The sequence below is a fragment of the Aphelocoma coerulescens genome, chromosome 7 (genome assembly GCF_041296385.1).
Source record: "Aphelocoma coerulescens isolate FSJ_1873_10779 chromosome 7, UR_Acoe_1.0, whole genome shotgun sequence".
NCBI lineage: Eukaryota > Metazoa > Chordata > Aves > Passeriformes > Corvidae > Aphelocoma > Aphelocoma coerulescens.
This window is the reverse complement of record NC_091021.1, coordinates 23,856,419-23,994,355: the sequence shown is the minus strand read 5'-3', so window position 1 is coordinate 23,994,355 and position 137,937 is coordinate 23,856,419. Positions and strand designations below refer to the sequence as shown.

General features: G+C 55.4%; 7 protein-coding genes and 1 non-coding gene across 10 annotated transcripts in view; 3 read left to right on the top strand and 5 right to left on the bottom strand.

Annotated features, from left to right (window-relative positions):
* Window positions 1-2,836, top strand: part of WNT10A (Wnt family member 10A) — a 16,321-nt gene extending 13,485 nt beyond the window's left edge. Inside the window, exon 4 of the mRNA XM_069021747.1 lies at window positions 2,369-2,836. Within this exon, the coding sequence (XP_068877848.1) occupies window positions 2,369-2,836 (468 nt within the window). The remainder of the gene's footprint in view (window positions 1-2,368) is intronic.
* Window positions 128-200, top strand: TRNAV-GAC (transfer RNA valine (anticodon GAC)). Its single transcript has one exon. It is a non-coding gene; the product is annotated as a tRNA-Val (tRNA).
* Window positions 2,837-32,403: 29,567 nt separating the features above from the next.
* Window positions 32,404-33,871, top strand: CDK5R2 (cyclin dependent kinase 5 regulatory subunit 2). The gene has a single exon (XM_069021568.1). The coding sequence runs from the start codon at window positions 32,536-32,538 to the stop codon at window positions 33,496-33,498; it is 963 nt and encodes a 320-aa protein (XP_068877669.1). The 5' UTR covers window positions 32,404-32,535; the 3' UTR covers window positions 33,499-33,871.
* Window positions 33,872-40,631: 6,760 nt separating this feature from the next.
* On the bottom strand, window positions 40,632-46,245 carry FEV (FEV transcription factor, ETS family member). The gene is made up of 3 exons (XM_069021746.1): window positions 46,139-46,245; window positions 44,666-44,868; window positions 40,632-42,246 (listed from the first exon to the last, which is right to left on the bottom strand). The coding sequence occupies exons 1-3, from the start codon at window positions 46,243-46,245 to the stop codon at window positions 41,735-41,737; spliced, it is 822 nt and encodes a 273-aa protein (XP_068877847.1). The 3' UTR covers window positions 40,632-41,734.
* Window positions 46,246-49,983: 3,738 nt separating this feature from the next.
* Window positions 49,984-52,354, bottom strand: CRYBA2 (crystallin beta A2). Its single transcript, XM_069021567.1, has 4 exons — window positions 52,194-52,354; window positions 51,629-51,770; window positions 50,432-50,574; window positions 49,984-50,131 (listed from the first exon to the last, which is right to left on the bottom strand). Exons 1-4 carry the CDS (start codon window positions 52,352-52,354, stop codon window positions 49,984-49,986), a joined length of 594 nt encoding a protein of 197 aa, XP_068877668.1.
* Window positions 52,355-68,075: 15,721 nt separating this feature from the next.
* CFAP65 (cilia and flagella associated protein 65) lies at window positions 68,076-99,794 on the bottom strand. Of its 3 annotated transcripts, none has more exons than XM_069020901.1 (33): window positions 99,732-99,794; window positions 99,110-99,178; window positions 98,651-98,805; window positions 97,865-97,967; window positions 96,275-96,441; window positions 94,977-95,176; window positions 94,152-94,297; window positions 92,877-93,099; window positions 92,291-92,556; window positions 90,874-91,074; window positions 90,096-90,458; window positions 89,223-89,360; window positions 88,097-88,342; window positions 87,452-87,676; window positions 87,059-87,211; window positions 85,634-85,799; window positions 84,959-85,087; window positions 84,243-84,459; window positions 83,198-83,326; window positions 82,739-82,915; window positions 81,999-82,065; window positions 78,085-78,195; window positions 77,106-77,297; window positions 76,213-76,371; window positions 74,771-74,911; window positions 74,205-74,327; window positions 73,479-73,616; window positions 72,926-72,991; window positions 71,081-71,295; window positions 70,565-70,714; window positions 69,764-70,042; window positions 68,958-69,095; window positions 68,076-68,388 (listed from the first exon to the last, which is right to left on the bottom strand). In XM_069020901.1, exons 1-33 carry the CDS (start codon window positions 99,792-99,794, stop codon window positions 68,352-68,354), a joined length of 5,352 nt encoding a protein of 1,783 aa, XP_068877002.1. In that variant the 3' UTR covers window positions 68,076-68,351. The 3 variants fall into 3 exon arrangements, with proteins under 3 accessions (XP_068877002.1, XP_068877003.1, XP_068877004.1); XM_069020902.1 differs by having other exon boundaries at window positions 69,764-70,039; window positions 99,732-99,788; XM_069020903.1 differs by lacking the exons at window positions 68,076-68,388; window positions 68,958-69,095 and having other exon boundaries at window positions 69,769-69,966; window positions 99,732-99,788.
* A 2,849-nt stretch (window positions 99,795-102,643) lies between these two features.
* On the bottom strand, window positions 102,644-111,746 carry LOC138113380 (motor neuron and pancreas homeobox protein 1-like). The gene is given in 4 exon segments (XM_069021566.1): window positions 102,644-103,360; window positions 103,875-104,035; window positions 111,146-111,649; window positions 111,652-111,746. Coding segments are annotated over 4 exon segments (1,011 nt in total). The 5' UTR covers window positions 111,689-111,746; the 3' UTR covers window positions 102,644-103,051.
* Window positions 111,747-124,630: 12,884 nt separating this feature from the next.
* Window positions 124,631-135,717, bottom strand: IHH (Indian hedgehog signaling molecule). Its single transcript, XM_069020899.1, has 3 exons — window positions 135,384-135,717; window positions 129,466-129,727; window positions 124,631-126,395 (listed from the first exon to the last, which is right to left on the bottom strand). The coding sequence occupies exons 1-3, from the start codon at window positions 135,684-135,686 to the stop codon at window positions 125,734-125,736; spliced, it is 1,227 nt and encodes a 408-aa protein (XP_068877000.1). The 5' UTR covers window positions 135,687-135,717; the 3' UTR covers window positions 124,631-125,733.
* Window positions 135,718-137,937: the final 2,220 nt, after the last annotated feature.

The following is a 137,937-nucleotide window of genomic DNA, read 5'->3' as shown; positions in this document are numbered from 1 at the left end:
GCATCCTCTCTGTGTATCCCGAGGGTACTGTGTGTGTGGGTAAGCCTGTCTCCCAGCTCAGACCCCACAATGCTGGAGGGAGGTGACAATTCCAGGAATGGTGGCATCCAGGAGCCATCAGATGTGGGTTTCTGTAGTGTAGTGGTTATCACGTTCGCCTGACACGCGGAAGGTCCCTGGTTCGAAACCAGGCAGAAACATGCTGATTTTTCCTTTTTACATCCAGCTATGAAGCTGGGCAGGGGATTGCAGCTGCAAGGGATGTGCAGTATCCTCTGATGGTGGCAGTGGTGATCTTGGTCCTGAGTCGGAGTAGGAAGTCAGCTATGGGATAACCATTGGTTAGTCCAGCTCAAGACTGAGGGTGGGTGTTCTGCATCCCTGGGAAGCAGCAAGCTCCCCAGCAAAGAGCAGCAGGAGTGTGAAAGAGACTGTGCAGGTCCTCCTAACTCACCAGATCAGAGAGCAAGAGGGGATGAAAGGAAGCCAGGAACTACCCATTACCCTCACAACAAAGACCTACGATAAAGCTCTTATGAGCGTGCCTGGGAGGAGCTGGGAATGTTCGAAAGAAAGCACCAGCGAGTCCGGGCATGTGTTGAACTTGGGTGTCTATGAGACAGGGAAAGGACAGGTAAGGGTGCATGGAGAAAATCCAATGACAAAAGCATGGGGCCAAGGCTCAGATGGGCCCTTCTTGGATCTCCCAGCTCTGTCAGGGTCCTGTCCCCTCTGTGCTGCCTGTGCACGAGGGAAAGCCACTGCTGGTCAGGGATGGATGGGTGTTGTGGTGCTGGGGCTAGGGATGCTCAGCAGGGATGGCGTGGGTGATGGAGATGACCACACTTGACACCTTCTTCAGCCCCTGCTGTGACCAGCTGTAGCCCCAAATGAACCCCTGTCCAGCTGTCATGCCACTGTCCCCTGAAGCCCAGTGGCCACAGCCCTGTATGCAGATTTTTCCTGGTCTAGCCAAGCCAGCAGGAAGGGAATGTGGTAAAGGATGGGGTCCTGGTGCCAGTGTGTTCCCAAGGATAGTGACAAGAACAGTGGCAAGCAGCTGGTGTTCCTGGCTGGCACACCCAGGACATGGTAGAGAGGCCAGGTAGCTCATTAACTGTGAGGTGGAGGCTCTTCCCAGCAGGAGCAGGACTCTCATCAGGATGAAAGCCAAACTCCAGCCCAGCCCAGACCTCTCCGCCATGTGCCCCAAGCTCCAGGCATGTTTCCCTGACCTGCCTTCATTACCATAACTGCTTAGCAACGGGGAGATTTACTCAAAAACAGGAAAACAAGGAATAAAAACTGTTCACCCTTACCTAAACAAGGCATTCCTGTCACGTGTCCCTCCCAGGGAGTGGGCAGGAATAGGCAACATGTGGCAGGCATGAAGCCAGGTGGCTGGGCAGGACTGGCATTGTGGGACAGCAGCTTCCACAGGGCCATGTGTCCCCTGGAATCTCCCAACAAGCCCTGGAGCATGGTCCTGGGTACAGTCTGCAAGCCCCAGCTGAGCTCCTGGTGGGGTTTGGGTGTCTGCATGGGAAGGGGACTTGCTGAAGGCTGTGTGAGCATGTGGATATGGGGGCACACAACCCAGCAGGGAACCCCTGTTGGGACAGAGCAGAGGACATTATAAACTGTCTCTTTCCGGGCTGTGTGGGCATATGTGGCCATGTTGTGTACCCCTGGAGATTGATGGCCATGAGCTGTTTCTCTTGGCTTGGCCACAGCAATATCGCTGTGGCCAGGGTTGCTGAAGGAGAGCAGGCAAGAGCTAAAAGAGCTGCTCCCAGGGCTCCCAGAACTGGGGCTTTATGGGATGAAGGCCCTGGGGAGGGGAAAGGAAGGGAAAATCATCCCTCCCAGCTACTCCCATCCCTTGCAGTGCTACTGGCTGGTGAGGTGTATGGGGGACCCTTGCACTGGGGGGGGGGGGGGGGGGGGGGGGGCGGGGGGTGTCCCAGTAGGGCTGCAGAGATGCAGCCAGGCTGTCTTTTAACTGGGGTCCAGGATCAGGTTGATGCTGCTGGAGCCAAGCAGCAGTGGGAGGTGACATTCAGGCTCCTTCTCCTCCCTGTGCTCAGGTAGCTCACCCTCTCCTTTAGGTGCCAATCCCTTGCTGAAACATAAAAGCCAGTTGGTATTGCCAGGATGGGAAGGGACAGGGTGTGGGACATGAGTTGCACTGGGCACAGCAACAGGGTGCAGCCTTGCTGGCTTTGCACTTCCAGAGCTTTGATGGCTACTCATGCCAGCCCTTGATGTTCTCATAGTGCCAACCCACACAGAGGTGCACTGTGGCTTCTCCAGTCCCCAAAATGGGTCTCCTTCGTGCTAACTCGTCTGTCCTGCCTTCCCCACCCAGGTGGTGATGGACAACATGAGGAGAAAGTGCAAATGCCACGGTACCTCAGGGAGCTGCCAGCTGAAGACATGCTGGCAGGTGACGCCTGAGTTTCGCCTGGTGGGGTCCCTGCTCAAGGACCGCTTCTACGGGGCCACCCTCATCCGGCCCCACAACCGCAACGCCGGGCAGCTGGAGCCGGGCCACGCTCGGCATCGCCGCCGGGCTGGCATCAGCGAGCTGGTTTACTTCGAGAAGTCGCCCGACTTCTGCGAGCGGGAGCCGGCCCTGGACTCCTTGGGCACTCAAGGGCGCCTGTGCAACAAGACCAGCCCGGGCATGGACAACTGTGAGAGCCTGTGCTGCGGCCGCGGGCACAACATCCTGCGGCAGACACGCAGCGAGCGCTGCAACTGCAAGTTCCACTGGTGCTGCTTCGTGGCCTGCGAGGAGTGTCGCATCACCGAGTGGGTCAGCGTCTGCAAGTAGCCAGGCGGGGACGGGTGCCCACCCCAGGGTGCCAGGGACAAGCACGCCTGCCTGCGGCAGGGGAGGGAGACGGGGATCGGCGCTGGGGGGGAGGTGGAGCCGCCATACCCGCTTCCCTCCGCTCCGAGGGAGCAGGAGAGGAGATGCTCAGCACCCTCCAAAATCAGCACTTTGTCGTCACCTGGGAAGGGCAGGGCTGCCCGCTGCCCCCCAGCCCCACATGAGAGCACCAAAGCTCCCGGCCCCGGGGAGCGCACGGCCATGCTGTACAGACCGCCGACACCAGCACCACTCGGGGGGGCGGAGGGTGGGCGTGGGGGTGGGGAGTGCCCGCTGGCACCCAGCGGCGTGGAGCAGGGTGGGGTAGGGGACAGCAGGGCATGGGGAGCCCAGGGTGGGAGGGAAGTGGGGGGGACACACACTAGCACTGTGCACAAGTTCCTCCAACCACACGCGAGGTTGTGCTCGGAGCACGATGGGGTTGGAGCATCCCGTGGGATGGAGAAGGGGCACAACTCCCCGGGCTGGGGCTCACCTCTCACCTCGGGGCTGGCTTGGGCCGTAGTATCGTGGCCGGAGGGGCGGGTGCCCGGGGCTGTGCTGTGTGTGTCTGTGTTATTATATGGTAAGTTATTTTCTGATTGTGAATAAAAGTGGATTGGAGACAGCACAGAGTATTTCAGGATGCAGCACTCTGCTCTTCCTGCTGCCAAGGGCTCTCCATTCCTGTAGGGTGACAGAAGGATGGAGGGGGACCCTCGGTGCTGCTGACCTACTTGTGGGAGCCTTTCTCCCTGGTGCTCTGCTGCCATCCCATAATAACCATCCTATGAGCTCTTTGCAGACTGGCAGGAGGTGGGGACCCCTCGCAGGCACCCCAGACACTTGCAAGGTGGCTGCTGGGAAGCTCCTGCCCAGCTGGATGCATGTTGGACCCCATCCATCCCATGGGAATCCTGGCTGTTGCCCCCATGCTCATGACCATGCTGGGGCTGGGAGCTGCCCCACTGTCTCCCACACTCCTGGGTGGGATGGTGGGGCTGGAGAGTAGGGAGAGGGGAAGGCAGCATGGGGTGGGCCAGGCAATGGGGGTCCACAACTGGCAGTTTGCTGTGGTGGTGGGGAGAGCACCCATCTGGCTGCAGCAGCCTGCAGGGGCCAGGCAGTGAATCATGCTGCTGCTATCTCCTGGCTGATAACTTCCCTGCTCCTCCCACGGCTGTGCACCCCTTGGGGCTACACAAAAAAAATTAGAAGTGAATTAAAAAAAAAAACTAAATCAAGGAGGAAAATACCAGGCTGGAAGGAAGCAAGCGCCCCGGGTCCAGCAGGGAGCGGCCCGTGTCCTCATTTCATAACGCTTGCACACACAGCTGGAGCTGGATCAGCTGGGATGGATGCTCTGCCCTTCACCACCCCTGAATAGGAGGGCTGGCTTTTCCCCTCCTGAAGGGACCATGTGGACGGTGTCCTTGCTTCTGGAACCAGCTGAGGAGAAGAGGAGAATGCTGTAGGTGCTGGAAGGAAGTACAGGATCTTCAGTGGCCTTGCAGCAGCTGTGTGGCTCCGTCTGCAGGTGCAGAAGGGACAGCAAGTCACACAGTCTCCACAATGGCTCCTGGCAGCAGAGACATTGGGCTGGTGTCCTTGCAGGGAACAGGATCTCAGCTTGGGGTTTGGGGCACCCAGGCTTGCCCTATGAGGCATGAAAGCAATACTGTTCCCATGGGGCAAGTTTACTCTGACAGGGCATGCTCCAGCAGTTCATTTTCCCTCCTGACATCCTACTTTTCCATCTCCAATATCCATCTCCAGCATCAGGGCCCTTTTTTCAAATCTGAAAGAGCTTTGCCTTTTGGCCATTATCCCAAGCACTAATTGAACCCCTTGAGGTTCCTCTCCCTCCCAGGCTGGCCAAAACCCTGTGTCCCTAAGGTTGTGCTACTCAGAACAGTGGAACTCGGCACATCTGTCAAGCTCCAGCACTTTGTAGGTGACGTTGGCTTCCCACCTCCCAGCAGCTGCTTTGCAGGCACCTGTGATCTCAGGGCTGCCTGGGGTGATGACTGTCTCACCATGGAGGCTCTCCCCGCACTGCACTGGCCCCTTCGCCCCCTGCTTGCTAATCCCAGGCCACCTGCTCTGCAACAGTGGGATCCTAGGATACGATTGCCCTATAAGGGGACCAGAGTAGGGACAAGGTGTGTTTGATGATGTAGAGAGGTGACGCAGGGCAGGGCCATTCCCCCCAAAAACATTTCACATCCCCCAGTGAGGCACCAGGCTCTGAGCACCCTGGATCTGCAAAGACTGCAGCTTGCTCTTGCCTTCCCAGCCAATTTTGGGAACACAGCACTGTGAAAGAGCATACCAGTAACGCCAGCACACCTAGGCTGAGACTCCTAGCACAGTGCCCAGTGCTCTTTGGTTCTGTAGAGACCATGTGTGAGCTAGTGACCCTGGGACACTCAGAGGAAAACATAAGATCGCTTGATCTTGGTCAGTCTGCAGGTGGCGTGGTTGGGGTGCAAGCTGGGTGTGCTGGAGGGCTGCTTTGGGCTTCAGGCAGCACCCTCCAGGTGCAGGCAGGCAGCCCCAGGGCACAGGCTTCCTGCTTGCAGAATCTCATTTCCTCCTGGGGCCAGCTGGCTACCAGTGCAATACCAGTCTTCAAGATCTGCTCTGTGGCTTCTCTGGCTGAGTGTCTGGGAGCCACAGGCAAGGTGCCAGTATGCCTGTGGTTACGAAAAACAGTGTCCCCATGCTTCCCTAACCGGGAACCAGCCACTGGGCAGCTGTCCTAACAACCACATTGCTGGGCAGAGCGTGTGCAGGGCACCTCCTTTCCCCACGGCTGCTGCTGAGCCTCCAGAGCCAGCTGCCAGTGAGGGCTTGGCTCCCCGCGGTCTGGGCATTCCAAACTTGTCTTCTATGAACCACCCTCCCTGATCCACCAATGGCTTATGTCCCAGTCCCATCACAGAATCATGTTTCCTCACACGGAGGGACTATTTGATCCTGCTGAGCTGCTCCAGCCTTGCACATTCTGGTGCATGGCCCCCTACTGCCCTGTGAGAGACATCCCCACCCTGCAGAGCACTGCACACGGTTCTGAGCTGATGTGGGAAAGTTCAAGGTGCTTCACCCAAGAGAGAGGAATGATCATCAGTGTAGAACAGCCCAGGCAGATGATGAAGGTGGTTTCCAGCAGAGAGGACCAGATTTTTCCAAAGCTTTTCCCATCATCTTCCTACAGAGGCAAACCACTAAGGGAGTTCCAAAACTGAAAAAGGAAATGGCCATTCCTTTCATTTGCGTGTCATAAAAGGGCACTAAAGGCTCTAAAGAAGGCAGCAAGTCCATGCTGGCAATACCAGGTAAAACATACTTCAGTTTCATTAAGTATTTTGGCCCAAGCTCCAGAAATTCCTCCATCCTTGAGGGTCCCTGTTGCAGAGGAAATCACCAGCCCAGTGGCTCTGCTAGAGCTGTGTGAAGTCCAATGGTTTTCTCAAACTTCGAACTTCCTGGTCCTAGGGGCAGGAAAGCTTCTCAGATCCTTCTAGTAAACCGAAAGTAAATCTCACTTCTTGCCCCTGTGGTTGTGGAGAGTGATGGGAAAACCTGACTTGAGTGTGACTGCTGAGAGGGCAATAGAGAGACCTGAGCTGGCCTGATCGGTTTGTACTTCTGCCAGGTCTGAAGCCAGATCTGTGGCTGTCCAGGTGTGGATACCCCAGGCTGGTGTTCTCTCAGACCCTGGCCTTGTGCCAGTCACCAGACACAGCATGGAAGAGCCAAAGGGACAGTGGATTCCCTCCAGCACAGCAGGTTGCTGGGTCCTTTCTCCTCTCACCCAAAGCCCCAGCTCATCTCTTGCTTCTGGAAAGCTCCAGCAAGGGTGGGGAAGGTCTCTGGGGGTGGCAGAGGAGGAGTGGGGGGGCTGGGACTTTCCCCAGGAGATCACAGGAGGAACTTTGGCTGGAGGGTGGGGGGAACCGATGAGGAGTTGCTACATCATGCCCCAATGAGCCGTGAGTAACTCCTCTGGTATTTCTTCCCCTCACAGAACAGTCATCAGAGCCAGATCCTGCCTGGGGGAATCACTACACGGGAACGCCCAGCCCCATCCAAATTCCATTCCTGCTCCCATCAGAGCTCACAATATGAAGGAGAGCCATGAGTGGACAGTTCTGTCTCAGTGGTACCCCCTGTCCCATGCTGCACACTGGGGTGGCATGAGCACGGGCATGGACAGGGCTGGCAGTGCTGGCTGGCAGAGCCTGGTGGGCTGCTGACCCACAAAAGCAGCCAGATGCACCTGGGCTACTGGAAGTCACGAGAGAGCAAAGCCTCATTGTCTGCTTATCCAAGTGGAGCAGAGGGCAGGCCCTCTCCTGCTTTGGTCTGGGCCGCTGGCTTCCGTGCTTCCTCTGCTTGAGAAGCAAGTAGCCATGGCTTGAGACTCATCCTGAGAGCCTGGCTGGCACCATGCTGCGAGCAGAGACGCAGAGAGGTGCTCCAAGGCTTTCCTGACGTTCAGCCCCAACATGTCATGCTTGGCACCAGCACCGTGCAAGCCCCCGAAAAGGAAAAAAAGTTTGGCCCTGACTGACCTGCTTGGCAAGGAGAAGTACCTACAGCGAGGCAGCACCTGGCTTGGGATAGGAGCCCAGGAGCCCTGTGCTCCCTCCACAGGCCCAGCTCCTGCCCATCACCCCCCTGGCACAGCATTCTGATGGCATGGCCCTCCATCATGAGGGGTGGGTCACCTACCCAGTGAGAAGGTTGTAGCTACCACTGTGTTGAGCTCACTGAGTTACCAGACATGCTGGCAGCAGCCAGACTCGGGGAGTGTCACCACTGGCTGGGCAGACTGCAGCCTCCTTGCACCAGCCCATGGTCCTCCAAGGGAGCCCCTGGCCATGAGGCTGCCACATGCCTGCAGAAGGGCCAGCAGAATTTGGACATGGGTGGGATGTGGAGATGGAGAGCAGAGAGAGGGCTTGGGCTGAAGGTTGTGATGGAGCCAGGGCAGCTCCAAAGGCTGGGGTAGGACGAGCTCTAGGGGGAGGCTGGGCAAGGGATGGGAAAGGTTGGGGCTGGGCAGAGTTTGGGGTGCACTGGGCCCCTTAGACAGAAGATCTGAGCAGAGGCAGTGGGTGCACTGGAGTGAGAGCAGGTGGCGAGATGCCTGAGAAAGGAGGCTGATATTATGTTTGGAAGGGGGTGATGTGGAGGTCTTCCACAGCCCATACCCCAATGGCTGAGATCCTCACTAAGGAGGTGGGCACCAAGTCTCCCCAGAGAGCCTCTGGACTAGAGGGAGAGCTCCAACCATGAGACCACTTAGCTTGTGTTGTGCCCTTCCTGCAATGGCTGCAGTTATGGTTGAACCCAAATGTTCTTCACTGTCTCAGTCCTAAATGTGGTCCTCTGGCCCAGAAAACACCAGGGACACCCCAGGCCTCCTGGAGAGTGTGTGAGGAACACTGGTCCCTGGCACAAGTCTGTGACACATGAGAATATTCCAGCACTTTTCTTTATCCCTTGATCTGTCACAGGGAGCGCCCAACCCTGGCCACTGTGTGAATAGGGTCCACCAGCATCCCCAGCTCGTTGCTTCCATGAGGCTGATGGAGGAGGCAAGAGGATGCCTGGCTGTGACAGCACGGGACACACCAGGGAAGGATGTGAGCCTGGAAGCAGCCTGGTGGGGACACCGGGACAGGTCGGGAAAGGGGGAAAAGCTTTTTTGGACATGGATGAAGAACACCTGGGGCAGACTTTGTGCTACTCTTCTCCTTCCCCCCATGGCAAAGGGAGGTTTTGGGCTGGGGAGGGAGGTGATGGAGGGGCACATCCGGCATGGGGGCAGGACACCGGTTCAGGAGGGTGGGAGCAGGCAGCTGGGGGTCGGGGGATGAAAGCACAGGGTCCAGGAGGAGGGGAGTGACAGGAGCAGTGCAAACGCAGCCAGCAAAGCCAGGTGCAGTGGGAAGGGCTGGGGGGAAGGCAGGGAAAAGAGGCCAAGTGCAAAGAGAGCAAAGGCAGCGGAGGAAAAGAGAGCATGGCCAGAGAGGCAGAGATGAAAGAGGGAGTGAGGCAGGGGAGAGATGAAAGGGCCACGGCGCGGGTGCTCCTGCCTCCTCCCCAGGCTCCCGGGGCTCTGTAATCCCCGAGGAGCTGGCTCCTCTCATGTGGTGGCCCGCAGCTGTGTGCGGTCGGCTCAGCCCCACCGCTCCGCACTGGGACTTTCCAGGAGGGGGAGAAACCCAACACAAAACACATGACTTAACCAGTGCCTGCCAGGCCCCTACGCACGCGGGGTCCGGGGGCACCCTGGTACGCGGCACACCCCGGGATGCCACGACCCACTGGGGCCAGGGCCAGATGGCAGACATGGTCCCTCTGCTCTGGGGAAAGGTGGCCCAGGCAGGGTGAAAGCCGTGTGAACCTGGCTGGTCAAGGGGCACAGCTGTAAGGTGCAGGCAAGAGCTGGGCTGAGCCAGGGAGAACACAGCTCAAACAGAACCTGTGTCAGCATGGGGTGGCCTCTTAGGGACACCCCTCTGAGGTCACAAAGGTGGGGGATGCAGGAGCTGTATGGGCTTGGTCCTTCTCTCCAGCTTTCTCTGTTAAGTGCCATACTGCCTGCTGGCCTTGGCTCTGGGTACCAGGGATGCAGCAGGACTTGGCATATGGAGCTGGAACCTATCCTGGTGGGTCACTGGGTCATTTGCTTCACTGCTCCAAAGCAAACTGAAAACCCAGGCCACTGCAGATACTGAAGCAGCACTTTCAAGTCACTTGTGACCTAAGATATCTCTGTTCTCCTTGCCCAGCTCAGGCCACAACAGGGGGGTTCTTTCCCATCACAGATGACTTTGCTGCTTGGCAGTCTTGTGTTCACCACTGCTGACTGCAAGGATGCTGGGCTTGGCTCAAATGCTGGGCTCAGTAGGGATGCAGGCTCTCTTTTCCTCTTTGGGGCGAGTGGGGCAGCAGAGTTGGTACCCATGGAGGGTACTCCATGTGTCCCTTCCTCCTTGTCTCAGTTTTGCCCATGCCAACCTTCTCTTTTCTGCCTATGTGAACCTGGTGAGCTCAGCTAGAAATCACTCTGACTGAGCTTGGGCAGCACCAGAAGCTGCCTTTGCCTTCCTGTCTCAGGGATTTTCCCCATCTCCAGTTTCAAGATTAAAAAGGCAACCTGGCCAGCGAGTTTCACTGAGCCCCTAGTGAGTATCACTCTGTAGGACCTGCCCCTTCCAAAGGCTCTTATGGAGCAGGGTTGTGTCAGCTCCACAGGTATTGCCCCTTGGGGAAGTTCCCATCTAACTCCATCTTTTTGGCTACATCTGGAAGCATTCCAGCTTCCTCTGGACTATCCCATCCATGCTCAGTGAGGAGCTGGAAGGGACTCTCCATGCGACAGGGAGGTCTCAGCCTTGATACGCTGTCCCTGCCCATGCCACATCTGGCTCCTGCTCTGCTCACACCACCCCAGCCACATGCACAGGAAAGAAGGGGTACAGCTATCCCAGGGTGCTCCCCACAACTTCACAGCAGTCCTGAAATTGCTCCTGGGAACATGTCTCTGTGCTGGCTGGGAGTGCTGACTGTGGCTGCAGTGGGGTCTCTCTTCAGGGACCAAGCTGAAGAGGTGATGAAGGTGCTGCGGTGCAGAAGAGCCCAGCACATTTGGAGAGCAGGAGGTGGCTGTCCGCAGTCCCCCATCCCTCCAGGTACGAGCCAGCCCTCCCCAGAGGAATGCTCCAGCACAGCCGCAGCTGCAGGGAGGGGAGGCGCTTGCCAGGCGCCGTGGCATGAAGGCATGATAGGGCACGCTGCGCCGGACCATGAATACCTGTCCCAGACACTTAGAGGCACCCAAGGTGTGTACGGGTGGCGCAGGAGCTCATACCTCGTCAAGCCTGGGCGGTGGTGCTCCACCGGGAGAGGAGGCTCTTTCCAGTTCGCCCTCCCACTCTCGCTGGTGAACGGCAAGCTCCCTCTCGGCAGCAACCCGCTTCCCCATCACACTCTGCACGTAGCGCACGGGTCTTGCGGGGGGAAAGGAGGGAGCAAGAATGCCCTTTTCTCCCCGGCATAGGGGGTGCAAGGGGTCTGGCCTGAGGCTGGGAGTGGGCTGGGTGGTCTTACTCGGTCCCTCCAGCCTTAGCATCAATGCTTGAATTAATTGCCAAGGGAGTTGCTGAGCGAGGATCAGAAATGAGATGTGCAACACAGCAAAAGAATAAAGAGAAGCACAAGTAGTGGTGCCTGGTGCCTTACTGTCATTTGCTGCTTGCATGGACATGGACTGCATGCCTGTCACATGCACGGGGACACATCTGTGTGAGCCTCACCCGTACTGCTCACACACAGCTGCGCCTCTGCTGCTGCAGCATCCTGTTGCTCGGGACAGGCTGCACCCCTCTGCCACACCACTGATCACAGTCCCCGCACAACACCAGGAGCATGTGTCATCCCAAAAGGCCCCCAGATCCTATGCTTGATTGTGCTCTCAGCCCAAGTACTGATGCACATGTCCCTAGGGGCATCCTAAAGGGCTGGCTCCAAGTAAAGAATGAGGAAAAAGATGAAGCCAAAATCTCCAGCTGTTTGCAACAGCTGCCTAAAAATAAGGATGTACTGCACCATGACATTGCCAGTGCAAATCCTCTGCCGTGAGCAGCTGGGGTAAATACCTGCTGGAGGAAGGGGTTTTGCTGAGCAAATCTGGGCTGATAGTGGTAGCCCTGTGCTGCCTAAAGGTGCTGCCTCCAAACCTCCTGGGAGCCAAGGGTTGGGAGTTCAATTTCTGTATATTTGGGCTAGCAAGATGGCACCAGAATGCTGAAATGTTTGTAGCCAGGACAGAGGAGTATGCAGTGCTGGGGGCATTTGAGCCAAGCGAGCTGACAAGCTTTGAGGATGCTTGTCCTCAGAAGCTGGAGGCTGTGACAGGAGAGATGCAAAATCAGAAGACTTCTGCCATGTTCCTCCTGATGTAGAACCCACAGCAAACCTGAAGTGGCTGTGAAGTGGAAGGCAGCAGCACTGCTGTTGCCCCCCACATCCCTCTCCCTGCACACACTGCCTGCCCAGCCTTACAAGGAGAAGCAATCTGTGCTGTCATGATATGTCATGCTCACTGTTAATGGATGCTGAAGCCTGTCATGGGATGGAGTGTCCTGGATTTTCTTTGATGTGGCTGCCTGATGCAAGGTCCCTGGGCAGCAGCCCTGGCTGCAGGGCAGATATTCCAGACCTGCAGGGGCTCCCCTTCAGGTGGTGTTGGCTGGGCTGAAAGAGGAACCTGACAGCAATGGGAAACCTGGGATGTGCTGGATGATAAGCAGTTTTCCCCTGGAAACACTTAGCAGCCAGCAGGTTAGCCCTGCAACCTGCCTGCAAGATGCATGCTGTCAGCTACGGTGCCAACACACCAGAGCTCCTATGGATAATGCAGGAAGAAACAGCCAGGTTGGGAATAGGACCCAGAAATCCTGTTCCTGGTGCCACTTTCATGCCACATGTCACCCAGACTAAAAGGGAGCCTGGTCCTTGTGTAGTCTCTGTAGCCTGATGCTGATACTGTAGGAGATGCCTTGAAGAGACATCCCTGGAGGTATTTGGGATGTGAATCCCCCATGGCAGGTGTGCCTGCAAGAAAGCATAGCTCTAAACCAAGGCTGAATTGGGCAGGGGTATGAGGCACTTTTGTTGCTTGACTTGGGAACCAGCCCATGCACATTTCAGGGGGTGCTCAGGCTGTGAGCAGAGCTGCAGACGCAATTGGTCCATGTGGTTCCTGGAGCCTCCTGACTCCCCATTCCTGTCGCAGGCTTCCTGTTGTCACAGTCCGAGCACTTTAGGATTTGGGGGTGCAACTCCATCCCTGCTCTTCTGGGGAGATGTCTTTTTCAACCAGGTACCCTTCTCCCCTATGCCACTGCAAAGCCTGGGGCTGGCCTGGGCCCGTGCTCACCACGGACCACAGCATCCCTCAGCCAGGCAGCCAGGCTCGGTGGGAGCCTGGTGCTCCAGCTGCCAGCAGAGTGGCTCTCCCTCTCCAGCTGCCCCACACTGGGGCTGCAAATAAACAAACAAACACCCCAGAACCAAGCCTCAGCAACTCATCCCCTCCTAACGACGTAATTACAGTGAAGCAGCTGGTGAGCAGCATTGAAACCTGGCATGTAAACATGGCTTTCTCCTCCACTGCTCAGGCAAAAGCAACCTCCTTCAAGGAGAGCAGTAATTTCAGGAGAGGGGTCCACGTTTTTGTGGTGAGGGTTGTGGCCAGACACTTTCATCTCAGCCTTTTGATGCAGAGCGGGAATAATGGATGGCAGACGTCAACACCCCACCTAGCTGTGCTTCCTGCTCTGGGCCATTTTCCATCTCCCGCTGGGTATCTGAGTCTCCTTGCCTTTCCCAGCCCCTGGGCCAGCTGCTGACTCCCTCTTCTTTGCCAGGATGGGTAAGTACACAGGGAATCTCAAAAAGCCAGGCCAGAGCTGGCACCAGCCATCCAGGAGATAAAAGAGCCATCCTGTGCCAAGAAGGGCTGGCAGAGAGAGGCACAAGGGGATGGCAGGGCCACATCACCACCCTGGGCCACATCACCACCCATCTCACTCTCTCACACCACCACTTCCAGAGTTGTGTCTGCTCCAGAGCCAACGGACCAAGCATGTGCACTTGGATACCTTAGTGATGGCACCCTTCGAGACCAGTCAGGGAGGTGAGGCTGCCCACAATAAGACATCACCAGAAGATCCCTGGTGATGTCATCTCTTGCAGAGTGAGCCCAGACTACGCCACGAAGGATGTCCCACTCTGTGCACAAAGGTGCTACATCATTGCAGTGTCCCCCAGTCCTGTCCCCTGCTCCAGTCTCTCAGCCCTACTTAGAGGTCCCTTGGGTACCACGGTAGAGAAGAGGAGGTGTGTGGGAAGCAGAGAGCAGGGGCTGAGGAGGCTGCATGGGTGGAAGAGGATTAGGAGAAAAGATGGAGTGAAGGAGGATTGTCCCAGCTGGGAGAGATGGGTGCAGAAGACCCTTGCTCCCTGCCTTACCTCCCAGTCCCTCCAGTACTCCCCAATACACAGCCCTGAGCACAATCCTCCTGAGCTTTGGGCCTCTCTGCCCGTGTGCTGGCTCACCATCAACGTGCTCCTCGCTGCTCCCCCAGCCTGGTGACACCAGAAGCCTCCCATGCCGAGCCTGGCACAGCTGGGTCCCTCTGGGGAAGGAGGTGGCGTGAGTCCTGCCAGCACGGGGAGGAGTGCCTCTGTCTCCCATGGTGACAGTACAACGTCCATACAGGGAGAGGCAGGGACGGGACAGCCCACACTGCCGCACCCTATGGCAAAGCCAGGCTGAGCACTGGTGAGTCCCGTGCTGTGTCATGGCAGCTGGGCATGGCTGTCCCAGAACACGCAGTGGCAATGCTTTGAGAGACACTTGGCTTTGTGGCAGTGGTTCCTGCTGTCCATAGCACCCAGATACCATCTGTGCATGCTGGCAGCAAGGGGACAGAGCTGGACATGTGGTTGGTGGCTTCCAGGTACCTCAGGCTGACTCTCTGCACAGTGTCTCTGCACTGTTAGCCAAGGGCAGGCACACTGGGTGGATGGGTCAGACTATCTCAGCACACTCTGCAAGAGTGCTGAGTTGTGTTGGGATTGATACTCGAAGTATCGGCCACAACATGCTGCCTTATGCCCTGCTGGCTTGATGCTCTCCTACATCCAAAGCCAGGGTGTTAAATCCACCCCTCTGGACCACTTCCAGCTCAGGTAAATGCACCTGCCAGAACCCCCTTCCCTGCAATTCGAGGGCAGGGTACCATCTTTCACTTGCTGGGGCATAGAAGAGATGCTGTTGCCTCCTGGGAATGCTCTGCAGATGTCCAGGATTACCCCTGGCAGGCTGAGGGCTGGTGCTGGCTGCCACATTGCCAGGTGCTGCACAGAAGATGTGCATGGTCCATCCCCACTGACGTAACTCCTGGGAGGCAGACAGGAGTTGCCAGTGGGAAATTGGCCTGCATTTCTTAGAGCACTTGGGGAGCTGTGTGGACAGGAGGTAATTGTTAAATGTGGGCTGAGATAGGCTGAGCAGGGAGGGCAGGAGGCCAGGAAGGTGGCAGACACCTCACCAGGGCTGGCTTGGTTTATACAAGTTGAGCTTCGTTCAGTATCTCCCCAGGGTTTCATGGCTGGGAGGTACCGTCCCATGCTGCTCAGATGACAGGGAGCCAGGTGGCTACTTTGTGGAGCCTTGCAAAACCTTCCCCATCAGCCATTCCTCCGCAGGACAAAGCACTGAAGGGAGTGGGCCATGTCAGGGCTGCCTCAATTCTATCCCAAATGCTGGTGACAAACACCAGTGGAACAATGGCCTCAAAACCCCTTGGGAGAGCAGCAGGGGGTGCAGGTGGTGAAACCTCCTAATCTGAACCAAGACACGGTGATCACAGCCTGACCGTGTCTTGGCAGCATTTATATGGAAGCCAGGTTGAGGGCAGAAGCAGTAGGGTGGCAGCTGTAACCTTCCCCATCTTGATCATGACTGACTACCAGAAAAAGCATCATAAGCATCATCTGGGACAGATGTTTTGGTCCCCATTGGCCAAAGACACAAGGCACAGGGTTTCCAAGAGTTAAGTGCAGCTGCTGGGCCAGTCTTCATGGACCCCTGCAGGCCCCACAGACTCCTGTGGGCAGGTGAGAGATGCCCCTAGTCTGGTAGGAGACAGGCCCTGGCTGCTGGAACAAGCTCCTTTAGCCTTGAAGCATCCAAATGCATGTCCATGCCCACTAAAGTTGTTGTCCAGATGGTACTGGAACATGGCCCCTCCTTGCCATGGGAAGATTTTGCTCCTGCAGTGCTTTCTGCTAAGAAGGGAAGACCCATCACTGCCTTGGACAAACAGATCAGGTCTCTTTTGTGCCAGATCTCCTTGACACTGGGATCTAGCAGAAACATGGATTTTGCAATAATGCCCAGCTGCCCCCATGGGCAGTCTCAGCTCCTGTGTACGTGCCCCAGCTGGGGCTGTGGGGTGCCCATGGTGCAGAGCTGGCTCCCAGGCTCCCATAGCCCTTTCCACTGTCACACGTCATGAAAGTGGAGCCTCCTGTCCTGCAGGTATAACCTGCCCTTGTCCTCATCCTGGCACTGCCTTGCACACGCTGTGCTCAGCCAAGCAGCTGGGCTCTGTGTTGCTCACTGCCAGCACCCTCCAGCCTGTGCATCACCAGAAATTCTGGTTGGTGGTAATGCCACCTCTCAGCTTGCTGGTCCCTCAATCACACTGGCAAGTGTCTCCAGGACTCTCCAGCATGTCCTTGCCCACACTGCCCTGTCTTGCTGACATTCCTCCCTAGGGTGCACGTCCCCAACATCACCCTGGCCCATCCCCAGCACATCCCCTGCCACCAACCAGACACATTTTGTGTCTCTGTACTAAAACCTCACAAAAAAAGGCAAGGGCTTAGCTGGCTCACATGCTCACCCTCACCAAGCCAGACTGGGGCCCAGGTTCACAGCAGTATGTCTCTCTAACCGGGGTTCTGTGCCCACCAGAACACATCTGCTCCTCATCTGTGCCCACACAGGGGAGGTTCTAGTGCAGGAGAGATACCCCTGTGTGCTTTGTTGAGCAGGGTCGTGTGCTCAAAGCCAGCCTGATAGAGGCTCCTTGCTTGGCTTCAGGGGCATATGTCAGCCCCTCTGAGCCTGCCTGCCCCAAGGTTTTGCTGGTTCACAGGAAGTGGAGGAAAAGCAACCATCCTGTGGGTTATATGCAGAGGCTGCACAGCACCTCATGGCATCCAGACACCTCCCCATGCAGCTGTTGTGGACCCCAACCATCCCCAATTCTGCAGGCATGGCCCCTTGGCCCCTTCACTGTCTGCTACTCATCTCTGCCTGGCCCCAAGGTCTGGTCACTGAGCAGGAAGATCTGTTCTGCAGGTCTCTTGCCTGCTGGTCCTTCCCAACACACCCAGCCTCTTGCTTTCTGGCTGGCTGCAGGGCTGAGCGGGTCTCCCCCAGCCCCACAGTCTTATGCTCCCCCACACTGGGTGCTCCCAATTCTGGGTTCCCAATTCTGGGTTCCCCATCAACACCACTGCAAAGGCCTCTGTGAAAGTCATGGGGAGGGGGCAGAAAATACATCCGAATCTGTCTCACACTTTCCACAGCCACATTCCACCTGGCAGAGTGGGAGCAAGGATCCTAGGAGAGGCAGTTCCCTACCCGCTCGCTCCCTCGGCCACAGCTCGGCGGCTGAGCTGGCTCCCCAGCACCTGCCTCCCCCCAGCCTGCAAGCCCCGGGGCAGCGTGCAAGGAGTGACAGGTGAGTTGGCAGCCACTCAGCTCTGGCACCCCTCGGCGCTCCTTCTAAACCAAGCCCTTTGCACGCCGTGTTTCTGCCATGACGAACCGGCAGACATCAAGGAGAAGTAATTTGCTGGGATTCTTCTGGACAGGTGTGTCCCAACGCCCACACGCCGCTCTCACCCGTGCGGACAGGAGACACGTGCTCTGATGTTTCCCGACACCTGGGCATGGCTGCTGGCTTGTGGTTGCTGGAAACACTGGCAGAGGGGTTGGGTCTGTTTCTCTCCAAGACCTTAGATTCAATGGATGGGTATCGGCTCAGGGTTTGCCCTTCCCAGTACACAGGTCATGAGACACCAAACATGCAGGGCTTTTGGAAAGATTGCCAAGGCAGCTTTACTCCTGACAGGACAAAACCAGCTCCAAAAGCAGCAGTATTGCTCTGGCCTTCCCTCTGTCCCATCACTCTGGAGCATCCTTTGGCTTTAGGCAAGTAGGATCCTATACCCAAGCTGTTGCTCTGAATCACCAGGTCTGCCTCCTGCTGCCACTCTGATAACTCATGACCTTCCTTGGCAGAGCCAGGCACAAGCTCTCTGGTCTACTTTCCAGGACTCCCTGGTCTCTGAAAATCCCTCTGAGTTTATAATTCCTGGCTCCGAAGTCACACTATTCTGTTACATCTCTGGCATCCCATGCCCCATCTCATGGCAGGGTTTTGTGTAAGCTTAGAGCAGGGCTCAGGGAGCAGGATCTCGAGCAGGGCTGGTGTGGCAGCTTGGTCCTTCCTTAGCATGGAAATCATTCTTGGAAGCTCAGTGTTGACAGTGTCCATTGTGAAGCTGGGCTGGTGGGACAGGCCTTGGGGACTGGGACATGCCCACTCTCTTAGCGGGAGCTCTGCTGGACCATGAACGGGAGCAGAGAGCATGTCCCATCCCCAGCATGGAGTGGCTCAGTCCCTTGACCCGACTGAGGACTCTTCTATCCAAGTAGGATCTCAGGACCTTGGGCCAGGGCAAGCATTTCTCCTGGGAAGGTTTTCCAAGGAAGGGACACTGAGCCAAACCAAGGGACACTCCTCAAGCCATGCCTCTCCTGGCATGGCAGACAACAGCCTCAGTCAGGATGGGAAGGGAATTTCTTCCAGCCAGCACTGCAGCAGGCTTCCCCATCACCAAGGAAAGCCACAAGTGAATGGCCAGCAAAGGCATACATACCCCAGCATCTGGTGAGGCTCTGGCATGCTCAGCCATAGCCTGGGCTCAGTGACAGCTGGGCTCAACCCAAAGTGCTGATTTGACTGAATCCAGGCCAGGATGGCTCCTGCCCTTCCAGCAAGCCAAGAGGCTGAGAGCGACAGAGACTCGGGGATCAGATGGCAAATGCAGCATCCCACAGGACCCCCACTCCCTGCCCAGCTCCCACCACCCTTCATGGGGCCAGCCTGGCCTGAAGAGGAGTGATGGGGTTGGGGTCTGGGAACACCCTCTCTGTGGCTTCCCTCCTAATAACGAGGGGATGACGCCATGTGCGCAAACTATTCCTAAGGGCGGAATGTCCTTTCTTCCCTTGCCATGTCGCGGCCAGCTAAGTACAGGCTTTCAGTTCAGCAGCCTCCTCATGGCTTATTGCTGTAAAGTGTACCTTCCACATCTGGCGTGAATGTTCCACAGCTGCTGGGCCTGCCCTCTCTCTCTTCCCAGCCCATCTGGGTTAGGCATCACCAAGACAGTGAGGCCAGAAATACTGAGAGAGGCCAGGATGCACTGGAAGAGGATGCTCTGTCTCCCACAGGGATGGGCTGGCACAGGGAACTCTCCCACAGGTGGAGGAGGAATCTTGAGGCTGTCTGTCACGTGCCTCAGACCACTATAGTGGTCTTGCTTATATGGTTATAGTGCTCCTCCTGGTATAACAATAAGGACCTCTGCTTATACAGCTATAGGGGGGACCCTTTGTACTCTGACAGGCATCACTGACCCCGGAGGCTGCCCACATGCATGCAGACACTTCTTCACCTTCCCCTGTGCAGCAATAGAGGAGGGGCTCCAGTTTAACAGTCCACAGCTTCATGTGGACTCTTCCCCTGCACCTCCCAGCCTCGGGACTGCCTTTATGGCCACATCCTTGCTGCCCAGGACTCTGATTTGCTGCCGTGATAAACGCCGGTGAAAATGGCATGGGCTGGGGTCTTGCAAGCAGAGACCCTCGCTGGCTGCCCCATGGATGTGTTGCAGGGCAGACAGCCCCCACCTCGCCTGCCAGTCCCCGCAGACCCATTTGTCCTCCAAGGGGTGCCAGGCCGTTCCTTCAGCCCGCCGGCGGCATCGGGAGCACCGAGAGCTGGTCCCCGCTGCCGTGTCCTTCCGCGTCCCGGGCACATGGAGGGTGTGCGGGTGCCCACGGGTGTGCAGCACAGGTGTGCAGGCAGGTGCGTGTGCAGCCACTGCCCTCTGCTGAGGAGCGCGGGCAGCTCAGCGGGGCTGAGCCGTGCGGGGCTGCTGGGACCGGACAGCCACTGGCCACGGGCACCGGCAGCTTCGTCAGGGGCTGATTTTGCTCTTTCTACCCCTCTCTGCAGGGGTAATGTGACCTCTCATCTCTCACCAGGTGTTATTTTCTGGCCCCAGTCCCCTGATCTCAGGCTCTGAGCTCTTGTCCCCATGCCACTCCCAGCCTTCCTTGCCATAGCTTTCCTAGTTTCTCCCTGAGCTTGGTCCCTCTCTACCCTTTCCCATTATTTGATTGAGGGTGTATGTGCAATTATCCATCTAGTTTTTCCTACCCCCAGCACCAGCCAAGCAGATCCATCTGAATTAATAACCAGGAGCTGGGAGGCACAAAGCAGCTGCTGGTGGCAGCTGGAACTGTGGGATAGTGGTGTACTTGCCCAAGCCAGCCCAAGTGAGTGGTGATGCACCTGCCTACAGCATCCATGCTCCAGTCTGCCCTGCCCCAGACTTGTGGGGCACTTCTTCCCAGCCTTCATGCCCAGCTCATACAGCAAGTGGGATCTGGCCGGGCAGGACCCCCTACATGATGGTAAGAAGGCAGAAGTGTGTCAACAGGGCCAGATTCAGCCTCTCTGCAGCACCTCTACTTGTCTGAGGTGCTAGAATCACATGCTTTGATGCCTGGAGGGTCTCTGGTGGGTCGAGGGTAGGTTCAGCTGCCAGATATGTTGAGGAGGAGATGCTCCCCCCTCCACATACCTCCTATTCCCTCGCTGCCTCTCTGTAAACGGGCCGCTTAATTCAAAGCCTCCAGAGGAAAGGAGCGGGAATCTCTGGTTATGTCTGCACTGGTAAAGCAAACAGTCCCAGGGCATTGCCAGGCACAGCAGTGGGATTGTCCCTATGGGAATTTTTAGCACTGTCCTTGTCTGATTTTGTCTTGGGTCAGCTTGCAATGATGCAGACAATTTTTTGCTCACAGTTTAGGAGTTAGCCTGGGTCAATCCCAGCAGGATCTGGCACACAGGCTGTCCATTTGCAGGATGCATTTCACAGCCTGGAGGTGGGCTGGTCTATGACAGAGGTCCCCAAGGGCAGAGAGAGTTCCCGGGTTTGTTTAACTTAGCATAGGGCTGTAGAGAATCCTACCCAGAGAGAGTGGGAATGGATGCTTTGGAAATGCAACCCCATTGCCCCTGACATGCCTGCTCCAGGCATTTGGAGGGGTCTCTGGGTAGAGGAGCTCCCAGGCCATGGACAGAAATGTGATTCTTTTCTGTAGGTATTGTGCAGTCAGGGTTAGGATGAAGGTTAGGGAGAGTTTCAATGGCTGGACTGTGGGACTACAGGCAGGGAAAGGGCTTGGAACAGAACCTGTGGGTGGGATGAGGTAGGAATTCATCCATCCATGACACAGGAGAGCCTCAGCCCATTTTCCCCTAAACCTGTCTCCCACAAACATCAATAGCAACAAGATTTATTTGCACGTTCAATGAAACACTAGAGTCACCCCAAAGGACTTCCATCCTGGGATCTTTTCAGGCGTCACTTGCCCTGTCCCACCATGGCCACACAATATCAGCTGCATTTGCACACCTGCCGGGCCAGAGGGTGAGGTGAGGATGCACGCACACGGGGTGTGTGTGTGTGTGTGTGTGCTCGTGTGTGTGTGTGCTCACGTGTGTGTGTGCTCACGTGTGTGTGTGCTCGCGTGTGTGTGTGCTCACGTGTGTGTGTGCTCATGTGTGTGTGCTCACGTGTGTGTGTGCTCACGTGTGTGTGTGCTCATGTGTGTGTGCTCACGTGTGTGTGTGCTCACGTGTGTGTGTGCTCATGTGTGTGTGCTCATGTGTGTGTGCACATGCGCGGGTGATGGGCAGACGCCCCTGGCGTGCCGCATGCCTGTGTTTGCACTGCGCTTGCCATGTGCATTTTAGGGCACGTGTGGGATCTGGCAGCCTGATGCGGGTGCTTGGCGTGGGCAGTGGGTGTTTTGCTCAACACCTGCCTTCACCTACGGCTGCGGTTTTGATGCAGAGAAAGACGGGCTTTTGATGTCTGCGTGCGTGTGCTCTGCGGGTATTTCACACACCCTGTGTGCAGCCTGCGTGGAGGGGTGTTTGCACATGCATGTGAGTGTGTGCACGTGTGTCAGCTGGCTGCCACCCCTGCTGGAATCCCTGCCTCCCAGGCTATGTTATAGATGAATACACTTGAAAGAATTTTTTTCCCCCTTAGCCACCAGATTTCACTGGGAGAAGAAAAGGAACTGGGCACTTTATCTTCATTAGCAGCTGGGAGCCTCTTGGGGCAACTTTAGTCTGGGTGATGCTCCCTCTGTCCCTGCTCTTATCCTCTGTCCTCACTCATTAGCCCTTTCCAGAGGGGAAAGGGGCTGGCTAGCAGGGACCGTGGCTTTGCTGTGTCCCTGTTCCTGCTGACCACCATATCCCCCAGCCCTATTGCCTTCTCCAGCTGCCCCTAGGCAACAGGGCTGGGAGGGAAGTGGAAATGTCCTTTTCCTTATCTGCTCTGGGAGACCCCAGAAAAATTTCAGACTCCAAGAAGCTCCTTCAGTTGCAAGCTGCTGCCACCTCTGGGTTTGGAGCTGACTTAGGCCAGCATTGGCTCAGGGTCTGGAGCAACTGGGGAGTTGTGGTATGGTGGTGGCTCCATGGCCAAGCCCCCTTGGGAATGGCTGCATCTGGGCGGGTTAAGGGCAGCCCTTTCCTTCTGGAGCTGCTCATCACTGGGAAGAAGTCATGCCCGCATCCATTAATATCCAGTAACCATGACAACTGCTGTGGAGCTGTCATCCTGTCCCCAGGCCAGCCTGGGTTCCTCTCAGAGGGGTCTCAGGACAGCAGCTTTCCTTGAATCCCTGCGGTGTGGAGGTGGCCTGTGGACTGCACATTGTCCCACGTCGAGGGCTGGGGCATTTGCAGGGGATACAGCACTGTTCCCTGCAGTGTGCTGGGGCATCCCTAGGCAAGGCCAGGGGTGCTGCTGACAGGAAGAGGGCAAGATGCTGGGGCTACCATGGCTGTGGGGAGGGCTTTGGGAGAGGACAGGAGCAGAGAGTCACTCTTGCTCCCCTCTTGCAAGCCCAGATGCTAGGATTTCAGTGAGAGAGAGAGGCAGGGGTGTTGGGGGCAGACTGCCTTAGGTAACATTCCTTCCCACTTAAAAGGAGCCATAAATCACTTATTCTTTATTAAAAGCTCTGCCTGACTGGGAGAGAAACGTCAGGGGCATAAATCAACTCTACTGCTCTCTTCCAAGGGTCCTGGCTTGCCAAGGACTGCTCCCTCCACCGTCCCCAGGTAGAGCACAGCACAGCCACACTCTTTATGCCCACCCGCATGGACGAGGGATGGGGATGCAGGTCAGGGGCCAATGATGTGAGCTGCTGAAAACCTAGGCTTTCTGGGCCAATCCTTCCCTGGGAAGTTGTAAGGAATTAAAGCAGGGTCTACCCAGGGAGCATGGGCCCAAGTCCTTTGCTTCCCCCTGCTTCTCAGGGCCACAGGGAGAACTGGGCACTGCCCTGGCCATCTGGGTGCAGGGATGCTACAGAGGTGCTCAGGCAGCTGTGGGCAGAGAGCAGCCCCTCCTGGGGCCACCGGGAAGGAGACCCCTTCTCCCTGCACCTGCCTGGCAGTGAGAAGGGCTGGCCTTCCCCAAACACACAGCCTTTGCTTAAGAACTGAAAGATGCCACCTGAAGCCTCTGATAGCCTGCAGCTGGCAAAGATTTTGCCCCAAAAGATGGGGACTGGCCCCATTTTGCTGTTCCTGCCCACCTCCGGAGCAGAGCTGGGGGATGGAGACTTCAGCAGGTGGGAAAACACCCCATCCAAAGCCCAAGGGCAAGCTGCATGGGGCAGGTGCCCATGCCTGCCTCTTGCTTGCACAGAGCAAGGCCAGGCAGGGGGATAGAGGTAGGCAAGAACCTGAGCAGGAGCAGGACTCACACTCTGTTAAAGCATTTGCGGGCACCAAGGTAGCTGCTCTTGCTTCTCCATCTCCTGTTTTTCCAGTTAGATGCGTGGCTTAATATAGCAGCACTTATGTTGTAAAACATCACTCATAAAACAGAGAGGATGTGCTGTGTGGGAGCGTGTGCAAGCCAATCCCCAGCTGCTTTTTGTTGTCGGCCTGGAAATTGCAGCATCTTGGCAACGGCTGCTCGCTGGGGTTTGTGTGCAGCAGGGCCAAACCTGCCCTGGGTGCAAGCCTGCAGTGATCTCTGGATGAGCTTGGAGGGTTTCCATCCATTGCAGGTTCTCTGTCCAGAGTACAAGGGATGGGAGCTGCTGGGGAGTGCTGGGGGACGTGTGCACACCCCCTGCAGATCTCAGCCCGTGCCTGGTACCACGGCGCTGGTGCCATGGGAGCCTTTCCTTAGTGAGGAGGAACAGCAGGTATGGCTAAATCCAGAGCCCAAGGATGGGCAGCAACCAGCAGTTAAGTACCCATTGGCCCTGCCAGCACTGACTATGGATGCTGAGGAGGCAACTGTGCATGCTGATTGTTTCTGCTGTGTTGGTGGGAGGAATCACTGCCTTGGCTGCTCCCAACAGCACTGGCCTTTCTCAAACGTCTTCCCCAGAGGGGGAGCAGGCTAATAAAGGAAGCTGGTGAGGCAAAATCAGACCAATCTCAAGCAGTTTGCACACAGCTAGACTTCCACATGTGGGAAGGCTGAACACTGGGGGCTTCAACCTTCTTGGAGGCAAGGGCTTGACTCTGTGGGGTAGCACCAGGCTGGACCAGGCAGCCAAGGATAGCTCATCTTATCTCAGCCCAGGCCTCAGCTGGAGAGGGAATGGGCTGTGAGGGGAAAGAAAAGACAAGGGGGAAGAAGCTGGGATCTTCTTGCTTGGGAACCCGCCAGGACTCTTCCTTCAAAGGGAAGGAAGTCCTAAGCACAGGGCCACAGGCTTTCGTCAACCACTTGCTGCAAACCCTGAACCCCATGGGGCTGTTTATCCTGGCACGGGAGAGCCTGTAAAATGCAGCCCTGATCTGGCCCACAGAACGTGGCTTTCCTCCCTGCAGCAACCCCAGCAGCAGGGCTGTGACTGCTCTGCAGGGCTGTGCTTAGTCCCCACACAGCCCTGGAGCAGCTGAGGGTCACCAGGGCACAGGGGGCTTGGGGTCCCATCTCAGCTACTCACCAACCTGAAAGCAGGTCTCAGCCCAAGGGCAAGGGGACACGAGCAGTGCTGGGAGCTTGTCACCATGGCTGGCTGGCACCCCCAAAGGGTCTGACCTGTTAAGTGTGTCTCCCAGCTGGGCTGACCCAAGGTGCCCTGTAGTTTCCCACGTTCCCTCCTGCCTGCCACCCATCATATTTTGCATTTCTCCCTCTATCTTATCTCCCTGCCAGCTCACCCCTTCGCAGCTGGTCTCTTGTTTTCCCTCTGCCCTCTCCTTTGCTCCTTGGCCTCACCTGCTCCAGCTCCAGCCCAGCTCCCATGCCGAAGGGCCTCGAGGCAGGACCCTGATAAGGGCCAGACCAAACAAGAACCTTTTGTGCCATGCTGAGTTCATCCACAGGAACTGGGAGAAGACCTGGCCTGGGCAGGGCAAGGAGCAACGTACAGAGAGACAGAGTGGTTCAGTGCCTCCATGTGATGTCGGACATGCAGCACGAGGCTGCCTCCGTTTCCCCACTTCTCCAAAAATCTTTCTTCTGCTCCTGCTCAAAGAAGCTCACATTCCTGAAGCAGGGAGGGAGGAGGGCCCATGACATGGGCTGAGCTGGGGAGGGAGGGCACATGTCCTGCTGAGAGATGCTGTCAGTGCTGAGCCCTGTGTGCACAGCGGGCCTGGCAGCCAGCAAGTGCAAGGAATAAAATTCTCCCCCCTCCCAACCCACTGCCGGGTTAATATTCCCTCTAACGACAGACGGCTCCTTTTATCCTCTCTCGCACTCCCGCCAGTGATTTAATCTTGGAACAAGCCATGATTATTTCCTGTACAGCTGCCTCCCTCGCTTCCACCACAGACCAAGCTTGACAGCATCCCACCAGGCAAGGAGCAGACTCTCCTCCAGGCCCCCAGCCTGGCCATGACCAAGGGCAGACAGACCCTCTCCAGCACCCTGCCTTCCCAGTGCTACTTTGGGGGTGCCATGGAAAGAGGAGGGACAGTCTGTGATGGGAACCCTTCATGTGACTGGCAAGCATTAGAGGAGAAAGGCTGATACAGAAGGGAGTGGATTGCTTGACCAGGGGATCTTCCAGGTCCCAGCTTCACAGGGCAGGTCTAGGGCTGTCAGAGGAGTCTGGTGGGTGTCAAACTATCTTTGGGGGTTATGATGGCATCAGCACAGAAACACTTATCCCTGGACCCCCAAAGCTAAGGCAGCTGGATCTCAGGCTGCAGGTCCTTGGCTCAGGGCTGCTGAGGACTGGCAAAGACAGGCTCTTCTCCCAGAGGTCCTCACGGTCCTTTTGGTCTCACAGGGCTACAGTGCTTGTGCAGACACACCTTGAGCACAGGGCCACAGGGCACACAGCCTGGAATTCTCCATCAATGGCCACAGCAGAGCCAGTGCCATGGCCAGCAGCAGCTCCAGAGGGCCAGGGGATCCTTGTGGACCCACACACAGCTAGAACAGGCAAGATCCACTTTACATGAAGAGCTTGGCAGGAGCTGGGACTCACCCCATCCTCTGTGCAGTGAATGCAGTGCCCCAAGCACTGTAAAAACGTGAGGCCAGAACACCACTGAGGACAATCTCCCAAGTCCCCTTGTGTTGCTGCTGGGGAGAAGGCTTCCAAAATTCTGTGTCAATATCCACTGTCTACCTGCAAGCAGGCAACTACTGCTGGGCAAGTGGGACTAATGGGGGTCAGCACTTGTCACCAGAGCATATGTACACAACGTGTATGTTTGTCCTTCACGTGTGCAATACCTGGAGGGCTGGGGAAAGCCAGGGTCCCTCCTTGCCACGATAGGGAAAAGAAGCAAGAGGCCAGGGCTGGCCCAGGGCCACCCGGGCAGCATCAAAACGTGGGGTGCAGCTCCACCTGGTGGACAGCCAGCCCCAAGCCCCCCCACCAAGTGCCATCAAGTGCCTTTGGCCGCCACACGGAAACCAGGAGCCCCCAAGGTTACGGCTCTGCCTTCCCTGTCAGTATTAGGAAACAGCCAGGGGATGCAGCCTCGTCCCAGGGCTTGGGATGCTCCAGCACTTCGGAATGCTGAGGCAGCATCGACCTGTGGATGCACACTCTGCCGAACGTGCGCAGTTGCATCTGCACACGCACACAGCCTGGGCAGAGAGCACCAGGAGAGCTGGTGTGGAGCCAGCTGCGTCCCCCGCAACCTGCCCTCGGCAGTGTCCCATGTGTCTGAAGCGGAGGTTAAATAAAGGCAGCCGCCTGCCTGCGAGATGGAAGCAATCCTGGATTGTTCAGCTCCTGCCAGCCACGGAGGTGCGGGAACAACTCGGACCTAGAAACCAGGGGTCCTGGGCTCAACACCCGGCATCTACATGATCCTGGATAAATCTTTGCTGACCGCCATGGAGGAGTACTTGCACAGATGCTTTTGTTGCCCCATGCTTCCCTCTGGCCTCTTCCCCCAGGATTGTCCTCACACACGGCACCCTGCGGCATCCCTTCCATCCCAGCACAGAGTCCTCAGCCCCTTCATCCACAGCCATTTCACTGCCAGGAGACCCCAGAGATGCTCCCTGCTTCTGGCGGGTTGGGAGGTGCTGGGTCCTCACAGGTGGGTGATGGACAGCATGAAGGAATCACAGCCACCAAGTGGGCAGCTAGATGCTTTCCCTCAGAGCCGTGGCATTGTTCACAGAGCTATGCCAGTGCCCCTGACGCGCAGTCTCCCCACAGCGGAGGGAGGCAAGGAGTTACGGTGATGGGCTGGGCACGCAGCCGCTGCGGAGACAACCTGGAGATGGGGAGGGAGATGGAGATGCGGCGGAGCGGCTGCGGGGGCGGCTGTCGCGAGAGGGCAGCACAGCCCCGGCCCGGGCCACCCCCGAGCCCCACGGAGCCGCCACCGCGCCCGGGCTCGCCCAGCTCCGCCTCACCCTTTCGGGGGCTCCAGCGGAGACACCCTCGTCACCTCCCCGTGCTGGGCTGGCAGGGGGTCTCCTGATGGAGCCTGAGTTGGTTGCCGGGGGGATAATTAGCCCTTCATCAACCGCTACTACCCTGCGGCTGTGTGGGTTTTCTCCTGCCTCAAGACATTACAGATGTGCTGGCAGGAATTTAAGCAGCCCGTGGCGATACTCGGTACTTCCCAGTTATTCCTTCCTGTTCCACTCAGCGCTCAGAGCTCCTTCCCTAAGGGCTTTGGTGGCAGGGAGGGAGGGAGGTGGGCTGGAAGCATCGCCTTGATGGCAATCAATCCACATCCTCACCCCTATGCCAGCAAGGACCACCTTGCCTCTCCCACCAGCAGCCCAGTTCTAGGACCCATCTCTCTGCCCATAGATTAGGAAGCAGAGATGTGTTTTCTTGTGCATTCAAGCCCACCTCTGCCTTGAGTGTTTTCCACCCAGAGAAGCTCCTTTTCTCCAGCTCTCTGAGCCATTCCCATCACCACCGTTCAGCAAATGGCAGGACAAAAATAGCTTCTCTCCAGGGGCTGCAACAGGGCTGCTCGACTTGGCTGTGCTCTGCTTCACTCTGCTGTGTGAATCCAGGGCCGACTTTGGATCAGGGACTGCACAAGCTCCTCCAGACACCATAAGTAGGCACTGCTCCCCACCCTGAGCCACACTAAGCAGGTATTGCAGGGTAAGCTTCGGTGGAGCCACAGCTGTAGCCCCCTGCCCTTGAGGGCTGGGATGGGGACAGGGACAGGTGGAAGATAATCAGGAATGGAAAAGGGAGAGGTGCCTGGGCTGGGGCGCTCAGAAGTACAAGCCAGTTCTCCTCCCTGGGCACTGCAGACATCCTGCCAGCCCCAGGGCTCCCAACACAGGCAGGAGTTCTGCTGGAAGCTCTCTGCTGTGCGGCCTGGGGAGGGGGAGCATCAGGGCTGTCAGACCCACTCACTGAGAGATGTACGGAGACTGAGTTCTGTCTCTGTGGGTAAAGCAGAGCAGGAACTGGCTGGCCAGCTGCTGCCACGGAGACGGTCCTTTACCCTGCCTGCCTGTGCCAGTACAGACAGACCACTGCACAGCAAGTGAGCTATTAAAGAGCAGCTCTAGCCAGCCAGCAAACACATGCTCATTCATCATTCTGGAGCAGGCAGGGGGACGTGCCAACTGCTTTCAGCCAGGACCCATCACAAAGCCTGTGTCCAATAGCTCAGTAGCCTGGAAGCTGACTAGGGGGCCCTGGACCCTCCAAAATGCCTTTTATGTCATGAGGGTCCTGCAAGAGCTGCCCTGCCCCAGGCTGAGGGCTTATGCATTTCTGAGCCAGAGCCCCAGCATGGGAACATCACGCCGGAGACAGTTTGGAGAGGATGCAACAGTTGGCATGAGCTTAGCCAAGGCCTGCGCTGCCCCCACATTCCCACCTGAACCAGGCAGGCAGAGCTGCACCGCTCTATGTAATGGGAGGCTCAGGTCAGGTGAAGCAGAGTGGGAGACTGCGAGGTACCCCCAGGGAAATTGTGATCCAGCCAGAGTGCTGGCTCTCTCAAAGACTTTTTACAGTACTGCCTACAGTACTGGTTTTACACCAGCTTCTCTCTCCTGGTGCTACTGTCTTCCCACCTGTCTCCATCCCTAGAGCCCAGTCAGCTGCGCTGGGAACCAGAGTGCTCCAATTTCCCATCTGGAACACCCCTGATTCAGGGACAGGGATACCCCTTTACATAGCCCAGATTAGGATAAGAAAGCATCCCTTTGCTGGTGATAGCATGTCACTGAAGTATGTGTTGTCCTGCTAGAGTGACCCTTAGTCACAGAGGATCTGTGTATGCCAGCAGTGCTCCTGCAAATCCACCCCACCTACAGCTGAAGATTCGGCCAAGGGCAGAAGTCTGAGAGCTTTGAGACTGACTGTGCCTGAAGACCTACTTCATTCCTCCCTTTCATCTGAGGGCATGCCATTCCTGCTGCCTGGGGGGGAACCCAAATTCCTCAGGGAAGGGAAATGCTGCCCTTCCCTCCTGCTTTGTGCCTTTCCCTGCCAGCTGACCAAGAAAGAGGCCAAGCAGAGATGGTCTCAAGGATGTAGCTTGTGCTCTATCATTGCCTGCCAGCCTCAGGGCTTGAGCCTGAAGAGTAAAACTAAAGACTGGGGAAAATATTCTCCTCTTTCACGTGGAAGTGCGTCTGCCTCCCATGTAAGCTGCAAAGCTGCTTCTTTACCCACATAAGAAACATCCTGCTGTTCTTGTAGGGCTTGGGTAATTCCGTAGTGCTTGCAGGAAGCTCTTGCCACTGTCAGCAATGCTGTCTTGAGAAAGGACTATGGGCCCGCTGACCTCCTCTGCCCCAGAGCTGCTGCCGAAGCAGGACAAAAGCTGCAAGCAAGAAGGGAATAATGCCCTGGAGCTCTTCTGCTGCTCATAGCCGAGGCCTCGAGCTGCATCACTAAACAGCCCTGAGCTGGATTTTTAAAGAGGCTTCAGCCAAATGTCCCCTCCTGGGAGTGGTAGGAGGTGCACAGGCACCGAGCAGCGTGGTGTGGTAACCACAAGCCCAGCCAGGGCTGGGGAACTCTCTGGCCTCCGCTGTGAAGTCCAGCTAATCACTGCTATATAGGAATAACCTTTATGAATGAGTTCTGGGAATCCAGTTTGGGAGAGCTCACACAGCATGGGGGAGGCTTCGCATGTTTCTGGTGAAGCGATCTGAGAGCAATTTTACTTCAACGGGAGCAAGCATTATGCAGAAAAGTCTCTGCTTCCTCACCTGAAAAATTCAACTGTGGGTTTCTGATGAAACCACGTGTGCACACCAGAAAATCCTTAAACATTCAAAGAGAGCAAAGACAACAAGCTCCTTCCCATCCCCTCCCTAGGGCTCCTCCATCTTCTCAGCTATGTTGAAACCAGCTATGTATATCTAAAGGTGCTGACTTGTCATCAGGATCCTTGTACTGATTTTCTTCCTCTGTATTTATACCCCTTTACAAAATCCTCATGGTTACTTCAGCCCAGCCTAAGCTGGCCTTGAGTAGGTAATGCTGGCCCAGATCCACTTTGGTTCTGGCCACTCCCAAAGCAAACCTCTGCATCTGAGGGTCTGTGTGTACACGTGCCTGTTCTTTGTAGATGCCACTGCAGGGATGGTGGCTGGCCACAGTGCAGGATATGTGGGAATGAGACTTTGCTCTTTTTCCCTGCCATGGCCCAGAGCACATAGCCTCTGCCCTGCCCCTAGATGAGGCAAGTCAACCCCAAGCATGGGGAGGCCAGTCTAGAAGCCTGAAACATGGCTCTGAGCCTGCGCTTTCTTTGCAAACACCTCCAGCATCAGCAGTGCAGGAGGAAGTGGGGAGGGGAGAAGGGGGCTGGCTTAGCTCCTCCCAGCTGATAATTCATTACCGCCTGTTAGCCTGTATCCATCCGGCAGCAGCTACATCCTGGCAACGACGTGTTCATTTCACACATAAAGTGCTGTATCAAAATGCATCCTTGAGACATTCTCCCCAAAACCTTTCCCAGCTGCCTGGGAATGTATGTATGCTTTACATACAGGAGCAGTCCCTGCAATTGGGGTGTTTTGTTCCTAAGGGATGCTTGGCACCCATCGTAGAAATCAGGGCTGCAGCTCATGAGAAATACAAAGGGGATTTTTCTGCACGGACCAGAGAAGCAGCATCTCTGGCATGCTCAGATCCATGGAGGGAGAAGCAGCATCTATGCACGTGCACATAGCTGGTTTATTGCACTCCATTTGCAATGATGCAGAAGTGCATCATCTCTTCCCTCCCCTCCTTCCCTGAGCGTCTGGGAGCTTTGGACGGCAGGACTGGCTGGTCTTGCCTTGGAAACATGGAGGTCGTCTCCTCCCGTTTCTCCAAGGTCCCTGACTTTGGCCCAATGCTGGTGACTGTCAGCCTGGCGGTAAATCTCCCTCCCACAGCTGAGTGGGAAGAGGCAGGGTGAGTGAAAGACCCCAGGCTTGCACAGCAGGTCATGGGAGTGCTCCCCCGCGGCACCTTCTGACTCCGTGTGGAGCCATGCCCAGGGCTGGGCTGGTTCTCAGGAGAGATGAGGCTCGCCCCCCAAGCATAAACCTTTCAGGTTGGCTGCCGAGTCACAGTTGGCCTTGCACCCACCCCAAGCCTTCTCCAGCTGCCCTATGAGAACACGTTCTTCCTGATCCTCACCCCTCCTCAGTGTCTCCTCTAGCATTTTCAAAGGCTCTTCTTCCCCACCGTGTTCTCCTAGCACCTATGGGCCAGGGGGCTCTGCTGGTCTGGGAAGGTTCATCCCTCCCCTTGTAGGTAAGAAAACAGAGCAGGCCGAAGAACCTCCCTAGCCCTCCCTAGACCCCTCCCATGTCCCCTGTCCTCTGGGCTCTCCCCCCCGCCCCGTCCCCACACAAAGGGCTGGGGGGCTGTGAGAGCATCGCAGGTCCCCGACCCCCGCCCTGGCGGGCGCACCGAACGAGGCCCCTATCGGTGAAGGTCACTCCGGGGCGGCGGCCGCCGGGCAAAGCCAAGCCGCGCTCTCCCCCCTCGCCGCCCACCGGCGAGGGGCGGGCGCACCGGGGGCCCGTGCGGCGGCGATTGGCTGTCGGCGGAGAGGCGGGGAGCGGCGGGGCCGCGGCTGGCTGCAGCGGCGGGCGCGGAGCCCAGAGCGGGCGCGGCGTAGCATCCTCGGGCACCGCGGCCCCGGTGCGGGCCGCCTCCCCCGCAGCTCCCGGCCTCCTATGGGCGGTGCCGGCGTCCCGGCCCCCGCACGCCCGTCCCGCTCGGCGTTAGCATGGGCACGGTGCTCTCCCTCTCCCCCGCCGCCTCCTCGGGCAAGGGCGGCGGCGGCGGGGGGCTGCTGGCCGACAAGGCGCCGGGAAGGGTGCCGGGCAAGGGCGAGAGCCGGCTGAAGCGCCCCGGCGTGCTAATCTCGGCGCTAACCTGGAAGCGGCTGGTGGCCGCCTCGGCCAAGAAGAAGAAGAGCACCAAGAAGGTGACGCCGAAGCCCAGCGGCGGGGCCCCGGGGGGCGGCCCGGGCCAGCCCGACCCGCTGGTGGTGCAGCGCAACCGCGAGAACTTGCGCAAGTCGGTGGTGGGGCCGGCCGACGGCGCCAAGCAGGGCCCGCTGGCCGTGCCGGTGCCCACAGTGCCCTCGGCGCCGCAGGAGCTGCACCCGGGCTCCGGCGGGGGAAAGCCGCCGCCGCCACCGCCGCCGGCCGGCAGCCGCCCCCCGGGGTCTCCGCGCCGCGTGGTGGTGCAGGCGTCCACCGGCGAGCTGCTGCGCTGCTTGGGGGACTTCGTGTGCCGCCGCTGCTATCGCCTGAAGGAGCTGAGCCCCGGCGAACTCATCTCCTGGTTTCGCAGCGTGGACCGCTCGCTGCTGCTGCAGGGCTGGCAGGACCAGGGCTTCATCACCCCGGCCAACCTGGTGTTCGTCTACCTGCTGTGCCGGGAAGCGCTGCGGGGCGAAGACATCGGGAGCCAGGCCGAGCTGCAGGCCGCCTTCCTCACCTGCCTCTATCTCGCCTACTCCTACATGGGCAACGAGATCTCCTACCCGCTCAAGCCCTTCCTGGTGGAGGGAGACAAGGGGCGCTTCTGGGAGCGCTGCCTGGGCATCATCCAGCGCCTCAGCGCCAAGATGCTGCGAATCAACGCGGACCCGCACTACTTCACGCAACTCTTCCAGGACCTCAAGAGCGAGGGCGAGGGCGGAGACGGGTCCAAGCACTGGACGATCAGCCTGGACCGCTAGGGAGGTACCAGGCCCCCGGCCCCGGGGGCGGAAGGGGCCGCGCACCGAGGGGCGGGGGAGGCGAAGGACTGTCGGATTCCCCCTCCTGCCCCCACATCCTCCTCGCCTTCCCCCTTCCTCAGCCGTCAGTTCCACGGAGACGCTGCTTGGACCCTCCCTGCTCCGGATCCGGCTGCCCCCCTCCCCCGCCTCCGACCCCAGCTGGGGGCTGCGCTCCGGAACACCGAGGCGGCGGTGAAGACCGGGGAGGGGGAGTGGTGTTCCTCCCACCTTCGCGAATGGGGGGAGGGGGAGGCTGCGGAGGAGCGGAGGCTCCTGGATGCGTTTTCTCTAGAAAAAAGGGGTGATAAAATGGATGCGGGGGTCGGGGGCAGGAGGGTTCGGGGGGGGTTTTGGGGTGTGGCGGGTGCCCCAGACAGAGGGTGCATGTGAACGAGCCCCGCAGCGCGGGCAGGGCCGCCCCGCACTTCCGCAGCGCTCCCGGTGCTGTCCGTGGTGCTGGAGCTGCCGCGCCTGAGCAGACAAAGGCGGGGATTGCGGGCAAGGCTGGGGGGGTTTCTGTGCTGTGGGCGATGCCTTCCCCCCACCCCCCCGCCCACGTGTGGTATATGGGCCCCCCCAGCATGGGCGACTCTGCCCCTCACCCCGCGGGAGCCGCCCGCACGCCCCTTTGTTCGAGCCGCTGGGGGGGTGCCCACGCCCCTCCCCGCGGGTAAATGCCCCCGGTGCGCCCCCCGAAACAGGGGGGATGCCTCCTCCCACCTTGGCTTGCTGCGGGAAGAGGGGTCTGTGCCAAGGGAGGCCTAGGGTGCCCAAACGGAGGGGGCCTGCTATGGGAGGGGGGGTCTCCTCTCCTCTTGCTTTGCTTCACTGGAGAATAAAGAGGTGGCCTGGATGGGCCTGGTGGTGGCTCCTGGACTTGCTGGGCTGTGGGGTGCAAGGGCAATTGGGGTAGCACCCCAAGCTCCTGGTCATGGCCTACTCCTCCCCAAGAGGAATGGGGGGCCCTAGTTCCTAAAGGGGGTTTTACTATCCAGTGTGAGTTACGGGTCAAAATTTCACCCCTCTTTGTGCCCAAGGCCAGTCTTGGTCCACCTGAGTGTCTCTTGGACCCTTGTGAGCTCTCCTGGCCTCCTCCATTCCAGATGGAAATTCCTGATGCCTGTCTGCCACAATGAATTTTAACAGGATGCCACAGTTCATGTCACCTCCTTTTTTTATTATTATATTTAGTTTTATTTTTCCTAAAGCTATGCCCTCCCTCACCTCATTCCTCCCTATCTCTTCTCTGCAGGGCTGGGCTCCCTTCCCTGGCAGCAGCAGGCTGTGGGAGCTGTGCTGCTATCCCTGTTACCAGCCCTGTGCTTCTGCAGACTTCCAGGGAGAGGAGCAGAGAACAGGAAGGCTTTGCCTTTTTTATAGCTGGTTGCTATGCTTCAGGGTACTGAATTTGCCAGGACTTCTTTAGCAGAAGCTGCCGCATATGCTCTCTGGTCGGGGTCTGCATCCAATGCTTCACAGCCCCTCTGAGCCAGGCATTCAGGCTCCACTCAGCTGGGAAGAGCTGTGCTGGCTCTGCAGGTCATGGAGGGTAAGGTGGATTCTCTCTACCTTTGTGTGCATCAGCAGAGCTCTAATTAGGCCCAATCTGGCTCATTCAGGCAAAGCTGTGCTGCCAGGAAGACAGCACAGATGTCCCTGTGACGGGGCCTGACCTGGCAGGGTGCTGTGCAAGGCTTTTCCATGGCTGTGTAAACCCACCAGGACCGATGCTGCTCCCGTCCTCCCTCTCATCATGGATGCTCTTGTCCCTGCCTTTAGATCGACATTCATGTGACCTTGTGGTGAGCTGTCTGGGCCACAATGCATTCACAACCCACCCCAAATTTGGCCATATCCACATCTTGTCATGAGAAAGGTAACTTTGGCTTAAACTGGTGGAATTGGAGCCTTAGAGCTCCTGTGGGGCTGCTGGAGGAAGCCTGACTCTCCCATAGCAGCGTTTTGCAGAGAGGGAAACTGAGGCGCAGTGAGAATCAAGCATGGTGGTTTGCTGCATCACAGGGTAACACCTGAGCCATTGGTGCCAGCTATTTTCCACCCTGAGCTGTGGTGTTTGTCCAGTGATCTCTATTCCCAGCTGCAGGGCTTTACAGAGTCTCCTCCACAGAACTGAACAGCCTCCCAGCACTGAAGGATTTTCCCACCCTACAGATCTCCTTAGAAACACTCACAGGGTTATTCCGGCTCCAATCCCCAGCCTTTTAAAATGCTTCCAGCTGCAGTGAGGCCATGTCCTTCCCCTCCTCCCTTGTGTTTCATTGATTAAGAGTGCTAGGCCTCATTGGGGGATTTAGGAAGAGCTAATTGCAGACTGGTAATTGAAGACAGCTTGGAGTCTCTGGAAATGTCAAGGAATGAGAGAGGAGCTTATATGCTCCCATGCATTTAAATATGCATCATCGGCTCAGCCAGAGCCTTACTGGAGGGAGGGAGACATGTCTGGTTTTCCCTCCCCCAGAGGACCTTGTACAGCTGCTGGGGGGAGTGAGGCAGGGGGAGTACTAATCTTACCTTGTCTGGGAGCCTTCTGATCCCCCAAGGCAAAGGGGACGTGAGAGGGAACACAAGCAGGGCTGGGTACTGAGGGTGGGAATCTCAGAGAGGCTTGGGAGCTTGGTTTTCGCCTCTTAAAAACTGTGTGATTTGACATGCCAGACCCCTGTGCTGCTGCATGATTGATGGTCTGGACTCAGGAGCTAGCTATTGGGCAGCAGCAAGGGGAATGGATAGAGCTTGTCCCCAAACTTGTGATCCCTGCAGCCACCAGTGCTCTTTGAGGAGCAATGAGGGACTGAGACTCTCTCAGGGGGGGCTGGGAAGCCCCCTGTGCTGCCAGCCACAGGGCCTGGCAGTGTCTGGGCTTGCAGGGATGGGAGGATTCACACTGGGTTTGGGACTCAGAGGTAGAGCAGCAGGGCCAGGTCAGTGATCAATCACTGCAGGAATCCAGGTGAGGGACCCCAGTACTTTCCTAGTTTGAAATTCCTCCAGCAGCAACACATCTCCTTTCCACACCTCACAGTGGATGCCCCATCTGCTCCACATTGCAGCAGCAGAGGTGGGCACTGCAGCCCGCAGTGGGTTTGGTCCCTCCTGCCCCAAGGAAGCCTCTTCTCAGGCCATAGCACCCTTATCTTCCTTCCCAAAGGTGCATGGGGCTGTTAGAGGTGCCCTGGGTGGCAGTGGGTCCCAAGGATGCATAGTCACACTTGAAAAAGGGAGTTTCTCCTTGGAGTCATGGAAAAACAGCTCTGTGGGACTTTCCTTGCCTGAATTCTCTGTCTGTGGAGCAAACACCATGGGCTAGATGAGCTGGCCATGGCACTGGAGCATGGAGGTGATGGGCAGCTGGAGCAGCCAGCCTGGCAAGCCATGCCTCTTCCAGTCAGATAAACAGCAGGGAACCTGTGGTTTTGCTATTAAGAGTTGTCATCATCCCCCAGAATGACTTGGAGATGCTCCATGGGAGGAAAATGTTCTGGATGATGCAGACCCAGCACCTGCATGGCTGGTGAAGGACCTGCCTGGGCCCAGCTTTCTGTGCAAGCCTTTCCTCATTTGCCTGGATGATGGATAACGTGTTCCTCGATGCAGATGGAAGTGGAAGGTCTCTCTTCTGCCTCTGTGGGAGCTGCTCAAACAGTGGCTCCAGTGCAGCTTTGGGCTCTTGCTGCTCTGTTGAAATGGGGATGGCTTGTGGGTGCAGGTTTCTGGTGGCCTCCCTGCTCCATGGCACTTCAGTCACAGCTGCCAGTGGGGTGCCTGTGGGGGAATACGTGGGCAAAATGACCCAGGGAGATGGCAGCAAATGGCAGAGACAATATGTCAGGTCCCAGACTAAACTGTCTGATGAGAAATTTGTACCCAGGGAGGGGCAGGATGCTGCCCCAGGGTCTCATCTGGTAGAAGACACACCCATCTTGGGTGGAAACCTGCAAGAGCTCTGCCTGCGCCAAGGGTGGCCCAGTGGCAGGCATGAAACTGAGGGAGGTGGGATGGCAGACAGTTTGGCTCCCACTGTAGCCAAAGCATGGCCTGTGGCCTTGCCTGGCTGATGTGTTTGGGACTGAGGAGGACAGACTGGGGACCACTCTGTGCCAGGAAGGTGGGGCAGGTGAGGAAGGGGAACTGGCTACCTTGGAGCCCTACTGTGATGGTTAATCCTTCTGCCACAGAGCCTGGCAAAGCAGAGGGCCAGGACTGTACAGTCTGGGTCATTACCTCCAGCTCACCGAGAGCTGAGCATGGAAGTTTCCCTGTGCTGTGTCCCCTGCCTGTCTCACAGTCCTTTGTCACCCCTGAGGACTGAGCTCCCTGGGGGACAGCCAGGCAGAACCAAGCTGTGACCCAGGGCAGATGTGGGGAGTCTGGCCCAGGGAGTGAGTGTCCCCTGGGCTGGAACAGGGACTGTTCCCTCATCAGAAGTCCTGCATTAGAGCATAATCTGGCATTAGCGCATTAATCCAGTCCTCCTGCTACTCAGCTCCTGCCCTCAGCAAAGTCCACACCAAGGTCTCAGTGTACAGCTGGGCAGCAGTGGTACCAGGACACTCTCCCTGGCTGCCCATGATGGGAACCAGAGAGCTGGTGGCAGCAGGGACAAGATTTGGGGTTTTGGTGGCAGTACAGCTCCAGCCCTCAGCACGTTGCCAAGGGAGAAAGCATCTTCTGGAAGCATCACTGTTGCTTGCTTGGAGGGACTTCACACAGGGTTTTGGAGCCTGGCTGCCTGCACCTGCAGGCGCTGGCTGAGCCACACTAAGTCATGAAGCACTTTGCAGGGAGCCAGGCCAAAAGGAGGTGGTGTCTGGAGAGAGGATGTGAGTCAGCAGCTTGGGGGTAGGGGGCTGAGGAGCCAGTGCAGCCAGGATGAGGAGAGAAGGAAATAGGTGGGAATTGGGAGAGCTGGAGAGGGTGCAGGAGTGGGCAGGGAGGCAGACTGTGTGCCCCAGGTCAGGCATGGTTTGGCTGTGCTGCAAAGGCTCTTCCCAGCATGAGAAATGAAGACAGTGACAACATGACTTCAATAAAATAGGAGAGGGGCTACTCCATTCCCCCTCTGATCCATTACTGGGGGACTGGAAGGTTTTGGAGAAGTTGGAGGGGTCCCCCTGTCATGCTGGCAAGAGGCTGAGGTAAGGGCAGCCCTCTTGCCAGCTGAGCAAAGCCAGATACAAAGATACATTTGTTTTTATTTTTTCAGTAGCAAAAAAACCCAATCTGTCTTCCTTTAATCACAGGGCAGCAGAAGAAGCTGCCAGGCCATGTGCTCTGCTCCCTCACTCTTCCTAGCACAGGCTGAAGCCCTTTGGGGCTGTGTTCCCCATCTCACCCTGCACCCAGCACCCAAGGACTCCCCACAGGTAGGTTGGAAGCCCATGGGTGCACTGAGAGCAGCTGTCAGCCACATAAAAGAGGCTCCCCACCAGCTGCTGCACCCCACTGCCAGAGACAGTGCTCCTCCATCTGCCCCGCGGGCTGGGCACCCCTGCTCAGGGCCAGGGATGATGTTCCACAGGGAGCTGTGCTGGGCTCGGCCCTGCTTGCCCATTGGCAGGATTTTGCTGCAGTCTGCTCCGAGCCGGTGGTTTTGGTGACTGAAGAAACCTGCAGAAAGCAGCACTGCTGGTGGACTGGGTTAGACAGGGCTCTGGGGAGGGGGGAGGCTGGGTTGGGAGAAGGTGGTGCTCTGTTCACCCCTCCGATAAGCTCAACATGTCGTGAGGGGAGGTGGCTCCCAGTGGGGCCTGGGGATGGGAGCATCCCGAGTTGCCATGGTGACACCGGCTGCATCCTCAGGCGGGCAAGAGCAGCGCTGGTGCAGTCCCGCATGGGTGTCCCTCCCGCTTCCTTCCTGGCTGCCGTCCCTAGGGAGTGCGGGGCTGGCGCCCGGCTTTTGGCGTGGCACCCTGGGGACAGAGCGGTGGGACTGTGCCAGGTGAGCTCAGAGCAGAGCCAAGCCAGCCATAGCTGCAGCCTGTTGGGTGTGTGCGGTGGTCCTCCCTCGCCCAAAAAGGTAAGTCCCCCTTTTCCCTAGCATATCCCGCCTCCAATCCATCAGGAATCCGGACTGCAGAGTCGGGCGTGAGGCGGGGGCTGGACTCACCTGGGCTTCCCTGGGACAGGCACTGGCAGAGGGACGGGAAGGGGGGGAGAAGGGAGGAGCTTCTAGTGACCCACATCCCTTAATCCGTGTCCTGCCCTGCGTCACGCAGTTACCTAAGCCCTGAAGCAGGCTTCCCCGGCGAGGGCACAGCCCTCTGCCCCTCTCTGAGGGAGCCAGCTGTGGCCATTTCCCCTGTTTTGCCCTTGTAAAGCCGAACTTGGGGGCAGGGGTTGTCTCCAGCCTATCTCGGCACTGGTTGCGTGGGGGTAACTCCTCCCTTTCCCCCTCACTTCACCTCCTGCTGTTCTTGGGAACCAGGCTATGCAACACTCAGAAAGCCTGGAGGTAGGGATAGCCCCCCACCCAGTCCCTGCAAGTCCTTTCGCACCCATGGCCTCTCTGCTAGCAGCATCAGGCCCCCGCACTTCAGCCTGAGCTCTCTCCCTGCAGGACACACTGGCATCAGATCCCACTCCCTCAAGCTGATTAGGGCAGTGAGGATGCATTGGGGCAGATGCCACCAAGGCTATGAGAGTGACCAGACCCTGGCGGGATGCAGAAGTGGCAGCATGGAGCCCCCAGATCTGGGAACTGCTGTGATCTGGGGCATGAAGGGAGAGGAGGTGGGGGCTGGCCACTCCTTCCATGGTCTGGGTAGTTGCATGACTCCCCCTACACAGCCAGTTTGATATCTGTTGCAAGCCTGGGAGCCTGAGACAGCATATGTGACTTCCCTGAAGGTATGTTTCAAGGAACCCAGAGGTTTCCATCTCTGTCCTATCTCTTGGGGGCTGTAAGAACCAGAGGGGATGCCTGGAGAAAAGGTGATGCAGACACTGGCAACATCCTTCCCACCCCAGCCCTGAAGGTGTTCTGCCTCAGATGGAAGAGGATTTGCTGAGTGGTTCCCCCTCTCACCAGCTCCCTTCAGACAGGAGAGGACACAGGTCACAGCACCTCTCTGTTTTATTGAAGACCAATCCCACCCCCCAGCCAGTGTGGAGCTCAGCATGCCCAGCTCTTCTGCATCCACTGGGCCAAAGTCCTGCTCTGGAGGATGGGGGCAGTTCCTTGAACCCAGGGGCAGAGACCCAGGGCTGCCCCTTGGCGCCTGGGGCTCCCAGTCCTGCTGTCATCCCTTCTTCTGCTTCACCGCCCACCCTGCCTTGTCCCTGGGGATGTTCCTACTTATGGGGGGTGTCCCACCAAGCCCTGCATGTGAGGGGCTAAAGCTGGAGTAAAACTGGTACATTAATCTTGGAAGTGATGAGCAGGACATGGGCTCATGTGCAGGGTGTCAGGGACTGTCTGTGGTGTGATCCTCGGGCACTGGGGAGAGGGCGGAGTTGCAGAGACCAGGCTATGCTGCCTCCAGGCTCTGGCCTTGCCCTGAGGACTGGCAGTGTGCCCCACACTTGTCCCTGGCACATCCAATCCCAGAGCCCTGCCCTGGGCATGAGTGAACCCACAGAAAGCATCTGCCCTCCAGACCAAGGCTTCTCCTGAGGGCTGAAGGAAGCTGCCTTCAGGCAGCAGGTGTAGGAGGGATGGAGGAAAGGAAGTCTTTGGAGACAAAGGTGAGGGGACCAAGTGGTCAAGGAAGGTCCCCTTTCTTTGTCCCTGCTCAGTGGGACCCTCATTCATGGACACAGCCGCCCTGGGGCCCCAGCTCCTGACTCCTCTCTGCAGGGAACAGGGAGGGCAGGACATTCACAGAGCGGGCAGCATGTGGCAAAGGAAAGGTGGGGCAATGTCCCTGCCAGGAGGGGAGCCCACGGTTTTTCCTTCCATTCACACCCTGCTTTAGGTATCCACATCTGTCCCCAGGATCATGGATACTTCCTCATCTTAAATTTAGATGGCTTCTCTCCTCCAGCCACCCATATCAAAGAACCAACCCAGCTACCCTGCAGGCACCCCCCCCCTCACCCACACCACTCCAAATCTAAAAGGGGGTAAGTGAGAGCAGGGCACAATCCCATCCCCCATCCCTCCCTGCTGAGCTTCCCAACTCCACAGCCCCATGCTTCCAGGGGCATGGAGCATCCACTTGGCACAGCCAAGCTTCTAATGGTAATGGTTGTTCATGTTGTTGAGGTGGGAGGCTGCCATGGCACTGAACGGGGCTGAGGGCTGGAGCCCATGCCCAGGGTAGAGGGATGGGCTGGAGCCAGGCCAGTAGGAGAAGCCAGCCGGTGTCACTCCCGAAGTCATGAGGTTGAGTTTGGAGATGCCTGAGAAGGGCAGCGGTGCCAGGTTGCCCTGAAATTTGTAGAGAGCGTGATCGGGGGTGGCTGGCTGGCACACCTGCGCCAGCCCGTGGAAGTCGAACTTGTAGGCGTAGCGCTTGCCGTGGACCTTGGTCATGATGTTCTTGTCATAGTAGTAGCGCAGTGCTCGGCTCAGCTTGTCGTAATTCATGTTGGGTTTGCTCTTGCGCTCGCCCCAGCGCCGCGCCACCTCGTCAGGGTCGATCAGCTTGAACTCCCCGTTGGTGCCTTCCCAGGCGATGCAGTTCAGGTTGGCCCGGTCCGAAAGCAGCTCCAGCAAGAACTGCCACAGCTGGATCTGCCCGCTACCTGCAAGGCCGGGCCCCAGAGAGGTTAAAGCTCCCTCCCAGGGCACAAAGTGAGGTACAGGATATGCCCCAATCCCTTGACCCACTGTTATGTTGCCCCCTCCTGCACCCAGGATTCGGCTGCGCCTCATTGCATCTTCCTTGCAATGGTAACAAGGTTATGTCTCCTTTGCAACGTCCCAACCCCATCCTACACCCCAGGTATGAGGACAAGAAGAAGCCCGTGCACCTTGGGATGGAGGAGGAGTGCTCAGAGGTCAACGCAGGTTGCAGTGGGTCTGGATCCAGGGTCTCCCCATCCCTCCCCCCACATTCACACACCACTGAAGATGAATACCTGCTTGTTTGTTTTCATGTGAGGATGTGGCCTTATTCTTTTATTGGCAGACTCAAGAAGGAGATATCTTGGCAGAACCCAGATGTATCCCAACACAAATACTCCCCACAGCCATGTCTGCTTGAAGCTGGGCTGGTGTCACAGCACAGCCCCTGCTCTAGGGACATTGTGCCCTGCACAGACATCTCCATGGTCAGATCAAGTCAGGGTGCAATGCTCATCTGAACTACACCACAGAGAGGCACAGATAGGTACAGGAGAGGGAGAGATGAGGACATAGCATGACCTTCTGTGGCTTTGAATCAGGCTTCAGTGATGGTCCTTATTTCCAGAGGAAAAATGTCCTCCCTGAGCCATGACCATTGCATCTGCAGCTTGCACTGAGGAGTATCCTCAGTGGGTGCCTGTGGTGCCCCTGTGCCAGGCTGTGCACACACTGGAGCCTGGCACACCTCCACATGCCCATGGTGTGGCACAAGGACATGCTCCATCGAGTCTGGCCAGAGGTCATGAGAGGAGAGGGAGTCTGGACCTTTGGGCAAGGAGGAATCCTACTGCTGGGACCCGGCCACCCTGCAGAGCAGCCCTGCACTTACCTAGACACCCCACTCTGCCTCCTCTGAGCAGCATCCTCTGCACATCCCTGCTCCTGATGCCAGCCCTTGCAGCACGGTCTCTTTCCGGAGCAGAGGATGTGCCTTTGCAGTTATCCCTGTGCTTTTCTATCATTATTGTGTCTAAAGGTGCTTGGATCCTATACAGAGATTTAGCACCCATGACCTCTGCAGCAAGCAGTCCTACAGCTCTGCTACATTTCCCACAAAGAACCACTTTGTTTTGCTTGTTTTAGACCCACCTATTTTATCTGGTGCTCCCCAGATCTTGCTGTAGAAGAAGCAGGGAAAAGCCATTCTCCATCCATCCCTGTTCCACCAAAACCCACTCAGACATCCCGATCCAGGCAGTTGAGCCCAGCTCTTTCCAAGGCATTGTATTTCCTAATTCCCCATCCTGGGACCAAGGTGGGGGATCTCTCCTCCCTAGGGTGCAGCTGCAGCCCTTGCCTCTTCTCCATCACCACAGCCCCCACCCCGGCCTCCAGCTATCTCCCGCCCGCAGGTGTTCCACCCCATGCAAGGAGGTCAGGGGAGTGTTGGGGGGTGCATCTCGGTGGGATGGTGAGGCTCAATCCTACCTGCTGCAGGGTTCAATGATAATGCACCTTAGAGCTCCCTAAGGAAATATCCAGGAATCCAAAAAGATCCTTCTCACTGCAGCACAGTGCTTGAGTATGGCTGGGCAGAGTCCGCAGTGCAGAGGCAAAAGGGTTCCTCCAGTTCCATCTTTTCTCCCCCTCCCACCACTAAACCAGGGCTCCATTTTTCCTGCTCAGAACACCCCTGGTCCCTGTCTTCCTGCAAGCAGGCAAGCCACACGGCCCAAACACCACAGTGCTGGCCCCGCGATGCCCAGTGCTGCTGCGCTCCAAAGCAGGCTCCAGCCTGCTCCCTGGCCAGCGCTGGCCGATGCTCGTGACCCCTGCGTGGTTTTTTCCAGATGGATGGCTCCGGTTCCCGAGAACCCATCACTTCCCAGCCCTGCCCCAGCACTTCACTGGCAGCTCCCTCACGGATGATGTCTCAGCTCTCCTCTCCACTCGCCGGAACGGATCTCCCGAGCCCGAATTAGCCCGCCCCACTCCCGGGATGGCTGGCAGCTCCCTCCCCGTCGGATGTCCCGGAGCTCCTGGGAGACCGGAGCTAGGACCCTGCACTCTCCCCGCTGCGGGGCTCGGGGGCATGAGTACCCCGCTCCCCTCTGATGCCACGGGACGGAGGCTTCCGACCGTCGGGGCTCGCCGCTCTTCCCGTGGGAATTGGCGGCAGGATGCTCCCAGCCCGAGGCGCTCGCAGCGGCAGGGAACGGGGACTCCGCGGTGGCCTTGTCCTGCAGTGGCAGTGCCCGGGAAAGGGTCCCCGGTGGCTGCTGGGCGGGAGAGAATGCGAACGCCCCGGGAGTCCCCGCTCTGTGCCAGCCGAGGGGAGCAGGGCCTGTCCGGGGGAAGGGGCAGCAGTGCTCTTACCTTTCTGCACGCCGGGGCTGAGAGACCCCCACGCCTGGCTCTTCCCGTCTTTGAACAAAGTTTCCCCGACTGGATCTGGGGGAAAAAGAGGCGCGGGTGGAGTGTAGGGAGGGCTGGAGCCAGGCGGGACCGCGACCCCCCAGCGCCCACCCGCGGGCAGCGTCCCCGCAGCCCCCGGCCGCTCCCCCTTGCCTGCCCCGCCGCTGCGGCGAAGCCAGGAAACGCGTCCAGGAAAAAGGAAATCCGATTTCCGACCCAGCCGGGGAAGCTTTTAAATAGGAATAGAAAATCCCGTGGGCTGGGGTAGGGAGGAGAGAGGGAGTGAGGGAGAGAGCTGTGGGGCAGGGGGAGAGGGAGATGAGGCGGGTGGGTGGCAGGATGGGTGACAGGAGCGGTGGGTGGAAGAAAGGATGTCTGTCGGCATTTGGGGAGTGGACCGCTGTGGAAAGGAGAGAAAAATGGATAGATGGATAGAAGGAATGAAGGAAGGAAGGAAATGGGTGAATGGATGGAAAGACAGAAGAGACGATGGTGAGTGGGTAGATGGAGGAAAGAAAGTGCAAGAGATGGGCGGATGGAAGGAAGGGCAGGTAATGGGTAAGGTGATGGGAAAACAGGCTGATGGAAGGGACACTGGGTAGATGGAGAGGTTGGCTGATAGCAGGGATGGAAAGGGGGATGCAGGGACAAATGGGTGGAGTGGAAGGATGGATGGATGCAAGCACAGGGGAAGGGTGGGTGCGTGGGTGGAAAGATAGGTTGGAAGAAAAGAAGGGTGGATGAAGAGATGGAAGGACAAGGTGACGGTGGGGGGATGAAGAATGGGAAGGTGAGTGTGTGGGTGTGGAAGGCTGTGAGGACAGCTGGAAGGAAGAAGGAAGGGATGGTTGTGGTGCTGGAAGGCAGGAAGAGAGAATGGACAGAGGGAGAGGAGATAACAGGGTGGACGCTGGAAGAAGATGGGGCAGAGGAGAGCCCCAGGGCCTCAGCGGGACAGGGCGGGCAGGGGCTGGGTGCTGTGCGGTGCACGGCGCTGCGGTGGGGCAGCGGCCGAGGGATCCGCCCGTACCTGGCAGGTACATGTTGAGCAGCAGTGGCACCGCTCCGGTGCCGTGTCTCATGGCAGCTGTGGGGGCGGCCCGCGGGCTGCATGTTTTAATATTCCTGCCCCTATTATTATTATTATTATTCCACTTTATCAGGGAGCAGCTGATGGCGAATAAATGGCAGCGGGACGGGCAGGGGACGGGCAGGGGCCGGGGGAGGCGGGGGAGGGGGGAGTTTCCAGGCAACTCGCAGGGGCTGGGGCCCCGGCTCCAGCAATTTCCTCCGCTGTAATTAAAGCGGGCGCTGCCCCCCCCCCGCTCCCCCCGCTATCGGGCCCGCATCAGACTTTAATCACGGCCGCGGGTTTCTATGGAGAGCGGCTCGGGCCGCTTCCTGCCTCTTCCGCCTCCTTAACTCTTCGCAAACACGGCGCTGACATCCCAGCTGGGAGCGGGCTCGGACACTGCCTGGAGACTGCCCGGCCCCGGCCTCCCACCAGCATCCTGCTTCCCGGCTCGCCGGTCGGCCGGCATCGCCTCGGACCCTGCATCTCGCTGCACGGCATCGGCAGCGGCATTGTCCCCCTGGCGTCTGTCTCTCCGAGCCACAGTGCTGCTGGCCGTCGGGGTCCGTGCCTGCCCCTTCCCCTTCCCCAACTCCAGCGTCAGCAGCACAGTCCTGGGGTCTCCTTGGAGTTCCCAGAGCCCTGGGATGGGCCAGCTGAGTCCCCACCAGGTCCCTCCACCTCCAGGACACTGTCATGGGGTTTCTCTGCAGTGCTCAGGTTCAGGGTGGGTAAGCGCATCTCCAGCAGTTGGTGGCACCAGGTCATACCACAGCTCTGCCACCTCCCTGGCTCCTCTGTGCCTTTCTGAATAGTCCCTGCCTCAGGCACAGTTAAGTCTGTGATCATCCCACAGCACCCCGCCCTGTCCCAACCTGTTGCACATCTTTATTAGGATCTGTAGAAGCTGGGTAACCCCCAACACCCATACAAAGCACGATGGCCCCATCTTCATCTGCTCATCCTGGGCAGCCCTGGGTACATTCTGAAGACAGGAGGGTATTTCGTGGAGAAACTTACAATGGAGAAAGGGGATACCAGCTCCAAAAAGACACATCTGGCCAGGATTTTCCCTGTCACCCGTGGCTCCAGCTGCTATATGCACTTGTGAGGTGCTGTCAGAGTCTCTGTCCCCGGGGTCAAGAGTGGACCCTCCACAGGATCCCACAGCTTGAGGCAGCCAGGCAGTGTGCCAACAGCTGTCACCAGTTCTACTCTATGAGTCCCACACTGTACAGCCAAGCTCACAACTTCTCCTGTGGTGTTTCATTGATGTCTGGCAGGAGGATGAGCTCTTATGCTGGATTTAGCTGCCTTTCTGGAAAGTGAGCATTGTAAGGGATGAATGTAACAGAAACCGGGATATGGCCATGCCAGACTCACTGTTATTATTTATACTGCAGCCAAAATGTGCCCTGCATAAGAAGCTGCAGCCCCAGGGGAGCGATGCTCAGTCAGGGTGGCACAGCCCAAAAGGACTGGTGTCTCCTCTTTGCAGGGGGTGTCCAAAGTGTTTACAAAACCGAGGGTCCCTTGGTTACTGAGCTCCACCTCTGCTCCACGTGCTCCACCTCTGGTGCCCCTCTCCATCACAGACTAAGAGCAGATGATGGCAAGGGGAGACATGAGCAGAGCCCATGGTATTCCTCCAGCAATTCCCCACCAATACACCAATGTAACAGCTCTTAAAAAGTTTCTTTTCCGCCAACTTGTCCCCTGAGCTCCTGTGAACCCCTCAGTGGGATGCCCAGCTCTGTACAGCCCAGCAGCCCTGGCTGCTCCCTGCATCCCTGTCCTCCCCAGCCCCTCAAGGGCAGCACTCCTAGCAGTGGCTCCGCAGCCTCCCGGACTTGCTTTCGCTGCCTGAGTCACCGAAACAAACCGCAGGCAACGGAAAACAAGCCCCGGAGACAGCGGGGTGAGGTGAGGAGCGTGCCAGACCCACCAACCCCTTCTCTCCTGGCAGCCGGAGTGACCATGACACTCCTCCTGCAAACCTGCATGGCGGAGGGCATGGAGGGGGAGTCTGGGCTGAGGGACACTGCATCAGCCCAAAGTGGGGAGAGGGCAGGGGTGCAGTAGGGATCAGGCTGAGAAATAGGGTTAGGGCTGCAGGAGCTGGAGATGGGGGTGCTTTGGAGGGCACTGGGGATGGAGATGCCCGGGTCTCTGGGAAAGCCAGTGGGTGGGGGGCTTAAAGTGGGGTGTGAGGGGACCGAAGTCTTTGAGTGACCTGGGGTCAGAGGTGTGCAGAAAGGCAGGGAGTGCCAGATCCTAAGAGCTGGAGAGCCCTGTGTCCATGGGGGCCTGAGCGATGTGACCCCTGGTTCATGGGGGAGGTGGGACATGGGGGAGCTGGGGCAGACCGAGAGGATGGGGAAGGCAGGGTAGATGAGAAATCCAGGAAACAGGGACCCATGTCCATGGGGGACCAAGGGACTGGGCTTTGGGTCTGCAGGGGATCTAGGAGATGAGGTTTCAGGTCTGTGGGGCTGCTGGGGACAGAGCCCGGACACGTGGAACACCCAGCTGGAAGCAGCTGCAGGTCTCTCTGGCTGCAAGAGGCAGTCTGCCCCCCACCCCCCCCCACCCTCCAGTGCTCTCCCCCCAGCCCAGGTGAAGCAATAAGGACCCCAGACTTTGCAATGACCCCCACAGCCCACCCCTACCTCCCCCATCGCAGCCCTATGTGCAGGTTCCCGGGGAAGCTTCACCTGGAGCCGGCGTTGTGGAGCGGAGCCGAGCTGACGTGGCCCTGGGCTGGCTGCACCTGGCCAGGTGTGCCGGAATGTGTTTGTGCAGGGGGAGAGGCCGTGGGGCCGTGGTGGGGTGGGGCCAATGGGGACACGGAGGGGACAGGGGAGGGCTGGGGGGCACCCTGCAGCCGGGATGCCGTGTGGGATGGGGATACACAGGTGCTGGGTCTTCTGCACGGCAGCACTGGGGCTGGAGGAGAGAGGAGCCATGCAGGGATCACTTGTGTGCACGGTCGTGTGCAGCTCACACACACACACACACTCACACTCATGCACATGCTGACACACACACCAGGGCTGGGGTCTCTGCACGCTGTTGGGTGAGGGGTGTGCCCAGACTGACCCCCAACCCAGTCTCACAGCACCCTTCTGGGACACTCCCTGCCTCAGGGCCAGGCATGCTTTTAGCAAGGGTGGGCATTTGGGAACTCAGGCATCTGGGACACTCAGAATTGTTCCACCATGCATCCATGTACTGGGTGTGGGGAACACCTCAGGGCCAAAGGCCTGTGCCCCAGGAGGGCTTTGGAGTGCCAGAGCAGGATAGAAGAGGAGGAGGAAGAGGAAGGGATGTCCTGGGTACAGGGAGCACCTCGGGATGGGTAGCTTGCACCCCAGGAGGGTTTAGGGTGCTGGAGCCAGATGGAGGAGGAGGCTGGGAAAGGGTGCCGGAGGAGGAGGAGGCTGGGTGGGGCTCCCGGTGTCCCGGAGCCGGATACTGGCACGGATATGCTGGCGTGGCAAGGCTGGGGGAGGGCACACACACCTGAGAGCACCAAGCCAAGCCCCCTTCCACCTGTGGAACACTGCCCTGAGACCTTTTTCCCCTGACCCCTGCACAACCCACCTCCCCACCCCCAGCCCCTCTGTGCCAGTGTCCCCAAACCTGACACAACTGTGGCTGCCCCATTTGTGTCAGTGTCCCATCCTGCCCCACATGACCCCTATGTTCTTCCTCCTTCCCAGGCCCACAGCAGGCAGGGACCCCCTTCTCTCTTCCAGAGGGGTGCAGAGGAAGAAGACCTTGAGCTCACAGACTTTGTAGCAATCAATTTCCCCAGCACTGATCCTGGGAGGAGAACCCAGGGCACAACCCTCTTGGATGCCCCCTCCCACCTCCAGCCCTTTCTTTGTCCAGTAAGTTCCCATTTTCCCAGCCAGACCATCACAGCAGTGGAACTGTTCTGCAGCTCCTCTGTTCTTTGTGCATGGACAGAGGTGGGGTGCAGGGAGCTCAGCCCAGGGTGGAGCTGGCCATGGGCCCAAAACTGCCTGGGGAAGGAGAAACCTCACCTTCCACCCCACAGAAGGTCCTCCCAGCATGGCAGCCCCCTGAGGAGCAGAGCAGAGGCAGGAGCACTCTTTTTTTGACAAATGCCTTTATTTGCTACCGGATAGAGGTCTATTGCACAGCAGCCTGGAGGCTGCAGGGCACACAGCCCTGCCCCTGTTCAGTGCTGGACGCGGCGGATGGATTGGATCTGGTTGGTGTGGGCCTGGCTGCTGTATTCATTGTACTTCTTGAACTCGCCGTTCTGTCTGTCCCGCTCCAGCACGTACTGGTAGCCCCTGTATCCCGGGTACTGGTATGCCACCCACCTGCAGGCAGACCCTTGGCTCAGAGCCCCAAGCCAAATCCTCCCATCCCATCCCATCCCATCCCATCCCATCCCATCCTATCCCATCCCATCCCATCCCATCCCATCCCATCCCACCCCTCTGCTTGCCCTGGGAGGAGAGGGACAAAAAATACCCAATGGCTTGGATTTTCAAGGAAAAGGTAGCAGGAAGGCATCCCTTTCTTGAGGGGGTCCCCCTTCCGCATCCTGGGGTTATACAGGAGGGAGGTGCTTGCTGAACCTCTGCACCCCCAGTCCCTGCCCCACTGGCTGCACTCACGCTCCGGCGTTCACTTTGATGGATGCCACCTCCTTGTTGCCCCAGCCCATGGCCTGCAGCGAGGGATAGTCGTCACTCAGCTCAAACTTGTGACCCTGGAAGTTCTCAGCCTCGTAGAGGATGGCTTTGCTGTCATTGTGGTTCTGCGGAGGGAGAGAGCTGGAGGTCAGCAGGAATGGGTTGGCTTGCCCAGGAATAGGGGATGCGGCATCAGTGTGACACAAAACAAGGCACTGAGAGGCCTGGCATCCTAACCGCCTTTGGTGCAATGCATGGGGATGTCCTACAGCCTGGCACCCCTTCACTGGGACACCTCTGGACTGCCCAGAGGATGCTGCTCCCAGGTCCCTGCATTCCCAATGCACAGCTGTCAGTGAGAGTTACAGTGGCTACAACCTCCAGACCCACACAGACTGCTGCCCTCAGCATCGTCATGCTCCCCAAGGTTGCAGGAGGGTTCAGGGCAAGGCAGGATGCTGAGAGAGATCCCCTCAGCTCTGTGGGGCCTTTCTGGGTGCTGGACATGGAGGGGTTAATGGCTGGGACACTGAGTGATGCAGCACTGTCCCCCGTGCCCAGCCCCCACATGCATCTATCTGCACCGAGGAGCAGTCCTGCCAGTAAGGAGTGATCTTATCGCATCCCCTTTATTAAAGCCTGAACATATCTGCCTGGTGATTATTAAAAGTTGGGGGGGGACCCCCCGCTCGGAGGCGCAGACGTGCCGCTGCTGCGAGCACCAGTGTCTCTGCAGATGGAGCGATAGAGCTGCGTCTGCCCGGGCACGGCTCAGGTACCCTGGAGGGGAGGGGGACAGAGCCTGTACCCTGAGCATCCCTGCGGTCCTGCCAGCTCCTCTCTGTTCACCCCATCCCCGGTTATTGGGGCTGGGAGACAAGGCCTTGGGACCCCAGTCTGGGAGGTGGCTCTCCAAAGCACAAAGCAGAAGAAGCTAGAATTGTGGTTCAGGCTAAATTTTAGACCTAAAGAGCATCCCAGCATCTTTGCAGGGAGGTGGGAGCTGGTGGGTGCAGCTACTCCTCCCCTTCACAGGTACCTCTGTGTATACCTCACCCCTCCATCCCATGCCCCATGTAAGTCATCCTCCAGTCTGTCCCTCTCCACCTCCCTGCTGGGCTGCCTGGAGGAGGCTCTTCCTGCCCTGAGCCCCCCCTCTGTGGTGTCCCAGTAACTCACTGCGCATTTGACAGGCCGGAAGGAGAGGAGGTGCTCGGTCCGGTAGCCACTGTTCCCGCTCCAGGCCTCCCACCGGGGATAGTCACCCTTCTCCAGGATAAACTGCTGTCCCTGGTACTCAGGGTACTCGAAGCCTACCCAGCTGGAGGGGAGAGGAGGAAAACCCTCAGGGATGTGTGACACAGTCCCCAGGATTAGCCAGGGGTCGGCTTCTCCTTTCTGGGCAGGGGACAGAGACATCCTGGCAGGTTATGGGTCTGTCACAGATGTTGGGGTCCTTGCTAGCAGCAAATGTCCCTTTTGAAAATGGGGCCCCTCTCCCCAGAGCCACACCATTGCCTCCAACCTGCACCTTGGCTCGGCAGGGTCTCCCTGAACAGCAGATGGGGAAACTGAGGCACCACACAAGGAGCGCAAGCAGGAAGATCGCATGATGAGGCTGTGTTGTAGCTGAGGAAGGACTTGGGTGTTCTGGCTCCCTAGCAGCTCCCAACGGTCCCCTGGGAGCAGTGGGTTTGCTGGAGTGGGGTGTGCCAAGGGGCCGCGGGGCTGGCGGGGCACTTACGGGCCAGACTCCACCTTGATGGAGCGGATCTTGCGGAAGCCGCGCTCCATGATGCTGGGGCACTCCATGAGGAATTCGCAGCGCTTGCCCTGGAAGTTCTCCTCCTCCCACACCGTGATCTTGTACTGCCCCAGGGTGTCCATGGCTTCACTGCTGGTCATACGGGTCACTCGGCTGCTGGCAGAGCCCCACGTATCACCCGAGGGCAGGTGCCCACCGTCATCCCCCAGCCACCCCGCTGCCTGCCGCTGAGCCTGGGACGCCAGTGGTGCTGCCCTCACACATCCCATGCCACTGGCCCTTTGCCCTCCCAGGCTAGCATGGGGGCATTTCCCATTCCCTTTCCTTCGGTGCTGGGGGATCTCTGTCCAGTGAACCCCAAGTTGCAGGGGGAATTTGCAATGCCCCATCTCTCCATGTGATGTACCCAGAACTGCCTCAGTTTTTCTTCTCCCAAGCTCCCTGCGATGGCTTCAGGAGTTGTCTGGGTGCAGCAGCACTGTACCCACTGCTGGGAGGCGGCGGTGACCCCAACATAGACACGGGTGCAAGTGTAGCCCTGGGGTAGAGCAGCCTGGCTCTTCCATCCCTCCTGCCAGGTCCCTCCTGCCCACGCAGGGCACCCCCGCTGTGCCACACAGCACCCACCACTTGCCCTTCCCCAGGGTGAGCGTCGGGTGGGGGCTTGGTGTGGGGTGAAGGGAGCGTGGCAGCGCCTGTGCAGTGGGGTCTTGGGGGCTCACAGCCTGGTACTTACTTGGTCGGCAGGGCAGGGCACAGAGGCGAAGGTGGCGGTGCCGGCGCCGGCTTTTCCCCTCGCCCTTTATAGGCGGGCGCTGAAGTGCCGATGGTGCAGGCGGTCAGGGCGCTGTGTCAGCAGGCAGGGGATGCGGGGGGGACGGGCTGCTCGCCCACCCCAGACTCCGGCTGTCCATTCCACTTAGGCAGTGTGGCGAGAGCGGCCCCCCCGCGCCCAGCGAGGCTGACAATGAAAGTGCTGGGCTGTGTTTGCGCAGCGGCTCAGGGCACAATGGGCAAAGGGCCTGACGCGCCGCTTTCCTTTCTGCCCACGGACAATGTCCCCGCTTGGCCCAGGGATTAGGGACCCAGCCTTTCCCAGGGCACCCGCAGCCTTTGCCAGGGTTGAGGCTGGTGGGAAGGAGGTGCCAGGGTGAAGTGGGGATTTACCATCTGGGAGCTGAGGGGTACTGATGTCCTCATGCTGGAACACAGGGCTTATCTGGGGCTGCTTCTGCCCCTCCATGTGGGACTCAGCCACCATGGGTCCCTTCTCCAGACAGGCCCTGCAGGGGTTCCTGTGTTGGCTGCAGACTGGGTGCTAATGGTCACCAGTTACATGCTTGTAATGCCCTGGGCATGTCCCATGGCTTGACAAAGAGCTCCCTGTGCTCCCACTCACTTCCCATTCGGGCAAGGGACACCATGCACAGCGGGAGGGGACCAGCTTTGGGACAGAGCAGTGTCCTTCACCTGGACAGCAGGACCAGCCCTGCCTGGAACTGCACCATGCCATGCAGATATCCCCACTGTCTCCGACCAGGAGCTGGGATGGATGAGGCCAACACAGGCTGGAAAGGAGGAAGAGTGCCCTGTCGAGCTGTGAAATCCTAGGTGTCTAGGCAGCAGTGTTTCTTGCAGCATCCCTGTGTAGTCTGTGGTGAGGCCGGGCACTCCCCACCTTCAGCTGGGCAGGTGCCACGCTGGCTGCTGGGCAAGGGCAGGGCCATAGCACCTCAAACCTTCCCAGGAAAACTCCAGCCCTTCTGGGGGTCCTGGGCATGGGGTCAACATCACAAGTGGCCCCGACATGGTTGGTTATGGAGAATGCAGTGTGGGCAGCTGGGAGTGGTGTTAGCCTGGCATCAGCAAGAATCGGGGACAGAGGGGTGACAGCAAGGACGGGCTGGGGGCAGGATTCGAGGGTCCTCTTCGTGTCCTCCCCGCTGCTCGACGGCTCCGAGGCTCGGTGCGAGTCCGCGCCGATGCCTGCGGGTCCCACCAGAGGGTGCAGCCTGGCAGCGGTTGGAGCAGGCTCCAGCTCAGGGACATTAGTGGCCCTTGTCCGGGGACAGGCGCTGGGGAGGCGACCTTCAGCTTGCGTTGCCTGGAGTGCTCCTAGCAGGGAGGGGGAAGACCCTCTTGGAGGTGTCTGGGGAAGCAGAAGGTGGAAGGAAGGATAGGGATGCTCCCTGGAGAAGGAAGAGCACCTTGGCGCAGCCTGGTGGCCTGGGGACATCTCTCAAAACGCTGGGAGACAGGCCTGGGCAGCATTTAGGGAAGCCATCACCTTGGTGAAGGTGAGACAAGATGCAGAGCCAGTGCACCGCAGGGTCCCCCCACGGGGCTGCCACCCCTTGCCTGGGCTGTGTGAACAGAGGTGTGGGGCACTGGTTAGTTTGGGGTGCTTGAGGCATGAGGGCAGCTGGGGACTCTGAGGTGCAGGGCACTGTGGGGTGTATTACAGAGTCCCAGTGCATGAGGCACTACAGAATATGTAGGAGGTTGCAAGCTGTTATGGGATGTGTATGCAGGGTGTGTGGGGCACTGTACGGTGTGCTACAGGATCTGTGGGGCACTGGTGGTGTGCCATGAGGAGCATGCAAATGTGTGGGGCACTCTATGGTGTGCTACAGGATCTGTGGGGCACTGGTGGTGTGCCATGAGGAGCATGCAAACAGTTCAGTCATCCCCATACAACACATTGGACAAAAGCACTGGAAGGCGAATGGTGCAGGGGAGAAACTCAGATACAGACTGTGCCCCTCCCTTGATTCTCAGCACATCGTACTCACTGGGATGTGCCTCACCTCTTGCTCGGTGCATTCGGGGCAGCCACATGGGAGCCACAGCCACATCAGGGCACAGTGGATCAGTGGGGTCACTCACGAGGAGTCCTACTGCATCCCAGAATGCTGATGCAGCCTGTCCTCCCTGGGCCATCTCTGGGCAGTCTCTGTCACCAGCCAGCATTCCCATGGCTAGGTCACCTGCCAGCCCCCAGCCACACCTGCCCAGCTGCGAACAGGGCAGAGCGAGGCTGGTGCGGGGGCAGGCAGTGACTCTGCTCAAGGGCAGCTGCTAATACTTGCTGTGGGAGCTGGTTAGCACTCACCCAGGGCCTCCTGCATAGGCTAATTTAATAAGGGCCCCTCATTGCTCCCAGCTCAGCTTGTTCCCTGCACTAGCAAAACAGATCATGTTTCTCAGTGCCACTGGGCACAGCGCGGCAGCCGGCAGCCCGGGGGCACGGTGGGAGCACAAGGTCACCCAAGTGCTCCATGCCAAGCCCAGACCATGCCAACCATGGGGTTGTACCCGGTGCCTTGTGCAGGCACTGGTCTCAGGACAGTGGGGCAGCTGAGCAGGGAGAGGTGAGGCAGGTGCTGCCCAGGAGCCCTGATGCTGATGCCATGTCTGTGGCAATACCCAGTTGTAGCCACTGACATTATGAATATCTGAGCTGGCTGACCAGGGCAGCACAGCTGTGTGCAGGCCATCTAGCTGACACCACGGGCTGAGCCCCGCTCACACCCTGCAAGGACCTCTAGCTGCTCTCTCCTTCTCCCCAGCCCTGCTGGGGGCTGGACTGCCACTCCAGGGGGCTGGAGGTCTGGGGGCTGGGCCGAACAGGAGCAGATGGAGCTGGTGCCGGCCCCTGTTTGTCTTTCTCCCAGTTGCCTGGTGCTCTGTTTGTTCTAGGGATGGCTTCCTGCTGCCAGGGCCAAAACAGGTGGCTTTTATTTGCAGGGTCTGGCTGATTAGATCAGGGGTGGTGTGTCATTGCCCCCACACAGCCCCACTGCTCCCTTTTTCCTCCCCTTTCTCCCCCAGCCTCATTTCCCTGGGAAATCATCCTCCTTGACAAGGATGCAAACACCCTCCTTCTCTCCCCAGTCATCTGTGCTTCGGGGCTGCTCCGAACATGGCAACACCAGGATTGGTTAATCCCATCCAAAACCCCTACTTCACCTGCTGGATCCCTGGATCCCAGAGCCAAGAGGGTTGCTGGTATCCCCAGTGCCACTTGTCCCCTCTAGAAGCTTTGCTGGCCACACACGACATATATGTACAGGCACACAGCTGCCACAGAAGCCACACCACACAGGCACTGCCTTGCCCAGGGAGCCCTGGCACACGCCAGCCGCCCCACACGCACGTGCCCTGTGCACCCAGCCATCCCATCCCTGCAGCCGGAAGCTTGTGGATCGCAAAGAGCCTGGCAGATGTTGCTGGGATTAGCTCCCACGCAGGTGCACACGCACACCGTGGGCTGCCAGCTGTTCCATGCTGGGAGAGGTTCCAGGCACTCGGGTTTCCCCCAGGCTGGGCTTGGCACACACCAGCTGCAGCTCCTGCTGCCCCCAGGGCAGGATGGGTCCAGGGGCTGAGTGGGAGAGGAACCCACTGGGGACCAAGATGTTGACTGGTCTCGGGGTACTGCCACCAACAGCTAGGGAAGGGCAGGGATGCAGTGAGGGCACAGCAAGTGGGACACAATGCAAGGGGTACCCACACGTTCTCACTCACAGCTGGTCTTGCAAGCAGCTGGCTGAGATGGTGCTCCACGCAGCAGCCCTCACCCCAGTCTCAGCTCTCCACAAGCACCCATGGCCCTCAGCCAGTACCCCCACTGGAACCTGCTCTCCAGACCTGCCCACCTGCTAGCCCCACTGGCACCCTGGCCACCCCAGGTATGCTGCTCACCCCCTCCTTGTGGGACTACGGGTGCCCACTGTGCCCTGTGGCACCCACAGCTCTGGAGCTGCACCTGCAACAACCCACCAGGACAAGGATACTCCCAGGGACACTGGCTCACCCTGTGCCACCCATTCACAATCTGACTCTGGCTGCCCCCGGCATGGCAGTGTGCTCAGTCCCCAACTCTGCCAGCCTTGCAGAGTCCCCACGAAATGTCAGGGGAGCTGTGGCCTCACCTGCCTGCTCCCCACTGTTCCCATGGGGACTAATCCCACCTGAAGGTCAGGGAGGCTCTGCCAGCTGCTTACCTCCTGCCTGTGGATTACAGCCTGGGTGTGAGCAGGTGACAACTGCTGCCTTTCCGGGTTGGCCCAGCCCTGGCAGGGAACTGACAGACGCACAAAACCAAGCCAGGCTGCTCCAAAAGGGAATCCAGGGTGGCATGTCCTATTCAGCCTAAGGTGTCCCCTCTGTCACACCCTACTCAGATGGGGATGCCAGCCACTGGGGCAAAGGAGCCAGTATCTGGTCCTACGGTCCTATGGTCCAGATCCTGACCTGAAAGGGAGCCCACTGATGCCAGCCACTGTGACCTCCTGCTTGTTACCACAGGTGGCCTTAGCCTGGAACCTCCAGGTGCCACCACCCATAGCTTCAGTGTCCTGGGGAAACCTGCTGGTCCTCACAGAGTGCCCAGTGCAGACCAGTTCCAGGGGAGCAGTGATGGGGACAGGGGAGCGCGTCCCACCCCACACCCAGTGTGGCCTGGATGCAGCTGCTGATGCATCTCCTTCAGTACATTGTATCATATTTGGAGGGGTACCACGGGGTGAGCACAATTTCCCAGATCCCAGCTTTACCTACAGCACCTAAGGTGTTGTCACGGAGGTACAGACTGCAAGATTAAGGCTGGCAGTCCCTGGCAGCCTCAGAGCCAGGAGATACCAGCTCAGCTGGCACCTGGCCACGGTCCCACTGCACCCCAGTGCTCCTCCACTCCCCTGTTGGCCACATCTGTAGTGGCAGGCACCCCAAGCCTGGGTGATGCTCATGCAGGAGGGAGATGAAAAGGCTGTCAGTGGCGGGTCCCCTCCTACAGCAGCTCTGAGGATCAGCACAGGCGGGGGCTGAGCCAGGCACTGCTGCAGGAACAGAACATCCTGCCTCAGGGCTCCCGAAGCCGGCGACAGCTGGGTCAGAAGCAGCAGCCCCGGCAACCTGCTCAGTGTCCATCCCCTGGGCAGGCTGCCCACGCACTTCCCAGAGCCACCGGCTGGGAAGAGAGGAGCCCCATTGCTCACCCCTTCCCTGGAGGCCCCATGGGAGGATGGAGCTGATATGCTCCAAAATGCAGGACTAGTATAAGTTCTGAGTTTTCCCCCCAGCCTCTTGAGTTCATCAGCAGGACTCTCCCTTATTCCTTTCACTCATGGGGGTGCAAAGCCCTTTTTTTGGGGGCAACTGTAAAACATGTCCCCTCACCCCAGTGGTCTGTAGGTGCAGGGGAGAGGATGCCAGGCTGTACCTATGCTGTCCCTGATATTCCCCATGGCCAGGAGTGGATTGGAATGTGCAGAACTGCCTGTAGTTTCACCACAGCAGAACACAGATCCATACCTGGGACCCACCTCTCCCCTCTACCCTGTCTGACAAAGGGTGATAAACTCATCCCAGAGCCCAGGAAGACTGAAGACTGCCTCTCCTTGTTGTCTTCAGCTGGGGGTGATGTGTGGGATGACCCCATTGCCTGGTGACAGCATCTGAAGCTACAGCTTGGCAAGGGGAGTGTAGGACCACAGCACAGAGCAAGGACAATCCCTTTGCTCCCTGTCCCAAGTCTGGCCATGGCCAGGAGCAGGTTGGAGCAGCGCCCTGATCTCCAACATTAGCCTATCCCCAGGGACACAAGCAGCCTGTGTCCTTGTACAAACTCTCTGGGTACCCACAGTGGTGCTGGGACAGACTGACTTTCAGGGGCAGGGATCTTCTGCTCTGCCTGGGCACCTCCTCCAGGCACAGCAGAGATGTGCCAAACAGGCTGAGTGGAGTCAGTCGAGGTCTAGGGGTGCTCACACTACCCTGGTTCTCAGCCCTTGGGATGCCCACACAGCCCTGTGGGCTGGTCCCCTCCAGGGCACTGGGGTGCTGAGGATGACCAGCTGCCTCTGCCACATCCTGAAGTGAAGCAGTGCCTGCCCCAGGATGGCACACCCCATCCGGGCTGGGTAGGACATGAGCACCCCACAGGCTGCCAGCAACAGTGCACACCTCTGCTCACACCCACACCTTCACCCGATGCACGCACACCAGGAAACAGAGCAGCGAGCGCAGCAGGGGCACGGCCAGCACCACCCATTCAGCTCAGCAGCAGAACACGCACACGTGCACACAGGACAGGGATGCACCAGCTCTGCCCTGCCTGCCAGGGAGGGCACACACATCAAAACACCTATGCAAACACACAGGCATGCATGCACATACACACCTGTGTGCAACTACGCCTGTGTGCAACTACGCCTATGTGCAAATGCAAACCTGGGCACTTGCGTCTTCCCAGTGCTCCTCCTGCACCCTGCCCTCTCCATGCAAATCCTCCTGGTGCGGAACTGTGGCCCGGAAATCCCCAGCCCAGGTCCCAAGGTCCCCAAAGCTGTGCCACTGGCTATGAAGAGCCTGTGGTTTGGGGAACAGCACCACCCAGCACAGACAGCAATACCCCTCTGTTCCTCATCCCGTGCCAGCCTGGCACAGCCCTTGGTACCAGCACTGGCTCTGACATGTAGAAGTGGGTGTTTAACACCTCTGGCTCTTCCTAGCATGAGGAGACGCTCACCCTTGGGTGCTAGCCTTTCCAGAGAGTCATTTCCTGGCTAACACAGCCCTCAGGGCACTGTGGCTTCCCGGGGCCATCCCATCTTTAAACAGTGTCACAGCGTTCCAGTGCCACTGGGCTGGCAGAGCTGGACCAGGGAGACCAGGATGGGAAGATGGCAGGGGGCAATTAAACCAGGGCATAAGACAGCCCAGAGGTGCTGGGGCAGCTAAGCGAAAGCGGAGGCGGCACGGCAGCATCTCCACAGCCTTGCTCTGCCAAGATACCATCTCCACCAGGCTCTGCCCCCACAGGGACACACGTGCAGCGACTGGAGCACATGGACAGCAGGGTCTGGCTTTGCTCAGAGTTATTAATCGTGTTCTATTTGATCCCAGCCTGAGCGGGGCAGCTGCAGAGGGTTGTGCATATCGGGGGATGTGTTGTGCTTTCTCAGCTTTTCAACTTTGCCAGGGTTGGTAGCAGGAGACACAGAGCCTGGACACACAGCCCCAAGGGGCCCATGACCACAATGATGGCCAATCACCACACTATCTGGGGGCTGTTCCCAGGCTAGGATGCACACTTAGCTCTGGAGGGATGCAGGGAGCACAGCAACCCTGGAGATGTTCTTTGACTTTGGTCCCTTCCTACACCACCTGTTGGAAACTTCCCAAAACATCGGCCCAAACAGGAAGCCTAGGAGGTGCCTCATCTCTGCCCCTTACAGGGGCACCCCAAGGAGGGAACAGGACTCTCCTGCTCCAGGATTGGGGCTGCTGAGCTTTGTCCTGTGCATAGCTGCATGGGGGTGAGGGAAAGCAGCAGGAATTTTCCTGTCTCTTAGCACACTTCTGATCTCCTTCACCTCCAACCTCTCCTCCATCCACACTGGGTGGATGGGCTGAGCCTTCTTGGTGTTTGCAGAGAGGCTGCAGATGGACTCAGGCTCTACCTGTGAACTCAGAGCATCCCTGAGCATGGTGGGACTAGGACTGGATCCTGTGCTACAGAAGTGCCTGTGCCAGAGGGCAGGGCAGAAGCAGCTCAGGGCTGACAGAGAAACCATAGGCAGAGGCAGGCATAGACAGTCCGGAGGTGAGGGATCTTTCCACTCCCAAACAATATCCTGAGGTGGGAGGAAAGCAGGTTCAGTGCTGTCCCATCTCCTGGCTCTCTGTGACTCCCTGCAGCCTCCATGGTGCTAGGAGCAGCCCCAGGCTCTGAATGTCTGCTCTGGCTGCTGGGGGAGAGGGATGGGACAGGACATGGAATGGGACAGGTGTCCAGGTCAAGCCCTTGTGCTTTGAGAGCAGGGCAGGCAGTGAGCAGGGCTGTCCTGGAAGAGACCCACCGGCTTGCCAGCACCACCCCCCACACCCTTCCACAGCAAGCATAGGCAGAGGGATTGCCACCAGCAGGAGCTGGCACCTTTCTGGCAGGCTTAGGGTGCACAACAGGAAACACCTGCCCTGGACAGTCAGACAGTCTCTGGAAAGGCTGGGAAGTGCAGGTCCTGGGAGTGAATCAAGGCAGAGGTGTGCGAGATGTGGCACCCCTCATCCTCTGCCCTGCTCCCTGCTGCCTGCTCCTGCCCTCCCTCCCTGCTGCCTGCGCTGTCAGCAGTTAAAGCTCCCTTAGTGCCAGCAGACCATTGAGACCTACCTGGGTGCTTGGCAGAGCCCTGCCAAACTCCACCCTGGGCCAGCACCGTGCCAGGGCTCTCTGTGCCTGCCACGGCTCTGCAGTGCTGCCAGGGCCAGGCTGCCCTTCCCCAGCAGGCTGCTACAAGCAGCAATCAGCCACACAGGCAGGACGCGTGTGCCTAGTGTGTTACATGTGCCTGCCATGCCATGGGCACAGGGACATGGGTCCTGCACATCATAACCTGCAAAGCTGAGTGCCAGAAATGCCATGTGTACCACTGCCACGTGGGTCCCATGTCCCACAGTGCCATGTGCAGGTCCCATGGTGCTCACGCATGCTGTGTGTGGATTGCTTCATCTGTGTGCACTGGCTGGTCCCTGCTGCGTGTGTTTGGGTGAGATTGCATGTTGTGCGTGTCCCTCGAGCGCTTTGCTCCGCACACAGACCAGAGGTTCGTCCTGGCACGCGGGAGTTGCAAGCAGGCGTGTGCTCCCTCCGTGGTGGTGCCGGGTGTGAGCGCCAGCCATGCGCTTGCAGATGGGCTGGACCTGCCTAACGCGAGCCGAACGAACAAAACGTTCAGGTCAGGTATTGCACGTGGGGCTCGACGCCAGGCAAGTGCAGAGATGCTCCGACTTTGGATAGTGTGGGCTGGAGGGGTGCTCTGCCGTGGGCTGTCAGCAGCTCCTTCTGCACCCTTCCTCCCGAGCTGGGTCCTTCCAGGCTGGGAGATGGTGTCCTTGCTGCTCCAAACCAGCTCCTCTGGGGGTAAAGTCCGGAAAGTGGAAGCTTGATACCTGCTGCCTGGGAAAGCCAAACAGAGCAGGGGCGGGTTAAACTGGCATGGCAGGGTGGAGAACGAGGATGAAAGGAAGGAAGGAAGAAAGGAAGAGAGTAAATGGAGGAGGGAGGGAAACAGAAAGGTTGGAAAATATAGGTGAGAAAGAAGAGTTAAGGAAAGGGGACAGGCTGGACGGTGTCCCCTGAGCCCATCCCCTTCCTTCCCAGGAGTTCAGAGGTGCGACCAGACTCCCAGTACTTGTCCCAGAGAAGCCCCCAGGATGTTCTCCATGCCCAGTACACTGCTCCCAGTCAGGCAGGCAGGACCCCGGCCAAGGTGTGCTGGGCTATAGCAGCTCACCTGGCTCCGGTGACACGCTGGCAGCTGTCAGGTGAGTGGCTTCGCCTTCCCCCGCTGGCTCACAAGCAGAAAATGAGGGTGACGCTGGCTGGATGGGGCTTTTATAGTCCTGATAAAAATAGCGCTGGCTGGCCGGTGATCGGGGGGCCGGAGAGATGTGACTGAGCAGAGACAGGCGAGAGGGCTGGGCTGGCAGCGGCGAGCCTTCTCCCCAGCACACCTGTCACAGCTCTGTGTTTGCTCAGAGCAAATATTGACCCAGGGAAGGCCGGCTGGGCAAGGGAGGCGATTAGCCCACCTAGATTAGAGGCAGAGCAGGTCTCTATGCAAACTCTCCAGGGCTGCCTTTGTTAATGGGAGCCTGATGGGCTGATAGGAGCCAGGAGCCTGGGTGCTGGGGTGGTGGGGAGGAGGAGGTGGGGGGGAGAGGAGGAGACATTCATTAACCTGCACTGGAACAACACCAGCTGTCACTTTTCCACCCACCTGCCTGGCTCACTTTGCAGCAGAGATGAGGGGAGAGCGGGGGGCCAGGGGAAGCAGGTGTGAGGATACCCTACCTGGGCAGCTCTAGGATGGCAGTGGCTTTCTTCAGCATTTTGAGCTGCTGAGAGGTCAGGGAGCTGTGAAGTCTCAGGGCAGAAAAGCAAATCTAGTGCCTGCCCCAAGCAGTCTGAGTGCCAGTGACAGCAAGGACTTCCTTGTTCTCACCCCAATCCCCCCACTCATGCTGAAAATCCCCATGGCACACCACAACAATGCTCACACTTCATTTAGAGGAGTCCACAGACTTCTGAGCTACGCAGCTAAGCAGAGCTCAACAAAACTTTGGGAGCGTTCTCTTTGGGAGCGTTCCCAGCATGGCCACACAGGCTGGGAGCCAGCTGTCCTAACGCAGCAGCAAGAACAGGATGTGTTTCACTCCATGTGCACACGCCTCCCCGTGGGTCACTGCATCCCAGAGTCACAGCACTCCTGTGTCCCAACTGTGTCACTGCCCAGCAGGGTAACCAGTGCAGGCACCCCCATGCTGGCTCCCGGAGCAGTGTACAGAGCCCACGGAAGCTGGGAGAAGTTTAGACACACTCCTACAGTACCCAGCCACACTGCTCAGCCCTGACAGCCCTCTGCTGATCTCAGCTACAGTCAGCAGGAGCTGGGCTCTCTCCCAGTTACTCTGGCACCCACAGCTCCTTGGATAACAGAGCATGAAGTGCAGCAGCAGTGGCAGGAGAAGCTCCTTTGTGCAAGTGCAGTGGCCTGTTTGTTTGTGTAGATGGGTGTGTTTGTGGGTGGGGAAGGGGGTAACGCTGCTTTAACCCCCATGGTGTACACCTGCAGGAATCTTGGTCCTAGGTGTGCTTTAGAAACTATCAGCAATGCTCCTTCCAGAGCTGGAGTGTACTTGCAGGTTGCAGTAAATGGATTCTCTAATGTAAGTGGATAGTGGCAGATCCTTAGCAGCCACTGCTGCCCAGCTCTTCTTCCTTGGAGACTTGATCCTCTCAGAGTCACAGTTTTGAAAGGCTACATCCCTCCTGCCTGCTGCTGCCTCTGCAGTCTGGGGTCCCCCAGGCCTGGCCCTGGGAAGAGCTAGAGTGATGCCAGCCTGCTGCCCTTGCTCATCCTGGTACTCTTTTTCAGTAATTTTGGCAGCAAAGGAAACACAGCACCACCAATACTCTGTGTCGTGGTGCAAAGGAGAAATGCGATGTCCCCCTCCTTTTGATGCTGTACAGGCTGTGATGCTTGGACTTGCATATTCTCCTTTCCTAGTATGGGAAATGCACTGGACAGAACTCCCACCCCTCCCTGCCCAGGCACACACCAGTACAGCGGAGCTGCAGCTCCTGGCATAGGCTGATTGGCTGTCCCCTCTCTTTCTGGAGAAGCAAAAAACCCCAAATACCACAGGTGCTGCTGCAGTGCCAGCAGACATCTCCAAGCCTATATGCTGTGTCAGAAATGCTCTTTCACCCAGTCTCTCTCCCGCATGGGCAGGGCCCCACCACTCACCAAATAGCAGCGAATACTGTCCTTGCAGGGCTGCTTTACAGAAAACAGGAGAAAAGCAGGTCCCTTAAGCTTGCAGAGTGCCCTGCACTGCACTGCTACCCTGGGGAATGTCTTCCACCTGCCCTGTCATCTCTGGGGCAGCATCTACCAGCTTGTTCCCTTCCCTGTCAGGCAGGCAGTGCCAGGACCAAGCTCTCAGTACAGCTGGCCTTGGAAAGGCAGCCTCAGCCTGCTCTTGCCGCAGCCAAGGGCTTGCGCTGTCTCACTGTCCCATAAGGACCGACTAGCTCACATCAGAGCACCTCTTGTGTCCATCAGGAGCCAGCATGGTGCCCTTGCCTGGCCTGAGCATGGCCCCCACTCCCAAACACCAAAGTGACACAGCTGAGCCAGCAAAGCCTCAAAATATCTTGGAGATGGGAGACCAGGAGTGAAGGATTTGTCCAGCTCTGCCAAGGGATTTGGAAGGATCACCCTCATGCTTTTGCTCTTCAGCCACTGCAAGCTGGTCAGGAACTTTTCCAGGTTCCTACCTCCTACACTGTACAGAGGGAGAAGGGGCTGATTCCAGCAAGGGACTCGTTAATTCCTTGCTCCCTAACACTGCTGCCTTCGCCACACGGACACAAAGACCCACCAAGTGGGGCTTTGCAGGAGATTCAGGCTCCCCAGCTGCAATGGGACAGGAAAGCCTTGCAGACACCCTGTCAGGGAAGCCCTGAGCAGCTTTGTTCCCTTCCTTTTGTCTCCCAGACAATGGCACGATTCAGCAGGTGTTAAATGTTTTAATGGGATTCAGGATAGCTTCTGTTGCCCACCTGCCCCAAGGCCATTCCACCCCTCCCTGGAAGCCAGGAGTAACAGCCAAGAAGAAAGCGCCTGTTGTGTGTTGCATTAACTGCCTGATGACTGAGTGCTCCCGATAATTCGCGCAAGGAGAGGGGGAGTCCCATTAGCTTGCCGAGCTCATGCTCAGCCATTGGTGTGCTGGCCCTATACCTGCCGGGAGCCCGGCCTGGCTACCAACCCCAGTCCCGTGGGAACATCACCCGTTTCACTACCCAAACACCAGTGGGAAGAAGCAGGACCTGTATCTACAATATTTCTGTTGGAGAGATGTGCACTAGAAATGTAGCTGTGTTGGGCAGAGGCCAAATCCAGCCCTGGGAGACAGTACAAGCTCAAACTTCCTCCTGCCTGAGACCCAGATGTGGTTAGCAGAAACAGGACTTCTCCCCTCTTTTGGGAGCTGAGCTGGGCTGTGAGTCTGGGCCTACTACAGTCCCACAAGTCCATTGCCCTTGGCAGTGGGTACCAACAAACTGGTACCTACTGGTTTCCCTCTTGCTAAGGGAAAAGCCCTTCCTGCCAGCTCTGCACATCTCTGCCCTCCCTTCACCTCACCATTGCCCCAAAGATCCAAGTGAGAGAGAACCCCCTGGGTGAGTACATCCATACTATGCAGAGCTCACCTCCAGCACCGTCTGGGAGTGCTGCTTTCTCTCTTTGCTAACGGGACAGTGATGTGGCTTGGTCACAAATTAAAGTGTTTTCCAAAACCAGGGTCAGGGTCTAGCTCCCAGCCTGAGAAGTGGAATTGGGAATTTCCCCAACCTGGGAAAGAGGCTGCCCCTTGTGTATTTATACTTTCGGATGAGGATAAAAGAAGAAAAATGTGTGACAGCTGCTACTCTCTTTGCTTAGTGCACTCAGAGTGGTTCTGGATGACAAGCACCAGAGAAGAGCTACAACAGAGGTGACACACCACCATCTCACAGCCCCCAAAAAGAGCTGAAAGAAGAAAAACTTTTCTCTCACAGGTGTAAGTAGCTCTCAAATCTGTTTCCCTGACTCACTTGTTGTTTAAGGCATCATCTTCGAGATCTCTCCGACTAGAGTGATGCTTATCAAACAGTGAATTTCCCTCTAACAGTGCTCCAACAGGCAAGTACAGTGTGAGTTCTGTTTTCTCCAGGTCCAGGCTGGGAGCACAAGGGAGTGGGGAGAATAGGAGCATTAATGACAAACAAAAATGCCCTGCACATTGTGATGGCACTCTGGCTCCCTCCATTCGCTTTTGGGTGCTACACCAGACCAACACAGAGCATTTCCCATGTTAACTTTTCCAGGTAGTGGATGCAATGGTACAGGTGTAGTGATGCAGTCTAAAGAGCCTTAGATCACACAGCAGATCTGAGGATGGGCAAACTGACATTGTCTTCACTGCTCGAGGCTGCCCTTGGGCAGCTGGATTCCACCTACTTTAGGGCAATAGAGAGGTTTCTGCCCCTGCCTTTGCTATCCATTTGGGAACTTTACTGCAGGACTACAGAGCACCTGCAGTGAGCAAATCCTAGCAAGGAGCCTGGACCAAGAAGAATCACTCCAAGTGGACTGAACAGCCAGGCCCTGCTGCTGCCTTGAGTTGTGGAGGAAGGAAATAGTTCTGCATTACCTGTTCAGCACTAGCCAAAGACCAGAGGAATACAGAAGGTCTGCTGTGACGTAAGAGACCTGGTACCAACAGAATTGGGAAGGGAGGAGAGGGTTTGCACTTCTCAGGAGAAGGAACCAGGTCCCATGTGAAGGTCCAAGGCACTCAGGCTGAGTTCAGGATCTGGCAGTGCCTCTGCTGTATCTCTGACAACAGGAACAGCTTGGCCCTGGGGCTTAGTAACAGCTACACACGCAAGGCTCCTGCACTGAGAGGAGTGTGGGGGGGAAGCTGGGTGAGCTGCAGTACCCCAGGCACAGCAGGCAACTGCCCTCTGCTGAGCAGGGCAAAAGCTCTCCACCGTGCCTTGTGCAGTCATCTCTTAGGAGGCGAGGGAAGAAGACGCAGCTCTGGTCTTGGCTGGGTCCTGGCACTAGGAAACAAGGCATGAGGGTTTGGAGGGGGACACCAAAGCTGCATCCTCACCAGAGCTGGGTGGCTGCATGAGCCCCATGTTGCAGAGCCCATAGCAGTACTGCAGAACAGGGGACATGATGCAAACGCAGCCCCACGGCCCGGCATAGCCATCCTGCAGCTCCTGCCTGGGAGCAGCAGCTGGGACCCACCACCAGCCTGTTCTGTGCTGGCCACTGGGATTTCTCACAACTCACACCGCCACCTCCCGGCTGTGACAAACCCGCTCCTTCATTGCGACACCTCTCGCAGCCTGACGGACTCCCCAGGCCAGGCCAAGGCTCAGAGGATCCCCTTCCCCAGGTGACAGCCTTGCAGTTTGAAAAGTCTTGTGAGTCTTTGTCCAGGGCTCACAAACCCAGACGCAAAAATTACGTATGTTACACACGGTGTCAGTGTCTGAAGATCAAGTTGCTTTTATTGGGTTGCCCGTGTGTGCTGATGGTGCTGCAGCTGCCCCCTCGGGCTGGTCACTGTAAGGGGAACCTGCAGCCACCACTGGAGCAAGGAGGGGAGGAGGAATCAGTACCTGCATCCTACTGATGTCATCGCCTCATTGCCCAGCTGTCAGTCCTTCCTCAGCTACATTTCAAAGCAGATTCCAATTCTCTCAGCTGGTACAGACTGAGGGTAGTGGGAATTGTCACAGTGGTTGTCCATGTGCTCCCTGTAGCATAGAGCTCTTCTCTGACGATGGGGCCAGCCACAGAAAGGAGAGATCTCATGGACTCTGCTGTGGAGTGGTCAGAGGATCCAAACCAGTGCTGAGAACATAGTCAGGACATACCTCCTCAGAGAAAGCCAGCATGCTGAGCTAAGGTCATGGTGTGGGAGGGTCCAAGTTGCTCTGGACATCACAGGGATGAAGAATGGAGAAAGCTGATGTGCTTGAAGAGCTTAAGGAGTACCCAGCATCTATGCTCTGGAGGAGGGGGGTGCCGGATTGGTGATTCTGAAGAAGAGATGGCAGCTCTGGAGATGACATCTACATCCAACAACCCTCTTCCATTAACCCTCAATCCCACCTCTCTGCACTTCTGCCCAAGCTAGGGCAAACCCTCATGCTTTTCGCTCAGATCCAAATCTACTTCCCCCACCAGTGGCCATTCCCTCAACCTAACGAGATCCCACACCACCTTGGACTATGAAAGCTTTGCTTCCTTTCTGCTGTCAAAGGCTGTGCTGTCTGCTCCTTGACCCCTTTTCCCAAAGCACCATCCTTGTGCTAGGCTCTCCAGTGCCTCAGGCCAGCTGTTCACCCATAGGGCCCTACCCCAGAGCTGCATGAGGGTCTCGGGTCCACAGAAAGGTTGTACTGTTACTACCTCTGCTCTGAGGTTCAGAACAAGCCAAGAGGGGGCAAAGACTTTGGGAGTGGATTCTCCCTTTTGCACAGGCAGCCTTGACATTGATAGGCAGGGATTCAGCTAACCCACATGGTCTAGAAAATGGGCTGTGCTTCAGCCTGACATATTAAGGACAGGTCCTGTCCCCCACCAGAGCACAGACACACTCTGCTACCTTCGGGAAGGGTTGGGGGGTAAGGCAATGACCATGGGCCGGGCTGTCAGCACCACCTCCCCACGGCTGGCTTCGGTCAGGATATTCTGCAGTGTGTTTTTCAGCACCAGCTCCACAAGGTTCCCAACAGCTGGCTGCCTAGAAGGACAGAAGTACAGCAGAGGACAGCTATCAGAAAGAAGATAAAGCAGGCTGCTTGCTGTGACTCCTGCCAGGAATCACCAGGCACAACAGTGGAGCACACACTGTGTCCTACACACTGAGACCAATTAACCAAAGGCTTGAGCAATGGGTTGCTGACCCTTGTCCCAGAACTGTCACCAGCTGGTGTCAGGCCCTGACCTTAGACAGAGCTGGGTGACTATAGTTTTACTGGTTTCTCCCTCCAAGCTGTGCTGTAGCTGCTGTTGGTGAATATGCCTGTAGCAGTGTACAAGGGAGCAGCCACAGCAATAGCGAGGTGGTGAAATACTACAGTGAAAATAAAAGGTAAGGTAAGCACATATGGCACCCTAATGTCTAATATGGCCTGGACTTCTGGAAAGTAAAGCAGACCTCATTCACTACCAGCATCCTGGCACTGCCCATGGCTCAACCCCAGACACAGTAAACCTTCTTTCCCCACAGACCACATTCAGGAGAGGGTAGCTAGTGGGGCTAGCATCGACTTCCACCCAGACAACACAGAATACACCAGCAGAAATGCTGCAGGGCTGAAGGAGAAATGGACTTCTGACCAGGCAGTGTGCTGCCATGGCTCTCTTGACTGTGCAGCTCTTGACTTTTATGTGTGAGCTCTTCCTCACCTACTTATGATCTCCTTTTCCCTCAACTGCTTTTGGTGAAAAATCTTGTAAGACTCCAGAAAATCACTGAAAGAGGTTTCCTGACTCATTTTTTTCCTCTCTCCATCCTTCTCAAGGTCAAGATCTGTTGAAGCAGAGACCCTGGAGGAGATCGTGGAGCCCTGTCTACTGTCCTGGAGCTCTGCTGATTTTGCAGACTGGAACTGGAAAAAATATGGAATAGGCTCATCTTGGAGTTTTCTCACTGACTCCTGGAAGTAGCTGTTCTCCAAGAGGCTTCTAGGAAGAGGAAAATAAAGGATGAGTTACAGAAAATCAGCTATCTGTATGACCCAGAGGATTATTACAAGACACCACAAATCAGAGGAAACCACTGACTGATGTCAGTGTTTAGTCTGTCCCCTCTTGCTTCTGGGCCTAAGAGAGGCAGCAAGAGGGCTTGAGCCAGTGAAACTACCTCTGTTTCCCCAGTGTTGGTTCTTTACATTTGTGCAGCTCACAAACTGAATAGATGTACCCCAATACAGCCTGTTTCCAAGGTCACAACAGGTAGAGTTCCCTGGTTCCTGGGAACTCTGGAGAGATGGGCTCAGCCCCTGGCTGGGGAGGAAGCTCCTGCCTTGACTGTCACTCCAGGATCCCTGAGCTCATAGTCCCCAAGACAACCTTTGGCAGGTGGATCCCCCATTCTGGCAACAAGAGTGCACAGATTCCTCTAGGATTAGCAGAGGGCTGGCCATGCTGCATGCATTTTCTGGAGGACAGGGGCTTCAAACCAGGTGAGGGTGAAGGGAAATGCACCTGATGACACCTGTGAGTATGTCAGCCACCATCTCCAGCTCTGGTTTTGAAGCAGCAGCCAGGGACAGCCATTTGGGCTCCATTTCCATCCTGTTTCTGTACCCTTTTCCATCCACAGATTCGCTCTCTGAGGGCTGGGTGCTGAAAGGGCTGGGAAAGAAGGATTTTTTCCATCAGTGGCAGCACTACTGAACCAAACTATCAAAGATCTGCAGCCTCCTGGCACTGCAGCAGTACTTCAGGCAAGCAGTGCAGGCAAGCAGGGGAGGAGTGGGAGCTTTCATATTTGTGACAGGAGCAGGGACACTGTCATAAAAGAGGAACACTGAGCTCTGACATTTGAGATGGGGAGAGAAACAGGTCATGTCAGCTAATGCTGGGGAAAGCAAGACAGCTCTTACCTAATTTTGAGGTACTGGAGAGCAGCAGAGCAGAGTGCCAAGTTCAGTGCATATCAGAACATAGGCAGCCCTGGCTCAGATGAACATGCCAATCCAAAAAAGCACTATCTCTTACCGGGACAAGAAGTATTTGGGAAAATCCAAGGAGAACTTGCGTAGAAATTCCTCAATAGTGTAGGACCTGGCTGACACATCAAGGTGTAAGACCCAGGGCTTGGGAGGCTCTGGTTTGACCCGCACCTGGCTGGCATCTTTGCCCAACAGCAGCCCCCTCTCAAGGTGTCCAGGTGGCTGACTGGGTGTAGGGCGACTTTTAAGAGGGGGTAATGTCTGTTGGAGAGAAAGAAATGGCATGCACATAGTTGGTTCTTTGGCCAAAGTAGGCTGATATAGGTTTGAGCACAGGCATGAGAACTGAAAGCCCAGCAACCAGAGCCACCAGATCCTGGGTGTCAAAATGATCTTAGCACCACAGTACTGATATCAGGCATGAGCAGCCATAGTGGAAATCAGTTCTGTTCCCTTCTCACTGCCCAGTGTGCCAGCCCCAAGTGTCAACAGGGCTTCAGGGTCTCCCTAAGGTACTTGGGGCTGGTGTACTCCAATCCATCATTGTGGAAGCTCTTGCAAGCACACCGGCAGTGCTGTGGGAGAAGTGATGTACATGGATGGAATGCGTGGGGAAACTGCCCAAACCTGAAGAGAAACCAGGAACTAATTCTAGCCACACTACATGGGCCAACTTGGGGTTGCATTACTAGCAGTCAGGTTGGGGGAAGTTTCTTAGAGCAGTAGGCGGGATGCCTGGACCAGAAGGAGAAGCTCTCAGGCATCACAGGACTTCAACGATCTTTGAGACAGAGCTGTCCTGCCTCTGGAAATGAGGCCAGGGGCCTTCACTGCTACTTACACAGGCATAGCAGGCTCCAAATTATCTCTAGAGGTTAAAACCCCAGAGGACTAAATGAAACTGTTTTTACCTTTCTGCAGACATCCTTACGCTCATCCAGAAAATGCCTTGACCTGCATCACTGATCACACCAAACAGCACAGGGCAAACAGTCCAAGCTAGAGTTGCCCTGAGCTGATTACTTCACACAGAACAGTGCAGGGCATGCAAAGGCACTCCACAGGGTCTCAGGAGCACTGCTACAGCCTCCCTGCGATGGCATTCCTGAGATAACAAGCTGCATCTCTTTGTTGCCTCAATCCTCTCAGGCCCAGCCTCCCCTCAGCTCCCCTAAATCTTCCCATATCTTGGGTTAGCTGGTCATCCATGAGCCCTGTCATTCCCACAGCACATCCTGCTGATGGCTATGGGCGCTGCTGGCTCTTCCTTTGGGCTCAGATAGTTCTGCAGAGTACTCACTGGGACCTTGTTTCACACCTTCCCACCACTGCTGGAAAAGCTGTCTTACACCAGTGCATACAGTTGTGCACTTGAGTGGAAACTGAGATGAACCAGGCAAATTGAGCTTTAATGCTTTCTGTGCATTTAAACCAAGGCAGTTCCTGCCTGCAGCTTCTCCTGAGAAACAGAACACAGCTCATCTAGAGGTGAGGGAAAAGTTTGCATCACGTTCTCCCAGGGTCCTGCTGCTTTCTGCTGTGACACAGTCCATTATGGCCCCAGAATGAAATCAGTACAGGTACCAATTGCCCTGTCTGTGTGCATCTTTTCTGCTTATTTGAAACCTTTACCCCTTTTTCCAGTCATGGGTGCGCATTTGATGCCACTTTCAGTTCCCATTCACCTCAGCTGGAAAGTTACTGGCCACAGAACACACAGCCAGACAGTCTGATTCTTCTGGCTCCTCCAAACAGTCTGTCTCCCAAAGCCTTGAAGCTACAAATCCTGCTGTGCTCTCTGTCCAGACTCCCACACTGTGATAACCAGCATCTGCCTCTTTTCTAAAGCAGTCAGTTTGATTCTACCACGAGTGAGACAGGCCTGACTTACCTTGTATTTCCTGATCACAGCTGAGGAGTCAGAAAGATTTTCTGTTTCAGCAGAATCTGATAACCTCTGAAAAAAAAAAAAAAAAAATTTAAAAAAAGAAGAAGAAGAAGAATTACCATGTAGGAAAGATATGGAGCAGAACAAGACTTTAGGATTTTTTTTAACCTTGTGCCAGCTGAGAGTCAATGATCTCATCCTCCATTCTTCATTCAGGCCACATTCTTACTGCTAGCTACACATTTCTCTCCAGTGTTTATTCATGGTTAAAAATCCAACCATTGGTTTCCAGAGCCACTGGCTTTGTTTTTCCAAAGGCTTCTCATGCACTTCCAAATTTCAGATGGTCACTAGCAATTTCAGACTTTGTAAGATGATTCTTGGCTTGAAAACGAGATCTCATTTTCCACTAACCACAGATCAGCTTTGAGGTCTTTAACAGATCAGAGCCTCATGTCCTCTTAACAACTTGCCTAGGTTTTCCTAAAGAATTGTCAACACTGGCTGCTGTTTCTTGAGTCAAGCTAAGCTGGTGCAGGGTTTTGAGAGCACTTACCACTGAAGGTGATGTTAGCTTCCTTTTAGTCCCAAGGTCCTTCTCTGTGATGGTGAATTCCACAGCCCGCCGTTCCTTCTCCTCTTCCCACTTGTGCAGGTCCCTCTCATACTGAACCAGGGACTCCTGGATGTACACCTATGAAGCAAACCATAACTGAAGAGAGCAGGGTTAGAAAAGAGTTGCAAATAACAGTTTCTGGCTCAAGTCCATGCCTGTTTCTCCCCTTCAGGAGGAACCCAATTGCTTTTCATGTATTCCAGTGGCAGGAAGAGGAAAAAACAGTGGCATTTAAAGACTCAGATGGAGAAGATATACTCTTTTGCCAAAGAAAACTTGGAAGGTGTCCAGGGGGACACTACTGTTAGTCTGTGTCCCCAATAATATTAAAGCAGTGAGACTTGTCTTTTACAGATATCAAGTCTTTGGCATCCACTGAAAGCCACTCCCATTCAAACCATCACTTCTTGTGTAATTAGCAACTGGGTTCCCCTCACAAAGCCATACATTGCACACTTACACTTCATCTAGTGAGCCACACAGACAGAAAGACACTTAAAGCATCAGGAAGGATGAAGCTCAGTGTCTTCAGGAATGAGAAGTGTGTATCAAAGAAGGCTTCCTTCAGCTGGAAGCAGCAGGCAGTTGACTGCTGGGGTCAGCCATTTGGGAACCACAATAACATGGCCAGGTCACGGTAATACACAGGTACTTCTCGGGTCTCACCTCACACACCAGATTTATTCTGCAGAGGGAGGGCTTCCTTGTAGGTTGTAGGGTGATGAAGCAGGGGATACTCTCTCCAGGCTGCACAACCCCTGACTTTGGAGTAATCTCCAACATGTGGGCCTAGGGGCAGGGGGAGGAGAATAAAATTTAAAAAAAAACCAAACAGAAAAACCCCCAGAGCAACTATGTCACTGTCCTGGGACCTTCCTGTGTGCTTTCTCTTTGCAGGAAATACACCTGTCCTTCTCAGAGGTATGTGGCATGAGAGAGATGCAGTGGACATATTCTAAGAACAAACATGGCCTTTGCTGGTGGACAGAGTCCTGAGGTTTGTTATTGCATTCTGTAGTTCCAGCTTCATGTAACCTCACCAAAGTCTTCAGATTTCCCTTCTGAATTCCTGTCGTTCTCCCTGTCCTAACCCTTGCCTTCACTTTTCCTTTCATCATCTAGTAGAAAGCCAATTCCCTAGAATCCATTTTTCTTGTTGCAAATGGAGTCGTAAGGTCCTTTCATGGTACAATATAGATGGGCAGGAAGGCTGTAGATCAAAGAGGACTCACCTTTTCTTTACAGCAGCTTATGTGCCAGGCAAACACAACTGCCGTGTTCTTCAAGATATTGTTGAGAAAGACAAGTTGATCAGCTTTGGTGCAGTCTGGGATATTTCCAAGGCAAATCCTGTGATGGGACAAAGTGGCTGCCTGCAGGAAGCAAGGAGAAACCAGAAGGAACAGCAGGGAAGGATGGTGGGATCTAGCCATTGGGGAAGGGCAGTCACACAGTCATCTCTAAATTATCCAGCAATTCACAGGTAATATCAACCAAGTATCTGTAATATGACAACTTGAGGGAGTGTAACAGTTTTTTGCTCTGGTTACAATGACTTTACCTCAAAAGGCCAGCTCTGTTGCAGTGGGATTGAGTGAGCAATGAATAAGACAACACTGGTGCTGGACAGGAGAGGATCTCAAGAGCACAGAGGACCAGTAACACCCCGATTCTCTCTTCAGCACTTGCGGTTCAGGCCTTTTCCTACTTCAGCTGAGAAACATGAGGTGTGTGCTTGTGCAAAATTCCTATCAACCTGACTGAGTTTTGGGAAATTGATCCCTAATACACTTTGCTACTAGTATGCTACTAGTTTGTCTCATTCTCCAGACACAGTGCAATCTCTAGTTAAGTAACCATTAGAGAAAGAAACTTGATTCCAGACAACAGAGCCTTGCGGAATGCCATCTTCATTGTCAGACTGAGACAGTTTTCAATCATCTTCTCTTTGCTGTTCTCCGGAATATAATCACCCTGCTGGAAGCCAAAGAGCCCAAGGAGCTGTGGCTGGCTCCAAGGAAGGCATGCTAATGTCACACAGGATGAATCTCTACCTGGCAGGAGAATGCCTCTCTGCTATGTAACGCTCATTCACTGTGCTTGGATCTGCGGGTGAGTTTAACAACAGATTGTCCAGGCTGGCAGGCCAGCACTAGCCAGGACAGACAAGCTCCTGCTGAGCCAGCAGCAGGTCAAACAAGTGCATTCCTCTGCACGTGCCTGAATAGGTGACCATCCTGCAGTCAGCATTCAAGTTATGAATCATCTGAGTTTGGCTGTGAAATGGTGGCAGCCAAGCCCTGACAGGGTATGTCAGGAGTATAATGGCCTTTTTGAGAATGATTTAGCAAAGAAAAAGGTGGTGTAGCTGCATACAAGAAAGACACCTGTGATGGGAGGTAACTTCTAAGAAAAAAATCAGTACATGAACAAATCCTAAACCCATTTTTGTTCTAATGGCTATGGAAGTGACAAGCTGGAAGGAAGACACCTTTCAGCTTCCATGAGTTAAGCTCTAGATCACCTGCTGGAAGGGAAATATCTTGTTTTATCTCATGGCAAATGAATTCTCCTGCAACACAGGCTACTGCAAGATGGGGCCAGTTGTATATTTCAGTCTCTCTCACACATTCCTGGACTGATCATATTGCTCATATCCCACACCTGGACTTACCTGCCCAGGCACAGTTAGCTTGGCAGAACCTGAATAGTCTGCAGAAGAAACAAATTGGCTGGATGTGTCAGTCTTTTGTACAGTATTTGGATTGTAGCCTACTCCCTGGAAAGTGACAGGGGTCGACTCACCCTCCAGGATGTGGATGGGAACATCAACCTGCCTTGGACAAAATAAAAGTTTTAAGTCCAGAGTCATCTTTTGGAGAGATGTGCAATAAGCTAGCATACTTGCTAATGGACTGGTCTAAATACACCCCATGCATGGATAAAGACAAATCCAGTCTCTTTTGCTCTTTCAGGCCTTGACCTTTCCTGCTAGCCCAGGAAAGCTGGTTAAGTAGTCAATTAGCCAGTTACAGTATGAGATGGAGCAAAGGTTGGAGTTTCTAAAATTAAATTTATTTATTATTCCATGCATTCACCACAGACTAGACCAATAAGTAGTGCTCCAGCTCTGGCCCTGCCTGCTTGCTGCAGCCCAGGACACAGCTCTTGGGAAGGCTGTTTCCAGAGGTTTGCAGCAGCATACACTGCAACAATGGAAGCACTGACTTCAGTCTCTTTGGTGCGAAATTTTGGAGGCCAACAATTAACCACAAATCTGAACAGATACTATTGATATCCCCAGTTACTGTTTGATCCTTGAAAAATATATACTGGGATGACTCTGGTTGTGGAAGATATCTCTTCTTGGGAAGACAAAACTTTTGAGACAGCAATTTATCTGCTCCATTTCCAGACCAGACCAGCCACTCATTTGCTTTCAAGACTTTGCTTCTTGGAGTAATAGAGCTCAATTCAGCCATAGCATGACAGGGACCAACCATCAGTAAGAAACCTAAGGAATTTTATGTCAACAACAGAATCTTTCAGTCATGAGGAGGGTCTTACCGAGTATGTTTTAGCTTCCAGTGGAGAGAAGATCCACTCAATGTGGCCTGTTTCACCAGGGGGAATTTCTCCTCTAGGAGTTAGGCAGACAAACACAGGATGCTGAAAATTCTTCTCCTGTATCTTCACAATGTTGTCCAGTTGAACCTCAAATGTCACAGGCATGGAGCCACCATTGTAGAGTTTATAAATCTGAAGTGAGTCAGAAAGAGCAGTGCTTATTATACCAGGTACAAGTTAAACTAGTTAACACTTCCACAGAGGATGCTGATAAGCATTAATATTTAATTAATCAGCTTATCTCCTAAGAATAAGGAGACCTCATAGTGTCAAGATTTAACACTGAGGCTCTGATAGGCAGCTGTGCTGAAGGTTTATCACCACACATGTACACTGATAACCAAAGTGCCTCTCCAAATGGTACCCTGCCAATTCACAGTACGGGAAAACTAATACAAATTAGCTAAAGGGATCACTGTAAAGTGGATTACTTAAAATGCAAAAACAATTGTATTAAAGCGATCTTAATTCAATTTAGACTTGTTCATTTCCCAAGTAAATTAGACAGAACAGAATCAAAACTGCCTTTTTGCTGAATAAGAGTTTAAGGAAGTCAAATTAATTTACTAAAAACTAATTAGGATTTATTTCCAGAGTACTTGGAATGGCTAGGCAAGTTTTCACTCAGACCCAATGCAAGAGAATAAGTGAACAGCCCAACATGCCTCACAAGCATTCTGATTAGAGTGAACACCAAATCTTGTCAAACTGGAGATGGTGAGAAGTACTTTCCCTGCTGCCATCCCAGCCACTATTTCCAAACTCTGCCTAGAACTATCCTCAAAGTTCTCCTGGGATGCTTTCCTGTGGAGGCCATTCCATTTCCTGAGAACTGCCTCAGACACTGCCTGTCTGTGGGATACAGTAGTACTAGCTCCTTCCCTATACTTGCTGCTGGGTTTGGCTCCAAGATGCTCACCTGTGTGGGGGGGTGGGAGCCTCCAACAGCAATGGGTGTGAAGTGGTGCTTATTGGATGCAAAATGAACGTACCGCTGGTTGTGTTCCACTGTCACACTGCTGAAGGTCAGCTGCAGTGGAAAGAAATGCAGTCACTTTCTCAAAGGGCCTTGGTCCTATCACTAAAAGCTGCACAAGGACTCTGAAGTACTTTGCAAGCTGAAGGCCACACAGTTACAGACTTAAATTTGTGATACCAGGATAGCGTGTCCTAAGAAAAAAAATCAAGGAAATGGAGAACCTACTCAAGATTTTCTCTTGTATCAGAAAGACTGTACTTTTCTCTCTGCTATGCCAAGCATCAGCATCAGTGCTTCTCCATGCAAGTGTATGGTGGAAATTCTCCATGAATGAAGGTGTGTGGACTGTCATAGCAGAGTGTGCAGCTGTCACAGCCAAATACTTTGGAAAGACAGGATTTAGGTAAGTAACGGCCTCGTCTTGGAAAGGACCATCTGGATGTCTTCTGGAGTGCTTCAAGAATGTGTCTAACACTCCAAAAGCTAGAAGCAAGTCCAAAAGCAAGAAGATCCCAGCTGAACTTTAAGTGATCAAGTCATAATCAAGAGTATCCTGTTAGCAAAGCAGCTGCCAGGCACTCCAAGCAAAGTGGAGAGATTTATGGAGCTATTTCAAAGGAAGGATTTTGCATTCACACAGGCTCCTGCATTTTGAGAAAAATGCAATCAGGCTGAAGATGCACCGATGAGGCACTGTTTTCTGCAGGATCACCCCAAAGTACCCCTGAGCTGTCTGCTTTGGGGTAGAGGCTGCAAAGCAGTCACCTAGTAAGTAATGTCTCTACATGGGCCAACAGGACCCAAGTTGCTGCAATTCACAATAAGTTAAGCCTGAAGCATGGCTGTTTTTCAAATGCATGTGTAAAAGATAGAGAGAATGTTGGCAAAGATAGACACCCGCAAGAGATACCATATCAGCTGCTTTAAAAAGAGCAGAGAATGACAACTCCTTTTATAAAACCCATTCCAGTTCAGATGAAGAGGGAGCAAAGAACTAGAAATACAATGTTAGCAAGGTCCCACACAGGATCTTATCAAAGCACTACATGAGCATTCAGCCTCCTGAGAATCACAGTTTGCCAGATTAAGTGAAAGCAGGAGGAAGACAAAAGCTTTGCCTTCAAACTTCAAGGGAAAAAGGCATAGGAACCTCCCTGAGCTTTGGGAGTGAAACACCCATTTATATAACTTCAGTCAAAAAGCCATCTTGCATTCCGACAGACCAGAACTGCCGAGGAAAATCTGTCATCAGTTTCCATTTGACACAAGATATGACATTTAGAGGATTATCAGTTAAAGAAAGGCAAATGGACAAAAGCAAAGACCTGCTACAATCAATTCTCCTTCTGGAGTGCATAGACTTCATCCCACAGTGAAGAATTAAGAGCATAAGAGGGGTGCCAGGGGATGCCAGATTCCTTAGGGAGGACAGCTGCCTGCAGAACCCGTGCTGCAGGTGATAACATCTCAGAATACCTAACTAGCAGCTATGAAGTGAAGTGCAAACACTTGCAGTTTATAGAACCTATGTGCTCAGGGATTCTCCTTGGGATCCAGCCCTTCTCTCCCGGAAGTTCTGTGAACTAGCCTACCTCATCCTGCAACACATGCAGCTGGCTGGGCTTTTCCTACTAAAACTGCTGAGGGCTGCAAGTTCTGCCTAGCCAAATGATCTCAGAGCTCTGAGAACAAGCAGTCTTACAGGTGAAGAGGCAAAGGACAATCTGTGAAAGCATTAGGCAGTGGAAGGCCTTGTTTCCCTACTGCACAAGGAATTGGGTAACACACACGTCCCACATGAAGTCTCCTTCTACAGCCAGAAGAAATTGCAAATGAGAAATCAGTTTGGGTCCTTTAGAGTACCTATAAATCATCAGAGGACTAAAAATTGGCCACTGAATGGCGAAGGAAGAACAGACAAGGAGCTTCTCCTGAAAATGAAGTAGACAGGCTCTGTTGGGGAAAGAGAGGAGCGGGAGGTCAAAATCTATCCATGTGGGTAAAGTCATCACAGAAGTAAATTTAAACCCAAAGAAAAAGCAGACAATGGCTTGCAGGTGGCTAACACCACTGCTCTGAAGCCAAGTAATTTGGAATCTGACTGAGTAACCAGGCAATACCCCAGCCCAATGGTCTCCTCTGTTTATTGTTCCTTTCTGAAATTTCCAAAGCTTAACTTTTCAGATGACATTACAGCATTTGCTTCCCTTAAGGTTAGCATATGTTCTGCACATTTCACCAGAATCACAGGTGAAGATTTGCTCAGCCCTGGAATGTGAGCACACTTAGGGCTGTTTCTGCCACAGGAGTTGGAAACTCTGTGCACTTCATGCCATGACTGCAAGCAAAGCAGGCACACTGTGTTCAGTCCCTCAGCTGCCCTCTTTGCAGAAGCATCTCCCACTCCTATTTTGTCAATGTCAGCAGTTCAGTACTGGCATTGCATCTCTGCAGGTTGCAACCACCTGCACTGCTCCATGCCTCTGGACTGGCTTCTACAGTTCCTATTGCCAGAGCTCAAATGCACCAAGGGATCTTTTCATCTCCATGCTTTTCCAGCCCCTTCTGCAAGGACAGCATGACAGAGGGTGGTGTCCTCCGGTAGCCACCAAAGCCAGTGGCTATATGGCAAGAGAGGATGTATACCCTACAGGCTTCTGGTGCTCCAAAGCCTCTTCCCTCACTGGCCAGCTAGCGAAAGGCTCATAGCCACTCTCAGGATTGTGCCAGGCAGGCAGAGCACAGGGAGCCCGTCCAAGGGCTTTGAGGGAAGGCACAGTTAAGCCACTGTTTGAACAGCTTGGTGAAAGGGTTGGATTTTCAGCTGACAACAGTCCTGAAAGAAAAGAAAAATAAAAGAGATGTGTGAACACAATGGTCTCATAGGAAACTTCAGAGACAGACAGGAAGGCTCAGCCGGGCATGAGTGGTGCCTGGCAGAGCGCAAGGTGACTTTGACTCTAACTGACAGTTTGAGAGAGGGGGAGAGAGGGAAATTAGTTTCAAGCCTGAGGAAATGCTCAGGGAAAACACACCACTGTCACTGTCAGCTCTGGGATGCTTTAGAAAGCAGCAAAGCAGGAAGAATGAGTAAGAATCTCCTCCACCATTGGTAGGAGAAATAAGTGGGTGGACAAAGGCTGCAGCCAACCAGGAACACAGGGAATACTCTCTGGGCTTGGGGAAGCAGCTGACCCCAGAGCTGGAAGATGCACTGCCACCCTGTTCATTCCCAAACTACCATCACAACAGGTGGTATATTTGGAGAAAAGCACATTCCAGGGGGTGTTGAAGAGCATAGAGAATTGATGAGATGGAGAGATTCAGGAAAGCTGCATATGAGAGAAGCAGGATGGGCTGCAGATCTGAACTCCAGCCACATTGCATGGAACAACTCACAGTGACACAGATGAAATGAGGGCAAGCATGCACAGGGATCCTGACCATGAGTTACACCAGAGTGTGGAAAATATGCAGGGACTGTAAAACCTGGGAAGGCTGTTTTGGGCTTTGAGCTGTCTTGAAGGAAGAAGCAATTCTGCACTAACACCACTAACAAAATACAAAGGTTAATAATAAATAAAAACCAGTCCTCTTGCTGAAGGACCCAACAGATGGTCCAAGGACCGTTTTGCTAGTTCACTGCCCATATCACACTGTGCTGGAACGACAAGTGTGTCAGAATATTGGTTTTATGTCTCTGCTTGGCCCTCTGTTACTGCCTGGGCAGTGCAAATTCCAGGGGAAGGCCACAGGCCCCTGTATGTTATGCAGCTTCTGGGGAAAACACCTCTTAATTCAGTTCCTACCTGCTGCTGTTCTGCAGCTGGAAGGAAGGATACCTGCTATCTTACCAGAATCTCATGGCCATAGGAAATCTTCAGCAGGACAGGGAGGCGATCAGTGCCAATGAAATCATGTCTAGCAGTGAAAGAGGAGAGAGAGGAAAACAGTAGAAATCAATCTTGTGCCCAGGATGACAGAGTCAGTCACACAGAACATTAGAGACAATTCACTTCCCAGCTAAAGAGTCACTGTTGCGTAAGGGCCGGGGGGAGGTGGGGGGGAACCCAGTTGTGTTTGGGTGGGAATGAGTGATACAATGTTGATTTTAGTCATACACCTATTTAGGGACCCAAGTTTCTAGGCCAAAAAAATGCCAGTACTTCTCAGATATGGTCTGCTTTGAAAGGGAAAGTGTTCAGCTTTCTTCGTACCTTCTGCAGGCACACAAGGGCTGGCAGCTCTAGCTGATGACAAAAATAAAAATATCACTACATAATCAAAAGCACAGCAAGTGCAGCATCTTGTTCATCTCCTCAACTGTCAAGTCAAGGAAGACCAGTGTCCCCAGCATGTCACACTAAATGCCTTTTGCACCGCAGTGTTAAAGGACATTAAAACATTCTCCTGAGGAATTCAAGCTCTGTGGGGTCCAGAAACTGGACATGCTGAGGAACTTTCTATTTGCCCAGCCTCTGCAGTGGAACATATGAAGGGGAAGGAAAATCTGGCATGGAAACTCAGGGGACTGACAGCATGTGTTGTTCTGGCACTCAGCATGAAGCTCTGAAGAACAGGTACTTGTCATCACCTGTGTGAGAGCTGGACAGATTTCTCCTGCCCTGGGAGAAGTGTTCCTGACTTTGGGGAAACACTGAAGAGTTGGTTATCCTGAATTCTCATCTGGTGCAGCTCCTGGGGGGTAAAGTCAGTGTCTTCTGCCCAGTGCTCCATGTCTATCTTCTGATCAGAAGGAAACAAGAAGGCCCTAGGGAACAAATCAGCTGGTCAGCAACAAGGACATGCAACTTCCCCAGGGCCATGGTCAGCATATTCAATCCAAATGGGCTTAGCCCAGATGGTGGCCACATCACATGTCATCAGGTCTGATCTGCAGCTCTTTGATTGCTTCCCCACCCAGACTCACCAAGAGATCTCGGCTGCAGCCGTGCCTACAAACCCCACCCTATCAACATGCAAATTTCTCACAGCCCTTTGAGCACTTACAGAGCCCCAGAAAGAAGGCTGAGCTCCAGGGAGCACTGCTTACCAGTCCACAGGTACCACACCCTTGTTCTCCAGCAGAAGCCTCGCGATGGTAGGCTCTGAGCCTACCGGGGCAGACCCAAAGTCAAAATCCAGCAGGAGAGGGGTGTACACTGGAGGGATCAAGCATGTGCTGGTCACAGGAGAGAAAGAGATATTAAACTGAAACAGGAGGAAGGGTCATCAGGGCATGACAGGGGAAAGATCATTCTATACTGGCTGTCTTCCTTATAATTCTTGTCTGACCTTCTATTCCTGGCCCTTTTGAGAGAAAGGATACTGGGCATAAGGCAGACCTTCTGATTTTCTTTTAAAAATCTTTTATACAGGTCTAATGAGAGTGAGTGACATAAGAGAGTCCTGCTTACCCTGAAGTCTCTCTTTAGCTCCCCAGGACAAGGAAGTCACTGACATACAGGCCCAATGGAGGGCCACCAAAATGGCTGAGAGCTGGAGCACACTGACCAGGCTTGATGGGGCTCTGAGCAACTTGGTCTAGTGGAAGGCACCCCTGCCCATGGCAGAAGCGTTGGAACTAGACAATCTGCAAGGTCCTTTTCAACCCAAACTATTCTATGATTACAAGGAGCAACTAAGAGACCTGGATTTGTTCAGCCTTACGAAGCAAGGACTCAGGGATGGCAACCACACAATTTGCAATACAAGATACTCTGATGAGATGCTAGGAAAAAGGTTTTTACCATGGAAATGGTTAAGCAGGAGCTCAGACAAGCTGTGGTTTCTTTGTCCTCAGAGATTCAGCACTGAACTGAATAAGGCCCGAGGCAACCTCATCTATATGTCCTGGCTTTGGGCAAGGGGCTACACCAGAGACTTTTGGAGGTCCATTGCAATTAAATTATTCTCTGTTTCTGTGACTCCTTTCTAGGGAGCTTAAGCAGAGAAGTGGAGGTGAGCAACTGCCTACAGCAGTTAGGATAGAATAACAGGGTGCTACGCAGCAGGGAGCTGCAACACATGCCAATAAGCATCTCCATCTGGCTCATGCAAAGGACTCAAAGACCCTCTGAGCCATTCCCTCATCTTACCTGTGCCTTGTGGGAACTCTGTAGGTGAGCTCACCAGGAGTTGGGTCTCGCTCCAAGTATTCATTCAGTGTGTCCAAAGAGAAGAGCTTCCAGATGTGCAACTTGCTGGTACTCCCTGTTATAGTGGCATCTGTGATGCGCAAAGTTGGGTAGGTGCCCGTTGCTACAATGCAGCAGAGGGGCTGCTGCTTCTCTTTTGTGCTTGCAAGATCTGCAGCTTGGGAGAGAAAGAAACACCAAAAAGTAGTCATGCACCATTAGGGGGCTGCTGCCTGGGTCATTTTGACTGCAGCAAAGGGGAAAGAGGCCCTACCAAGACCAAAGAAAGAAACAATGGGCCTTTGTACATGTCTTTTCTTTGGCAGCTTCTCAAAACCCCTAAATCACTGACTTCTAGTTGTACCTTGACTTCTGCATTTAGATATCACCAAAAGACTATGAATATGATCCTTTTCAACAGTGTCTTTACACAATTGAGTTCTGCGCTATGTGAAAAAAACCTTTTTTGATTTAAGCCTACAGCCTAATTATTTTATGAAGTGCCCCTTGTTTTCACACTGAAAAATCATGAACAGTTATTTATATCTTGTCTTCTCCCTATCATTCATATGACATTACATTTTTCACTTTCCAAGCTGAAAACTCCTTGTCTGGCTAGTCTGTTCTTTTACAAACACTGTCCCCCACCTCTGAACATCCCAAAACATCCCTCTCACCTGTGGGTGTGCAAATAGCATATTTGATTGACCAGGTGTAACGCAGTCGACGAGCTGGCCTTACTTTTATTCGGACAAAAGCTTTTGATCTTGCTAAGATTGTTCCTCTCGAGTGTTCCAGCTCTAGAGCTGTAGGATACAAGAGATGGCATGAGCTCTTGGCATCACTGTCTTTTACACCACAAATGTGGTGGCACACAGATCCCTAAGTCTACTTGCACTCCAGCCACTGCCACCCCTTGTCTAATTGTTAGGATTAGCTTCAGGTTTTGAACTTGGGATTCCCAGACTACAACTGCAGGCAGCTCATTGGGAGTACCCAGATTGCCTTTGGCCAGCAAAGAATAGGGAACTTCCCAACAGGAGGTCCTCTAGAAAGGCGGCACCACCATTTTTTCTGGTAAGGTCCTTTATTTAACTTCCTTCTCTGCTGGGAAATTGTATCTTATTTCAAGATCCAGATTGGTCTAACTTCAGTTGTCAGACTCTGGATTATTGTTTTTCCAGCAAGATAGAAGAGTCATTTCCTATGCAAAGGAGCAGACAGCTTGAGGTTGGAGAGAATCAGTGCAAGCAAGCCAGTAACCACTCTAACCTCTGAGTTCATTCTAGACTGATTTTGGAGAAAAGAGAGGAAAGCTAAGGTCCCGTCCCATGCTAATTCCTTTACAGTACCCAGTGGATCGCTGCGGACCTCCTCAGGGTTATGGGGCCCTGTGATGAGTTGTTCCACACTGAGGATGTAATTCAGAGTACAGATCCCATCATTTAGCAGTACAATGCTGCAGCTTTGTTGACCACCAACTAGAACATTTCCAAGGTCCAGATGCTCCTTTTGTGCCTGGAATACAAACCCGCCATGCTGAGGTCACTTTAACGTGTCAAGCATAGTAGTTGAGTGTAGCCACCACTTATCTCACCACGTGCTGATCCCTTGGCACGTGCAGTGCAGTGCAGTGCAAAGGGCTCCCTGCTTTGTGTAGGACCTGGCATGCCCTGATAGAATCATTAAGGTTAGGAAAGATCTCTGAGATCACTGAGTCTACCCATTGACCTCACACTGCCAAGTCCACCACTAACCCATGTCCCTGAGTGCCACATCTACATGTCTTTTAAATACTTCCTGAAATGATGCTCAAGCAATTCTTTGGGCAGCCCATTCCAATGAGTGACAACCCCTTTCCTAAAGAAATTTTTCCAAGTATCCAATCTAAACCTCTCCTGGTGCAATTTGAGGTAATTTGCTCTTGCCTTTTGCTTATTACTTGGGAGAAGAGACCAACACCCACTTTGCTACAAACTCCTTTCGGGTAGTTGGAGCACAATAAAATGTGGAACAGGTCTGCAAGGGACTCAATCCCTCTTCCAAATGCTTTCTCCTACTGTTTTTTAGGGTGTTTCCTGGGTAGGATGTAGCTTATTCAGGGCTGTGAGACCACTAGCTGACCACCTGTATTTGGGCCAAGGATGAGAGATATTTGCTTGCCCTTTCGTGACTGCTTAAATAGTCCCCCTCTCTTTTGGCTAGTTGTGCGCTCACATACAATTTATAATGACTAAGTACCTTGAAGATATTATCACCCAACAATCAACATGATTTACATGGGGAAATGATTTACAAGGTATTATTTTATTTATCTCTGGTTCCTTAAGAAACCTGACTAAAAATTAAGGTGGCTGCACAGACCTGCAGGTAACAGGAAGAAAGCCAGGTGGAGGTGTACTGGCTGTGCCACTTTAAAAGGTCTGCTACACTTAGAAATCAGACTAACAGCAAAACAAATGGAGAAGGAGAGCAGACAGAATGAGAGGAGAGAACCATGATTCCCAAGAAGCCAAATGGCTTGCTTGGTTTAGTCTGGAAGAGAGCAATCCCAGAGGATTTGTGAAGGTCATATTTGAACTGGCAGGACATTTGCAACATGCTGCCATTAGGCCACTAGAATCAGTACTGTCATTTAAACTGAAAGCAGTGTCTGGGAATTTTGCTGTGAATCCTTATTGGCTGCCTCCAGTACAGATTTTGCAAAAAGGGAAAGTCCAAGACCCCATCCCACCCTAATATCCCCTACTGCTACTCAGTGGGCCCCTGCTCCTTACCCTGATGGTGCCTAGTGCGCCCTCTCCAATGACCCGTAAGACATAATGGACACCTTTGGGAGACACGAGGTCTGGGCTTTTCCAGCTCACAAACGCCACAGCTCGCAGCACATACTTGGTCTCCTTGTTAGGAGTAAAAGTCCATGCCTGAGCCTGCAATCACAAGAGGCAAGAGTGCTGACAGGAGCTCCAGTCCAGAGATAAACCCAAACACCTCAACAATTGCATTTAATGCACAGTCCCTTCTTCCATTATAGCTAACCTAGTTCTCTACAGACACACCACCTCCATCTGTGTCAAAGATTCACACAGGGAATGAACATCCAGATATTCAAAGCCAGCCTGTGGTTGTATTGTAGAGAGCAAACTAACTTTGGTAGAACTTGAACTTACCATGGCTTCAAAGGGCTGGAGGATCCCTGCAGTGGGACTGACAGACAGGATCTTACTGACAGACTGACAAATCTTCCATGTGAAAACCATGGGTAGCCTTGTGCAGTTTTTAATGGTGTACATTCGTGTAGAGGAGGTCCCTATATGGAGAGGCTTGAAGTAGAGATTTCCATCACCTTCTAAGTGCAAAAGCAAGGACTGCCCACAACTCTGGAGAACAATCTTCTGTGGAATTAAGATGAAAAGTAACAGACATTAACTAGAAGACTCAGCTACCTCAGGGGGGACCTTGCAAAGATGTTGCTCCTTCCAAGAGAGAAGCAAGAACAAACTGGATGTTAATGAGGAGGGGAAGCGCTTTAGGCTGTGCTGTCAAGTAGGGCCCTTAGCATAATACAGGGTATTCCAAGAGATGGAAATGCAAGGAACAAGGGGTACAGGACGTTTGGCACCACAAAGCCTTCTTTCTGCAATGTTGACCCCATAGTAAGTGTTGAAAATACTCTTTCATTCCTATTTCCAAAGGGAAAAATCCAAACTAAACATTAGGAGACATAATAGGCCTCACAGTGCAAGTCATTGTGAAAAGGGAAGACTACAGGGGAACAAAACTTTGCTCACCATCTTCCACTTCCCTCTCCTTACCTTGGTGTATGCAGGATAAGAGTTCAGCTGCAAAGGCAGGACATGCTGCTGCATGACTCTGTTAACTGGGTGAGTGGAGAGAAAGAAAATCTGGTGGCCTCCTGGCATGATGTGTCCTGAGCTGGGCTTGACCATAACAGAGGGACAGGCAGTTTGGTTCACACTGAAGGTTATCAAAGAGGTGCCTGTGTTGGACAACAGCATGCTGCAGTAGGTATCAGTGTCACAAACTACAGGAGGAAAAGTCTGGTGAAGACAAGCAAAAAGGTTTATTTTCACTGGGTTTAAAAACCAGCTTAACAAAAAAGTTTTCACTATATTCAGTTCCAGGTTCCAATAAGCACTATCCCGAGTCTATGGGGAACTTTCTAACTGCTTATTTTCAAGGAAAGAAATGAAACCATGCAGGGGTACACAAATGATGGTCTTTTCCCTTCCCTCAGTGGCCCTCATGGGCTCATGGGATTGGTGAAGCTATTTTCCATCGTGCAGTGCTTTGTTCCCATCCAGTAAATGAGCTGCTTTCTGGTGCCTGCAGCTTCTGCATGGATAGTGACATCCTGGATGAAGAACTTCAGCAGCCTAGAATTTGCTCCACTTCATGCATATCAAATAGAGGCTGCATGGCCTAGATTAGCTGAGGAGATTTTATAAGAGGTTCTCAAGACTATTCTTACTTCCTAGGATCAGATCTCACTTTACGTTATAGGAAAAATAATTCATTGTGCTACAGAAACTGCAGGAAGAGAGAGAGAACCTTCCCCTCTATCTTACAACCACTTCTCTTTCATGAGGATTCTGTGTGCCTAAGTGCATGCAGAGCTTTTGAGGTTCCTGGGAGGGGACTGAATACCCTTGTTAGTGCCTATGTCCACTTAAACAGAAGGGAAGGCGATCCCAACAGCTTTTCTGTCAGAGCTAATGAGATGGTCAGTACAGCTGACATGGTGGAGGCTGGGAAGCTAATGCAGGAGAAACAGCATACTACTTTTGTACCATAGCAGGAGCCTCCACACCATCAGAAACCACCAAAGACACACCTCAGTGCAATGGGAGACAAAGTAAAGAATTCAGAGGCAAACACTAAGTGTCTTTGAAAAGATTCAAAGGTCAATCAGTTACACACTTTGGGGACATCCAGGATGTACTGTGGAATGAAGTGCTCCCGTTCTGCTTCATATGTGTGTGCTCTCAGCCTCACAGTCAGGCACCACGATGGACAGATGGTGGCATCATTTTCAATACTGGTGTAGTGTCCCATCACCTGCAGACACACAAGGGACAGCACATTGTGTGGAGGAAGGGAGTGTGGCAAGGTGCCTTCACAGAATCACAGATTAAACTGAGTTGGAAGGGACCAATTGCACATACTATCTCAAGCAACTGCTCATTCAATGACATCTCTGGGGCTAAGGAACTGACATTTTCAGGGAAGAAGGACTGACCAGTGCCACATGAGAAACAGAGAGAGACTTGCAAATGCTAGGTTTCACTTACCAGGACATTTCTGGGTGCTAAATCTCCTGTAACTGCAGACTTGTGTAACATGAATCCCACGTCACTTGGGCAAAGAGTGACAGTGCCCTCAGCATCTTTACTTGTGGAGGGCCAGATACAAAGACCAAGTTATTGCCCATTACCCAGGCCACAATAACCATTCTTGTGCAGGCTCACATCTACACTAATAGTGCAATAATTCATAGTAATTCCTTCTTCAGTGAGGTGTACCATGGTTCATGCTCCCTGGGGGCAAGAGCAAGTGTACCTGTCGACATGCATGAGCTGTGACTTGTTTATTGCATTTATTTGCCAGGACACAGGTGAAAGAGAAACTTTAACCCAACAGTGTATCAAAGCAATGGCCAAAAGAGTTAATAGAGGTGCTGGTTTGTCAAAATCAAAATTAAGGGTCTAATTTGAATTTTAACTCCTCCAAAATACTTTATTCTGCAAACAGTTGCTTGCTAGGTCATCTCTGGTCTTAGTAATTCCTACTAACCTTGTAAACAGCAAAACCTTCCAGCTCTGCTGCATAGAGACTGTTGACCTGAGTAGGCTTGCAAAAGACATAGAAGGTTGAAGACTTCAGTGGTTGAATGTCACAGATTTCAGGGTGCACTTGGAAGGCACTGCCATGGCTTGGAGTCCAGGCAACAGTGATATTTCCTTTGGTGTGGTTGGTCACACAGAGAGGAAGAGGTTCTGCCTTGTGAGGTGGCATGCAGCATCCAAAATCATACTCTGTGGGTCTGACACTAACATGAGCAGGAAACAAGGCCAGGTCACTGCTTACACCATCGTAGAAATATTCGGTCATGGCATTGGGTTCAAAGTATTCCTTGGGTGGCTTGTCCTCAAAAATCTACAGGATGGAAATATCTCAGTGTGAGCAGGGAAAGTGTGGGAGACAGCAGGCACTGATTGCCTCCATGTGCAAGAGGGCATGCAGGATGCACTTCAGTAAGAGTTCCTAGGACAGCTCAAAGTCTAGGCTTCAAGGAGGCTTCTGTTTGTAAGCCTCAATCTGAAACTACATGAAGCAAAAGATGACCTCATGACTGAATTAAAGCCAGAAAGTGGCTTAGTGACTGAGCCAGGGTAAAATCCAGCTGACAAAGGTAGTGTTGGTGTGTGCTGGGACCATCAACAGCAGAAATACTAAAGAAATCAGTCTGGCACCTGCAAGCCCTTCTAGATCTGTTTTCTCTACAACAGATGCCCAGCATATATAGAGAACAGCTGGAAGTGTCTTAGATTCCAGGGAGGGCAGCTCATACCTCAGGAGAAAGCATGAGGGCTCCCTTTTCATCCATCTGCAACTTCCCATCCTTCAGCATCATGCTCAGGATATCAGGGGGGTAGAAGGTCAGTCCCCTCACCATGTTGGTTCGGTACCAGGAGAGGTGTCTTTCCTGAAGGGTGGTTGGCTTAGCTATGTCTGAATGGCAGGTACCCAAAAAGTCCACATACATGGGTTCCTGGGAAAACACAACATAAGATAATAAGAAATAAACTGTCCTCTGATTGCTTTGAGGGTTATACCATACCAGTATCTCACTTCCAAAACCATGCCTGGAAAAGGCTTAACATCTGCAGTGTTAGGCTGCCATTTACTTTATGTCTTGATGTGAGACAAGAATTTTCTTGAAACTGGAGTGAAAATTGAAGGCATTCAGTGCACAGCTGTACAGCTAAAGTTAAGAGAGAGACCTAAATGGACAAGAGCCATGTAGGATGCACCTCACCCTATCCATAGGCATAACTGACTGTCCACATCCTATTGCTGATAGGAATCTGCACCATGGGGATTCTGCTCAACAAGAGCCCAGGCCCTGCACTTGGGTCACAATAACCCCAGGCAGCGTTACAAGCTTAGGGCAGAATGGTTAGAAAGCTGCTCATCAGAAAAGCACCTCTGAGTGGCAGCAGCTGAACATGAGCCAGTGTGTGCCTGGGTGGCCAAGAAGGCCAAGGGCATCCTGGCTTGTGTCAAAAGTAGTATGGCCAGCAGGACTGGGGCAGGGATTGCCCCTCTGTACTCAGCACTTGTGAGACTGTGCCTTGAATACTATGTTCAGTTTTGGGCCCCTCAGTACAAGTAAAACATTGAGGGGCTGGAGTGTGTCCAGAGAAGGGCAATGAAGCTGGTGAGGGGTCTGGAGCACAAATCTTATGAGGAATGGCAAAGGGAGTTGGGGCATTTAGCCTGGAAAAAAGAAGGCTCAGGGGGAATTTTATTGCTCTCTACAACTACCTGAAAGGAGGGTGTAGCCAGGTGGGGGTTGGTCTCTTCTCCCAGGTAAGAAGTGATAGGACAAGAGGAAAAGATCTCAAGTTGTGCTTGGGCAGTGGTTAAATTGGATAATGGGAAAAATTTCTTCACCAAACTGGTTGTCACCCCAGGCTGCCCAGGGATGTAGTTAAATCATGATCCCTGGAGGTATTTAAAAGACATGTAGATGTGGCACTTGGGGACATGGTTAGTGGTGGACTCAGAAGTGCTGGGTTAATGGTTGGACTCAATGATCTTAGAGGTCTTTTCCAATCTTAATGATTCTATGATAAGTATTAATGAAAATGCAGTGGGAAGAGATTTGCAGGGACTACTAAGTGAGACAGGCCAGTCCTACTGGGTTACACTGGAAGATGTCTTTAAAGTATCACAGCAAAGAAACTGCCCTTTGCCTCCCATACCTGGTGGTGGACAAGGCACGCGACTCTGCGGTGATAATTCATTGGGTGAGTAGGTCGAAAGGTCACCTTCAGTGTCAGTGTTGTTTTGCCCTCCAAGACTCCACAGGGGTGATCCAAGGAGAAGACGCTCCCTTGGTCATCAACATCAAACTGATAATAGGCTGGGACATCTGACATGTTGCTGATTTTCAGTGTCTGCATCAAACTCTCTCCAAGACTGATCCAGTCAAATTCCACAGAATACTGGTCCAGGGACACAGAAGGACCTAGCACAACATGCAAGATAAGATCCTGGACCTGTCATAGCTGTTTCTTCCAACATGTCACAAGCCACTGCTTCACTTAACTGATCTTCCCAAACCAGAATCAGCTCATCAGCAAACTTACTAGTCCTAGGAAGCAGCTAAACATTCACTTAAAACAGTCAGGCAAGTATAAATCCCAAACAGTACACCAGGGACAGCCAGGATCCCAGCAGAGGGTCTGTGACTGCAGGCTATGATAGTTCCTAGTCCTTCCCCAAGCACTAACCTTTTCCCACCAGTGGTAAGAAGCTGACAGGGAGAAACAGGAAAGGCTTTGGTACCTTTACATGAGCCAACCACTTTCAGAACAGTCTCCAGGTGGCATCCAGCAGATGTGATAGTGAAATAGGAAGTACTGTGCTCTCCTACTATTTGAGGCTGAAACCGTATGCACAAGACCAGCTTCCCTTTGGCAGGGACAACACCATGGGACACATCACAGGAGAAAACACAACCATGAAGCAGAGGGTCTTTTTCTTGTTCTATTTTACATGGTGCATCAACCTACAAGTAGAAAAGAAATAGGTTAACAAAGGATCCAACATGAGGCAGGATGGCTCTGAATGCAGGACACTAATCAGGTAAGAACTGTAGTTCTCAGCAGTGCTGAACACCACCAAGAACACCACGGCCACCACGGAAATGCTGTGCAGCAAACCTCTGCCACCTTGTTCTGATGGAGAACTGGTAGCAACGAGCTCCCATAATATGCTCAGAAATCAGCATGCTGCAGCAAAACTCCTGGTGATCTCTGGGGTTGGAGTGCCCCTCCTGGTAGGGGGAAAGATGGCTCAGGGTGTCCCTCGGGGTCAAAGTAGCCTAAGTGACTGCTATGACCAGGGGAACATGCAGGCAGAGAACTTACTTCCCTCAGCCCACAGTTCCACCTTGTTTATGGATCTTCTTTTCACAAAAAAACCAAAGCTGGTGCTCTGACACCTTCCTCAACACCCTTAAAAAAACCATCCTGATCCTTGCCTGGCAATGTGCTGAGCACCACCGCAGTGTGAATAAAAACAGTATGACAAATGAGTGTGTCTTTTCCACTCCCAAGCTGCAGGGCCTGTGGAGGAGTCAGCACTGCTGTCATCCATGTCAGCAGTCTCTGAGTACCTCCATGCATTATGAGGCTGGGATGGGCTCAGCTGGCACAGGTAACAAAGTGCTCAAATCCATTTGACTTTCTGAGCAATTCACTGGGCTGCCTGGGACACACACACACCAATTTGACACAAATGACACACACGACTGATGGGCTTGTCCAGGGTGAGCAGGAGAGCTGCAGGATGCAAAGGACATGGTGGCTGCCTGATCTGGACCAAGCAGAGAAGGGAAGCAGGGGGAAACTGCAATACCATGCTGCAAATGGCTAAGTTGCCAGCACTGTAGCTGGAAGGCAAGGGTGAATGGCATGGCTGGCAGGGGAAGGCTCATCTCTGCTTCATTCACATTCACACTTAGGTTATTTTCACAGCATTAAGGGAGATACACAAGACCACATAGAAATGTGTCAGCATGCCAGCTTCTCACAAGAAGTCAATCTCCCCTCCACATACCACAGACATGTTGAAGATTTCCACACACTTCTCCACAGTTGTCCCCACTGGTACCGATCCAAAACACAGGACATCCTGAAACTTTCCAGGCTGTACACCTTCATGTTCCTTTCCTGTCACACTCACACACAGGCAGGGGTATTTGGCTGTTAAAGAGAATAGTATACTGGATTAGGAAAGATAGGTGGAACCTCCATTCTTGGATATTCAACATTCAACTGGACAACCCTCTGAAGAACCTCAGATAACTCTAAAGTTGGATCTGCCTTCAAAGTTGGCCCTGCTTTGAACCAAATAAGCTCCCTTCCAGCCCTAATTTACTTAACTCAGAATCACATTTTTTGTTTGTCAGTGTCCATACAAGTCACTTCAGGCAAGGACTTGTAATGAAATTATTGCTTATTTTAGCTTGCATCCAGAAAGCTTTAGAAATTACCCTCTGCTTCTCTGTCTAGCAGGGACAGACAGGAGACACTGAGTGCAGACATAGCCAGGAGTTTGTAGAGGCTTTTTCCAGTGAACTCCTCTCATCTCTCCCCCTCTGTCAACTTAAACAGGCCTTGGAAATGCTGTTTTGGCCAAAGCATGCCACAGAGCATATTGGACCCTCTGTCTCTTCAGGTAACACTTCCAAATTGGCAAAAGTACATTAGAGAATTTCACAGGCCACTTTGAAACCATGGCTTCACTTACTCATCACTGGGTTGAGCCAAATTTGGCAGAGCATCCATGGAGTGCAGGCCCTCCATGTATCCCTGTGGAATGCTATTCCAGAGTTAGGGGTAATACACATTTCTTTGAGTGTTAAATGCAAGAAAGACTCACCCAGGGCTTTTAGCTGGATTGTCCTCTTTTGTTTCACTTCACCTCCAAACCAGCATGTTGCTACTGCACTATGCACCCCAGCCACCTCTGGCTGGAAGGTCACCTTGACCATGCACTCAGCACCTGGATCCAGTGTGCTACGGTCAGAAGTCATGAAGAAAGGGCTTGGTGTCTCCCAGGAAAAGGAGCTAATGAGATCACTAGGAAATGGAGATACATTTTAAGGAGATGAATGGATCATTTGCTGCCTGTGCAATTATGCATAGGATGGGCCTTTCCCAACAGGTTATTTGGTCAGGATGGGAAGCAACCAGTGCTGAATGGAAGACTTCCTAATGCATCTGGACAAACATGTGATGCTTTGAAGAAATTTTTCTCTTGTCTCTGCAAATGCTCTGTTCACACTTTAATGAATCCTAGTTACTGCAGCTAAGAACTTTATTAATGGCCATAAGGTGATACCAAGCAAATCAGCTCCAAAATTAAGTATTTGCTTTTCCTGTGTCTAAATTTGCAGCTACATCATTCCAAATGAACATTCGTTCCTCTGTTATATGCTCAAGTGAGAAGAGAGGCTTGAGCTATTTCCTTAATACCTCATTCAATTTTCCAGAACCCCCTTTGCTTGTTTGATTTCTGCAAAGAACATGATACGCCATCAGCTTTTTCTGTTTTATTGATCCAAGGTGCGTGCTTCTTACCATCCTTATCCTCCAGCATCCTGGGCCTATCAGTTGGTACAAATTATTTCTCTAAGTGGAGACTGAACCACTTGAAATGGCTGGAACCACTTGGTTGGAAGTACACCTCCTCCTTGCCTGGGAACTTCACTGCATTCCTTTCTACAATACTGTCCTTCCTCACTAAAACAGGACAAACCTTGGTAACCAGGACCATCTTTGCTCCTAAATGACTAAAATGTTTCCAGCTGGTAGCTCATCTCTCCCTGTTCATGCTGGGCAGGTTGCCTTTGGTTAAAGAGAAGCCTAGGCCTGTCCTGTGAATGTGGGATGTTCTCAGTGGGACACTGTGCTTGTCCCCACCTAGCTCAGGTGCCTGAATGGTTCTCAGCATATGCTGGCCACAAGCAGATGTGAGATGTCAAGATGTGCCCACAGTGACCTGTACTACCATTCTGCTGCCTTTTCTGCCCAGACCTCAGGGGAGGCTGCCTCCTGTTAAGGCAGCCAGCAGAACCAATAACCACTGGAATGAGCTGCATTCATTGGAGAGTCCAAAAAAGTGGCAAAATACCTGACAAAACAGAAAGAGTGTCTCCTTAGCCACCTCTCACTCACCCAACATTGCACATAGGAAAGGTCATCTCCATGACACTGCGGACAGCACAGACAGGCAACTGGACAGCAGCCGGCATGGACAGACTGAAGCGTGGAAGCGTGGCACGCAGGGCAACAGAGAACTCACCCTCAGCTTTCATAAAGAAGATGCTGTCTTCATAATCCCTCTGCACAGAAAAGCAAGGGGAGACAGCAATTAGATGGACTCCACCTTGGGGGTACTGCAGCTCCACCCATGAATACCTGTCACCATCACCTCTGCAAGTGTTGGGGAAAAAAATGTTGGCAACAGAGGCACCAGTGGAGGCCGCTGTGCAGGACAGAGAGCATATGAATCACTCAGGAAAGGCAGGCAGCGTGGAAGGTGCCCAGGCATACTCTTCTGTCAGGGAACACACAAACACCCTCAGGGAGAGCAGTTGAAGGCCACATTAGTTTCACCTGATTTGTTTCAATGCAGATGGATTTCTTTCAGTATTTTCAAGATTCCAGTTCAGCTGAACTGAAGCATGTACAGCCTTTCTTTGAGCTCCACAAACACAGAAGTATTAATCTTTGATTAAATGCTTTGTCAGCTAGAGATCCAAGCAGATAACACACAACTTAAAGATGCAGTATTGACAGCACTGTACAAATAGCTTCAGGACATCTGCTAGCCAGCCAAGATAGAAGGAATTGAAAGATGTGTGTTTTCTATGCTTCCCATTTGTCACCCCTCCTGAGTAACACTCATACGGGTAAGGAGAGACCTTGGGCACTGCAGCACACACAGTCCTTGCTCTCTCTAAGAAAGGCAACCTCCTGCTTTAGCAGTTGATGTGCTGCAGACAAACTATTCACTGAAAATGGAACAAGGCCAGCAGCTTATTTCATAAAGGGAACGCTGAACAGTCATCAAAAAGTCATGATACTAAGAGAGCAGGGTATTGGGAATCTGTTCAATGATCATGCTCTATGGCTAGGACAGAGACACACATCAAAGACACACAGCTGTCCACAACAGCCAGAGATCAACACTCAGAGCCAAGACAGACACTGCAAACAACGTGAAAATCAAGAAAATGGTCTAGATGAAAAGAATCATTGCTGTTTAAAATAAAGCTTAAAGAAACCCAATCCATCCAAAAGAAGGGAGGCCCCATACATATTCCTTTAGAAAACCGGTAGCCCCTGAATGTAGAGTCTTTGAGATCTCCTGTATGGAAGCAGAAAGTGAGTTCCTCAACCCAAGGTTCTGCACTAAAACCACCCAGATGTGTTTCCTTGGGATCAAACCAGGCGTGGACAGTTTAAGCACTTTATCTTACTGAGTTGAGAGCCAGAAGTGGTACGTGAAAAACTGGGAATACTTCTTGTGAGGATTCCTCTCAGAACTACAGGCAAACTCTGCAGAGAAGTCAGGGATTAGGGCTCCCTCAGGTAATGAAGATGTGGAGAGAGCAGGAAGGTCATTCTGCCCACTCTTTCTATGCTAGAATTTCCCCAAGGTCTCATGCATTCAAGTGAAAACAAATCAGAAAGGACAAGAGAGGCAGAGGCCCACTGCCCTCCCCCAGAACACTGAGAGCAGTTGTGATGTTGCTGCTTTACCTTTTCCCTGGGCCGGAAAACGATGGGCAGAGTTAAGGACATACCAGGGCTCAGAGTAATCGGCTGCTGGAAAACAGTGAAGAAGAATGGCGTGGAAGGAGCTCTAGATAACAAAGTCAAAACAAGAGATTTTGTCTCAGGGCGTGCAGCTTAAGTTAGACAGCAGAAAAGAGAATAAATAACCAACACCTCCAGACCCCACAATTTAGAAGCACTTTACACACTGGGCCCCAAGGGTACTTCGGCAGCAAAATAGTAGAGAGGAACAGAACCCAGGTGTCCTGAAAACCCACTCCTGGCTCTAATTACCTACTCCCTCCTTGAACAATATTTTGTTTTCAGGCCATGCAGTATGAGCAAAATACATAGGGCAGACACATTTGAGTTTCAGAGCAGGGAGGGTCACAGGGACTGCTGGAATGGCTCAACATCCAGAGGGACTCCGGGAGCAATGGTTTTAGGTCACACTAGTGACTGGCTGGCATACATCCACAATTAAAATCTCACTAGACTGGAAATGCCTCACAGACAGAAGTATCAGCAAAACAGAATTTAAACAAGGCACTTCATTTAACAGACTTCTGCCAGGAACAAGGGCTGTGTTTCTGAATTAGCAGGTTTCTGTTCTGCAACATAAGGGTGCACACATTGTCTCCAGCACAGCACTCAAGGGGACAGAGGGAAGGTGAATCTGAGAAAAGGCGCTGAGGTGACTGATACAGCAGGAGGAGTGAAGATGCAGTGAGAGTGTGAGGAGTACAAAGGACAAACAAACTTCCCACGCACCTGTAGCTCAGCTTCTGGGCTTTCCCACGAACATTTTTCAAGGTCAGGTGTCTGATTATCTCTTTTCCAAGTTCCCAGCCATGCCAGCTGAGTGTTTCAGGCACCTCAATGCCCCAGAATATGACTTTCTTCTTCTTTGCCTCTCTTGAAGACACCTTAGGGAGTAGCAGTTTGGGAGGAAGGGAGGAGAAATAACTCAAAACAGCCGTTTCTCGACGCTAAGGGTTTCTTAACTCTGGCAGATCAGAGGAGCCACCCCGCGGCAGAACTCCAGGAGTCTCCAAAAGCCCTGCTCCAGGAGTCCAGAGAGGACACCTCCTGGCCACAGCCCAAACAGCAGATACTAAGGGATGTGATGAACGACGGACGCAAAGGCTAAACGCTTTTTTGTTTCTCTCCTCTCCCTGCCTGCCAGACAATCCACCCCAAGTCAGCAGCACTTTTTGCTCCTCCGCTCACCTTCCTGTCATAGCCACTCTTCCGAAAAGAGTCAGAGCTTTGGGGCTCGCCATGCGCCTGAGCAAGCATCTGAGAAACAAGAGGGAAAAGTCCTCACACGTGCTGCTCCTGCACCCACTGCGCCTTTGCTGCCAAGAGCTGGGCACTCCCCGAGACCAAACGCCCCCTCCTCAGGCTCATGGTGGCGCTGAGCCCCCTCCCTGCAGGGGAGCAGCCCCCGTTGTGTCCCCATTTTGCAGCTGAGTCCAGCCCTCTCCACAGACCACGGCTGTCCCGATGACCTGTGGGTCGTGACTCGCAGCCCAGCCCCTGTGGAAGGGCTCTCCTTGGCGCTGGATAGCACAGCCCTGCCCTGCCCACTATCGGCCCACAGAGCCCAGTACAGCAAAGCTGTGCTCTGTAGCCTGGCCTGGCCCCCTCGAGCCCCGTATGGATGACTCCAGGACCCTGCTCCCTACAGAGAGCGCCTGCCCAGCTCCCTGGGGCACGGCCCACTCCGTTATAACCGTGCCTGCCCCCCGAGTGGAGCAGAAGCCCGGGCCGCGGGTCACCATCGCCCCCGGGCCAGCCCGGCTCCCTTGAGCCCAGCCCGGCTCCCTAAAGCACCGGGAGCCCGGGGCACCTCGGTGCCGTCCCGAGCCGGTCCCGGCCGCTCAGCGCCGTGCGGGCCGGCCCGCGTTGCCATGGAGACCGGACGCAGCGGCTCCCGGAGCGACGACGGTGGCCGCCTCGGGTCAATTCGCGCGGGCAGCGGCGGCCGCCAGAGGGCGGCGGAGGGACACGCAGGGCGGGGCAGGTGGCGGGGGACCGGGGCAGGGAGAGGGCGGGGGGCGGTGGGGGTCAGGGGAACGTGGAGGCGTCAGGGAAGCTGGTGAAGACTTCTCAGGGGTGCACGGGGGAGACAGAGATCAAGGGGAGATGGGAAGTTGAGGGGCAAGGAGATGGAGGAGGGCGGGTGTAAGAGGGAGGGATGCAGCGGTGCAGGAGAGGTGAGGGGTGAGGATGAGTGCAGGGGCAGGCGGCAGTGTAAAGCTGAGCCAGCAGAGGGGGTCCGTGAAGTCCGTGGGTGCATGGAAAGGATGAAGGAGGACAGTGTGGGGATTGCAGGGTGGCACGGGGGCACAGGCTGCAGCAGGCTGGAGAGTGCTCTCAAGGATGGAGTGACACCTTAATGGGGCCAGGTCACCCTAAGCTCCTTGAAGCATTGGTGACACAAGTAACAAGCTGTTAGCATTGCCAAAAGTAGTTGTGGGGCCAAGACCAGCAAAGGCACAGAGGGTGGGGAGCCCTGGCTGCATGAGCCCGTCAGGTATCGTTTGCATGGGGCATCACAACCACCATGGGACAGTCCTACACCTTCCCAGTGCCCTGGATGACCCTCAAGGAGGCAGGACCTTCATTTTTCCGGTGGGGAGGGACAGATAGTGCCTCCAGGGTGCACAGGCAGCACTGTGGTGGAAAGCAGGGCTGGCCACATCAAACAGCACAGGGAGGGTGCCAGGGCAGAGTCATGAAGGAGATGCAGCTTTAATAGCATTTGTCGATGTTTACAAATGAGTCATCCAGCTAAGCAGCCCAGCTGTAAATCAGCACCCTAACTCTTCCAGCATCAATTGCATCCCCTCCTCTGTCTCCCCAGCTCTGGACAAGTGCCTGGCTCCTCCAGAAACAACCTCATAAATAACAGCAACAAAACAAACCCTCCTGCAGCCACGGTGGGCCTGAGTGCACCAGGCGCGAGATGAACGCCTCCCATCCATCACTTTAATGATTGTACTCTGGAAATTAAACCTGTCACAGCCCATCAAGGTGAATGTTTTAAGCCTGTGACATGCCTTCAGCTCCCCTCCTCCTTCCTGGCAATTTTGTTGCTTTCCTTCTTGCTTTTTCCTCTCTGCCTCTACCATTCCTGTCCCCCCATTTCAGCCCTGCTCCAATGTGCCCTGCTCCAGTGTGTGGTACTCCCTGTGGTCTCCTGCTGAACCAGGCTGCACATCAGGTGATATCTTTGGCCCTGATGCTCCTGCAGCCATGGACTGGCATGTGCCAGCATCTCTGTGCCCAGCCCTGTGTTCCTGCTGGGAGCTGGCACCACTGTCCTGGAGCAATGGATCTCTCCCGCTCAGTTGTCCCCGGCAATGGCAGGGAATCAGGTACCATCCTTCCATGCTTCCCCGTCCCTTCCTCCTTTCCTTGTATTTTTTCCCCCCTACCCCACATTTATTTCTCTCTTGTCCCATGTTACACCAACCACGGCAGGCTCCTGGCACCTGCTCCTACCCTGGCTCATATCTATCCCCTTGGAGCAAGGGCTGCAGCCTCCCCAGAACCAGAGGTCCCCACTAGGCAATTCCAGGGGTCTGGACACCTGCGTGTCTTGAGATGGACTGCCTGGGGAGAGGGAACCTGGCAGTGAGGATGCCATGCACCCAGGGGAAAATTGCTGAGCTGCCAGCAGCCACTGCGGGTCACTGTCCCCCCACACAGGACTGTCATCCATCCATCGCATCCATCCCTCCCCATGCTCCTCTCTCCCCTCACCTGCTTCTTCTGCCCACCCCTCTGTCTCAAAAGCATCGCATGTGTCCCCCTGCCCAGGGTGCTGCCCCCCAGACATTGACAGGCTTTTCCCAGCCTTGCGAAGTGTGACAGCCCCACACCAAAGCTTACCTGTCCCTTCCATCACTGATTGTCTGCCAGAGGTGACCCAGGATTCCAGAGGGACTGTTGCCCTTCAGCAATTCCCACCCCGACCACAAGTCCCGGGGCAGATAGCCCTCCCTGCCATTCTCAGGTAGAAACAAGGAGAGGAGAGGACAGCAGGATGTGGCACAGGAGGGACATCATGGTATGTTTGGGAATGGGTCACCCCGGCCCCGCCTGCTCCACTCCTGCAGCCCTACATGCACTGGAGTGGTGAAGCAGGGCTGCCCCCTCGGGCTGGCCCTTTGCCTTCATAGCCATCTCAGCACCCCAAGGGGAGATCCAGTAAGTGCACAGAAGCATGGGAGGTCAATAGAGCCTCCCAGGACCCTCCAGCATCCTGTGAGGACAAGGGCAGCATGCTTACTTGTGGGGAGTCAGTGCTTAACCCTAGTGCTTCTAGGGAAGTGGTAGAGGGTATCAGTCATCATCCTGCTACCAAGGATTGATTTGAGCCCAGTCAGAGTAAGCAACATCCCAAGAGCATCATGAAACAAGCCCAGAAAGGAACTGAGAGAGGTTAAGCATGGGAAAAGGGGAGTTCACCACAGCATTGAGCCTTTACAGCCTGAGCACTTTTGTGCCTCCCTCCCCCCCCTCCCCCCTTATTTGAGGCAATGCCACACCAATACAACCAGGCTAACTGCAGCATGGAAAACAGCATCAGCTTTGCTTCACAGGACAGTTTTGCCCTGCAAAGCACAGACCCTACCAGGGACGCTACAGCTGCAGGAGGAGGCAAGGCAGGCTGGCATGCAACCTGGACATCCTTCCCAGCTCTTCATGCTACCAAAGGGAAGGACAAGCTGGCACCACACTGGGATATGCTGCTCCAGGCACTGTCAGATCTGTAGGGAAGTGGCAGTGCAAGGAAGGGTCCTGGATCTCTCTCTTCCAGCTGTGCCAGCAGGCTGCCAGCTGTCCAAGTTTGCTCTCCCCACCTTTTCCCCCAGAGATCTGGTAGGACAGCACAGTAGCAGGACAGGGGCAGGGCCTCCCATCCCCTAAGGAAAAGCACAGGCATCCAGATAACAGCTTTATAGGGGAGGGATCTAGGGACTCCTCCAGATACACACAGAGGAATAATTACAAGTTAAATAGGATCCAAACACACATAAGTTAAAGGGTGGCAGGTGCCCTGCAGCCCCCTGCTCCTTCCAGGCACAGTCTGTGTCTGCCAGCAAAGAGAGCCCCCACAACACAGCCTGGCCCCTCTCCCCAGCTGGCTCCATTCGCCTTTCACAACACAGAGCCAATCTTCCTCTCTGTGGCACCCATCTCGTCCTCCTCTTCTTCCTCGCCCCCCGAGCAAGACGAGTCCGGGCCATAGCTCAGCTCGGAGGTGCTGCAGTGCAGGAAGCCTGAGCCAGGGCTGTGCCCCACAAACTCGGGGCTTTCGGCAGCTTGTCCCTGGGGCTCGCCGGGCAGCAGCTTCTCACAGGTTTTGCTGAGCCCTCGTTGCTTCTCAGCCTCCACCTGAGCCCCCTGCTCCTTGGCCTTGCGACTCCGCTTCCACTTCATGCGGCGGTTCTGGAACCAGATCTTCACCTGCCAAGGGAAAGCCCGCAGGGGAGAGGATTACCCTGCCCCATCCTGTCCCCACTCACCCCCTCACCTTCCCTGCAGGGAGGGTCCCCCCAAAACCTCTTCACTGTGGGGCATCCCATGGTGCTACAGATATGTGCTAAGAGGCTGAGGTTGTCACAGGGAGAGGAATAATGGGGGCTGCTGCCTTCCCCCTATCCAGCCTCCAGCCAAGGGCATGCACAGGGACATTTTCATTTTAACCCCCCCCCCAAAAGACCCCTCCCACAGCATATTGAGGGATGGGAAGGCTCTGAAACCCAAGTTGGGGGTGCCAGGTAAAAAGAGAAGCAGTAATTCTGGGGTGCCCTTCACAAGAGAAGAGCCTGCAGCCCACCAGGCAGGTCTCTGCCAGAGATGCCCTGGAAGGGGCACTGATAGGAGCAGTGGGGTTGATGGCATCAGCACTGCCCATGACCTTGACTTCCCCCATGGCAGCTCCATGGTGCTATGCTCCATCCCCCCAGGGCCAAGGTACCTGTGTCTCAGTGAGCATCAGCGACGTGGCCACCTCAAAACGCTTGGGTCTGGACAGATACTTGTTGAGCTTGAACTGGTTCTCTAGCTCCAGGAGCTGTTGGCTGGTGAATGCTGTGCGAGGCCGACGGCACTTCCCCATCAAGCCAGACTGCGGGGCAGCTGTAGAGCAGACAGTGGGTGGGGGTCAGGGGACAGCAGACCTGTAGAGGGACAACCCCTCAGCAAACCCTGGATGAGGAGGAAGGTGAATGTCTCCATCATCTCCCACCCCAATAATGGCTTTATTGCCTGATAGGAACCAGTGAGATATGTTATCAGGCCTCGGTGTACAACTGGGATCAGTGCTGTGACTGAAATTAATTCTCTTTTTTTATTGCTGGGCCTCACAGGTGGCAGCTCAACGGCCAGGGGCTGCGGCAGGGCTGTCCGTGAGCTCCACTATCTCGCCTGCAGCCCTTGAAGGCAGAGCGGCACTGAATCAGCAGGCAGCAGGAACAAAGGGACCTTTGAGAGTCCAGCATGGGGTGGCTGCCGCACTCTGTTTGATCCTTGCTTATCTCCTCTCCACTGGCTTTATTGTCCCCCCGGGGTTCAGCTTTTACTGCTTCTCCCAGCACCACAGCGGCAATCAAACCCAGGGGTTTGCAGCTGGGAATAAAGTGCTGGAGCAGCGGGAAGGGGTGTGGGGGAGAATGGGGGGTGGTGGCGGTGGGCACTAATGCGAAAGGTCCTTGGCACGTCCCTGCTGACACATCTTGGACAGCAAAATGGAGCATTCTGGCCCCAAAGATGTGCCCTGCTTGGCAAGGGCCGCTCCAACTCACCCACTTTGCTGGGCATGGGACACCATTCATGCTATCCCCCCAGATTCCAGCTTTGATCCCAACCTGCCCATCTCCCGAGGTGTCCACCGAGCCCTTCACAAACACAGTGATGACGCATGAGGCAGGAATTTATGAAAGAGGCATTAACTGATCACAACACAGGTTTGATCCCAAGTACCTGGATGCTGGGTGGGTCAGAGAGATAGAACACAGGCTGGGCTAGGGCTGTGCAAACTCCTCATGGGAGCAGGATAGACACAACCCCTTCTTGTGCCTGTAGCCCCTCAGTGCCAAGAGAGACAGCCTGTGAGACCCATCTTATAGCCACCAGCCAGTTAAATGAGGGACTGACTGAACAGAGACACACTGTGCCAATGGTTCTGACACACACGATGCATTATTTTGCATATGAAATATATTCAAGGCTAAAACCGAAAGAGAGGTTCAAAAGATTTCCAGGACAAATACAGATGAACGATGTCTCAGCTATGCAGAGTTCCACAGCTATGTGGGCTCTGACTGGCTGTGGATGCTCTGGCTGTACAAATCCTCAGTTTCCCACAACACAAGACCAAACAGACCTGCAAAGGCTTCCTCTGGCTAAGGAACGGAGGTGTTACGGGAACTGGCATCTGCAGGCATGGGGCAGACCAAGCTAACACCCTTTGCAGCTCCTCGGGGAGGGAAAGGCCAGAAATGCATCATAAAGAACTGGAGGGGAAATTCATTCACTCTGCTGGTGGGGAGCACAACACAAAGCAGCCCCAGGCAGTGTCCAGCAGCCCAAGGCTCCCAGTGAGCCTCCTCTGCTGAGACAGGGGGGTGGCTGGAGCATCTGGAGCCCCAAAGTCCCTCCCTGCAACGAGGCTGCACTGTGCAAGTTGGCTGTACCAGGTCAGGGAAGAGTCCCTCTGAGCAGTTCCTCTTTCTGAGCATGGTCTGTAGAGAATGTTTTGGGTAAAGAGAAGAAAGAGGTTGTGCCCTCTCAGCATCCAGTAATCCATGAGTTCTGTGTTTTCTGGAGCTGGAGGGTCCAGGGGTGAAGAAATATCATATTCCCAGTCTGAACTCCCCACTCCAAAGCAGAGAGCCCAGGGTTCAGCTCCTAGGGCATTGCATCCTGGCTCCAGGGAGCACAGAAATCCTTCAGATCACCCTGAAAGGCTCCTCTGTGCCTCCTCTAGCAAGGTCATATGTGACCAGACTAAAAGCAGATGTGGGAAGAGTAGAGGCACAGAAGTGCCTCACAGAAGAATCTCGATCCTAAAAGCAGTGCAAGTTTGGTCTATCCAGCTTCAGAGGAGCGTGGAAGGCAGCTTGCTTTAACAACACCCTCTCAAGGGACTCACTCTTCCCGAGGTAAGCTGCTGAGGACTGCTTGGTCTAGCAGGGAAAAGAAGAACAGAAAGTTTGTCCAAAAGTCAAATAAATCCAAACAGGATATATCCCAAATAACTACCAATGCAGGGTACTGATTTCTGAAGCATGGTCCCACTGCCAGCCCCAATTTCTCCTTCTCAGTGTCCAATTCAGGTTCAGTGCAGTGTGTCCATTACAAACATTGTACAGAGCCTGACTTCCTTGGAAACCCACTCTGACTCCTGCCCCAGTGCTGACAAAAAAACCCCAATCCTCAAATCCCTCTGCGGTGCTGTCATACAGTTTGAGCCACCACCAGTCCAATGCCCAGGGTACAGAGGTGTGGCTGGCCACCTGAACTGTGACCTCCTCTGACCATACACCCTTCAGCAGCTATTATGATCCATCACCACTGCTCCCAACTGCAACTTGTTCAAGATTTGGCCTCCACACCAGGTGGGGTAAGCCCAAGGCAATAGAGCTGACCTTCAGCCACCCACAGCAGCAGGTTTTTATGGACCTGAATGACCAACATCTTTGGCATCAGCTCTGCTGTTACCTTTCCTAAAGGGCTCTAGCTCCTTTGTGTGGAGAGAGTATGAGGGAAAAGGGTCTGCAGTTTCTCACTGGGGAAAGAAAAGGGAGGAGGTAGAAGTTGAGACTGAGGGAATGAAGTAGGTTCCAGTTTCCCATGGAAAGAAGAAATTATGCCTTGTGGCTGCTGGTAGCTCCAGCCTGTCCTGCCAGTGTGCTTTGCGGAGTCCTGTCCCTCCCTGTCCTGTGGCAGGCTACCACATGGACAAAGAATCCTCCCAAGGGGTGCACAGCAAGCATTCCCCCAGGGCTTACCTCCTCCAATAAGCGTCAACTGAGCTATGAACCTATCCCTATCACAATCAGCATCTCATAGAAAGAATTACCCTTTGGGAAGGCTCTCCACCTTATCCAGCTCCTACAAGAAGACCACTGAGTACTTCAGCATCACACCTTTGCTTGCCAAAGGATTTATTATCTGCTCAGCCCCCTCCTCCAGCACTCTATCCAGGATCAGAGCTTGTCTCAACATCCCTTCAGCCTGGCAGGGCTTGGACCCCCTGATGGGTGCCTGGCATCTGGCTGCAGTATCAGTAAATAAATTGCTTGGCCTGGGGCCAGGAATGCCCTCAGAGTCTGTGGCCAGGAGCTCTGCAAGGCAGCTGCCTTCTGGATAATTAGATAAAGCTTATAAAGAATTGTTGGTTTATTTGATACAGTTCCGTTTACTTGATAACAAGGGTAATCCTAGGTTGATATTAACTCACTTGTTTTTAATTTGGTTTGTTTAACTATAGGTCACTTAACTTTGTGGTCTGGCAGATAAAGGAGAGGAAATTAACACCCTGACTGCTTTAGGAGGTGTTTCTCCACATGTCAGATCTGGAAGGGAGAGAGGTGGTCTCAGCATCAGGGTCATCACCAGAGGCTTTTTCTGAACTGCCAGCAGCCCTGGCCATTATCTGTGGGGCAGCATGTGTAAGGGCACCTTCTACCTCTGCTAGCCCCTTGCTTGCACTACCATTAAACCTCGACTGCTGCTTGCCAGCTGTTTCCCGGGCCATATTTCTGGCTGACACCAGATCACTGTACATCTGGTGAGCTTTGGAAGGCACTGCTTTTTGAACAAGTTTTATAAGACTTATCCTGCCTGCTCTCCTAGCCCAGCACAGCCCATCAGCAAGCTCTCTGTCATCATGGGCAGGATCTGATCTAGGCTCCAGGCCATGAAGTTAGCGAGTGGGTGATGCAAGGAAGTGGTATGGAAGGAAAGCCATCTAAGCACCGGGTCCCTCAAAGAGGATGCTTTGCTCTTCCTGAGAGTTTACAGCTGGATGTCACTGCTCCCCACTCCTACAGCTCTCAGCTGCAGTGGATCTCTGCACTTGGCTCCCACCACCTCACTGCATTTCCACACTGACAAACAGGGCAAATAAATCACAGCTCCCAGAAAAACTAATAGTCATGTCAGTCTAGTGCCAAATGCTCTCCCTGTGTGATTCAGGAGGTGCTCAAAGCCCCAGGATAGGGATCCTGGCTGGGGATAGCAGAACCTGGGCAGGCAGCATCCCTGCTGTCTGCAGCAAGGGCACGCCTGCTCCTGCACCCAGGCCTTCCACAACCCTCTGACTCCGCATTGCAGCAGAGGCAGCCAGGCACTGCATGCGGCTCTGCACAGGCAGCTAGCGAGGGAGGCACGGCACCCGCCTGCCCCGCAGCAGGGGCACTGCTCTGAGCAAGCCCAGCACCCAAGCCCAGGCCAGGTTCCTAAAGGTACATCTCCCTGGCATCCTACCTCCCCACACACAGGTGGTAACAGGGAGAATGTGTGCAATGCCTACCCACAGAGCCTGCAGTTCATGGGCTGTCCTGCTGCTTCCCCACCCTGACTGTCCCCAGGAGATGAAACCGGACCACACCTGCAAAACATCTCTACATGTGCACCCAAAGAAGGAATTTATTCCAAAATTTAGTCCTGGAACTCCCTATAAATAAATCTCAAGGGTGATCTCCCCATGGAATGATCCATAATATGTCCTAGGAGGCTTTCAGGTTCATCAGGTTACAGCCATCTGTCCACTGCTCCTGGAAGAGCTAAACATGACTGGCACCAGCAGCATTGACACTTGTACTCAGTCACTCTGGGCACTTCAGCCAGGCAGGTCCACCCATCTGTCTGTCTAGGCTGGGTGGTGGGACAGGGACTCCCACAAACTACAGGCAGCCCAGGAGCCCTGTGCCAACAATGGAAGGCTCCTGTCCAGCCCCCCACCCTCCTCAGAGAGATGAGGAAGGGTTGCGGAAGCAGCACATCCTAAGCAGGTGCGCTTTCCTGTCCCTGCCTACACACACCACTGTCCCTGTCCCTACGCCATGGCTAGCACCATGGGGCAATATGAGCCTAGACACAGCCATGACATGCAGCTGGGGCCAGTCATGGTTACCTACAAGGAGAAGGCACGCCACAAAGGAACCTGATTTCAGAGCCTCAGTAAGCCCGCAAGAGCAAGGGCTGAAGACACACTTGTGAACCCTAAGGTTACCAACGGACAGAAATAAGGATCTGGAGATGGATGAGGTTCTGTCCTGGACAGCAGAAGAATTGCTAAAGTATTTGACAGGACACTCTGGACAGAAAGAATCCCCACTGCAAAGGGCTCCCCAGAGTTGGGAACAAATACGTTGTAGTAAGGACATGGATTGAGGCAGCGGTCACTCTGATTAAAAAATTTACAGCTTTGGCAGCTTTTGCTGCATCCTTGTTACATCTCTACATGCGTACCCTGCTTTGGGCTCTCCAGAACCCAGGTAAGTAATACTTGGGTCAGAAACTGCTTTTCCTCCCTCTGAGCTTCCATAGGAGCCCTGTTCAGTGTTTTCCACGAGACCCATTGACATTCTGGTCCAGTGCATTCTGCAGAGCTCCCTTCACAAGTTGTTCTCAGGCCCATAATTTGGGATTTGTTTCCTTTTTATGAGGTTTTGGATAAAACCAGCTGTAGAGCAGATCCTGCTTTTGAGAGGAATGGCGCTGATGTACAAATACCTCTACATTATCCCAGCCAGAAGCTGCACTCAGGGCCACAGGATCAGATGCAGTGGAGCATTCCCACTCTGGTGAAATACAACCCTGTATGAAGCTACCAGGATGCTGAGATACACCAACAGACCAAGACCCTTCAAGAATAACATGGCATCTGCAGAGGAGCAGGAAGATGTTTCATCCCCTAACTAATAAAGAATTCTTTTTTCTTGTCTAAGTGACACGTTTGAGGAGTGCACATAGAACTGGAGGCTTATTCTGAACCTCGAGATTCACAGATGGACCTTTCCTAAAGTCTAGGGAAATCCAGGCAAAGGGAAACAGCATGGGGAAAAAAAACCAGCCTGTTTCCCTTTAATCTGACCAGGAGTAGTTTGAGGTAGGAGTAATCAATTGAATTTTTCAAGTTAATTAGCTATATTTTTTGCACTATTATTTATCCAGCCTTTTTTTACTATTATTATTTTGTAAATGGGCTCCCAGCTTTTTAAGACACTAGGCTCAGCTAACAAATCTGGATATTGTGACAGGGCTTTATTAATCAGTCACTCTTAGTTCAATGCCCATCTTTGCACTGACCAGCACAGGGCAGGGTCCAGGTCTCACTGCCGGGGGTGCCAGTCCCCAACGGGACAAGTGCCTGAAGTCAATTCTTGCTCCATCTGTGCCCTGCAGGACCCTTCACACCCGTGGCCCATCACAGCAGTGCGGGATCCGGTGCCTGCCCGTAGCCCTGGTGGTGCCCACTAGGAGGGAGTGGGGCAGGGCTGGAGCCGAGCACGCTGTCAGGCCGCCCGGTTCCCGCAGCTGCCGCCAGCAATGAACTCACCGGGCCCTCACCCCCACGAGCCGAGCGCGACGCTGGGCAGGACCCGGAGCCCCGGCCCGTCCCTGCACGGGGCTCGATCCGGCCGCGCATCCAGCAGGACTCGGGCGGGTTCGTTCCCAGCCGCACCGGGAGGGGTTCATTCGTTTCCCGGTGCAGGTTTTTGCCACCGTCTCTTTATTTTCGTTTCCTTCCCGCCCCGCAGGAGCCCAACGAGTCCGCGGCGCCGTGCGGGGCCAGCAGCCCGGGTCGGCGCGGTTCGGCTCTGCCGGCAGCGGCACAGGCAGTGCTTCTCGGGGCTGTTCCGGAACACCGGGCCGGCGTAAGGCGAGACTTTGCCCTTCGAATCGGTTCCCCAGGGCCTCGCAGCCTTCGGAGGTCTCCGGAGGGCGAGTCAGATCCCCCCCAGCAGTGGGACACCCCCAGCCCCCAACCCTGCCGGGCTGGGAAACAGGTCTGGGTACGGGACGAGCCACGCATCGGGGTCAGCCCGAAGGGCTCAGTGTCCCCGCGGGCTCCCGACCCGAACCACCGCAGGGCCCCGAAGGGGCGGGTTCGGGAAACCTCAGTCCCGGGTTGTCGAAGGGACCTGCACCCTCATGCGCCGGCGGACGCTCTCGGGGGTTGCAAGGGCCCAGAGCCGTGTTCCGCCTGGCGGGAGAGTCGGTCCCCGGGTCACTCACCGTTGAAGTCGGAGAGCCTCGGCACCAGCATCCCGGCTCGGATCCAGTGCTCCAGCGGGAAGGAGCCGGCCACGGCCGCCTTCAGGTGCTCTGCGCCGGGCGGCGGCAGGTGCGGGATGCCGGTGTAGGCGAACGCGGGGTGCTGGCCCCCCAGGCTTGGGAGCGGGTACACGGCGGGAGGGTAGAGGGCGGGCAGGGCGCCGAGCCCGGGGCCAGAGAGATGCAGCAAGCCGGGCTTGGGGACGAAGCCGGCCGGGGCGAGGGGCGCGGCGGCCGGGGGCGCCCGCGGCGAGGGGGTGTCGGAGCGCCCGGCGGGGCCGGGGCTCGCCGCGGGGCTCCCGGGGCTCAGCCCCGGCGGGGAAGCGCTCCGCGCCGGCTCTTCAGCCAGGAGCGCTTCAATGCGGAAGTTTTGGGACTTCTCCATGGGCTTGTGCATGGCCCTGCCCCGTGCAGAGCCGTCGAGCCCCCTGGCGCCCCACCGCTCCCCTGCCAGGGCACAGCCCGGCCGGCCAGCCCCGGGCCAGCCCCGGCACCGGCGGGCATTCACCCGCGGGGCCGCGCCGCGCTCAGCGGGGCTGCCCTCGAGGGCAGCCCTCCTCTCCGCTCCGCCTCCCGGGCACTCGCTCGCCCGACGGCACGGGGTGGGTTTTAACCCCCCCTCCACCTGCCCCAGCTCCCCATTGGCTCCGCTCCGGCCCCCCGCCCCGCCGCCCTCCCCACCGGCCGCCCTCCTCCGGCTTCCTCAGCCCCCGGACACAGCAGTGGCACACGCCAAGGACTGACCCGGGCTACTCTGCCCCTTCCCCAGCCCTTCCACACCCAGAGGTCCCCCCAGCCTGCAGGACCCACTGCCCAGGGCGCTGAGCCCATCATCCTGATCCAGAGCCCCATGGCAGGGAAGGTCTATGGTTGCAGTGACTGGAGGAGATCTGGAGAGACTAGACAGACTTCAGCAGGTGTAGTCAAAGCCCTGCTGGGCTCCAGTGCTGCCCTGGCACCGTGGAGCCCCTAGGCACTTGGAGGGCAGAGTGCTTAGCTGGGAGGGCAGGAGGGCACTCATCAGCAGCAGGCTCCTCTGCATCCTGTGTACCAGGGATCACCACCATTGCTCACCTGTGCTGTTTCCCGTTGCATCACTGTGATCCAGGGAGATCAGTGGACCTGAGCTGGACACACACAAGACCACAACACTCCATCACCCATGTCTGTCCAAGATGCCAACATAGCAGGTGCATACAGGCAGATTTTTACTTATTTGCCTGATCTTACCTTTCCTAGACAAGACACAGCTTGGAGAATGACACCTGGGAAGGATAGAGAGGAAAGCCTTGGCTATTCTGGGAACGGTGGGTAAGCAGGAGCAGAGCTGGTCCAGATCCCCTGGCACTGCCCTTCAGGGAGAGGCAAAGTGCATGTGAGTGCTTTAGGGATCTCTGCCATTAAGGGTCTGCACCTATGTGTCTCTGGGTCCCACTTTTTTGTGTCCTTCTGACACAGTCAGACAAGCCTCTGCTTTTTAGTGCCCCTGTGGTGGGTCCTGCTCTTTGGATGGGAAGTAAGGCAGCTGTTATTGCCCTGCCTAAATGTAATAATGGCTGAAGGAAGTTCCTGTCCCTGTCTTTCTTCTCCCTTCTGCATTTCCAGCACTGCTCTATTCACTGAGCAAGAGATGGTCCACCCCACTGTATCCTGTGTGCCACAGAGGCTGCAAGCAGATGCCCAGAGAGGAGAACACTGAGGAAGGCCCCATATTCCCCTGCCTTCTATGCTTTCTCTGCTCAGTAACTCTAGGGACTTCTCTTCCCATCACCAATAGAGTCTGGTATGGAGCCTGCTGATCTCCCTGCACACACATCCCTGCTGAACAGAGCTGCAAAGGTCCCGTGTGTGCAAAAATGTCCTCCTTCTGCTGCCTGAGCCCAGCACCAAACAGCTTCACTGGGTGGCCCGAAATCCTTCTGTGGGAAGAGACACACAATAGGCCTTTTCCAGATGCCTCCCTGGGAGACAGAGGGGCAGGAATTAGCCCCATGGAAAGCTCAGAGCTGGATTTGCTCAGAAGGGGATTTGGGGTGGATGTCACCCCACAGTAATACACCTGACTTGGCCAGAAGGTACTGAGGGTGGAACAGTGTTCCTTTCCACCTCAGCTCAGCTGTGCCTGCTGCTCCAACCTCTCTACCATCAGGGAAGCTGTAGGGCTCCTCTCTTCTCCCCCCAGTCCATCCCCCTCTGCTTTCCCAGGACACAAGCCAATGTTCCCACAAGCAAAAGGACACCAAGCACTCTCTCCTCCCATGTAAATTGCCAGCACAGCCAAGCAGCAGGCACAGACAGGACAAGACCTGGGGAAGAATGGAGCAGACAGACTCCCAAACACAGAGAGAAACTACAAGAAATATCCAGGGAGCAGAGAGCACAGTGAAGATAGGACAACTCTTCTGCTGCAGACCAATAGCCTACAGGGCAAGGGGGGAGTACCACCTCCTTATCTGAGCACTCAGGACTGACTTCAAGGATTGCAATGGTTTGTTAGCTCTGTACAGGGAATTTGCCTTGAGACCTGGAGCAGAGACTGGAGAACAACAGAGAAATCACTTCCTCAGTCACCACCATGGAGTAACAGACAGCCCAGGAAAGCCTAGGTAACTCCTGGCGAGCCCTGACACTGTTTGTGACTGCAGGCAGTGGGAGCAGGGCTTGAATGAGGGATCTGGGTCAGCAGTGAGTCACAGCCTTACCGTCCTCATGGAAACCCCCTGCACTACCCAAGGAGGTTTTCCAAAGACAAGCAACTCCCCCAAGGATAAGCAGCCCATGCTAGTGCCTAATTCACTGATGCCGGGGTGATGCAAGTACAACCAGCCAAGCTGGAGCCTTTGAACTGCACAAACAAGAAAACATCGCTGACAGAGCCATAAAACCTGTGTGGAAATATCCAAATACAGAAATCTAGGAAAATCATGGAGGGATGATGAGTGGAGACACTTGGACCAGACCCTGAGACCCTGCAAGAGGGTTGTCCAGGACCGGTGCAGCTGGCACACAGCCCATGCCATGCAGGGCAGAGAGATGGAGTCCAGGGTTGTATGCAGAAGAGCTGGGCTGGGTGGTGGACAGCAGAAGGGGCAGGACGCAAGGCGGTGATAGATGCCAGGGTGCTGATGAGTTCACAGTCTTCAGGGTCATTAATCAGATCAGAGCTGGATTAAGGTGTCCAAGGTCTGATTAGCTTCATTTCCCGCCTCAGGAAGGAGGGAATTCTCCCATCCATCAGGTCCTCTAGTGACAGCTCACCTGGTTGCTAACTAAATCAGAGGACTGTAATAAGTGAATGCGACTGTGGCCTGGCCCCTCACCTCTGCCCAGCATCCTTCCTGCACAGGAGGGTCTAAGGCAACCCTGAGCATCAGCCACAAGTGGCAGACCCCAAGATACCAGCCAGAAGAAGAGCTCATTCCCCCAGTTTGAGGGTTCAGGGCACTATGGACAGAAACTCTCCCAGGAAACCACCCTAGTTCAGGACAAGGTGGAGTTTAGGGGAGATGTTCCTAGTCAGCATCATATTGCTCCCAGTCCCCCCACAGCTCCCCTGTGCTGAAACCCACCCCATCAACATCTCCATTTGTCCCGTGCCTGATGCACCTCGTATTCAGTGTGCCCTAAAGGTACCTCCACTTTTAACCACTTAGACTATTTCTGTCCAGAAAGTGCAGACCAGCAAGAGGTCAATGCTGCCCAGGCAGCAGTAAAATTCCTCAGCTCCCTCACCTCTCTGGGGCAGACCTTGATCACAGCATCCCACACTGGGCAGTGGGCATCACTAGGAGTGTTCACACAGCCCAGAGCTTCCTGGGATTCTTTCATTTGCCTAGGTATTTTGGGGGGATTTTCTGGATGTGCCTCAGCTGGACATTGAGAGCTCAGTCCTCCTTCAGTCACCTGAGAGCAGCAGTCACAGCAGCACCCCTGCAGGTACACATAAGCCCTGCAAAGGCTTTTACTGCTGATGGGAAGGTGTACAGCTGGACAACTGGAGCTCTTTACTGTGTCCATAGCCCCAAATGGATTGACTCCATTGTGACTCCCACGCATGTAACGTCAGGAACCAGAAGTAAAACTAGAAGGGCAAACTCCCACATGGCCAACAAAGATGCCCGGGTCTGGTGTACACAAGTTTTCAGCAGCTGTAGAGTCCTGCAACACTACCAACAGCACTTCACATACTTCCCTAATTTGTTGCCAGCAGTACCTGAGCCCTCAGAAACAAGCCATGGGAGTCACAGGTAGTATTTGGGAGCACAGTTCAGTTTTACAGCCCCACTGCTTCCGCAGTATCACCTTGGGAAGCAACGTAATGTCCCTCAGCAAATCCAACTGCCCCAAGATCAAAGCCAAAGGTGCCGAGGAAAATCCGTACCCTGATAAAAAAATTCCCGACTGGGACCAGACTTCCATTTTCCCAGGATCGAGTCTTCATCCCAGACATAATGTATTACTTGACCCACGCTGGGGTGTCTTGATTTTCACCTAACCTTCGATTTTGGCCTTTCTTAGATGAACAATTTAGCACCAGGTCCTTCTGTCAGCTTTGGGTCACCTCCTGCCTTGAGTCAATAGAAGTTACCTTTGACACAGAGACTGTGCAGGAACCAGTGCTTAGCCCATCCCAGAGAGGGGAGAGAAACCCTGATTTCTAACCAGGCCATTTAGGCTTTTAAGTGCTGAAAGAGCTCCCAGTCTCCAGGATGGCTGTACCTGTTTGCTAAGCATTAACTACTCACCAGGTCACAGCCCCCAGAGCTTTCCACATTTAGAAATTACTTCTCTGTAAGAAACCCACAGTGTGTCAACCTTGTTTAAAGCATCTCTGAAGAAGCAGAGATCTTGCTGCTCTGAACCTGGTGCCTCAGGTCATCTTGCACCATTCCAAAGTCCGTAGCCAGCTACTGGAGAAATACAGCCTGGAGTCACCACCAGTGCTGGAGACAGGATGTAAGCCTGCCTAGAAATGTTTTCCTAGCTCTTTCCCCATGAGAGAGGCTGTAGAAACATCCCACTTACATCCCTGAGCAGGCTGAGCCCCTGATAAGAAGTGCTAGGTATAAAAACCCCTTTTGGGGTGTCACAGGTTTTGTGGGAGCCCTGACTATTGCCCACAGCAGGATGTTGCCCTTCCCCTGCCCCTTACAGCCAGGCCACCCACTATCTCCAGAGTCTGGGAAGCCACAGGCGGCTGGTGGGGAAGGTAAATAAACTGCCAGCCCAGTGATGATTTGTGGCTAAATGAACAGTTGAAGTCACCTATGAGTGCCTTGGGGCTGTTAACCAACCAGACAATAGGTCTTAATCAACCCTGCAGCGGTGGGAGCTGAGTCTACCTTGTGTCAGATCTGGCACAGCCAGTTCCAAGGTCTGAGGTTGCTTGGGGGCTGTCCCCTCTGCAGAAACATTGGTAGAGGTATCCACACTGCTGCCATGGGAGCAGAGCAGCTGTCTGCAGAAACGGGCTTCTCATCTGTCTTTAGGGGACTGCCCCTGCTCTGACGGTGACAGCAGACAAGTCAATGAAGCCACCTCCCTGCCTGCTTCCAAGCTCCTGTGCTCAGTCACTGCCACACTCTGTCTCTGCCTGGATCCCCTCTCATGTGGGTTGGCCTGATCCTACCCACCCCTGAGACTTCCAAGCCACCCGCAGGCTCCTGAGGGTTTCTTCCTCCTGGCACATCAGCTGCTCAGTCCAACAGGTGGGGATCTGTCCTGGAACGCAGAAATCCCCGTGCCTCCATCCCCCTGCCCACCGTACCCAACCTCCACCCTCCCTCTGCACGGAGCGCCAGGTAGCAGCCCCCAGCGAAGGGGTTAACAGGCAGAGCAAACACGGCTCAGTCCCTCCCAGACAGACCTCCTGCAGGGATTTCTGGGCAGTTGTTTATTTAGCCAAGCAATTCCTCAAATAAGCAGCCTCATCTCTGATGGTACATGGCAAGGCTGAGCAGAAAAACGTGTTAACAGGAGCAGGGGAATAGCAAGCCAGCACAGAAAGGCTGGCCGGGCAGAGAGGGTGCCTGCCCCAGCAGAAATAGCCAGGGTAGCTGGGGCGTGTCACAGCTGATCCCACTGCACTGCCCAGGGCTGGGACGCCAGCATCCTTTAGCATCAGCCATAGGGCTGCAGGGGACGGGCAGGGGATGCCCTAGGGCTGTTAGCTTCCTGGGATTCAGCAACGCCCTGCAAAGGTGCTCAAGTGTGGAGACAGAGGGCTTGTCCCCTTGTAAACACATGGGGATGGAGTGACACATCCACACATGGATCTGGAGTGACAGGGATACGGTCAGCTCAGATCTATTTCTTACAAGGACTCAGATTATAACCACTACATTTCCAGTCCTGTTAGCCCCTCACTGCTCTGAAACACCTGATCCTGAAACACTGTGAGCCCACAGCATCCACACAGAGATCTCCTTCCTCCTCTTGCCCCCAAATGAGGTAGCAGCGCCTTGGCTCATCCTTAGTGTCTGTCCTCACCCCAGGTCAAGTGTTTTGGGGGGAGATATAAACAAGCCAGCATCTTCCATAGCTCAGCATCATCCAGGAAAGCAGGGAAGTGACTGAATGCACAGTGTCCCTCCTGCTGCTTCCCCATGCCCCCACTCCCACAGCCCTTGCCCAGCACAGCTCTCCAGCACATTGTGTCCGGTGTCACACATCTCTGGCACAGCCAGGCTCACCTTCCCCTGGCACCACTATTGCTGGGCACACAGGAGGATCCCCTAGCTCTGATTTTTTCCCGTCACCTCCACAATCTTCTGTTTTGGCTTCACTGTGTCTTGTTCCAAAGCCAGAGCTGCTGCCTGTGGGGGGACAGAGCCAGGTTTGGACTCTGGGGGTGAAGGAGTGAGGGGGAGGGGACACCCTCACACACACCACTTCCCCCACAAACACAGCCTCACCTCTTCCCTGTTAATGGCCTTTCCATGGAGTCAGCACCTAACCTGCTCCCGGGGTGACAGGATAAATCAGCTGCTCCTCCCAGGACCTTGGGCTCTAATTAATGTCAGCTCATTAACAAGATAACGGCCATTTATTACCCTGTCTCCCTGGCTGCTGATTAACGCTTTCCCAAAGTGGGGGCAGGGGGTGGTGATGCCATGGGACAGGAATGGTGGGAGACGGTGACGTCTCTGCAGTGAGATCCAGGGACACCAGGGAGAGGGAGATGAAGGCATAGGCAAGCAGGGCTGCAGAAGAGCCTGAGTGAGGAGTGGATGGGAAAAGGGGAGTGTCTTTCCCTACGAGTATGGCAAGGGCTCACTGGATAAAAACCTTGAAGGAACTACCAAGAGTTGTGGGCTCCCTCTGGATTGTCACTGTCACATCCCTGTGCCTCAAGTGTCCCTACCCCAGCCCATGAGGGACAGTGTGGATGAGACCTAGAGCTCAGCACAAAGCCCCTGCACAACTCTGGTCCTCAGTCCCTGTTTTGAGAAGGTGCCACGCAGACCCACAGGCAGTGGAAAGACACCAGTGTGTCCATCCCTGCCTCCAGAGTCGGAAGCGGCCCCAGCTTCATGTTCGGGTACTGTCTATGCCACAGAGCCATGGGGCAGGATAATCTCTCCTGGGGCAAGAGGAAGCCTTTGACATGCCCTTGACCAGGGCCTGGGTACGGAGTGCGGGAGCAAAGGGGCTGGGGCGGGCATGGTGCCCCCGCCCAGCAGTCCAGCACCAGGCTGGGGGGGCTAATGCTCTCCATACATCAATCACGCTGCTCGGCGGCTCCCTATTAGCAGGAGCAGCGGCTGGTTAATCAGGCTGAGGGCTTCGGCTCGTTAAGCTGACACCTCCGTTGTGAGAGTGAGACATGGGGGCAAGCAAGGTGCCACTTATTTATTTTCTTCTTTCCCAGGGAATATATTAAACAAATTAAATTCCTGGAGTGTTGGGTCAGCACAGCCGGCTCTGCGCCTGTCCCAGCTCCACCTCACTCAGCGATGGGGAGGGGACTGTGCTGCCCAGCCAGCAGCAAGCTCAGGCACTGCTGCAGGGCCCTGCCTCTGCCGTGCCTCCCCAGCTCCCTGCAGTAAGACACAGCCCCTCTAATCCCCCTGTTTCACTCCGTGGGCTGTGCTGCAATCATGACTGCTTGGCAGTGCTGAGGATGGCTGGGAGGGCAGATCTTGCAGGAAATGCAGTCCATGATTTCATACGGCAAGTCCCCTGGGAACCCGCCTGCTGTCCCTGAGTGGGCTTCCTTGGCCCCACAGGGAGTGGAGCTGTGACATGGCCCTAGCTGCTTTTGGGGCAGCTTGTAATGCTCCCTGCTCCACGTAGAGCCAGGGGCTGATTTCAGCCACAGCACCAAGTCATCTTTGCACTCTGGTACTAGGGACATCTGGGTTAGTGGCAGGTTGACACTGGAAGGTCTCTCTGCAAGAGGGAGAGCTAAGAGGGAGTGCACTTGTTCTCTGTAAAACAAGTCTCCATCACCGATCTGCAGGAGCTGGGCATTTAGAAAAAAATACTGTGTATCCCAAGAACAGCTTTATGCCATAAGCATTAACCTCGTTGTTGGCCTTAAATTATACAAAGACGTGAGAACAAGAGCCTTTGTTGAAGCAATCCCCTACACTGGGCCCTTTGCCTGCTTTGGCATCAGTCACCCCTTCACAGTCAAGTGCTGTTCCTGCTCAAATTCCCTGAGGGTTGGGATGCTGTTTCCTTGCTGCTGGGCTGCTCTGCTCCATCCCAGCACCAGCTGTGTTTCAGCTCTACTCCAGTTAGGTGACAGGGATGGATGGAAAACTCACAGCAAATTAGTCATTAGTCCCTGGAGTTGTTTATTTATTGACCATTTGCAACTCTTCCCTCCATCACCACCTTTTCCCTCCCTATTTTTTCAGCAAAGTCAGTGGCAGCCTGTCCTGCTCCTCTGTCCCACCCCATCCCATCCTGTCATCCCCATCTTTTACATCGGTCCCTTCTACCTAACCTCAGTCCTTCAAGTGCCTCTCATTTCAGGAATGGACCCACCTTTTGCTGGTGGAAGGGTGACTCCCTGGAGGTTTGTGAAGAATTAGAAATAATTTAATTTACCTCCCTGTTCGGGTGCTTTGATGAGCTGAAAGGCCCCTTGTCAGGAAGCGAATCCATCTTCCTCCAGCCTTACATCAAATTTCATTCACTAATTAGAAACTCCTGCCCTAGACCATGCTGCCCCCACCCCGGCCACCCCTTCTCCCCACCAGCACCATTATGAAAATAAATTGTTCCATTAGCTGCATTGTTGTGGCTGTGGGGCCCAGCGCTGGGAGTTATTAGAGCAGGAGGGAGGGCGTTGGATTAAGACAAATGATTTATTACGGAAAAGGACCCTGATTAGATTCTTACTTGTCCCCAGCATGTGGGCGCATACTCACACACCCCCCACCCCAATCCCCCCCAGGGCACCACACAGCCACTCGTGGAAGTCAGTGCTGGATGGCAGTGGCATTTCTCCTGGGGCTGTATCCTGCTCGCTGCTCTCACAGCGCTGGGAGCCCCCATCTCATACTGAGACACGAGGTAGCAATTGATGCAAGCTGCCCCCTGCATTGTCCCCAGGTACCCCTGCCTGCCTCTCACTTGTTTGGAGGGTGGGGGCCACTGGCATCACCCCCAGCTCTGCCAATTCTGCAGCAGGGACCCACTGTGGGTACTGAGTGTGTCCTGGTGACTGGGGAGGGGGTAAGGGAAGGGAAAGGGTGGCTTTGATGTGTTAGCTCTCCACCCCACACTGTGGGAGCAGGAGCTACGGGTGCCTCACCAGCAGGAGGGTTGGCAAGGCTCACCCTGTGTGGTGGGACATGTTGTCAGCCCCCTCCATGGGTCCAGAGTACTCTCTGCACCTGGCAGATGAGGGGTGGGTATGGCTGCAGGGATGGGTATGGCTGCAGAGGTGGGCACTGCCACAGGGTGCCCATGTCCTGTTGTCCTCACACTGCCTTGCTGTCACTATAGGCCAAGTGCGTGTACCCCCCAGCTTGTTCCTGGAGGGGACAGAGATCAGGGACACGGACATCTGGGTGCTCCTGGGATATTAAGGATACAAGCTGGAAAGAGAGTAATTTGTGGCACTGGATGGCGGTTCTGAGAGCTGGTGGGTGTCTGGTGGGTGTCTGGTGCAGTGGTGGGCAGGTGTCTGTCCAGGGGATAAAAGTATGTGTAGTGGGGGGATGCGTACATCTGTCTGTCTGTCCGCAGTGTTCATCCAGGCACAGCAGGCTCTGGTTGACTCCCGGAGGCTGTTGCTTGCTAAAACACCTCCATCCCCGCCCGGGAGAAGCTGCCACGTGCAGGCAGAGGGGCTCTGCTGCACCGGCAGTGGGGGGATGTTCCCAACGTTGGCTTCACACGGGTGCCACGGTTGAGAGAGGGGCAAGAGGTGGGGGGGCTCGGGACAGAGAGGGAAGTGGAGGAGGAGTTCGGGGTGCGGGATGGGCTCAGCAGCACACACCACGACCCCCCCTCCCCGGGGCTCCGTGGGCTCGGGGACAGTGTGTTGGGACACCCCCCCCCCCTCCAACCATAACAGCGCTGCAGAGAGCGGGGTCCTGCCCCTGCTCCCGGAGCAGCAGCATTCCGAAAAGCCATCAAGTTTAATTAGGCTAATGCAAGTGAGAGCGGGAGGCTGGTACCGGCTGCCTCTGCGGGCACCTGCGGGCGGGCAGCGTGCAGGGCTCAGCCGGGCTGGGCAGCTTCTCCCGGGATTTTTGGCGGGCGGCTGTGGGTCTGTCAGCCCTCGCTGGGAGGAGGGCAACCTGCTGTACCGATGTCCTCAGGCACAGATATTTTGGGGTGACCCCCCCACCACCACTCCCCAGTCACGTCACAGCCCGGGCCATGGGGACCTGATTGGACCCGGAGCTCAGGGACGATGGGGACATACCACGGCCGTGCCCAGAGACATTGCCGCTCTGCAGGGCAGGTTTGGCCTTGGACACCGGTAGGATCCCACCCTGCTGTCGCCCTCGTGCCACTCAAAACTGCCACAAACGGGATTCTTTCAAGAGGCTCCGCTCCCACTGCCTAAGCCTCAGTACTCCCCTGGCGCTCCGTTGCCGGGACCCCAGCACCCAGCGGGCCAGCCGGGAACGAGCTTGGCTGGCGCTGCCACGGCAGAAGGCCGTGGGGCGAGGGACAGACGGGAGAGGCGGGGACGGGGACCATGTCCCCCGTTGTTAACAGCGCCGGACCCTGTAGCCTTTTCAAGGCTCTGAATAGGGGGTGGTACCTCTCTTCTGCTGAATTAGAGGCCGAAGGTTGTTGGAGCTGGTTTAATACGCTCAGACATGGTTGGAGGGATGGGGAGGGGACGTGCTACCCCAGATGGGAACATGTGGGGGGTGTCTCCTGTCGCCACATGCCCTTCCTCTCCCTCCCACCCACCATTCATATGATAACGAGGACAAATTGATGGAGAGACATCCATTGTGGGACCCTCCAGCCCGGCCCTTCTGCCGGCCACCCACCAGCATCCCCATCCATCACCGCCCATCTGGGACCCTGCTGGGACCACCCCTCGCCTGGGACTGGCACGCTGGGAGATGGGACTGCTTCAGGTGCCCACGGGCAGTGGGGAAGCTCCCAGGCTGTCCTGGTTCTCCTGGGGCTGAGTGACAAGATAGGGGATGACATCCAGGCAAGGAAGAGACCCCCGTAAGTCCTGTCTGTCAGCTGGACATCATTTCGTCCTCAAGATTCTTTACATGGGGGGTTATAGAGCTATGGGGGAGTTAATAGAGCTTCAGAAAGACCCCAGGATCTTACGGGTGTTTCCCCTTCCTCTCACTGCCCCGAAGCCAGCTCAGAGCCAGGCCCTCCCTGCTTTCCCTGCCTCCACCCCAAAGCAGCCGCCACATACCCTGCAGCATCCCCCGAATGGGGCAAAGAATTCTTCCTCCACACTCATTGATTCCCTAAAAACCTGGACCTGGAGATGGTCTCCCCCAGCGGTCACCCCAAAGAGCGTATCCTCTCCTTATGCATCCCCTGCCTCTGGCTCCCCCTGCCTGCGACAACAGCCTGATTGAAATTTCACTCCATAAAGCACCTCTCGAAAGCCTGACCCCGCGGCCCCCCCGGGGACCAATTTGTCCTTCCCTGTAATAAGAACCTAATTAAATTAGCTCTGCCGCCTTGCAGAGCCCTTAAATTAGCCCGGTGATGAGGGCCTTCGCTGACAGCCTGCTGCCGAATTGCTTCACACTTGCCATGCTGTGGGGCGCAGGGAAAGCCCTAGGGAGATCCTGATCCCAGCACAGCCGAGGAGACCACGGCGGGGCAGCTTGGAGATGGGGCAGGGTGTGTACAGAGAGGTGTGTGGGTGGGACAGGTATGGGGAGGCTGTGTGGGGTGCTGGCTGGTGGACTCTCCTGCTGCTGCCATGGGGATGGAGTAGAGGGGGGAGAGGAGCAGAGGGGGAAGAGGGCTGACAAAGGGTGAGGGACAGCACTGACTGAGACTAGTGACATTGGAAACCTGTCTACAGGATACAGGGTCCATCCTCTGGGTCAGTGGGTGTTGTGGTGATTGGGGGTGGTACGGAAGGATGGATAGGCACTGAGGTGGTGAGTCCAAGACTGGGACGTAAAGGTATCCCTGGCAGCCCCACACTGGCTGTCCCTACTATATCCTGCCCCACTTGCCCTAGTTTCCAGGTAGCCCTAATGACAGTTTGGTCCCATGTAGACTGGGTCAATCCCACAGCCTCCAGCTGCCCACTTCCCCTGGGTATGGATGAAGTAGTGAGGAGAGAGATGTCATCCTTCCGGGTAGAGGGCACCGGGGTTACCAAATCTTGCTCCTAGAGAAGCACAAGACACCCTCTAGCCCTGCCTGCCCCTTAACAATGGGCACAGTAAGCATGCCCGATCCCTGCCTGCCCTCCCTGCACCAGAGTTCAGAGCTCCCTCCAGGGAGACGATGGATTTATTGGGCTGCGTCCCCAGCCTGAAAAGGTACATCCAGTGAAGAGACAAAAATACACCTGCCATCGGCCATGCTTGCACTCTCTCACTTCATCCTGGACAACAATCACCATAAAAGCTGTGCTTTAAAATAATCTTTAAATAATTTTTGCTTTTGGTCTTAAAAAAAAAAAAAAATCACCCCCCCCCAAACAATTTCCCACCCCCGCCCCTCACTTCCATCTCACCCTGCACGCGCCCACGCTGCCTCCCATCTATGGTACATACAAAGAGCAGATAAATAAATAAAGACGCGCGATGCTACGGGGGGACATGGGTCACAGCCTCCCTCAGCCCCCTCCCCTCCACTTATGTGGAGCTAGGGAAGGCTGAGGCTCTACCTAGGATTTGGAGTGGGGGGAACTGTGGCTGCAGCTCTGATGGGACTCTCCCCATATCCCAGGAGTGGGTGAGCAGCAATTAACTGGGGGTTTGGGGAAGGGCCCAAACATTAAAAAAAAAAAAAAAAAAAGGAAAATAGACCAAATTTGGTCTTTTATGTTTGAGTCTCAGTAGAGAAAATACAGAAATTGTGCTGGAAGCAAGTACCAAACCTGAGGGTTTGGGGTACTGAGGGCTTGGGGAGGTCAGGACAGCCAGGGTCTGAAGCTTGAGGAGTTTTTTTAGCTTTGGGGTGGGGAAAGGCTTTTGGGCTGAGCCAGTTCAAGGCTGGGTGCTAGGAAGGTTTTCTCCTCTGCCTCTTTCTTCAGACTCCAGCAGGCTGGGGTTGCAGCCCTGACTGTCCCCACCCCTGCTCCTACCAGTGTGTGGCTATGCCTGGCTGGCATTTGCACCCTTCTGCCCATGTGCCTGCCTCTCCAGCCCGCTCTTGCCAGTCAGAGCACCCCATGCTGTCACAGTGGCCCCACGGGATGCCCAGCTGGGTGGCTCTGGTTGCTGGCTTGGGGCATCTCACTCCCCAGTCTATCACTCCAGTGGCACTTGTGTCACCAAGCCAGAGGTCTCATGCCAGAGCACTGCCAGACCCCCACCACCCCTGCTTGTTTTGGGTGCCCCCTGCACCTGGACTAAGGACAAGGCACAGTCCCAGTACTTGGGTCACTCTCCTCCCAGCTGCCATATCCCAGGGGTGGAAACAGCATTGCCTGCATTCCCATGCAGGCTGTCTAGAAAAGGGCCCTGGGCCCTTCTCCCAGAACTTCCCCACTGGGTGCAAGCAGGCTGGGAGCCCCAGCAGAGCAGCCAGGGCTCTCTCCTCTTCCCCCTCGCACTCGTCTATCAGACCTCCATCATTAGCTAATTTGGCACATGCACACACACATCACACACACACACACACATAGCAGCATGTGGATCCAGCCGGGGGCACCTCCTGTCCTGGGGAAAACCCTTCATGCCTCTCTCCTGTCCCCAGGAGCAGGGGGTGAGGTGGTGAACAGGGAGGAGGCACACCATGGAACTTCGGTGCTCCCCAACCAGGAGGTGGCTGTACCCCAAGCAGCCAGGACTGAAGGCAGCTGCCCATGGGCACCCAGCTTTGGGAGGGGGTGCTGGCCCCCAGTGAGTCACCCTGCAGCCACCACCTCCACCAGCTGTGCTGGCTGGGGCTGTGGTGCACCCTCAGCTCTCCGCCTGGGATATCCCCAGTGGGTGGAAGCTGTCAGGGGGCAGGAGCAGCCTGCCCAGGCGGTAGAGCAGCCCTGAGTACCAGTGCACACCATCTCCCTGCACCCCTGGCCACCCCACCAGGCTGTGGTAGAGCCGGAGTGGCCAGAAGGCCAGCTGTGCCAGCTGTTGCTCCTGCACCAGAGCAAAGCAGGAGGCCACCACGCCGTCCACCACCAGTGTCCCGTGGCGTGTCAGCGGGGCATATGCTCCCACGTCTCTCCGGTCCCACACCCGCACCACTTCAGCAGGCTGCAAGCTGCCCCCCCCAGCCACCACCAGCACGAAGTGTCCCGGGTGCACAAGGCTGGCAAAGATGGGGCGGAAGTGGGCGGTGGGCGCCGAAGCATTCTCTGCCACAAAGAGCAGGTGGGTGGGCGTCAGGACCAGGCGCCGGGGCGGCTCCTGTGTCTCGATGACGTGGAAGGTGGTGAGGGCACGGGGCTCCTTGTCCAGGAAAGCCAAGAAGTCACTGTAGGTGGGCCTGCCCGCCCCGTCCATTGCCAGCACTCGCTGGCCCGGGCGCAGTGCCCACAGTGGCGTCTGGGCACCGTCCTCCAGCGTTGCCAGTGCCCGCCCGGGAAAGCAGCCCCCCGTCTTCGCAGCGGCCGAGTGCTCTGCGCAGGGAGAGAGAGGACAGGAGGGTTACCCATCAGCCACACCCTCAGCACCACCTTTCCACTGTGCATAGACACCTTCCCAGTCTGCCTGGCTTTGCCCACCCAGGGATAACCCCGCCCTGGCATCAGCAATGTGAGCTTGTTCCCTACACACCCCCAGCCACAAATTTCCCCTAGACGCCTCATCCCCCAGCCACCATGTCACTTGAGGTGGCACCTGGGGACTCCAGCACGGTCCCATGGCATTGAGCCTGCTGTACAGAGCCAGGTCCCAAAGTCCAAAACAGGCAGGCAGAGTGGGACACAACCACAGCCTGAAATGTGCAAAACAGTACCAGGGGGCACCTGAAGTTTGAAAAAGCAGAGGCAGAGCACTGAGACGGTGGCAGGCTGAGGAGCAGAGTGCTTGGTCTCACTTTGCATATGCCCACAGCATCTCCATTCCCTGCAGTGCTGGTCCTTGGTACTGCCTGGGAGGATGCTGCAAGGAACAGCACAGGATGCAGCGCCCTTTCCCAGCACTGCAGCACCCCTTCGCCCCATGCGGCAGTCCTGCTTCCTTCTCCCTCCTGCTCACCCCTGCATCCCTGATGTCAGCCAGCTCCTGCTTCTCTGGGTTGTCGGGAGTTGGCCACAACCTGTGGCCATCATTGTGCAAAAGCCATCAGCCTCCTGAGCAGGGCTTCCCTAATGATTGTCACAGGGTAAAAAAACCCAAATTCTCTGTGGCTTGTCTCCTGGGATGGTGGCACAAGGGTCCTACCCCTCCCCAGATGAAAAAATGCAGCAAGTCACCAAGTGTCACCAGGGGCCCATTCTGGCACTCAGCAGGGGAACTCTGGCTTCCCAAGGAATGGTGGTTAGCTACCTCAGCAGCAGTGCTCTCCCGAGTCGCAGCAACTCCCATCTCAGTGTCTATATGATGCCCTCCCACCATCTGCCAGTGGCATCTCATCTTAGGGTCCTGCTCCTAGCCCTGCACAGTTACATCCTTGAGCTCTTAGCCCCTTCTCAGGGCTCTCTCCCAGCTCCCTCATCTAATCCCTGAGTGTCCCCACCCAGATGGCACTGCCCCCATCACTCCCCAGGTTTGGGCAGAGCCAAATCCCAGCCCCCAAGCCCATGAAGAGAGGCATCCATCTCTGGGACAGAATCCTTTTATTGCTCAGATGAGGTGCAATGTCCACCCTGTCCTTGCCCCAGAGGCCAGGCCCCAAATCCTGCACCCTGCATCCCCTGGCTGGCAGCAGAGCCATGGGGAGGGGTTGCAGGAGGGCGAGAGGGGTGCCTGGCAGAAGTGGAGGGCATAGGGGCTGGGCATGGAGGGGTAGGTCGTTGCAGGGAAGGACCCAAGGAGACACAATACATACAACAGGCCATGTGGCCATTCATACAAAAATAAAAGCCATTTACTAAGAGGCAGGGGCAGCCCGGCTGCCCTCTGTACACAGTTCTGAGGGGATCAGGATGTGTACCCCACGGCTTCCACCACGCACTCTTGGGTGCCCCATGGCCTTGGGGATAAATATGGGGGACTCAGAGCCCTGAGGAGCTGCTGCAGAGTGAGGGGAATATGACTAGCCTCTAGAAGCCCTTCAAGGCCTCAGGGCCCCAGTCTGCTGCTTGCATTATGGCATCCCTCTTCCGCTGGTCCAAGGGGAACATCCCAGGATTCAAGAGCCTGTGTCTTTCTCCAGGGGCACAGCCCCACTCCTCTGGCCAGCCTCATGGCTGTGGGGTCATGGTCCTTGCTTCAGAGCCTGGCCCCACTCCTCCTGCCAGCCCCACAGGGTGCCCCGGGGCACGGGAGCCCTGGTCCTCCGGCCACGTTTTGTCCCTCTTCTTCGGGGGTGCATCGCTCCCTCTCTACGGCGTGGTCGCCCCACTTCCATCGCCGGCCGGCGTTGTGCCCGTCCTGGCATCAGCACGGGGAGCGGGTCAGTGCGGGGGGCCAGGCTGGCGTCTGGGGGTGTCGAGCCGCTGGCTGCGGGCTAGGGCAGTAGGACAGGCACAGTGCGGTGGGAAGTGAGCCCGGGGACGAGAGACGCAGGGCAGCACAGACACACCGGCCCCGGCACCGCGCGTGGCGTGTGGCCCTCGGGTGTGCGGGCACGGCTGTGGGCGCGTGTGCGCTGGCACGGCCGTCTGTGCCAGCGTGTGCGAGGGCTCCGTGGGCGGGCACGGCCCTGCCGCACAGGGTGCGAGTGCCGCCGAGGCTGCCCCCGTGCCCAGGCAAGCCCACGAGCAGGCAGAGCCCTCCCCGGCCTGTCGCGACACGGGCACAGCACGGCCCCTCCGGGCGGGGGCCGGCGCCGTGCGCGGGGCGCTGCTGCCCTCTGCAGCCCGCAGCCAGCGCGGCCGCTCCTGCGGGAGCCGCATCCCGGGCAGCGCCGCTTCTCCACGCAATCCCCTCCCGGCCACGGGCAGGGCCTGAGAGCGGCTCCCCCCGCCTCCACCCCGCCGCCCCCACTGCACCGCACAGCAGGAAGCAAACACCACCAGCGATGACAGCACCCCTCAAAGCACCACCCAGCTCTGCTCCCTCTCTGCAGATGGTGCTGCACAGCCAAGAGCTGATCCCAGGGTGCCCTGGCCTGTCCCTGCCTGGTGTCCCTGACCCCAAGCCTGGCTAGGCAGGGATGGACAGATGCTGCTGCCGCAGCATAAGCTCAAAAGCAGCCAGCAGTGGAGCAGAGCAGGGCTGGATGGGGCTGAGCATGGGCACTAAGGGACTGCAAGGGCAGAGGCAGGGCAGATAGGTGCAATGGGAAAACTGGGGGGTCAGGCTGGGAGAGAAAGGGATGTGGGCTGAGAAAAGGAGGAGGATAGAGTGGGTGGGTCAAGATGTAGGTCTATGGGAGTCAGATAGGGAATTTGCCCCATCGCACTGGCTGGCCACAGGTGTGTGACTCACTCCTCACCTGACTGTCTGCCCAAACACGGAAATCAGGATGCAAGAGCCGGCATCCCCTGCAGGAGCACCCCACCCAGCCAGCCAGGCTCCCTGGGTACGCTGCAAGAGGGGGTCTGGCTCCTAGCTCCACTCACTGCCCCCACCCAGTCTTACCTGACTTGACGGAGCAGTGGATGTGTGCCTTGGACTCGTAGTAGACCCAGTCAAAGCCAGCCTCCACGGCCAGGCGAGCCAGCATGCCGTACTTGTTGCGGTCCCTGTCCGAGGTTGTGATGTCCACAGCTCGGCCCTCGTAATGTAGTGACTCTTCCGAGTGGTGCCCATCCTCATCCCAGCCCTCTGTCACTCTCAGCTTCACCCCTGGCCACTGATTCATGACAGAGATGGCCAGGGAGTTCAAGCGGTCCTTGCAGCGCTGTAGAGCAGAGGGACACAGTCAGTAAAAGCTTTTTGGAAGGAGGAATTAGCTGCCTGGTTGGCAGGCTGCATCCCACCATGCTTCCATTAAGCCTCTCTGGGCCCTCAGGCCCTTGGGGGCTGGTCCAGCAGAGGAAGATCTGAGAACATGAGGTGCCTGGTCTATCCCATGGTCTCCAAACTCCCTGCAGAGCCTGATACCCCACTGTTGGGCAGAGGAGTGTGCATCCAACAGGGTACCCTTCTCCTCCTCCCTCTCTCCCCCAATTCCAGGCTCATTTGAGAGCCTGTTGGGCAATGCAGCCTGGGCTGGGCTGAAACACCCTCTCTGCTCACCGGACACCTGCCCTGTGCTAACTGTACCCCTGCGGTTCCCATCTGACAGGAGGAGGATACAGGAGCTTCAATCCTGCTGCTTCCTGTCTGGGAGGAGCTCCCAGGGTCTCTAGGGCTGCCTCCAGGCACAAATGAAATATCCTGCCCGGTCCTCAGCACAGCTCTGCTTGGTCTGGCTCCTCAGGTCCTGAATAGCCAGGACACAGCACTGAGCAGCCTCATAGCTTCATCCAGCCTCTGCTCCTGTGGGAAGTGCCAAACCTGTCCAAGAACTCTGTTGTGCTGGAACAGAAAGGATGTGGCAAGAAGCTCCCTTCACCTCTCTGCACCACAAGGGCTGAAAATCCTGGGCTGAGGAACAGCAGCGGATCTTAAAAGCCTCAGATCTGGTGGCCACAGAGGTCACACATGCACGTACGGTGCCCGTGGCAGTCCTCCCAGCAAGCAGAGGGATGCCAGCCCCAACTGCCTGTTTCACAGTCCTCCCAGCCCTGAACTCCCCTGCCCCACACTCCCCAGCCACAGATGAAAGTCAGGAAAAGACCAAAACTCTGCAGGCTTGACTTGCAAAAGCACAGCCCCAGCTTCTTGTCCCTTGCCCTGATGCTAAAGGGATGGAGAAGAGATAGGAAAGGTGTAGGAAAAGCAACATGGGAGCTTCTACAGAAAACCAGGTGAATGGACTAGGACTGTGCAGCCCAAAAAGGAAATTCTGTGAGGTCCTGAAGAATCACAGAACAGAGTGAGTTGGAAGGGACCCATAGGATCAAACTCCTGGCCCTGCACAGCACACCCCAAGAATCACACCAAGTGAAACTGTATATAAAACCAATGACAATTTAAAAGAGACAAGCTGGGACTGGGGTGTTTTTATGCCATCTCCAGAGGCTGAGGGTCACAGCCACAGGTACAGCTGGTTCTGAGGCATCCAGCTGGATCAGGAGTCCCATTGTCACTGTCCAGTGCTCGCTGGGTGGGAGAGCTCTGCCTCCACAGAGCTAAAAGACTCCGATGCTCCTCTCACTGCCATTCCCCAGGAAACAAGGAGTCCCATAAAATCAAGGCAAAGGACAGAGCATTCATGGTCATGCACAAAACCAGTCCTGGGAAGCATTAAATGAAATTAATGGACAGCAGCTTAAAAAAGAGCCACTGCTGGGGATGTTTTTGCCTGATGCCAGCTCAGTACTGGAACTCCCCACCACCATGTTGTGGGTCTTGAGACAGTTACAGCAATCATAAGCCAGGGCTCTAAAACCTGATGCTGGCTACATCCCTGGGCTCAAAAATGCCCCAGCACTGCTTCCGCAGGGACCAAAAATGTAGGTCATCACCCTATCCCCAAGCACCTGCTCCCATCCTAGGAAGGTGGGCGCTGCTGCTCGTGGGGAAACCTGCTTGCACTTGGCAGGGTCTAGGCCCTGGGAAGGGCAGTGCCAGGCAGGCCTTTGCCCCACATGAGGTCTGCCGTCATCCCACAGCTCTCTGGGCGTGGGGAGATAAGCCAGGAAGGTGCTGGACAAACAGTTTGCTAGGTGAGGGGAGGAGGAATAGGGAGGAGAGTGACTTTTGTCCCCGTCCAGCACCACCATGGTGCCACTTGGCACATGGGAAAAGCTGTTCCCAAGGTCCCCAGCCCCAGCGGGACGCCGCAGTAAGGCAGTTCAGCACTGGAAGCAAGAAGGGAATCCCTGAAGCTCCCCTGCATCCCCTGGGCAACACTCCAGGCATTCCCTTGCCACTACCATGTCAGCACCCCGCTCTGGGCACCCCTCCGGCCCTCACTGCCCCAGCCCTTTTGTCCTCCAGGGGCACTCTGCCCGCACAAAAAACAACGAGACTGTGCAAGCCTTTTCCCCCAGGCAGGGACAGCGTCAGGCAGAGCCCTTGGAGCACCCTGTCCCCGGCTCTGCCGGTGCCATCGGTGTCCAGCAGGTGTCAGAGCGCGGGAGGGGACCAGCAGGGACGGGCTGGGAGCAGGTACCGATGGACAAGGACCAGGCAGGCACAGGAAGGTCGGGGAGGAAGCACGTACTAACGGGTGGGAAACTGGTGGGCAGGGCAGCAGCGGACAAGGAACAGTCATGGATGGGCAAGGAAGAAGCAACTATGAAGAAGTAACAGGCCGGGATGAGCCAAAGTAAGTAGGGAGCAAGCAGTGATAGGCAAGGCTGAGCAGTGATGTGCAGGGTGGGGACGAGCAGGGAGCAGGTACAGGAGGCACAAAGAAGACAACAAACGACAGGGATGGACAGGGATGGGTAAAGAGCCAGCAGCAATAGTCAGGGAGCAGGCATGAGCTGCACGAAGTAGGCAGGGATGGGCATTGCCTGCCCAGGGACTCTGCTGCCTGCACAAGGTAGGCAGAGAGCAGAAAACTCATCAGCATAGGCTGACCACAGGGTCTGTGTTTGATGGTGACTGCAGCGAGGGCACAGCTTGTCCCTGTAGTGGTGCAGATGACCGGCACCCCCAGCTGACATGCAGGATGGGGTCTCACATGACCACACTAAACTGGTGCCTCTGCTGTCCCATGTACTTCAAGGTGAAGACCCTGGGGATGTTGGGCTGGGCTGAGCAAAAGAGCTCTACCCACCTTCTGCCCAATCCTTGCATCTCCCTTTTTGTGTCCATAATAGGGACAGAACCATGTCCTGTGGGGCAAGCCAAACCACTTTAGGGAAGGCAGCAGGGCAGAGCTCCAAGATGGGGTGCAGTCAGCAGGGACTCCAGGATCATCTCAGGGAAAATATGAAGGACATTCAGGTGTGACCACAGTCTCAGAAGAGGTGCTGTGAATGGAGTGTGCTTGGCCACAGCTACTCCCATGTCCAGAGTCTGGCGAGGAGAAGAGGGGTCTTACTAGCATCTCCTCCTGAAGTGAGGCTTCCCCCAAAGGAAGCCAAAAGTCCTACCCCAAGGTCTGCATGAGAGATTCCTCACCACTGCAAGGATGGTCTCTGTGTCAGTTGGGCAAAGAGTGGCTGCAAGTGATGATGGCTGGGGTAGGGAGAGGCTGAGTTGGGGACTCCATGGGGGCAGGGGACCCATGGCATTCCTGGGCCAGGCTCCTGGGGAGAGGTGAGGCAGGTTCTGCCTCCAGCCTTATCTCAGCACCTCCGAGTGGGACCAGTGAGAGCAAACACACTGGAATTCTTGAGGAAGATGAAACGATAAAGGAAAGGCGGGCAGAGAGCAGCACTACCCACTCCTCTAAGCAGGCGACATCTTCCGGCTGCCTGGGACACCCAGACCCTTGGACTTGGGGAAAGAAAACAGGTTTGAAGTGAGTCAACAGCAGTAAAAGCCAGTGCTCTGGGGGAAGGGACAAGGAGTTGGGTCAATGGCCTTTCCCAACCCATACCAACACAGGACATGGTGTCAAGAGCCAGAATTCCCATATCTGAGGGCATCTCCTGCAGCCAGGAGCCACAGAAATATTCCAGAGGGCTGTGGGATGGCAGAAATCATGCTACCTCCATAGCAAGAGGAACAATTGCTTGCAGAGCTGCCCAAGGCATGGTGGTACCCATCTGTGCATGGATGTGTGATGGCCAGGGACCCTGCTAGAGTAAACCCTCGTTTGTGCAGCCCAAGAAGACCAGGATGCTTCTAGGTACTCTGCCAACAAGGCAGTGGTACAGCATGATATGTTAGGCTGGCAGGTGGGACACAGAGCCCTCCCTGTCCCAGGTGTGCTGAGGGGCACTGCCTGGATTAGAGAAGGTGGTGGGAGCGCTCTCAGGACAAAACACAGCGAGAAGCACTCTCCTGCCTCCAATGATGTCCACCACTTCCCCGACGCATGGACCAGTGGAGCTCACTGCTTCCTCAAATATCCCTGAAGCTGTTCCCCAGGGGAGGCAGGTTACAGCCCAGCCCCAGGGCTCCAGTCACCAGCAACCACAACTTGTGCAACTCCCTAAGCTTGCTGCCTTGCAGGGGATCCCAGTCCCTCTGCTACAGTCCCCAGCCTGAAAACCAAGCTGGACCATGGTCCCTGCCCTAAGGGACCTGCTCTCAGGGCACACGGGGTTGCAGAGCTGTCAAGCCAGCACCCAAGCAGCCTTACCTCCTAATGTTATCAACACCTTGGTCAGAAACTATGGCCAGGGCTTTGCTCAGTGCCGACCATGACAGTCACCCATGTTCACCCATCCGCCAGCCCCTGACCGGGGGATGTAGTGGTCAGAAGGACAGCCCCAGCTGCCCTCTGCTTCCCCCAGGATCTCGTTAAGGCTGTAACTCTGCTGAGGCTGGTGGCCAGGTTTCTTAGCAAGGCCGTGCGGCTCCTTATCTGCATTCCTGAAACCCTCAGGCATTCTCCTGGCAATATTAAAACACAGAGTAACCTTCGTCCAGCATCACCCCCCCTCCTCTGCTGTCGTCTGTGTCGTCCACCCCCCCGTCCCTCCTGCCGGCCCAGGGCACTTGTAAAGCTGACAGCAACAGGGCATTTGCAGTAACAGGTTGTCCCCAGCCCTGAGCACAGCAAGCAGTTCCCACTGAGCACCCTTCACCATCCCACACGAGACATGCAACAAGAGGGGGCACTGAGGGTTTCAGTGTCCAGAGTGGGGACGAGGTCAGCAAGAGCACTCCTGGAACCTACTCTGCTCCCTGCCAGCACACCAGGCTCCGGTCTGTCCCTCGGATCCAACAGGCAGGCTGCCTGTTCTGCCACTGGGCAGGGAGAGTAGAGGGGCAAGGGCGAGATGGCTGCATGGGGCAGGGTGCTGCCTGACCAGGGAACAGCGCGGCACAGCCCTGCCGGATCGAGGGGATGTGGAAGGATGCTGCCGGATCGGGGGCAGTGTGGCATAGCTCGGGGGCACCAGGGACGGCTGCTGCCAGCTTGGAGTGCAGGGTTATGCCAGCCTGGGGGCCAGTGGGGCGAGAGTTGAGGGGCAGCCACGCAAAGTGTTGCCAGCTCGGGAGTCACAAGGGCGTACCTCAGGGTGCAGCCAAACACGGCTGCCACAGGCTCCGAAGAGCAGCGGGGCAAGGTGCTGCCATCTCGGGGGACAAGGTGCTGCCGGTTCCGGGAGCAGGGTGCTGCCGTCCCAAGGCGCAGCGTGCTGTCCGACGCGCACAGCGCAGCCGAAGGGACAGAGCTTTGCAGAGCCCGACGAAGGGAGATGCACTCGCTGCATGCCGGCAGCCCGGACCCGGCACCGGGATGCCCGGGGCAGGACGGGGAAGCCGCAGCGCCGGGCCCGCACGGTTCCCGGAGAGTGGGTAGCAGGGCGCTCTGGGGCAGTCCCGGTGCCCGCAGATGCCCGGCGCGGGGGTAGAACCGGGAGGCAGCGGGGCCGTACCTGGGTCATGAGCCGGTCGGCGCCAGTGTTCTCCTCGTCCTTGAAGATGATGTCGGGGTTGTAGTTGGGCGTCAGCTCCTTGAAGCGCTCCGAGTTACGCGCGATCTTGCCCTCGTAGCGACCGCTAGCCCCCAGCGTCTTCTCGGGGACGTTGGGGCTGAACTGCTTGTAGGCGAGCGGGATGAGCTTGCGGGGCGGGCGGCGGCGGCTGCCCACCACCCTGCCCGGCCCGCAGCAGAGCACGGCCGGCGCCAGCAGCAGCGCGCACCCGCTCAGCAGCAGCAGCAGCCGCGCCGGCTTCATGGCGCGCCCGGCGGCCCCGGGCGGCCCGGGGCACCGGCGGCTCCGGGGTCCCCGCTAGGCTCGGCCGCCGCTCCCGCCGCCCGGCCCGGGGCTCCCCATGCGGCGCGCAGCCGGCGGGCAGGTGCCGGTGCCGGTGGCGGCGGCGGGGCGCGGCGGCTGCCCGGCGCGGGTGCGCTCCGGCTGCCCGGTGCGGCGGGCTGGCGTCGGCCCGCTCTGAGCTGCTGTGGCCCGGCGGCGGCAATAAATAGCGAAGGGCCGTTTGTTTTGGCAGGCGAGCGGCCGCTTGCGGGGCGCGGGGCGCGGGGCTCGGCGCTGCCGGAGCCCTCCGCGGTTTGCGCCTCGGCGGTCAGCGCGGCGGGGCTGGAGCCGGAGCCGGAGCCGCCGCTGCCTCCGCTCCCCGGGCAGGAGTGAGAGGGGAAATTGAAGAGATCCGGGACCGGGAACCGCCAGGACCGCACCCTGCCCGTGTCCCAGCCTCCCAGCGCCCTCCCTCTCTCGCCTCCTCCCCGTGGAACCTGCCCCGGGCCGCCCGCAGCCTCCTCCCCCCTGCCGAGCCCTGCAGCCCACCCCGCTGGGGGTGCCCGCCGCCACCTGCCCCCCGGGGCAGCCCCGCCGCCGCCCCAAGGCGCTCCCGGCCCGCCGCACACCCTTCGCCCCCCTTCGCGGGGCGTCCTGCGGGGGCTCCCTCGCGGCGGAGTGGGCGCGGGGTGGCACCCCCGGGGCTCCGGCCCCCGCCGCGCCGCCTGCTCGCCAGGGGCCCGGGCCTGCGGGCGGGGATCAAACAGAGCAGGGAGGCAGCTGGTTGAAATTTAACCACAATATTCTCGCTCCCCATTGTTTCCAGGGAGGCCCGATATTTCCACAACAGGATTATGGCATCTGATTAACTCGCTGAGACAACAATGAGGGGCTGGGATGGGCTTCCCCTTCTAGCTGCCAAAAGGGGAAAGTAAATATAACACCCTGATTTCAGGAGCGAAGGTTTGCAGGCCCCCCCCCCTCAGTTCTCCCCCAGCTGTGTGCCGGGGAGGGATCCGGCACAGGTCCACTTGCACACCCTCTGGTTCCCTAGGATCTTCCCAGGTGAGGCAGTACCTTGGGATGCCCACACGCACACAACTCTCTCAGGGATGTTCCCTTGTCAGCTCTTCAGTGGGCACAGGGCACAGGTCACTCATAGGGATACACAGTGGTCAGGTTGGAATAGCCAGCCAGACATCCAGCTCTGGCTGCAGGGCTTTGCTGGTCTCAGCAGCACCAAGCAACTTGGGCAAGAGGGATGCAGGCGGAGGAGCCAGCATCACCCACAGACTTGGGATGTTGCTATCCACTGCCCCCAGTAGACCATTTCCTTTGCAGGAGCTGCAAGCAAAGTGCAGCTGGCCAGAGGTGTCTCCGTCAGGTTTTCATACTCAGTAGCCATGGTCCATCAGGTTTTTGTACTGGTTTTCATACTGCTTACCCAAAACCAGTTCCCAGAGCCTCTGTGATGTCCTGCCACTGAGCAGGATGGTGAGAGGCAGATATCCCACTGCTCCTGCACATGATGAAGCTAGGGTGTTTGGCCAGCAGCCCCAGGCCACCCCACTTCTACACCTCTTCAGCTGATCCTTCCAGTGGAGCATTATAAGGGCATCAGCAGAGAGAGCAGAGGGGATGTACCACAGCACCATTCTCCTACCCTGCCCTTGGCTTCTCAGGGATGCAGAAGGGACACAACTCGCTGTGCATCACTAGCACAGGAAAATTAGACTCTATGGACCCTGCACTAGATTCACAGAATCTTCCAGGGTGTTTTGTACTCCCAACAAAAGGAACGAACCTAGCTTCCCACTTTGCACTTCACGAGAGACTGTGAAGCAGGATCATCTGGGATAACACTGCATCTGGAGGCTGCAGCACTTCCCCAGGGAGAAGTTCTCTATGAATGCCAGTGTCACAAACCCAGACCTCCAAATAACCTCTGCAGCCTGCAGTGTGCATGTCACAAGCCTCTGTCCCCCTCCCAGCAGCTCCAGGCTCACAGTAAGCAGCCTAGCCCTGCCCTTGCTGGTAACAGTATTCATGTCCCATGGAGGCCTAGGGTGCAAGGCAGGGAGTTGGGTTTGCTGGTGACAGCAACTCCTGCACATGCAGGGGCCGTGGCACTGTGCATTGGCTCTGGCCACAGCAAGCAGTGACAGTGCCCTGTTGCTGTGTGTAGAGTCCATCACCTGTCCATGCAGCATTCCCAATGTCAGCCAGTGCTCCT

What these genes read in the sequence shown, in the direction of transcription:
- CDK5R2 (XM_069021568.1), top strand. Translation starts at nt 32,536, where the DNA reads ATGGGCACGGTGCTCTCCCTCTCCCCCGCCGCCTCCTCGGGCAAGGGC.
- FEV (XM_069021746.1), bottom strand. Translation starts at nt 46,245, where the DNA reads ATGCCGGCCGACCGGCGAGCCGGGAAGCAGGATGCTGGTGGGAGGCCG. An exon ending in AGCTGGGATGTCAGCGCCGT is followed by an intron (nt 44,869 to 46,138) that starts GTTTGCGAAGAG and finishes GCTTCGCCGCAG; the next exon opens with CGGCGGGGCAGGCAAGGGGG. An exon ending in CAGCCCCGGCGTGCAGAAAG is followed by an intron (nt 42,247 to 44,665) that starts GTAAGAGCACTG and finishes CCGGCCTTGCAG; the next exon opens with GTAGCGGGCAGATCCAGCTG.
- CRYBA2 (XM_069021567.1), bottom strand. Translation starts at nt 52,354, where the DNA reads ATGACCAGCAGTGAAGCCATGGACACCCTGGGGCAGTACAAGATCACG. An exon ending in ATCAAGGTGGAGTCTGGCCC is followed by an intron (nt 51,771 to 52,193) that starts GTAAGTGCCCCG and finishes TCTCCCCTCCAG; the next exon opens with CTGGGTAGGCTTCGAGTACC. An exon ending in TCCGGCCTGTCAAATGCGCA is followed by an intron (nt 50,575 to 51,628) that starts GTGAGTTACTGG and finishes CTCCCTCCGCAG; the next exon opens with AACCACAATGACAGCAAAGC.
- CFAP65 (XM_069020901.1), bottom strand. Translation starts at nt 99,794, where the DNA reads ATGGCAACGCGGGCCGGCCCGCACGGCGCTGAGCGGCCGGGACCGGCT. An exon ending in CGTGCCTTGTCCACCACCAG is followed by an intron (nt 91,075 to 92,290) that starts GTATGGGAGGCA and finishes GTGTTTTCCCAG; the next exon opens with GAACCCATGTATGTGGACTT. An exon ending in TGCTATTTGCACACCCACAG is followed by an intron (nt 84,460 to 84,958) that starts GTGAGAGGGATG and finishes TTCTCTCCCAAG; the next exon opens with CTGCAGATCTTGCAAGCACA.
- IHH (XM_069020899.1), bottom strand. Translation starts at nt 135,686, where the DNA reads ATGAAGCCGGCGCGGCTGCTGCTGCTGCTGAGCGGGTGCGCGCTGCTG. An exon ending in CCGACCGGCTCATGACCCAG is followed by an intron (nt 129,728 to 135,383) that starts GTACGGCCCCGC and finishes TCTGCTCTACAG; the next exon opens with CGCTGCAAGGACCGCTTGAA. An exon ending in CCACTGCTCCGTCAAGTCAG is followed by an intron (nt 126,396 to 129,465) that starts GTAAGACTGGGT and finishes CTCCCTGCGCAG; the next exon opens with AGCACTCGGCCGCTGCGAAG.